This window comes from Lynx rufus, unplaced genomic scaffold (assembly GCF_022079265.1).
Source record: "Lynx rufus isolate CCGP_SWC_20201006 ecotype Redwood Valley unplaced genomic scaffold, mLynRuf1.p SCAF_3, whole genome shotgun sequence".
Lineage (NCBI taxonomy): Eukaryota > Metazoa > Chordata > Mammalia > Carnivora > Felidae > Lynx > Lynx rufus.
Genome location: NW_025814845.1, coordinates 119,649,909 through 119,790,240, shown reverse-complemented (window position 1 = coordinate 119,790,240; position 140,332 = coordinate 119,649,909). Strand labels below are relative to the sequence as shown.

At 39.7% G+C, this 140,332-nt stretch overlaps 1 protein-coding gene, 2 non-coding genes and 1 pseudogene across 3 annotated transcripts; 1 reads left to right on the top strand and 3 right to left on the bottom strand.

Moving 5' to 3' along the window:
* The first annotated feature begins 44,733 nt into the window (after positions 1–44,733).
* On the top strand, positions 44,734–130,185 carry FREM3 (FRAS1 related extracellular matrix 3). The gene is made up of 8 exons (XM_047092075.1): positions 44,734–49,915; positions 51,951–52,040; positions 97,089–97,235; positions 100,659–100,889; positions 103,855–103,980; positions 115,140–115,391; positions 126,609–126,758; positions 129,944–130,185. Exons 1-8 carry the CDS (start codon positions 44,734–44,736, stop codon positions 130,183–130,185), a joined length of 6,420 nt encoding a protein of 2,139 aa, XP_046948031.1.
* LOC124520403 (60S ribosomal protein L37a-like) lies at positions 75,197–75,502 on the bottom strand (annotated as a pseudogene).
* LOC124521468 (small nucleolar RNA SNORA15) lies at positions 85,316–85,435 on the bottom strand. The gene has a single exon (XR_006964548.1). It is a non-coding gene; the product is annotated as a small nucleolar RNA SNORA15 (small nucleolar RNA).
* Positions 88,819–88,924, bottom strand: LOC124521415 (U6 spliceosomal RNA). The gene has a single exon (XR_006964510.1). It is a non-coding gene; the product is annotated as a U6 spliceosomal RNA (small nuclear RNA).
* Positions 130,186–140,332: the final 10,147 nt, after the last annotated feature.

Here is a 140,332-nt window from a genome sequence, read left to right as displayed (position 1 = left end):
GGCACCTGGGTGGCTCAGTTGGTTGAGTGTCCGACTTCGGCTCGGGTCATGATCTCACAGTTCGTGAGTTCGAGCCCCGCGTTGGGCTCTGTGCTGACAGCTCAGAGCCTGGAGCCTGCTTCAGATTCTGTGTCTCCCTCTCTCTCTGCCCCATCCTCACTCATGCTGTGTCTCTTTCTGTCTTAAATAAAACATTAAAAAGAAAAAAAGATTCTATTCTGGAAATAAAAATTGGTTGTAACAGTCAAGGTGGATTCTAACTGTAAAAGAAAAACAAGATAATTTAACAGATTAACAAGTTTTTGGGAGCACCTGGGTGGCTCAGTCCGTTGAGCATCCAACTTTGGCTCAGGTCATGATCTCACAGTTCGTGAGTTTGAGCCCCGCGGGCTCTGTGCTGATGGCTTGGAGCCTGGAGCCTGCTTCAGATTCTATGTCCCCCTCTCTCTCTCCCCCTCTGCCGCTCACACTCTGACTCTCTCTCTCAAAAATAAATAAACATTAAAAAAATTAACATATTAACAAATTTTAAAAAGAAAAAAACACATGAACGTTTCAATAGGTTAAAAAAACGCACTTGACAAATTTATGACCAAAAAAAAAAAGAAAGAAAAGAAAAGAAACTTTTCGGTTCAAGAAACGGGAGCCTGGGTGGCTCAGTTGGTTAAGCATCTATCTAACTTCGCCTCAGGTCATGATCTTACGGTCTGTGAGCTCTAGCGCCACGTCAAGCTCTTGCTGACAGCTTGGAGCCTGGAGCCTGTTTCAGATACTGTGCTCCCTGTCTCTCTGCCCCTTCCTCACTTATGCTCTGTCTCTGTCTCTGTCTCTGTCTCTCTCTCTCAAAAATAAGTAAACATTTTTTAAAAAGTATTTTTTAAAAAAAGAAACCTTTCAGCAAACTTAGAATAAAACATTTTCCTTAGTTTGGAAAAGATTATCTATAGAAAACCAATAGCTAACATCATACTTAATAGTAAGATATTGAATAATTTCTTCCTGAGATAGAAACAGGGCAAGAATGCCCATTTTCTTCTACCTCCACTTAACATTGTCCTAATTCTTCCAATAAGGCAAGAAAAAGACAAAAATTCATGAAAAGAAAGAAAGAAAGGAAGAAAGAAAGAAAGGGGGAAGAGAAGGAGAGAGAGAGGGAGGGGGGAGGGAGGAAGCACAGAAGAAGGAGGAAGGAAGGAGAGAGGGAGGCAGGGAGGGAGGAAGGGAGGAAGGTGTAAACCCGTCTATTTTCAGGTTACTTAATTGCTTACGTAAAAAATTACAGGGACTATAAGAAATAACTAAAATTAACAAGAGAATTTAGCACAGCACAAGATACAAAGATAATTTACAAAAGTCAGCAAAACTTTTAGGTTGAAGAGCTTATATCTGAATAGCAATACAGAACTATCAGAATACACACATACAGAGATACACTTAAATTTTTTACTAAAGTATACATTACATTAGTTTCAGGTGTACAAATAGTGCTTTAGATAGGTCTTTCTGTTATGCTGTGTTCACCACAAATGTGGTTATAGATGTCACCATACAACACTATTACAATATCATTGACTGTACTTCCTATGCTGTACCTATTTATCTATGCATAAAAATAGAATAAAAGTATCATGGCAATGTTAAATTGCTGCAGAAGTTTCTAAATGCATAATCTAATTTCTATATTTATCTCATTGCTCCCTGGTAAACCCAGAGTTAACAGATCAGTACTAGTTATAAATAAAAGTCCTGCTACTGCTAACATTCGGACTTTTCCCGGATCCCGTTCCTCCAACTATTACTTTTAAGTATTATTTGAGGTTTTCTTTTTTTTCCTACCAACTTGCATTCTCTCTTCTTACTAGTTTGGCCTTATATTAAATTTATCCATGTCAATTGCATACAATCTGAGCAGTAAAGAGCATTTAACTCCACTTACCTCCAATATTCTATAAAAAATGTAATTGGACTTTTAAAAGTCTAAAGTTGAATAAATAGAAATTGTTATTATTCTAACACCACTGAAATGGCCAAAAACCACCGTATGAGCTGGTAATTTCTCTCTGGTCTATTATAACAACCTTTATTATTATTATTATTATTATTATTATTATTATATAAAAATTCACATCATATTCACATATGAATAATTACACATTATTAACTCAGCTTGAGTTTTGAGATACAATGAACAGTTAAGGAAAATTGACAGAGATGAGGTGAGATAAGGTAGGTGGTTCAGACTGCAATTGCTTAGAGACATAATCAGATGCCACCTCTCAGAAATATATACAATAAATATTTTTTTCTTTAGAGTTTTGAAAGTACACTTCAAAAATTGGCCTTCTGATCTCTATTCCTAATCCTCATTTACCTACATGATGACCACTGAAACAGGAAATAGAATCCTATCCTATAGGTAAGTTATTCTACATTAAAGATCTCAATAAATTGCACTCCACAATTTTCCATAGAATGCTAAGTAGCATGTGTACATCTATCATAACCATACATGACTAACATGGTTCTTCTATTCTACTGGTTGATGTATTGTATTTTGGCTCTGTTTAAGTGATGTACATTTCCTGCTGATTTCTGGTTAAAGGAAACCATAGCTACCCTTTGGATTTTTCTGAATCACTGTTTTCATTTCCTTATCCTGCAAATTGCAGTTCTCTAGAGTTCATGAAAGTCTTAGTTCTCCTGAGAACCTTAGATTTCAGGGCCAGAGGTTCACCCCATTGGCTGGACAGGAGGTGAAAAGATTGTCTCAACCCAAACAGAGTCTCACTGAATCCAAGCAGAATTTTCCCCTCACAAACAGGAAATTCATGCTTGCTCTCCCTGGCTTTGTTTCTTTCTGAGCTTTTTATCTAGAAAAAACTTCTTGTGACCTACCTTATTAAACCCAAATGGGCTCAGGACTCTGTGCTTTGATCAAAAGAAGAATTCAATAAATATTTATTGAATAGAGCCTATTCACAGAATTGTCTTAGAAGTTCCAACTTTTCAACTAGGTGAAGATTCCAACACTTGAGAAATAATTGCTGAAAACTTTCAAAAGAAAAGAAAATACCAAACCCAAATTCTGTATTAAATTAAATTTTTTTAATATTTCATAATATTGCATACCTAAGTGTCTTGCTGCATAAGAGTACCATAGTCTCCCAAGAAATAGGTGGGCCAAATAAGATGACCTGATTATCATCAGTTCTTTCATGCCTATAGTTTATGATTATAAATATTCACCACTTAAATTTAGCATACATTATTACCTCTTTCAATTCTAATCATGAATAAATATATTTCAAATGTACCATGGGATATAGGACAGATTTAAATATCACACACACACACACACACACACACACACACACACACACACACACTCATACACATACAATTTTACATTGCACTGTATTCCTCTACTTTCAAATTTTTGGTGTTGGGGCGCCTGAATGGCTCGGTCAGTTGGGCGTCCAACTTTGGCCTGGGTCATGATCTCACGGTTCGTGGGTTCGAGCCCCGCCCTGGGCTCTGTGCTGACAGCTCAGAGCCTGGAGCCTGCTTTGAATTCTGTGTCTCCCTCTCTCTCTGCCCCTTCCCTACTCATACTCTGTGTCTCTCTGTCTCTCAAAAATAAATAAACATTGAAAAAAAATTTACTTTCTTAGTTAGAGATTGCTTGGTAACCATCAACAGAACTCAATGAATTATGTTTAAGAAAAAGGAAAAAAATATAAGAATGTCTCACGAAACTCAGTGGTAGGAGATACAAACAAGTCTCACAAAGAACTGGAACCAGGGACTGAATGTCAATAAATGAGGTCATTTGCTCCCTCTCTTCTGGGGTCACAGAGCACTCAGTTTCTACTGACCCTCCATATATGCTAAATTTCTCCCTCCTCCTTCTACCTTCTTCCCTCCCTCTCTGTCTGTCTCTGTCTCTCTCTTTCTGTCTGTTTCTGTCTCTCCCTTCCCTTTGCTTTCTCCAGTTTAGTGTACACATGATTGTCCCAGGCCTAGCTGGAAATAGTTTCTCTAATTAAAATCCAACAGAAATTAACTAAAGTCCTTGTATTCCAATCCCTAGGAAAGAGAACTTTATTGGCCTACTTTGAACTAGATTTCAATACATGTTTCTTTTTTTTTTTTTAATGTTTATTTATTTTTGAGACAGGGAGAGACAGCATGAATGGGGTAGGGTCAGAGAGAGAGGGAGACACAGAATCCAAAACAGGCTCCAGGCTCTGAGCTGTCAGCACAGAGCCTGACGCAGGGCTCGAACACACGGACCGCGAGATCATGACCCGAGCCGAAGTCGGACGCTTAACCGACTGAGCCACCCAGGCGCCCCTCCATACATGTTTCAATCAGCTGCTGCCAGTGTAGGTGAATTCACATTTCCTATGACGATGGGGATGTGCATAGGTCATCTAGAAGGTGTTATTATGTTGATTTAAAAAGAGCCCTATTAGTAATATAGATATAAACCTACAAAAATGTGTGTCCTTTCCCTCTCCGTGATTACTAACACTGAATCCAGTATATTGTGCCTTCTTGACTACTTGCCCAAGTACTGATTATTGACTTTTTTAGAAACTACGTGAAGAATCCTGGGTGGGGGGAAGTTCAGTGGCCTTGGATGAATATAGGATGATACAGGAAAAGTCCAGTTACCTGAAGCACAGTAAGGAAGCTCAGTATTCTATCTGACCCTCTCCTGGCCCTAGGAACATATCTCTCAATGATGAGACACAAGCAGAATGTGTATACAACCCTTCCTTGCTTTTGCCATCTTTCTGCCTCCTAACTTTGCCTTGCCTAGTAAGCAACTCCTGGTATTAAGGAAAAACAAATGCTCCTTTTCACAAGCCAGCAGAGACAGATATGTTAGTGTGTAAAAATTGTTTGGTGTGTAAAAATTGTTTGGTGCGTAAAAATTAAATTTGGCCTAATCTGAGGCAGAGAGTGGAAGAACTGACAGTGTCAGCATATGTCTTGTTTTACTCATTCATGGAGACTGTAGGTGGCTGTCTGACCTTGAAAAAGAAAGCTCTTACGGGCGCGCCTGGGTGGCTCAGTCGGTTAAGCGTCCGACTTCAGCTCAGGTCATGATCTCGCGGTCCGTGAGTTCAAGCCCCGCATCCAGCTCTGTGCTGACAGCATGGAGCCTGGAGCCTGCTTCCGATTCTGTGTCTCCCTCTCTCTCTGCCCCTCCCCCATTCATGCTCTGTCTCTCTCTGTCTCAAAAATAAATAAAAACATTAAAAAAAATTTTTTAAGAAAAAGAAAGCTCTGTTTCACTCTTGTTATCATTGTTTGTTTCCTCAGAGACTAAGTTTCTTCATTGATAAATGATGGTAATTACAATCATAACTACCTCCTAGTGCTGCTGCAAAATTTTAGAACAGTCCCTAAGACATGGTTAGCACTTATTAAATGTTAGCTATTATGATCTTTGCCACAGATAAAGTAGTACTGAAAAAAAATCCATATCCTTAAATACTTACATTAATAATCAACAAAATAAAAAATAAATTAAGCATTAAACCCAAAATTTTAGAAAAAGAGTAAAGTTAACAAAAGAACAGAAAGTAGAAAGTCAACGACAGGAAACATAGAAAAAGGTGGTGCTAATAATTATATGTGAGCACTGATTTCTCGGTAAGGGCGCTAATAAAATAGGTGAACTATTAGATGACCTAATGAAGAAAAGGGGGCACATAAAAGCACAAATTTAAAAAGACAAAGATATATAAAACCACAGATATCAACAAAATTACAAAAGTATTGAAAGATTTTTTTCTCAATTCTAAGAAAATAAATTTGAAAACTTGCATGCATGACTATTTTCTGGGAAAATATGAATTACCAAGAGTAATTCTAGAAAGATAAAATATTTAAACAAACAGATTGCCATTATAAATAGAGAAAAGTATCAAAGAGCAAACTTCCCCACCAAATAAAGCAGTATGATTAAATAATTTCACAGTGACATTTTACCAGATGTTTAAAAATTAAAATCCCAATGTTCTTGAACTGTTCCAGAGCATGAAAAAAAGATGCGTTTTAGATTATTTTTATAAAACTACAATAAAAATGTTACTAAAAACCATCATGATCACATAAGAAAACTATAGACTACACTCACCTATGACTATTGAAGCAAACTTCTAAATAAAATACTAGCAAATATATTCCATCAGAAATTTAAGGATGAAGATTCACTATAAGAAAAATTTGTAACTCATAATAATTGACCAAAAGAGAAAAATCATAATATCATTCCAATAGATGCTGAAAAGGACTTGATAAATTCAATATCCATTCTTGCTAAAAATATATATATATATACACACATACACACAGATTTTAAAATTGGAACAAATGTAAACTTCCTAAACATGTTCAATGGAGAAGGTAGAAAACTATCCAGTTAGGAACAACACAAAGATTCTCACTGTCACCAATAGTGTATGACAATGCAATACATAAGAAAAGGATAAAATCAGCATAAAAATTGGAGAGAAAACAGATAAAAACATTGGTTTTGTAGCTAATATAATTGTACACCTAGAAAATTCCAGAGATTCCCCTAAGAAAATTATTCCAAATAATAAGACAATTTGGTACAATGATGGAGGAAAAAACTAATATATGAAACTCAACGTCCTACATGTAATAAAGAGCCACCAGTTATAAGTTATAAAATAGATTAAAATGCCCATATTCAATAACAACAGCACAACAACAACAACAACAAAAATACTTAAGGAAATAGCTAACAAGGAAATACAAAACCTATATGAAGAAAACTTCATAATGTGAAAGACTAAAAAAAAAAAAAAAAGAAAAAGGAAACAAGTGGAAAGAAGAATTAATAAAAGTCAAATCATGTTCCTGTGTCATAGAGTCTACCATCATGTAATAATATGAAGGCTCCCTAAATTAATACTTAAACACAGTCTCAATAAGAAATAGGATCATGATTCCTTTGGAAAGTGAGCAAGGTATTTATGCTCTTCATATAAAAACAAACAAGGACAACCAAATATTGAAATGCATTGTAACCCTATGATACGTATCCACAATAATGGTGCTATGATGGAAACAGTGTAGTAACATAAAATGGCAATGCAAGCTCTGACAGAGGAAGAGACCTCAAGTTTCAGCTATAGATCCAAATGTATAAGGAAGTTTTGGATGTGCTAAAAGTGGCCTCCTAAATCAGTGGGCTATTCAACAAATGGTGTTTGGGTAACTGAGTTGCCATCTAGAAAAAAAATATATTAATTTGGATTTCTATTTCACATACATTACCCAAATAAATGCCAGACTGATGAAAGATGTAAGTTAATAAAATATGGAACCATAAAACATGAGGAACAAATGGGAAAATTTTTTTAACCTCAGAATGGGAAGGGGATGCCACAAACCCCCAGAAGCCATTTAAAAAATATATTCAATTCAAGGGCATAAAAATCAATCATTTTCTGCTTAGGGGAAAAAAACACAGAACAGTAAAAAAAAAAAAATAACAAACATGGAAAACAAGCTTAGACAACAAATTCATATACAGCCATCCTAAGAGCTTCTACTCATCAAAGGAAAATGGCTAACATCCAATAGAAAAAATGGTCATATTACATGAAAAAAACCATCCTCAGAAACAGATTTACAAATGAACATTAAGTATATGAAAAGATCTTTCATTTCACCCCTAATGGGAGAAACTTAAACTACACTGAAATTTGTACATCATGGATTTCAGCCTCTGGAAAAGGAGAGTGTATAAATTGGATACTGACATTTTAAAAATAGAGTTTGCATAGAATATCCTTCTGTGCTCTCTTTATTTTGTACCATATATATATAGAACCTATTTAAAACTAAGTGAAATTAATTTTTAAAACATAAGAAAAAATACTTAGTACAGAGTCACATAAGTACATGTGGAGAATACAAAATAATGCCAATATTCGTAAGTGCACACATACGTGGTAAACGTCTCAAAAATGTGTACCAGCTTCAGAATGGTGTTACCTCCTTACAGAGAGAGCAGGAGAAGATCTGAGTACAAAAGTAGAGAGGCCCTCCAATTTATGTATACGTTTTTTTAAATCTAAGGCAGATTTTATCATTGTTAATTCTGAGGGGTAAATTCATAGATACATGCTAATATTTCTCTATTTTTTTTTTGTATTTGAAATAGTTCATAATTCTTATAAAAAGCTATGGAAGCTTTTCAGAAAATACTACCTCAATGATAGAAAAAGTCTATCAAAGTGCTGGCAGAGAGAAAATAACATTTTCTGCAGATCATTTAAAGACAACATAATCCATTCACTCCGGTGTGTACTTTTTTTTTTTCCCCTTGGAAACATCTTTTATTATTTTTTTATATTTATTTTTAGTTTTTATTTTAATTCCAGTTAGTTAACATACAGAGTAATATTAGTTTCAGGTGTACAGTATAGTGATTCAGCACTTCCATACAAGGTGCTCCTCGCAGCAAATGCCCCCCCTAATGCCCATCACCTATTTCACCCATCCCCCACCCACCTCCCCTCTGGTAACCATCAGTTTGTTCTCTATTCTTAAGTCTGTTTCTTGATTAGACTCTCTCTCTCTCTCTCTCTCTCTCTCTCTCTCTCTCTCTCGCTTACTTTTTCCTCCTTTGCTTCTTTTGTTTCCTGTATGTACTTTAAATTCAACCTGTAAACCAAATTGTATCAACGGACGTCCTGTTTCATGCTTGGAGCAAGTCACTAAGCCCCTCACCGGGTTCCATTAATGTTGATACCGTTGCTGTAAAATACTGCTATGGAGACTGTCCACTACATCCCTCATGGTACCCCCCATGGGAAATTTCCTTTGGCTTTTCCATCCAGGAAGAGCTCTACTTCTTCTGAGGAGCTGCTGTGCATCATTCTTTATACATAAGAATCATCAATTATGTGTCACTTTTTCTTTTGGTTAACCTTGAACTCTCAGTTAATTTTGAAGCACAACTCAGTAATACTGTCTTATGATTAAGGTCCTTACTATTTTTGTCTTTGTTCCAATTTTCTATTTTCTGTCTGTTTCCAATTTTCTCCAGCCTCTGAGCTGTCAGCACAGAGCCCGACGCAGGGATTGACCCCACAAACCATGGGATCATGACCTGAGCCGAAGTCAGATGCTCAACCGACTGAGCCATCCAGGCGCCCCCCAAAAATTTTTAATAGTCACGAAACATGTTTGCTTGAATTAACTAATTTATGACATTTGTATGTGCCTTTTCATAAACTTTCTTCTCAAAGTGAGCTTCCTCTTCCCTCCTCTCCAGGCAAATTTCTACTTACGCTTGAAAACTTTTCCTCACATCCCCAGGCAGAACGAGAGGTCTTTTTATGGGTCCCTGTGGTTCAGTGGTCACCGGTCAGTCACAGAACTCATCCCTCTAGGTTAAGTTGTACCTTTTACGGGGATGCGTCAATGACAGATCAATAAGATCTTAAGAGTTACAACACAAAAAATTTGTCATAGAATATGTTTGATTTTTATCCATACTGTTTTTCCTTCCAATAAGAGCTAGACTCAATTATTACGTGTTCCCAAACTTACTGTTGAACTCTACCTTCCATGATGTGAGGATATGACTGTTAATTAGTATTTAAAAACAAATGACCCCAATTTTAACATTAAAAAATAATAAAACAGTGTTTACTGTAAGTATAATATGTGAGCAGGATCTGTGCTTTACTTGGCACTGTTTTCACTTTCTCCTTACTCACTAATGTATCTCAAACACCTAGAACCACTGAATAAGCAGTCAATAACTATTTGTTGAATTAATAAATGTTGATGTGGAAGTAGGTTAATATTTCTTAATTCATTGAATTGATACTATTTCCACAGATTTAAATACTTTCTAACTGATGACAAATTTAAAAACCTACTGCCCTTTATACACAAAATGCATAATTAGATTTACGCCTTGATGTTGAATAGTCTAGTTGTGATTTACATACTTGGGTGTTTAGAAGTTAAATTCTTGGTCTAAATAACTTGGTTAAATGCTACTTGATTATTTTCATATGTGTTTTCAGTACCATTTCATTCAACCAACAAGAATTGATTGAAGCTTCATCTGAGTCTAGGGGTTGCACACCTACTAGTAAGCATCAGAGTTTAGACAGACTCTAGAATGAGCAGTTCTGATTGTAATGCTGGCTCTGCCATTAACTCTCTCTAACTTTGGACAAGTTTGTTAAGTTCTCTATACCTTAGATCTCTCATCTAAAAAGTGGAGATAAAAATAGAATTGATATCTTAGAATTGTTAAAAGTTTAAATGAATGAGTTCATCTTTACAGAATCCTTAGAACAAAACCTGGCAAATAGTAGGTCCTATATAAGTGCTTGTTAAATACAACTTTGAAAATCAAAATCTCTGCCATGCGTGTAGCTTGAATCATACGGGAGAATGAAACAGTGGGGGAAGATAATAAATGAATAAGCAAATAAATATACATTTTTTTCAGGTAATGATAAACGTTACATAACAAGAAAGTAGAGAAAGGAAAGTAATAGAGCAGGACTGCAAACTGCTTTTTTAGGCGCAGTGGACAGCAATAGCCTCTGCTAAGATGGAGGGCGAATAAAGTGAAGGAGTGAGCCATGTCAGGGTTTAGGACTGTCACTCTTAAACACTGATAATATCCATTCTTTCAATGGCATTATTAGTCATGTTCTCGGTCTTACTTTTGCATAATAGAGTCTATCAATGCAGAAGAAGTATTCATTATGGGCTTTATCCAAAATCTAAATATAAACATTAATTTGAAAACTCTAAAAATAATCACCCTCCTCTCAGATTTGTATTGTCTTAAAAGTCGGGTGTAAATACTGCCAATACTTCTGTTCCATAAATGCCAGAGATGTCACATTACCATAATTACATCCTGGCTGTCAGGGAACCAACCACATGGCTTCATTTTGAGGAAGTTATTTTCTTTTGAGCTTTTGAAAAAAATATATAGACCACTTTTTCCATCATTGTAGATATTTTTTTGTTTGTTTCAGAATAAATGCTAGAAATAGACTTCTTCCTAAATGATAACACCCAGGAATAGTCTCATGTTTTCAACAAAAGCTTACAGATACAATACCTCTCTCTCTGGAAATGGGCAGGTGCTGTCACCATCACGTTGATTCAGTGAGGATGCTAGGGCTCCCTAGTGGTTGAAAGAATCATTTTTGAAAAGATTGCATTTTCCACCTAATTTCCAACCAGATGATTTAGCCTGAAGCAGAACAACTCCCATTCTCTCCCATTTTATTTTTCCATTTTGATAATTAATATTTAAGGATTTTAGTAATAGGATTATAGAGTGTGGCAGAATTAGAAAGAAAAAACAGAGGGATGCCTGGGTGGCTTAGTGGGTCAGTTGAGCATCTGACTTCTGCTCAGGTCATGATCTCATGGTTCGTGAGTTTGAGCCCTGCATTGGGCTCTGTGCTGATGGCTCAGAGCCTGGAGCTGCTTCTGATTCTATGTCTCCCTCTCTCTGTGCCCCTCCCCCGCTCATGCTCGCTCGCTCTCTCTCTCTCTCTCTCTCTCAAAAATAGACATTAAAATTCTTTTTAAAAAAAGAAAAGTGGGGCGCCTGGGTGGCGCAGTCGGTTAAGCGTCCGACTTCAGCCAGGTCACGATCTCGCGGTCCGTGAGTTCGAGCCCCGCGTCAGGCTCTGGGCTGATGGCTCGGAGCCTGGAGCCTGTTTCCGATTCTGTGTCTCCCTCTCTCTCTGCCCCTCCCCCGTTCATGCTCTGTGTCTCTCTGTCCCAAAAATAAATAAACGTTGAAAAAAAAAATTTAAAAAAAAAAAAAAAGAAAAGAAAAAAGGGAATTTTGAGAAATAGAAAACTTTTTTATGTCCACTAAATGTTTATCCTCTAAACTAGGGCTTCTCACCCTTAGGACTACTGACATTTTGAGCTCAGCAACCCTCTGTTGTAGGAGCTGTCCTGTTCACTGTAGGATGTTTAGCAGCATCTGGGCCTTTCCACCAGATTACAGTAAGCATCCCTCCCTTCCCCTCTCCTCCCCACCCCTATGACAACCAAAAATGTCTCCACACATTGCCAAACGTCCCACTGGAGAAAGATTGTCTCTGTTTGAGAACCACTTCTCTAAACTCACCCTTGTAGCACTTTTAAATAAATTATAAGTAATTTTATTCTTTTTTTATTTTTTTGAGAGAGAGAGGAGAGAAAGAGAGCGTGTGTGCACATGAGCAGGGAAGGAGCAGCAGGGAGGTGGGAGAAAGAGAATCCCAAGCAGACTCCACACTGTCAGTGGGGCTGATCTCATGAACCATGAGATCATAACCTGAGTTGAAATCAAGAGTCTGACGCTCAACTGACTGAGCCTCATAGGCGCCCCATCAGTAATTTTAATTGTATATATGTTCACATGCACGCATGCACGTATCAGAATTTTGTCAGAGAATATTAGGCCAGCAGATCTGAATGAACTAAACCAGTACATCTCAAACTTTTTTCTCAAATCATAATTCCCATGTCTCCCTTCAGTAACTATATCCCCAAATCCCTGTATCCCATAGTAAATCATGAAAAGATGAGTCCAGTACAACCAATTAATAGCTGAACTCTCACCATGACTCTTATTTTGATTGATTCCAATATGAAAATAAGAGAAATTATGCATAAAAGAAGCACACAAAATATTTTCGCTGGTTTTACTCTCATCAATAGCATTAACTTCTACCAGTGCCTTTAAAAAAATGTTTTCTAAATTACTAGGTTGAAAGATTTTCATGTCATGTTCTAGGAAACTTTGATTGTGATTTGTTTATAGTGATAGTGAATCGAAAGCTAAACTATATGGGAGCTGGGAAGTAGGGAGACAAGGGCATGGACAGTCAGCCACTAAATTATACATACAAATGTGTCTTTCCAGGGAAAAGTAATAAACAAGAGCTAGAGAAGCACAATGATATATCCATAAATATTGTGTATGTTCTCTGTATTCTGTTCTCTTTCCTGTGGATCATAAAATTTGTGTTGAGGAAGCCAGGTTGTGTGGTCATAATCACACTCTATAAACTAAGAGAAGTAAGTATAAGGATATGGAAAAGCATTTCAGCAGCTCTGGAGAAAAAGTCCAAAAATTTAGGGCTCTGTCCCCGGCCCAAGAGGCTGGCAGACCTTATGTGAAAGAGAGGCAGCAAATTAGAATTCTACTTTTATAAAATTTGTTACTGAGTTGACCTTCTCCCCAAAGTCTCCCCCATAACTTTGCCCACTCTGTGTCTAGCCCCAGCTTGTGATTGGATCCTGCTGTTTATTTTAACTTAAAACTTTCCAGCTTCAATTTCTTTGTTGACCTGCTTCTCTAGTCTTCAGCCTACCGTGTTGCTTCTCAGATAATAGTCCTTCTTTGAACAAGTGCTCTATTATCTCAAACAATGAGGATCCAATGAAAAAGGAAAGAATGGTCTATCTGGGAAGGCAAACATGGAATACTTACCATATAGGGTGATTAATATTGTGAAAAGGAACTTATGGGGGTGTGCTAGCTTGAACTCTTCCCCCCAAAAAGATATGTTAATGTTCTTACCCCCTATATATAGGTATATGCCCATATGAATCACCTTATGGAGAAATAGTCTTTGCAGATGTAATCAAGTTGAGGTCATTAAGGTAGGCCCTAATCCAATATGACTGCTATCCTTTGGAAATAGAAAACATCATATGATGACAGAGACACAGAAAGAATGCCATGCCATGAGATGACAGAGACAAAGAGCTGGCTTTCCATAAAAGAGGAGAATTCCAAAGCTCAGGGTTCTTCCAAGGAGAAGAAGGGATATGATGTCTTCAATGTGGCTATACTGAGTTTGAGGTGTCTATAGGATTTTCAGGTGAAAACATGTATCAAACATGTTACATGGTAACATGATACATGTACCAGTGAAACATGTATCACAAGGGTATAAAACTTAGCAAAAACATGATACGAAATTTAGTTAACTGATAAAATTATAGCACAGCCATTTGAGAGAATGGAATAAAAAGCTAACTGGGACCTTAAAAATGATTTCCAAGCAGATTGACAGTCTAACCAAGACTAAATAACATAAGTGACTCAAGTTGTAAATCTGTTTTAATGTTTGATGATCCCTGTATCACCCCAGAGTCCAGAGCCTGTGAGAAGGCAGATGATCAAAACTGCCAACATTGGCAGTTTCCTGAGCAAATGTGGTAAGAAGGCAAGGGACTAAAGAAGCTAAAAGTGCTAACACAACATGAATGATGAGTGTGAAATGTCAAGGGGTCTCCGCAGGGGAAGGGACTAGTCAGGCAAAGGTTGGTGGCTTTGAAAAAAATTAAAGGAATCAAAAGTCTAAGGTGACATTGAAAGCAGACCCTAGGGAAGGAGATGAGATAACGGGGAGTTATAAAACACTGTGGTTGCTATGGTCTGAGTGTGTCCCCTAAAGTTTGAATGTTGAAATCCTTGCCCCTAAGGTGATGATATTAGGAGATGAGGTCTTTCAAATTTTTTTTTTCAACGTTTATTTATTTTTGGGACAGAGAGAGACAGAGCATGAACAGGGGAGGGGCAGAGAGAGAGGGAGACACAGAATCAGAAACAGGCTCCAGGCTCTGAGCCATCAGCCCAGAGCCCGACGCGGGGCTCGAACTCACGGACCGCGAGATCGTGACCTGGCTGAAGTCGGACGCTTAACCGACTGCGCCACCCAGGCACCCCTGGAGATGAGGTCTTTCAGAGGTGTTTAGGTCATGAGGAGAGATCCCTCCTGAGTGAGATTAGTGCCCTCATGAAAGAGACCCCTGAGGGTTAGCTCACTCCTCTCACCAACTGGGGACCCCGAAGAAGGCGGCATGCAAGAACCAGGAAGTGGGCTCTCACTAGACATAGAACTTGCTGGTTCTTTGATCTCCCACTTTTCGCCTCCAGAACTGTGAGAAATAAATGTCTGTTGTTTATAAGCCACCCAGGCTGTGGTAATTTGTTAGAGCAGCCCGAACAAATTAAAACAGTGATCAAAGAGAAGAGTATTAGATTTTCTCTGAATTCCTTTACTGAGAGAAAAAATGTGCATAAAGATTAAAATTTTTGAAATAATTATGAAATTAACCACTATGTCAAAAAAAAAAAAAAGTTTGCAGCATCCTAGAAGCCCTTTGATCCAATACCCCTTTCTTTCTTCAGGACATGATCACATTTACTTTTGTGAAAATTATTTCTGGCTTTTCTGTAGTTTTGCCATCTCTGTATTTTCCGTAAACAGTATAGTTTGGTTTTGTCTATTTTAAACTATATTTAAATGGAGTCATCTTGAATGTATTATTTTTCAACTGATGTTCGTTTGCTCTTTCCTTATGTTTGTAATATACATCCATATTTTTGCAAATAGCTATAGTTCTTTAATTTTCAATGATGTATAATGTAATATTGTATGAGCACACCGCAATTTATCCACTTGAGTGTCGATGAGCATTCGGTCATTTCCAGTTTGGGGTGTTATAACAGTACTGCAATGCACATATTTGTATAAGCATCCTGATTCATACGTGCATGAATTTCTCCAGTACACATAAGTAGGAAGAGAATTGAAGGGTTTCAGGACATGTGAATTTTAGCAGGTTATCCCAAACGATTTTCCAAAGCAGTTTTGCCAACTTATGCTCCCACCTGCAACGTTTAAAAATTCCTATTGCTCTACACCTCACCAATATTTAATGTTGTCAGACTTTTTAATTGTTAATCCAGTAGATGCTTAATATATCAAAATACATGTGTAATTTCAATTTCCTTATTACTATTGAGACTGAACACCTTTTTATATGATTATTGCTTATTTGGAGTTAGGTTCTCATAAGAGGCTTACTCAAGTCCTTTGCCCACTTTTCTATTTGGATGTCTGTCTTTCTTGTCAACTTATGAGAGCATTCCTTATATATTCTGGATACTGGTTCTTGTTGGCTATATGTGTTGTGTGTATCTTCATCATTCCATGGCTTATCTTTTCTCTCTTGTTATGGAGATTTCTTATATGTGAAGAAGTTCTTGATTTTACATCACTAGAATCAGTCCTTTCCTTTGTGGGTAGTGATTTTTGTATCTTGTCTGAGAAAATCTGACCTACAGCAAGGTCACCAAAATATATTTTTATAACTTTTTAAAAAGCTTTATGTTTTTGCCATTTACATTTAGTACTTTAAACCACCTGGACTGTTTAAATATGGATGCTGTCTTAGGTTGAGTGCTTTGGAAGTAGTTCCTAAGATGAGGATCTTTGTGCAGGTGACTCATTAAGGACACGTTTCTAGGGAAAGCTCTAAGGGATTTGGAAGCAAGGGATGGGAGAAAGCCAACCAAGAATGCAATGTCAGGCAAGCCCTACAGAAAGTAGGTGCAGCCCATCCTGCAGAAACCTCTAAAGCAGTGGTTCTTAACAGGGGGTGATTTTTTACCCCAGGGGATATCTGGCAATGTCTGGAGATATTTTCTTGATGGTCACAATTATGCGTTGCTACCAGCATCTAGGGGGTAGAAGGCAGGGATGTAACTAACCTTTCTTCAATATATAGGGCAGCCCCCGCGACAAGGAACTATCACATCCAAAGTGTAAATAATGTCAAGCTTGAGAAACCCTGCTCTAGAGTGTGAGTTATGTCTTGGAGCTCTCAGGCAAGAAAGTTGAGATTTCTTACTCTTGTGCTCATCAGTCATTCATGAAGAACTGCCAGTTAGAGGTAGGGGAGACATGTTTCTGGGCAGTTCTGGGTCTCTGAAGGATGTGGAGATAAATGGACTACATGTCTCAAGGTCAGTCTTCCAGGGCCAAAAAAAAAAAGTACACCAAAGGTGGGATGTTCACGGAAATGGTACAATGGCAATCAAATGCATCTGATTGGAGCAGAGCATCAACTCTGTCTACTATGGTCCACTCGTGAACTGCACACATGCACCCATATTTCAGTCCATACTGTTGTGTGCTCCAGAATGGTGCTTGGTTACAATGTCTAGTGAGAAAAATTACAAGACAAGGATCACTGGTACAAACTACAATCTCCACTGCTACAACTGGTGTGGAGGCTGAAACTAATCATACCACCCACTTTATATTTTCTCACCCTTGCTTAACCCTTCTGTTGTCTACATTGCTCACCTGATGGGGTGATCTTTGTCCTGGCCTTCATTCCTGGTGAGCTGCTGGTGACCATGAAGGTGGTGGTTGAATAATTGCCCATTCACAGTTAAATTTAGGCCTAAGAGTACCAAGAGATGCCCCGTGGATCCCACAAATTCCAAACACATTTCTCTCTATCCCCATTGTGTAACAGCAATTATACCTCCTCCTGACAAACTGAATCAATTGCCTACTGATCTAGTAGCAACCAAATAACCAGGCAACCTCTGTGGTTTTAGCTTTTATAAGATTCTTACTGAGTCCCCTCTCTAGGAAGCAGACCTCTCCACCCATAGAACCTAAAGCTATTGGAACCAGAATCAAAAAGTCCCCTAAGGGCTTACAATGAATGATGGTGAGTGGGGCCACTCACACTTTTATCATTTGGTGGTTTATTGTCTTAACTTGGCAGTTTCAGAGGTATGGGGGAAAGGGTCAGGAGCTTCCAGTCAGTCTTTTCTTATAATATAGTTTTTATTTCATAAACCAATGAATCAAAATGAGAATAGAGCGGCCATCCCATGCCAGGAATGAATTTATCACCTGAACTCAACATACGTCTACTCATGATAGGTAGCTTGGGTCCCTTGCTATCAGTGTCAGCTCAAATCCTGTATCCAACTGCCCTCAAAACACCTAGTGTGCTGTCAGTGCCCAGTTACTGGATAAGTGGCCATTGATCTCTTCGGGGAAAGACAGAAAATTTCTATTATGTACATTTGTTGTGCTTTTCCAGTGTGCTTCTTCAAGAGGACGCAGCCATTTATTCCATGAACTTTGTGTCTAAGAACTGGCTCACTTATGAAAACCCACTTGCATGTCTAACATCTGACTTATGTTCATCCATTCTGATATCTTTTGATTATACAATCCCTCTTCAGAAATTTTTATGAATATAGTAATCTGTTAGTCATGGGTTTCTATAGGCCAGAGCCCCTGGCTGCCATTCTGACAGCCCATTACTTAATGTTGGCCACTACTTAACTCCATTTTAACTCTGATTATCTGGTCTCAAATTCTATCATTTCCATTACACTAGCAAGTACATCTCATAATAAAAAAAATCCTCTAACAGCCATTAGTACAAGGACATTATTGGGTTTATAGATGATGCTAGTCACCTAAATAATACCAGCAGATTTCTTAATACATTGGTGAAGGGAGTGTCCAGAGAACACTAGAGTGTCCTAAAGGACGTAATAATCTGGAGACTCTCAGATGGGGTCTTATAGAATAAATCCATTCAGATACAGTAAAACCTTGGATTGCAAGTAACTTGTTCCATGAGTTGTTCTGCAAGATGAGAAAACACCTTTAATAAATTTTAACTTGATAAACAAGCGATGTCTTGCAATATGAGTAGTATATGATGCCGAATGTCACATGATCACAACTGAGCTGATGGTTCTCTCTCTCTCTCTTTCTCTGTGGGATTGTGGGTGGTCAGCTCCCAAGCTCAGATGCTTGGTCTCAGGCTGCGGTGCTTGGCAGAAATTAGTGATTTTTCAGAACGGTGGAAGGTGTCCACAACTGGCACTAGTGTATTTTTTTGTCACTTCAAAACACCTATGGACAGTCCTTTGCTTTTTCCATACATGGGTAAGCTTAAGAATGCTTTGCTTCATTCTAGGTCAGGCTGCCGGCAGATATAGACCCTTCTTCTGCTGCCTTATTGCCAATTACATTAAATACAGTATATGACAAGAGTTTATTAATACTGTACTACAGTCAACATCTGAGTGAGCATATACAATGGCCCCCATACAGAAAAAGGTTGAAAGAAAGGTGATAAGAAGAAGGAGAAAGTTACAGTGGAATCAGTTAAGAAGGAAATCATTGAGAAGTATGAATAAGGTATGCAAGTGGCCGAAATTGCAAGATTTTGTAAGAAGTCTACATCAGCATCTTGTCTGCAGAGGGGGAGGAGGAGAAGGCAGAGGAATCCCTTACTTCAAATGAGATTAGGGAGATGCGTAAACTGTGGGAAACAGTGCAAAATTTTATAGAAGAGCACCACCAAATAAGGCTGTAGCAGTGCGAGCGATGAATCTAATGACAATGCAATGTCACATTTCCATGAAATCCTCAAAAGGAGGTAAGAGCAAGTGTCTTTAGATAGGTTCCTTGTTAAAGTTACACGAAAAGAAAAAGATTCCATTGAGGCAATAGATAGCAGTGATTCTGTTAGTGATAGTGAAAGTCGTCCTACACAATAACCCTTCTCTCTTGTCTCCCTCACACCAATCATGAAGGTTTTCCAAGGTAAGTTAGGTTAATGTGTTTATTTTTCTTTATATTTTGTATTTTCTTTATTATTATGTATTACATTACAGTATTGAAATAATTTTTATATGAATATTTTTGGGTTGTGGAACGAATCATCTGAGTTTCCATTATTTCTTAAGGGGAAATTCACTTTGATGTACAAGTACTTTGGATTACAAGCATGTTTCCAGAACAAATTATGCCCACAAACCATTATTAAGGTTTTACTCTATCCTTATTTCTCTGCACTTTTTGAGCCCTTCCTCAACACTCTACCAAGGCAACTGTGACCTCTCCACCTCATTTAGTGTGTGTTCTTGCTTTTTCCAAACTTAAGAGCCATCCTAGCAGTATAAGAATGGTTCCAGGAGCCCTTGCCAGAGCATTATATCCTAAATCATTGAAGAATGATGCATATCAATAAATTTAACCTTACTCAGACTTATCTTCTGCCTCCACACCCCAGTCCAGCCCCCTCGATATCCATTTCCAGATGTGTTCTCTGCACTTTTGTCTGGGGATTACTGTTCTCCAGCACATCCACCATGGTGTTTTTGTCTCAAGTCTCGAAGTCCCATCTCTTGTCCATCAGGGTCTGACTTTGACTTAGGAGACTTGCTAAGGCTGCAAACTCTACCTTCTCAGTTTTTCCTTTCCCAACATAGATATTCAGGTGCTAGACCAGGGTTTCTAAGAAACTTAAGATACATAGCAACCAAATGCAGGGAGTAGTTCTTGATTGGATTCTTAAGAAAACAGTTGTAAAGGATATTTTTGAAACATTAGAAAAACACAAATAAGGACTGCAGATAAATAATTTGTATTATGGTGTTGGGTGGTATTTGATGTGATGATAGCAGATTGGGTAAGAAGGAGTCCTTGTTTTTGGAAATGCAGACTGTGATATTTAGAGGCAGAGTGTGGTGACGTATATGGTTTTCTTTGAAATATTTCAGCAAAAAAGGATGATGAAGGACATATGGCAGAACATTATAATTGTTATATCCAAGTGTGGTAGACATGGCTGTTCATTATCGTATTCTCTCTACTTTTTTACATGTTTGCAATTTTTCATAATAAAAAGTAAATAAAAGGCATTTATAGAGGAAGGAAAAGTTTAGACTTAGATTTGATTGCTCAAGATAAGGAAACAACCAGAATCTCTGAGGAGAAACCTTCAGAATGGAATGGTCCCAGAAGGATTCCAAGGAGGCTAAGTGATTCTAAAACTGTCCCTCAGGTCCTGCAGTAGTTGAAGAATGAAATCCTGGGCAGTCTACACAGAGAACCCCACCCACTTACATGCAAAGAGAGGAAAGAAAAGGAAATCAAGCAAAATAAAAAAATAATGTCTGCTCCTAAAATATGGCACTTGCCCTTTCCCCATAAAAAAAAAAAATCTCACTTTAAATGACCCATTAACTCTACAAACTACCAAGATACCACACAAACTATTTCTATAATTGTTGCTCATATCTTAGAACCCCTTTAAACTTTGTGATGAAATCCAAAGGAGAATCATCTTATACTCAATTCAATTTTAGTACTGAGATTCTGCGGCACAGGAAAAAAAAAACCAAAAAACAAAAAACTGCTATTAGGAAACAGAGTTTGTTCCAGCAATCCTGATTCTGGGTATATATCCAAATGAAATTATTATCTCCACGAGATAGCCGCACTCCAATGTTCATTGTAGCATTATTTACAACAGCCAAGATATGGAAACAACTTACCTGTCTGTTGCTAAATGAGTAAGTGAAGAAAATGTGGTATGTATACACAAGGAAATATTATGTGGCTTAAAAAAAAAAAAGGGAAGGAAACCCTGCCATTTGCAGCATGGAAGGACCTGGAGGACATGACGCTAAGTGAAATAAGCCAGACAGGAAAAGACAAAAAAATGCTGCATGGTATCACTTACATGTAGAATCTAAAAAACAGAAAGAAAAAAGTTGAACTCATAGAAATAGAGAATGATGGGGTGCCTGGTGGCTCAGTCATTTGAGTGTCGGACTCTTGATTTCAGCTCATGTCATGATCTCATGGTTCGTGGGATAGAGCCCTGCATCAGACTCTGTGCTGTGTGGAGCCTGCTTGGGATTCTCTCTCTCCCTCTTTCCCTGCCCCTCCCCCCCTCCTCAAAATAAACAAGTTAACATTAAAAACAAAATAAATAGAGAATGGTGATTGCCAGGGGCTTAGGAGGTGGGTGTGGAATAGGGAGAGGCTGGTGAAAGGGTACAAACTTTCAGTTATAAGATGAAAAGATCTGAGAACCTAATGTGAAACAATGGTGACTGTGGTTGATAATTCTGTATTGCAGAATTGAAATTTGCAGAGAGAACTTAAATATTCCCAATAATAATAATAAGGTAAATATGTGAAGTGATGGATATGTTAATTAACTCAGTGGTGGGCAAATTTTCAAATTATATACATGTATCAAATCATCACTTTGTACCCTACATATACTACAATTTTGTCAGTTGTATCTCAATAAAGCTGAAGAAACAAAAATGGTCGTTGATCAGATTGAATCTGTCAGCTAAGCTAACTTTCCTTCCACAAGTTACCTCTCTTTGAACTTGAGACTTTTTGAGATTCCGATTCTACTTATTACTGTACCTTAATTATCTTAAGTGGATTTGCAGGGGGTTAGACCAAGAATCACAGAGTTCCTAAAATATTGAGTGGTGTTCTGATTTACTGTTTACTTAATATCCTCATCTTGTAATAATTGAAGCATCAATGTGACATTCTACATTCTCAATCAGTTTTCCTCTCATGGTGAATAAGCCTATTTAAAATGCATACTTGTCATATCTTTAAAAAGTGGGATTTATTCACTGGTTATATCAGTGAAGTATTAGAAGCAGAGTTTTATCCACCATTTGCAGTCAGTGAATGCAATTCCGTTTCACACTCACCATGTGTTTAGACACAATACTAGACAGCCCAAGTGCCGTGTGCACAAAGCACAGCAGGTTGCTGCCCTCAGAAAGCTTACAGCTGTAGAGAGAAAGTAAAGATTAAACAAGACCTGAAAATCATTAATTAAATCATTACCCAGTGTTGCAAAATGTTTTAAAAGAGAACAAGAAACAGGGGACCTCCTGGATTGTAAAATACAGAGATGATAATATCTTTGTGGCATTTTCTTTTTTTAAAAATTTTTTTTTTCAACGTTTATTTATTTTTGGGACAGAGAGAGACAGAGCATGAACGGGGGAGGGGCAGAGAGAGAGGGAGACACAGAATCCGAAACAGGCTCCAGGCTCTGAGCTGTCAGCCCAGAGCCTGACGCGGGGCTCGAACTCACGGACCGTGAGATCGTGACCTGGCTGAAGTCGGACGCTTAACCGACTGCGCCACCCAGGCGCCCCTCTTTGTGGCATTTTCAAGGTAAGTAATACAAGGACGTCGAACATGGTTGGGAAGAAAAAGAAAATTGTGTGTTTTGGGCAAAATGTAGAGTATTAAAGCCAAGGAAAAATGCTTTAAGATATGAAATCTTGGGGCGCCTGGGTGGCGCAGTCGGTTAAGCGGCCGACTTCAGCCAGGTCACGATCTCGCGCTCCGTGAGTTCGAGCCCCGCGTCAGGCTCTGGGCGGATGGCTCAGAGCCTGGAGCCTGTTTCCGATTCTGTGTCTCCCTCTCTCTCTGCCCCTCCCCCGTTCATGCTCTGTCTCTCTCTGTCCCAAAAATAAATAAACGTTGAAAAAAAAAAAATTAAAAAAAAAAAAAAAGATATGAAATCTTTGTAGGATAATTTATTTAATAAAAAAAAAAGATATGAAACCTTAAAACCCCTTTCCACCAGTAGCCAAATAAAGTTGCACTAATATGCAAGCAAAGCTGCATACAATAGTGAAAGGTAGTTTTTTTTCTATAGTACATTTTGTTTATTGCCAAATTCACTGATATAATCCTAGTGAAACTATTCCATTTTCTTTTTTTTTTTTTAATTTTTTTTTCAACGTTTATTTATTTTTGAGACAGAGAGAGACAGAGCATGAACGGGGGAGGGGCAGAGAGAGAGGGAGACACAGAGTCGGAAACAGGCTCCAGGCTCTGAGCCATCAGCCCAGAGCCCGACGCGGGGCTCGAACTCACAGACCGCGAGATCGTGACCTGGCTGAAGTCGGACGCTTAACCGACTGCGCCACCCAGGCGCCCCTCCATTTTCTTCAATAAACATACATCGCATGAAATAATCCTTTGCAAATTCGTTGAAAATCACATTATTCTCAGGGCGCCTGGGTGGCTCAGTCGGTCAAGTCTCCGACTTCGGCTCAGGTCACAATCTTGCGGTCTGTGAGTTCGAGCCTCGCGTCGGCCTCTGGGCTGATGGCTCAGAGCCTGGAGCCTGCTTCTGATTCTGTGTCTCCCTCTCTCTCTGCCCCTCCCCTTTTCATGCTCTGTCTCTCTGTCTCAAAAATAAATAAACTTAAAAAAAAAAAATCACAGGGGGGCCTGGGTGGCCCAGTCGGTTAAGCGTCCGACTTCAGCTCAGTCACCATCTTGCGGTCCGTGAGTTCGAGCCCCGCGTCGGGCTCTGGGCTGATGGCTCAGAGCCTGGAGCCTGCTTCCGATTCTGTGTCTCCCTCTCTCTCTGCCCCTCCCCCATTCATGCTCTGTCTCTCTCTGTCCCAAAAATAAATAAAATGTTAAAAAAAAATTAAAAAAAAAATCACATTACCCTCAAATGTAACACATGCTCAAATACCACATAAAAGATCTGCTCCCAACTACATGTATTTTAATATTACTTGATGGTCCCATGTCCTCTTGTAGAAAGATCAAAGGTGCTTTCTACATGTTCCTGAGGATTTAGATTATTTTGCCATAGGAGACTGGGGAGATAATTATGATAAAATTTCTTCTTCAGCAGACAATATATAATTTACCTTACTAGCTTCAGATTCTGGAAAATTAATTTTGTTCTTTTTAAGCAGGAAGCACATGTCTCTCAACATACGATGAAAATTTTAACTAATTTCTGTTTTTTCAAACATAGAAACTGAGGCAAAGAGCATATTACCTTTTAATTACTATCCACTATTATTACCTTTGGATGAACTGAACTCCTGTAGCTCTGGAATTTTGAATTGCTTTTTAAAAAAGTGTTTCTGAATTTAAAAATTAGAAAGGATAGAGCATTGCCAACAGACTTCCTGGAGCTGGGTAAAATTTCAGCCCCAGACATCGATGACACAGAGATAAATAAGTTTTCCTTCTATTCAACATTCACACATGAATCTGGAAACTGGAACTTTTGTTGTCTATGAAGGAGTGAGGAAGGCATATGGTGAGGGCAGCATCTAATTTAATAGCCCTTTACCAAACATCTCATTTCAGGAATATAACCCATCTCATGCCAAAAAATCCACATTAAAAACATACCACAGATGTTATTCGTTAGGGGAGGGGTTGAGGTTGGAGGGAAGGCTGTAGAGAGAAGTCAGTTTGTTAAGGGAAGTCAAGATCACCAAGAGTGACAGAGAAATTCCCAACAGCCAGAGGACAGAGGTCAGTGTGTGACAGGGAACAAGGGAAGGGCCTGGAGAAGCACTTCTAGGAAGGGATACAGAAAACCAGGCTCCAGCTCTGGTCATCATTTACATTACAGAGGATTTCACATATTACAAAGAGCTTTCCGTACATTACTTTCTTCAGACCTCATTGTGGGGAGGCAGGTTTTACTAACTACATATTGCAGCCAGGGGAACAGAGACCCAGAAGGCGACCTGACTTGGGTTGTGGCACTTGCCTAAGGGAACATAACTAATAAGCAGAGTCCAGACCTTCTCCCAAACAGGCTCACTCCTCTTCCCAGTACCTCACATTTGGACTCCCCTGTTATTACCAGAAGCTCCAAACTTTACTGTTGGCAACGACTTCTCCTACCATGTAAATTTTAACATGTTTCATCAGCCTATGATCCAGTTTGTTTCTTTCTTCTGCTTTGATTGCACAGTATATAGGAAATCTGATTCAAATGGATACACAGTTGTAAATAGTAACAATTTTTTAATAGCTCCTCTTGTAATTTCAAGAAAATTTCAATTAAATAAAAATAACAGAAAAAACATTTTTTCCAATAACTGCATAAAAATGAGTTAAGCTGGCAGCACAAATTATAGAGTTGTCTCCAATGAATAAAGGTACAGAATTCAATGTACCTGTTGTTTTTATAACATAGTTTCAACAGTGTCTGTGTGCATATACAAGCACTATTCTATGTATATAATATGTATGTATACATATATATGACATCTATGACATACACATGTGTATATACATATACAGAGATACATATGGAGGCAGCGATATATATAAACACATACATATATATAATGACTTGAAATTAGAGTCAAGTATTTGAAAAACAAGGTATTACTCTATGTGTATGCCACCAAAGTTTGCTCTGAATCTTTGAAAAAACAATGAGGGTGATAACCAAATGACTTTATCAACAAGAATTAATTGGGTTGTATAAGAGGGCTATGAGAGAAGCTTACAGTGCTGAAGAATTGGTCTTAGATAATTATATTCCTGTGTCTGAGCTTTATGAATGAAAGAACAAACAAATGAGTTAATTCATCTTTATTTGAGGCAATCAATCCATAGATATTTACTGAGTGACTTCTGCTTGCTAAAACCACAATGTTATGAACTCTAGGGGATATAAAGACACAGTCTAAATAGAAGTTAATAATGAAGAACAAACAGGAACAGATAACCAACCTTACAGAGAAGTGAATAATGAGTACCATGAGAGTCTTACGAACAGTAAGTAGTCAAGTGGTTCAGAAGGGGAGAAATTGCTTCCATCCTGGGGATTCAGGATGTTGTAGAGGGGGTTCAGCTGGTGTCTGATAGGTGATTGAAACTGGACTCACAGAAAAATGGAAGAAGGGCATTGCAGGCAAAAGTAGATACTACAAACTACTCTGTAGTTTAAAAAGGGGGGTGGGGGAGCTGGTGCCTAGGTGACTCAGTTGGTTAAGGATCTGACTCTTGAGTTCAGCTCAGGTCATGATCCGAGTGTGGTGATTCAGCCCACATTGGGCTCTGTGCTGGGTATGGAACCTGCTCTATCTCTCTGTCCCTCTCCCCCTCTCTGTCTCCCTCTCTCTCTCTAAAATTGAAAAAAAAAAAAGTCAGGCTGTAGCCTTTTGGGGAGTCATTACCTGACAGACTATATATTTTGAACTCTGTCCAAGAAAGGCAACCACACAAAGCTTTGAGGGAAGGGAGAAGCATGATTAAGTGGTAGGGTGCAAGATGATTAGAGACTTGGGAAATTGTCCAGGCATAAAGTAACAAAAGTCTGGAGGAGGGTAGTTGCAGTGGAAAAGGAAAGTGAAGATATGAAAACAATTAAGTCTTAACTAACCAAGGCTCTGACTAGACTCTACATCGCCTGGAGGACAGAGATTGCATTGTATTTACCACAGTGGCTGACTCTTAGCAGGCCGGCATTTAGAAATCTGGATTTTTGCAGAGAGAATGAATACAGAAGAGAAAAGAAGGAAGGCTTTTAATGATTACACTTAAAAAAAAAAAAAAAAGTTTATTTATTTATTTTGAGAGAGAGAGAGAGAGAGAAGAAAGAATCCCAAACAGGATCCATTCAGCACAGAGCCTGACGGCGGGGTCCAATCTCACAATCACGAGATTGTGACCTAAACTGAAATCAAGAGTCAGAGGCTTAACCAACTGAGCCACCCAGGAGCCCCACTGATTACACTTTTGAACCTAAGCAGCTAGAAGAAAGGTGGCATTGTTAACTAAAATGGGAAAATCAGTGGTGAGACCATTCTGATATTAAAAATGACTATAAGCAAACCTCACCTTACTATGCTTTGAAGATACTTGCGTTTTTGACAAACTGAAGGTCTGTGGCAACCCTGCGACATGCAAGTTTGTCAGCACCATTTTTCCAACAGCATTTGCTCACTTCGTGTCTCTGTCACATTTTGCTAATTCTCACAGTATTTCAAATTTTTCATTATTATTATTTTGAGTTGCTGTGATCTCATGATAAAATGTTAATGGATGAGGAGTTGGGCGAACACAAAAGTGGTTTCTTGAAACTGCTCCTGGTGAAGATGTGGTGAAGATTGTTAAAATGACAACACAGGAGTTAGAATGTTCCATAGACTTGGTTGATAAAGCAGAGGCAGGGTTTGAGAGGACTGACTCCAATTTTGAAAATTCTACCCCCTGACTATGTATTCCCCTGAAAATTATGTAGGTATGAAGGCCAAATCTAAATTCTACAATATCATCACATGCTACAGAGAAATCATTTGTGAAAGGAAGTGTCAATCGATGTGGCAGTCTTCATTGTTGTCTTAATTTAAGAAACTGCCACGGGCACACCAGCCTTAAGCAACCACCTGATCAGTCAGCAGCCATCAACACTGAGGCAACACCCTCCATCAGCACAAAGATTACAACTCACTGAAAGCTCAGCTGATAGCTAGCATTTTTTTTTTTAGCAATAAAGCATTTTAAAAATAAGGTATGTACATTTTTTAGACTTAATGCTATTGCACGCTTAATAGACTACAGTGCAGTGTAAACATAACTTTTTATATATACTGGGAAATCAGAAAATTTCATTTGACTCACTTTATTGAGATATTTGCTTTAATGCAGTGGTTCGGAACTAAACCTGCACTATCTCCAAGATATGTCTGTAGAATGAAATTCGATAACTGTGTTGAATTGGAATATCACCATTATCCCAGTCCCCGTTATCACACCTAATCTATTACTGACCCACAAAATTGTTTTTAGGTCAGGTCCTGCTGGCGTCTGTACAATAACATGAGTCATTCCTTTCCTCAGGATGACTGTCTTCTTTCCTAAGTTCCTAACGCCAAACTTCTGTAACTCTGGGAAGTAATTACAAGAGCAAAGAAAAAAAAAAAAGGACCGATTGTGCTCAACCTGAAACCATAGCACCAAAAAGGCCCAGTCCATGGGAGCACCATCTAGCCCACACTGTATAGCCAAGGGGACAAAAGACAACCCCCTGACAATGGTTCCTCAGACCTCAGATCCCAAGAACCTGTAATGACACCAAACGTGAAATACATCTGGCATGACGTGGACCGTATCACAGGTACACAGAAGTGGGTGAACTGTTCACTAATGAGTAGTACTCACTAGCTATTTTAAGACCAGGAAAAAAAAAAATTCAGTCCCAAACAGATTATTTAGTTGGACTTATTCTCTCACTTGTTCATCATTTTTTTAATCAGTGCTTCTGTGGGCCTTTTTATATAAAAGGACATTCTCTATTTCTGCCAAGTCTGAAAATGTTATCCAATTCTTCCTCATAAAGATAGCAGTTTGCAAACTTAGCTCACAAATTCAAATAACTGTGTAATTACCCACCACATCTTTAATTTAGAGCATCTGACATTATAAGGCATAGAAGTAAAAGTAATGGTACTGAACACCATAAATGTCTTGATAACAAATAAACCAATAAAAATATTACTCAAGATAATGCATGCAGTAAGAAAACTCGTAGAGGATTTATATGTATGCTTAAGGCATCCATTCAAAATTTGCTTTTACAATCACTTTAAATGAATAATAAACATGTTACATTACTAAAAATAAAATCATTCAACACAGTAACAGAAGCAAAGAGAGCAGCTGGTATGCGCACTCTCCTACTGCAGCTGTTTTGTATTATTAAAATTTTACATTTTACAACTGACACTAAAGCAATCTAGACTTTTCCAAATGCTATATGATTTGGACTACTTAAAAATGTTTCCCTCATAGCCCAAAAATACAACTTAAAAAATTTCTTTTTAATGTTTATTTATTTTTTAGAGAGACAGAGAGACAGAGCACGAGCTGGGGAGGGGCAGAGAGAGGAGGAGACACAGAATCCGAAGCAGGCTCCAGGCTCTGAGTGGTCAGCACAGAGCCCGACGCAGGGCTCGAACTCACAAACCGTGAGATCATGACCTGAGCAGAAGTTGGAACTTAACCGACTGAGCCACCTAGGCGCCCCCCAAAATATAACTTTTTAAACCTAAAACCATAAATGTCAATCCCCGTATTACAATGGGTCTACATGCTCAAATATATGAATGGATGGGGTCAACTCTTAATAAGCTTCATATGCTGCATATTTGCATCTGTTTATAAGATTTTTGTTTCAAGAAGACCTGTAAAGGAAAATAGACACAATCTTCAAAATACAGACTATGTATTCCCCTGAAAATTATGTAGGTATGAAGGCCAAATCTAAAGAGATCTGTGCATAACAGACCATGTAATTATGTGAAATACGGCAACTGGACATAAACTTTGGAGTAATTCAATGAAAACATCTTACTGGACACCTACTACGTGTTGGGTCCTGGAGGCACAAATAAATGAAAACAATTCTTGCCCCCAAAGGGAAGGCATGAGCAAGGAAACCACAGATGCTGGGATGCCTAGATGCCTCCATGCCAGTTACTTTCTGGGTCATCTCATTTAAATCTCACTCTGAGAGGTTGTCCCATCGCCTCATTCTTTCTCTCCCTGTGAACCATCTCTCCCCTTCTGTTGTGTCTTCCCCTACATTTATCCACCACTACTTCCCTTTCCTCTGTCTTTTCCTCCCTCTAAGACATCCTAATTACTCCCCCTCTGCCATAAATCCTCCAGAATAGAATAAGAGGCACTGGGAAGATATTGCTCCAAAAGATGGCTTGCATACGAAATTTAAGATCAGGTCAGTGTATGGCCCACTATGAAACCCACTCTTGGCTTCAACCTCCCTGCTGCATCACAGCCACCTAAGGTCAATTGCTGTCTGCCCAGGAAGCTTTCTTGACATACAGCTTTCATCTCTACTATGGGGTCAAGGGACACAGCTCTATACCCATGGTCATTTCTTATGATCCCAATTTAAAATGAAACTAAATGTATGTGCAGGTCCTCTCTCCCTGGCCCATGCTACGCTATACACCCCGTATTGCTAAATATTCCCATAGTGCCGAAAAGATGGACATCTTCCAAAAATTGCTAATTTCTTAGCAAACAAAAGAGACTTTGTGCAACAACATTGTGTCCTTTATAGATGACAACCATGCTTGAGTGTGAAGCATGCACTTTGTTCTCCCAGCAGAGACCAAGACATAATCTTTCTCCTCTATTTTCTTTTTATGTCTTGATTAATTCATGTTATCTGTCTAATCGTTAAGTATTTGAGATCAGAGCTCTTTTACACTGTCCAAGCACAATATGATCACACATGTTAACATTGTCGACCCTCCAAAATAATAATGACATTTGGCATTAATGATTCAGAAGTTAGTTTTTCTCTCCTAAGCAAAATTTGTCCAGTGACGCCAAGGTGCCCACCCCTATCCTATAATCAGGAGGGGAAGAATGACAGCTTGTGCTACTTGATGTGATCTCAGGAAGGCATATCTGCTGGTCTACAGGCTGCTTTCAGCAGGTCCAGTGTGTTTCTCTCATGCTAGGACACATGCAAACATAGTCTCGTTGGATCATCCTGCTACTTTCAGAATCTTCTTTTAAAATACTTTTGTATGCCCATTATAAATTAGCCTTCAGTAAATGATTAGGTCAATTTCCTTTGGCATCGCTAATAGTTTAATAAAACTTGTTCAAGTTTACTGAATATATTGAAAATGCCCTTGAAAGCCAAAATTAAATAAATTCACCACTTTAAAAATATTAAACATCATAATTAAAGCTTCCTTGCGATTATTCTGAATGATATTTCAAAATCATCAGGTCAATTAGTGAAGCAACATTTACATGACATCTTCTCTGTCTTCATTTTCGGATCACTTTAAATGGGAAAGTTGCAGGAGTTTTTAGTCCAAACTGATGGAAATACACACATTTATAGCCCGAGGATTTCTCATTTGTCAGTTGGTTTGCAAAAAATTGGCTCTAAAGAAATCATGGTAGGAATAAGTGTGGCTACATGATATATTGTTGGTATTCTTTATTGTCATTATTTCTGGGGGGGAAAAAACTAGTACTAAAGTGATTTGCTCTTCTTCGTAAGAGGCTCCAGAATTGATTTCCTACCTAACCACCCACACATGAATTTACATGGAGCACTGCATTAACTCTAAGTATGAATAATCAGTCCCTTACTAATGAGGTAGAATTCAAACTAGACTTTCCCCCTTCAGCTTGTGTAGTAAATGTTTTCCTACCAAGTTAGCAATCTTTACAGGTTACAACTAGTTCATAATATTGTTACATACCCACCCTTGGCTGGGGTGGGGCTGCTACTCAGGTGGTTCTGAAGGACAGAGTGGTCAGAGCATCCAGCCAAAGAGGGTTATTCTCAAGACTTAAAATCTAATGTCATTAGCCCTGCCAGTGTCAGACTTGCTTGGGACCCATGACTCTTTCTTCTTCTTCTTCTTCTTCTTCTTCTTCTTCTTCTTCTTCTTCTTCTTCTTCTTCTTTTAATTTTAGAGAGAATGAGAAAGAATGCAGGTACAGAAGAGGGACAGAGTGGGGGGAGGGGCGGGAGAGAGAGAGAAAGAGAGAGAGAGAGAGAGAGAGAGAGAGAGAGAGAATCTTAAGTAGGCTCTATACTGGGATTCTGAGCCGAAATCAAGAGTCAGCCAGTGAACTAACTGAGCCACCCAGGTGTCCCTCTTCCTTTTTGATCTTACCCCTTTTGGAGTGGAAATGTGTATCCTACGCCTGCCCCACCAGTAACTTTGCTTTCTGGTTTCATAGGTTTGCAGATGGAGAGGACTTTTGCCCCAGGATGAATCATATCCCAAGAATCAACCATAACTGATTTAAATGGTATTTGGATATTTTGGACTTAGAGTTGATGCTGGAATTCGTTAAGACATTTGGAGATGTTGGGAATGTGTTTTGTATGTGAAAATGGTAGGAATCCGGTGGAGGACAAAGCAAGAGTGCCATGGTTTGAACCATGTCTCCCCAAGATCCATACATTTCAGTCCTGACCCTCATTACCTCACAGTGTGATCTTATTTGGAGATAGCGTCTTTACAAAGATAATAAAATTTAAATGAGGCCATTAGAGTGGGCCCTAATCCAATATAATTGGTTTCCTGAGAAAAGGGAAATTTGGGGGTGCCTCACTGGCTCAGTTTGTTGAGCGTCCAACTTTGGCTCAGATCATAATCTCACAGTTCGTGGGTTCAAGCCCCAGGTTGGGCTCTGTGTTGACAGCTCAGAGCTTGGAGCATGCCTCGGATTCTGTGTCTCCCTCTCTCTCTGCCCCTCCCCTGCTTGTGCTCTGTCTCTCCCTGTCTCTCAAAAATGAATAAACATAGAAAGAAAGAAAGAAAGAAAGAAAGAAAGAAAGAAAGAAAGAAAGAAAGAAAGGAAGGAAGGAAGGAAGGAAGGAAAGAAATTTGGGCACAGAGATCTGCATAAAGGGAAGATGATATGAAGACACAGAGGGAGGAGATGGCCATCTACAAGCCAAGGAGAGAGGCCTGGAACAGAGCTTCCCCTTAGAAGCCCTAGGAAGGAACTAAGCCTGCCGAACCTTGCTTTCAGATTTGTAGCCTTCAGAGCGGTGAGACCATAAATTTCTGTTGTTTAAGCCACACAGTGTGTGGTACTTTGTGATAGCAGCCCTAGCAAACTAACACAACACAATTTAATACTAATGAATTAACACAGAAAACATGCTGATCTTTAAATCATAAAGTTTATGTGATATTTGAACATTTATTCAACGCTATAAGTTATATTTTGCAGTAAGATATTGATAAAGCTTTAATTTCCTTATAAAACATAATTAATAAACATAGAATTATATCATAAAAGTCATGTATTTACTATGCATAGTCTGCATTTGTGTAATTGATTTAAAGGAAAAAAGTCAAAATAGAACACTCTGACAGCATATGCCAAAGAAAAAATAGTTAAAGTAATACTAATTATATATAATGGATAAATATGCTACCGAGTCCTTTTCAGAATTTGGCTGAGCTTTACATTTCAGAGCTGAGACCATGATTGTACTATTCAACAAATCAATTCTTAAGAGAATGAAAAGTTGATTTATTAAAAATGCATAATTCCCCATGAGATAAAGCTTGTATACAAATAAATAGAACTATGTCTAAAAGTCAGACTTCCTCTTACTTGACTCATTCAAATTAGATTAAGGAAAAACTCAAATAACGAACAAAATAGCATCCTTAAGTCATTCTGACGTCAGATTCAACTGAGATTTCTCCAAAAAAAAACACTGCCAATTAAATAATACACTCATGAGAGCTCTTGCGTCTAAAATTTGAAACTTCTCTAAAGCAAATCTCTGCTAAATAAACATTGTACCTATGTACACTACACATGAATAAAGAATACCAAGTACATTAGAAAACATTCAATCTTTTAACTTTGATCCTTTTTTTATATGTGTTCTTCATGCATTCCTTTGAAATAAAAAATAGTTACTTCTTTTATGTGTTGAATAGTTTAAAGGAACATGGTCAGGGGAGCCTGGGTGGCTCAGTCAGTTAAGCATCTGACTTCAGCTCAGGTCATGATCTCACAGTCTGTGGGTTCGAGCCCCATGTTGGTCTCTGTGCTGACAGCTCAGAGCCTGGAGCCCGCTTCAGATTCTGGTCTCCCTCTCTCTCTGACCCTCCCCCACTCACTCTCTGTCTCTCTCTCTCTCTCTCTCTCTCTCAAAAATAAGTAAACATTAAAATTTTTTTAAAAATAAAAAATAAAGTAACATGATCACTTAACATGTCATAAATCACCCCTGAATATTGTCTTTTGTTCTTCCAGGGTCTTGTTTTCAACCAGGAATGAGGCCATTTGAATCAACTCTTTGTACTGGTGCAAAGAAGAGAGTTCTTCATCTACCTCCCACAGGCTTCCCTGCCCTTGAGTCCTTGCCACCCATCATCTTCTCTGAACAGCGACAGCCTGAACGGGAACCTTGGAAGTCAGGGGTCATGCACCCAACGGCCGGAAGGATGGCTTTTTCTGTCATGAGAGCTATAGGACCACCTGCTCTTTTCCAGATGTCAGTTGAAATCTCAGAAGAGCAGACAAACCATTCTGATTCCTCTCCTCCCTCTCCCGCCCCACACACCCTGGTTCCCAAAGGCTCCGACAATAACCGTGCACTTTACATTAATAGGATAACTAGAAGTCATTGTTGGGAAAATTTTAGAAGGTAATGAATGCAGTGCCACATCTTTGATACAAGCTGCATGGTTACATATAAGCGCATGATGATCTCTTTGCCCCATTGGGTGAAGCTTGCCTTTGACAACACCCTGTAGTGTGTGGGGGCACAGAGAACAGTGGTGCCCATCCCCGGGCACGGAGATCCCTGTCCAGATCCACGCCAAAGAAGATATGGTCCTGGATACAATCATTGAGATGCAGCAGCAACCACTGCCTTCTTCAGGATGGAGGGACCAATAAGAAATACAGACGCCCCGCTAACTCTGTGGGACAAAGCTGACTTGGCCACTGATGGGCTATGTTCTTAACTGACTTAACCTCTCTTAAAGTTGCTGTCCTGACAGATGACAAATGACCTACGTGGCCAATGGATGCCATTTTCTTTTTTCTTTCTTTTTTTTTTGAGGGGGAGGCTTATTTGTTTTCTTGACCTATAGCCTTCCTAGAACATGTTCTTCGATGTCTAAGAGACCATTGCTGGCCCCAAGGCCAATTAGAGTAAAGCCTCCAGCTAGGTTTCGCTGCAGTTTATAACGTTAAACATTTGCAAGCAATCTGATTCAAGGCATTCATCTTGTGATATTTAGAATTTAGGCCCTTTTATTCTCCAGCTGGTAGAGAAAAAAACCCAAAAAAACAAAAACAAAACAGCTGCAGTGAAGACCAATTGAATAGCTTAGCCCTGACACAGGGAGCAGAGAGAGTGTTGTGGAACTTCTCAGTTCATGAGGCAGGAACCTGACCTACTTGTTCTCAGTCATTTCCCCTGAAAGCTAGATGTGACTTTTCTGAAAATGGACTGCCTCCCTGCCAAAGCATAGGCAGGATATTTGGACACATTGTCTCCTTTCTATGACCTATTAAATGTCATTTATGTACTCCAGAGCAGAGACCATTATTTATGGAGTGGGACTTGACAGAAAGTTCCCTGGAGTGACAGGGACATATGAGGAGTCCTTCCCTGCAGGACGCACTTTTAGTGAAAGTTGAATTAATTTAGAAGGTAAAATGCGGCTCAGTTTAAACAATACATTTGGGATGATGAGAGATAAAAAACATGCAATATGAATAAGTGAAATTGCTCTGTGTTGGGTGGGCGGGGGAAGCTTTCACAAAATAAATATTTAGCTAGATGTCAAATTTGCATTCTCTAAGCAGAGCTGTCGCCAGCCTCTAAGGAATGAACGAAGTCTGAGGATGGGAGCAAGCAAAGCTGGTAACAAAAGGGTTAATGGGACCAATAAGCACAGCTGCAACTTTTTACCCAGACCTTTTTCATTTGCCCTTAAATTTCCGAGTCTCCTCCTTCTGGGAGGTGGATCAGAGGCTTGTCTTTGCATCACCTCCATTTGGGTGCCTTTCAAATAAGCCCTTTCCTTGCTGCACCCTTGATGTCTCAATGATCATCTTTGCTGCCTGTCAAGCACATGAATTTGGCAAGCTAGCCAGGAGCTTTTTGCCTGTGGTTCATGGGCCCCCAGCGTGTACTGGGAGTCCGGTGAGGACTCCAAGCAGCTGCCAGGGCATTCTTTCCTAGGGACCTTCCCTAGGCAACCCCCCCACCTGGGTGCCGCTAACCTTTGGCACTCAATTTAACTCTTGCTGCAAGAAAAGGGTTTTGGGGTTTGGTTTGCACAGACAGACACAGCTCGTGGTGAGTACTTCGTGGGGAACAGCACCTGAGCATATTTCTTCCTCCTCTCTGGCCGGGCTCTCCCTCTCTTAGATTTCCTCCTCCCATTCGGTTGTCTCCACATAGGCAGTGTGGGTTCTCGTCACCGTCTTTTCTAGCTTAAGAAGCTGATAAGGAAGCCATTTGGTTCAGTCAGTGATGCTCCGACCCTTAGGCAGGAAGTTGAAAGCCATCTGGTTCAGTTGGTGAAGCACTAACTTCTGGGGAGGAACCAACACTTGCAGAGGTACCCTAGGCTTCATTTGGTTTGTTTGCTGCTGCAGCTTTGGGTAGGTTTCCATAAAACTGACCATGTTCTAACTGGAAAATGGGAAATGACAATTTGATTCCCAGATGCAGCCGTTGGGCCGTATTCTCCAAAACTGAGCAATCTTTTTTTTCTTTTAAACATTGCTTGGCCACAATATTCAGAAAGGTGACCAAGTAATGGTTCCATAAATTATAATACTATCTTGCAATCAAACTTATTTTGTAAAAGAGAAAAACTTGTAAATTGGGCCTTTAAAATTTTGTTTGCATCTTTGCATTTGTATGTGTTCATGTATGTGGTATGTTGTGAGATAATTTTTCTACCTTCAAAGGTGTTGCTAAAATAAATTTGTAAAAGAGCCCTATTTAGTTGGTTTAAAGGCAAGCGCTTATAAGAATTTGGACATTCTAAAACTCAGAAAGATAGAAACTAACTCAAATGTATTTCAAATTCGTGCAATCTTGGAAAATACTCAGTAGTAAAACTAACTTAGGGTTGTTGGTTTAATTAAAATGGACATGGTTTTAGAATTATCAGCATTAAATGTAAAACTCTTATTTCACTCATGTTTATTGAAAGTCAAATGAGTCAAATAAGTTCATAATGTCCATTCCATTTGTCAGGGAAAAAAAAAGACCTGAGAACTTTGTCAAATGCCTTAGAAAGTTTTATGGGCAATATAAGAACAAACAGATGTAAACAATTTAAATAAGTGTAATTAAGACTACTTAAAATAAGGGAAACAACTCTGTATGCAAGGAAAGCAAGACTGGTTATTTAAAGAGGGAAAACTTAGGACAAAATCTGAATGAATGTAAAAGGAACGTTGGAGAAGGTTTGTGAGAAGGGAATCTTTGGAAAGGAATTTTGTGCACGGTCAGGACAAAGATTATGGAGATTAGTGTGTAAACAAGTGTGTTAGGGAGTGATCAGCACCTGGCAAGGAGAAGGGGAGGGTAAGAACAAGGTTAGGCAGGAGTTGAGTGGTAGCACATCAACAGAAACCTTAGCTGACTCTCTGAGGAGTTCCAAATGTTGGATTGCCCTTCAGAATCCTCCTAAATTGGGACAAAAAGGTCGGACTTTTATACCCTCCTGTTGAACAGTCATTGGATGTGAGCACCTGGGGAGAGGGCATGCCCTTGGCAAGGCAGCTGTCTTCAGCCAGGGCGACCCCCCAGTGGCATCAGAGAGTTGGGGACCATCGGTGGTGTCCCTACAGCCCAGAGTCCGACATTTCTGATGGGGATTCTGGTCAGCACATCCCAGCACCTGCCACAGGAACTCGGATCCACACGGTTCCCTGGATGTCCTGGTCTCAACATCAACATGGGAAATAACAGGTAAGAAAAAAGGGAGAGATTGAATCATTTTTTAAAATTCATCTTCCTGGAAAGAATGAGTCTTAATATTATAAGTATACCAGTAAAAGATTAGAATTTGGTGTGTCTCTGTTAAAATGAGATTTTTCTTAGATTATTGGTCTAAATTATAAATAAAGGTTTTTTATCTTTAAACTGTCTAGAAAAATGAAGCTTCTATGTTTTGTCTTTATTAGGTATTTGATTACTTAATGCTGCATCTTCTCAATATTAAAAGTTACAACTATGTAACCCTCTGCATTTACCTGAGAATCTTATTGCCACCTTCGCTGAATATATAATTTTACAATGATCTCTAATTTTATTTAGGCATGTGCTTTAAAACCTTGATATTTCAGAAAAACTTCCCAAAATTAAGCTTCTAAATTAAATCTTTTTGACTAATTAGGCTTGTAATGTCAAATCACATGGGAAGCATTATCAAACAAGTGATGATAAATCTCCTTAGGTTATGTTACATGGTTGAATGCTAGAACTATTCAGAATTTGTATAAAATTCCTAAGGTGTTGATATGTCCTGGTGTAATGCCATCACTTGCAATTCTAATTATTAAAGTGTTGTGTGTCACAGAATTTTCTTGCCAATTGCATTGTAATAACAAATACAGGTCTCTGATATCTTTAAGGTCATAAAACTAAATCTGGAACTAATGGGAAAACTGCAAACAGACTCTTGTTAAAAACATTGCTGGTTCTCTAATGTTTGCTATTCCAGATTTAAGGCTACCTATGATTTGTAGAAATTTCGTAAAATATTCCTTTGTAAACAAATATTTACATTTATCTTTATCTCCCTACCTGATCCCTCCAGAATTCAGACACTTCTATTTTCATGGCAATGTATTTATTTGCATAAGTTTAATAAGAATCTGTTTTACTGATGTCAGAACACAATGGAAAAAACATTGGTTATATTGCCAAGGCTTTGACTGGAATGTCCTAATTTAGAGAGATATGCATAGACTCAGCTATGACCAGACTGCTTTAAGGAATTAAGGTGACTTCATGGAGCCAATGTAGTCTCTCTGAAAAATCAGCCTGATACCTTGCTTACAGGGTTCCAGCAGCCTTCCCAGGTGAGTAAAGAAGGTCACTTCCTGGCAGGTGCAAGAACCTCAGGATACTTGGGGGACCTTGAGAAGAGAGGAATTCAGCCAAACCTGTAGGTATTGCAGGTGAAATCTGATGGCAAGTATTTGGCTTGGCTTCTTAGCCTTGAGAGGCAATCAAAAGTTCAATCTGAAAATCAGGTATGAAATTCAATATGAAAGTTTCCAGGAAAGCAGATTTAAAAAACAAGCAAACAAACAAAAACCTATATGGCCAATCACTGTTTTGCTGCACTTAGGGTAAATAATTAGGCCAAGTTTGTCATAACTGGACTTATTTTAGAAACAAATTAGCGCCAATTTAATTATCTTTGGAAATGGGGGTGATTTTAGAGAAATTCTATTTCAGTAACACACCTTTGTTACTAGTTAGATTCTAGTTCTGATTAACTGTCTTTCGAGTGTTTGTTGTTTGCCTATAAAACTGAGCTGGGTTCTGAATTCTTCTGGTTTCCTCAAATATCTGGCTATGACCCTCCAAACTAATATTTCCTATTTTCTCCCATTCTCTTGACATGCAATCACTGAGAAATAAAACTGTTCTTTTTACGGAAGCCCTGCAAACTGAAGCTGGACAACTTGAGGTAAATTTCGAGAAAAACTGCCGCGATGCCCCATGTTTAGACTGTCTTTATGCCTGTTGCTTCATAAACCACTCAAAGATCACCAGAGACATACAGATAATTGAGCAAGTTTATTCCAGACATCCTGATCTGATGGATTTGCTATTGGAAAATCCAGAGTTTGAGACGTTTATGGACAAGAACAGTTGTATGGATCCAAAACCATTAAGAGCTGATTGCAATGGTGACCCATCAGCTATTGTCCACTGCTGAGGACACCAGAAATTAGACTGATTGCCCAAGGGAACAACTGGGCAGATCAAGCTACCAGGCTGGCGGCCTATACTAAGGTCCAAAACCCTCTCTAATTATAGACTTTAGTGCTAGACATAGATTTAACTAAAGTATCAGCCCCAATATTCCTTGGAGGACAAAAAAAAAAAAAAACTTTAAGGAATGGGGATTTAAACACCATGCTGACATTAAAGCCAGCTGGAAATATAATGAATCCTTATTTCAGAACCTCTTGTGGGAGAAATAATTAACTATATTCACCCAAGCACCTATTATGGGTGAGATGCTACTCTTCAGTGGATCCAGAAGTATATTGCAGATCCCAATATTTAGAGAACTATTAAAAATGTGACAGCTGGACTAAAAAACAATCTTAAGACTGGGCCCGTCCCAGTGCTAAAAGGTATGCAATTTAGAGACACCAAACTTGGAGAAGATTGGCAGGTAGATTTCACCATGATACCAAAACAACAGGTAATTTTTGATATTTTCTATTTGTAGACAACTTTGCAGACTGGGTTGAAGCTTTTCCATGCTGTTCAGAGAAGTCCTCAGAAATTGTCAAAACACTTTTAAGCAAAATCATTCCTAGGTTTGAATTGCTGCTAATAACTCAGAGTGACCGTAGAGCTTCATTTGTGGCAAACGTCATACAAGCAGTGTCCAAAGCCTTGGGAATTAACAGAAATTAAACTCCTTCCTGGAGACCCAAATAAACTGGAAGAACAGAATAAATGAACTTTAGCTAGGATATGCCAAGAAACCAACTTGGGAAAAAGCCTTGACAGGTGCCTTGCTTTGGGTTAGAGCAGCTCCTTAGAAGTAGGCTTGGTTTAAGCCCCTGAGAAATGTCATATGGAGGATTCTACACTTTTTTCATGACTTAAGAGTTCCTGGGGCACCAGGAGTGCCTGGGTGGCTCAGTTGGTTGAGCGTCCAACTTTGGCTTAGGTCATGATCTCACGGTCGGTGGGTTTGAGACCCACATCAGGCTCTATGCTGACAGCTCAGAGCCTGGAGCCTGCTTCGGATTCTGTGTCTCCCTCCCTCTCTACCCCTCCTCTGCTCTCTCTTTCTCTCTCTCTTTATCTCTCAAAAATAAACATTAATTTTTTTTAAAAAGTTCCTGGGGCACCTGGATGGCTTAGTCGGTTAAGCATCTAGCTCTTGACTTTGGCTCAGGTCACGATCTCATGGTTCATGAGATTGAGCCCTGTGGCCAGGGCAGAGCCTGATTGGGATTCTCTCTATCTCTTTCCCTCCCCTGCTCATGCTTTCTTTCTCAAAATAAATAAATAAACATTAAAAAAAAAAAAAAAGTATGAGTCCTGTCCTGTCAGGAACTCTATCAGGTATGTTCAGTACATATATTTGCTTCCAGCAGGTTGAAGCACTCCACAGATGTGCCCTTACAGCACCCGAATCCTTGACTTAGTGTTACTGAAGCTGGAAGACCAAACACCCAGAGCACCGACTCCAACTTCCTTGTACAAAACCTTGCAAGGTGCTGTTGACCACCCATCCCTCAGTGAAACTAAAGGGAATTAAGCCATGGATTCATGACACTCAAATTAGAAGAATCCACAGGTTCCTTACATCCTGTCAGCAAGGAGAACATCAAAAAGAACCTCGGTTGGACCAGGAAGCCTCTGAAGGACTTGTAACTATTTAGGAAAGCTAGTTCAAGAAATATATGGATAAGTACAACAAGCTACTTGGTTATAACAAATCTCCCTGAAGGCTCTAGATAAACTATAGTACAAGAACTACTATAAAAATATAAAAATCCAGGTAATGTAAAATGTTGAGTTTCAGCATAGAGCTAAAGATTGCTAAAAGCGCAGAAAGCTCTCATTCCTCTCATCCTGATCTTTGCCCCATTTTAGCAGGAAGTGCCTAGAATGGTCATTGTCCCAATTTCCTCAAGAATGAGAAAGGATCAAAAGACTGGTAACCTAAGGGTTAACAGGACTAATAAGCACAGCTGCAGCTTTTACCCAGACCCTTTCCATTTGCCTTTAAATCTCAGGACCCTCCTCCTTCAGGGAGGTGGATTGGAGGCTTGCCCTCCTGTCTGTTCATCTCCTCCTTTGGCAGCCTCCTGAATAAAGCCTTTCCTTGCTGCATGCTCCATGTTCTAGTAATTGTCTTTGCATGTTCTAGTAATTGTCTTTGCATGTTCTAGTAATTGTCTTTGCTGTGCATCAGGCAGATGGACTTGGGTGCAGTTACAAAAAAGTTATCCTATCCTTGCACTATTTTTGTTTCTTTGTTTTGCCTGATACCTGGACTTCATAGTACATCGATTACTACTTCTTAATCTTTTATTCATTCAATCAACAAATAGCTCTTATGTACCTGCTGTGTGCCAGTCCTTGGCATAAGCACTGGCTATCAGGGTCAACACTGCATCCTCCCTACTCTCACGTTGCTTCATCAAGTTATCCACAAATGCGTAATTACAAACTGATTTAAAGTGGCTTGGGGAGCATAGGAAAAAGGGTTCCTGAAGAAGATGGACATGAACTGAGAGGAAGGAGGAAAGCCAGAAGGATGTGGCCAATGGACAATATGAAAAATAGCCATGAGATTTGGCCACATGGAGTTTGCCAATGACCTCAGGTAGAATTTTGTTGATGTTTCTAACGTGGAAGCCGGACAGTAGTGTTCTAGGAGGGAGGGAGTGGGAGGATAAGTAATTTAGACACCAGGAAAAACAAAAACCCAAACCCCACTTTCAAGAGGTTTGGTAGGAAAAAAACAGAACAGAGAGAATGTTAGCTGGAGGGTTCGAGGACAAAAATAAAAACTTGGTAGTTTAGCCTTCCGTCATCTCAGCTGCCTACACCCATCTCTGCCTATGATGAAAATAGCACGTGGACCAGATAGTTGCCCAGAGTGAGTGGTGCTTGGACAGGAACCAAAATTACACTCACACAGGAACATTCATTTGGTAAAGTTTAATATATGCAAAAAAGTTCAATGATAGAAAAACCATCCTTTGGACAAGGCAGTAGCTGTATGAACTATAATTCCTCTTGCATTTACAATGGAATTTTACCTGTTTCAATTCAAAATATATATATTTTTTTAATTTCTGGGCACACTGGACTAGCATAATTAGGCTAAACATTTTGTTTTAAATTTGCTATCTCTTAATATTGTTATGTGAACAAATCTATACTAATGGGGTATACTAGCATTCTACCTTAGTGGATTATGTAGACCCCTGGCATTTCACTGGCTGATTAAAATATTTAGAAAATTAACTCTTTCAAGGCAACAGCAGATTATTTCTACTCTGGGAGTCAGTGCTGCTGCTGCTGCTGCTGCTGCTGCTGCTGCTGCTGCTGCTGAAATGAATCAAACCGACATCTGCAACACAGTAAAACAAAATAATCTGAGGATAACATTCTACATGTTTAAATTCCCCTTGAAGTCATTTTTACCACTACAGTTTTGGATGCCTCTATTTTCATGGACATCAACCAGTCTCACATTTACACTAATTGCATAAGAAAGCGCATCGCCATTTTATTTACAGGAAAAGGTCAGTCTTCCCTGTGCTAAAAGGACACCTCTAATATTTTTTAAAAAACAAGGATGGGAAGCTAAGTAACTAACACTACACCCACGGAAGGCAGGCATCCTTAACTAAAAGCCAGGAAGAAAGAGCCTGATGGCATTCCAAGTGTTAAATAGATTAATTCACAGAAATCGATCCAAGGGCCTGGGGTATTCTGCTACTGTTTCTCTTGACAATCTCGCCTCTGGCTACTATATATTTTTCTACAAAGAAAGTACTTAGGAAACAGCATGTCTAATAAACTCAGAGGGAGTCACTGTTGATCAGATTCGGAAACCACATTCTAAAAAAAAAACGAAGGCAGCCAACCTGCGCCCCCCGTTGTGGTATGTGAGACCCACTGACTAGAAACCAATTTTAAAAGCTATTCGAGTTCGCCTGCCTGGATGCGCATCTTGTTCCTCAAGAAGTGAGCAGAAGAAAAATGCCAGGGTTATTTTGGAAGCACCGAATTACAAGATCTGGAATAAGCAGCTTCATCAGACAGGCAGCTAGAAAATCCTGTTTGCAAAATAGCTCCCACTAGCTTCTTTTATGTCCGAAGTGAGACTCAATTTCGGCTAGAAAATGCACGCCTGTCAGCGGTAAGGAAGAGGTATGGTGGCGCTCCCCCCCAACAGAAACACGGTTGCCTGGTTGAACGGACCGCGGGAGCGCCGTGTCTTCCACGCGCAGAACTGACCCGGTACAGTCGCTGTCACTCTCCCAGTCCTAAAGGACAATCTCTTTGAGGCGTCCGGGGAGAACATCCCGACCAGCTGGTTTGAAGCAGGCAGCCGGGGCTGCGCGGTGGCCGACTACCCCTCCGGGCACGAAGGTCAGTAAGGTAGCCAGGTTAAAGGCACAAAGGAGAGGAGGGGCGAACTCCGGCACCCTCGCCTTAGGTGTGGGGGCGTTGGGACAAATCCAGCGGTCCCGGGAACCAGCCGAGGAGAGACTTGGGACTCAAGCAGGGCAGAAGGTGGGCAGAGCCCCTTCTCCCCGCGGCTTTTACCTGCCACAGCCGAAGCACGGCCACCGGCTCTTGCTGAGTCCGAGCCTCGGCTCCCGACTGGACAGCAGCCACTCCCTCCCCAGCCTGCACCTGCAGCTGAGCCGGCCCTCTTCGGACTGGGCAGTCTCCGGGACATTCCAGCGCCGAGATCCCATGGCTGGGACTTCTCGGCGCCCCGCTGGGACGCCCCGGCAGCTTGTCGCGGCGCTCGCCTACGTGCTCCTGAGCTGCCCCGTGCTACATGGGCAGGTGCCCTCGCCTGGGACTGAAGACCACCCTGCGCTCTACTGGCCCACCTGGGGCGCACCGGGCCTCAGTAGCCCCGACGGCCCTAGCGTCCTGATCGCCAACCCCGGACTCCGGGTTCCTGTGGGCCGCTCGCTTTGGCTCGACCCGCTCCGGGACCTGGTGATTCGAGTGCAGCCGGGGGACTGGTGCGAGGTGACGGTGCTGGAAGCCCTGCCGCTGAGCCACGGCGCGCTCTCCCCCGGCCGCTTCCCCTGCGCCTTCGGACCCCGCCAGGTCCAGTACACCCACTTCGGCTCCCGAAGCCCCGGGCGCGCTCGGGTGCGGCTGCAGCTGCGCTACGACGCCCCGACTTACACGCTAGCACTGCCCTTCACGCTGGCTGTGGACGTGGTGTTTCCCCAGCCGGAGCTAGTGATGCGCAACAGGCCTTTGGTGGTGGAGAAGCTGCGGGGCTGGAGCCATGCCATCGACAAGAGAGTGCTGGACTTTGCGTCCCTGGCGTCCGCAGGCTCTGCCCCCAGCAGGTGCCGGCTCACCCTTCTTCCTCCCCAGGGCGGCCCACTGCCCAAGTATGGGCGTTTGGTGGACGCCATGGGGGCCCCTCTCCCCAGGGGCAAGGGCGTAGACTGTGAGGCTTTTGTCAGAGCTGGGGTGCGCTACCAGCATACCGCCACCACCCTGTCGCCCAGTCGGGACTATGTGCCCTTTATGGCGGAGCTGCTAGGGCCAGAAGACAGAGGCGCGGGGTCGGCCGAGGTGCTGCTCCGTGAGCATTTCCAGCTGCTGGTGAACATCCGCGACGGAGTAGAGAACACCGCACCTCGGCCCAGTTTTGTGGCCCTGATGATGATGGAGGTCAATCAGTTCTTGCTGACAGCCCTGACCCCTGACGCACTGGCTGCGGAAGACACGGAGTCTGACCCTGATGACCTGGTCTTCAACATTCTCAATGCCCCCACAACCACACGAGGGCACGAGGGGTACGTGGTCAGCACTGATGACCCCCTGGGCCTTCCAGTCTCCTTCTTCACCCAGCGGGAGCTTCGGGAACTGAAAATTGCCTATCAGCCCCCTACAAAGAAATTGGATTCAGAGCAGCTCTTCCAGTTAGAGCTGGAGGTGGTAGATGGAGATGGTGCCACCTCAGACCCCTTTGCCTTCATGGTGATAATGAAGCCCGTGAACACTCTGGCCCCAGTGGCTAGATATAACCGGGGACTGCTGCTATTTGAAGGTCAGTCCAAGCCCCTGTCCAGCACCCACAGCCTTCAGATCAGTGATAATGATAACCTGGAAGAAGTGACAGTAACTGCAGTTAGGGGCTTAAGACATGGTCAGCTGACGGTGCTTGGGGCACCCGCTGGGTGCAAGCATTTCACACCGGTGGACCTGGCAGCAGGGCGAGTGGTTTACCAGCATGATGGCAGCAACACCTACAGTGACAACATCATCTTCCGGATGGAGGATGGACACCACCAGGTGGAATTCCTCTTCCCCGTCACCGTCATACCTGTCGATGATGAACCACCAAAGGTCAAGGCCAACACCGGGCTCTCTGTTACAGAAGGACACGTGGTCCAGATTTCCCCCTTTGTCCTGAGTGCTACTGATATTGACTCTGAGGACTCAACCATCCACTTTGTGCTGGAGGACCAGCCTCTGGAAGGGAAAAAGGAAGAGGGAGGGCGGGATCTAGCCCCTGGTTCCTCCTACTCCAGTCAGTACCAGGGGGAGATGCTGCTGCGGCAGACTGAACCACCTCAGTCCCCTGAAGATGAGGACTGGTCTTATGTGGAAAGAGAAGGACTTTATGAGAAGGTGGTGACTGAATGGCTTCAGCAAGACATAATGGGAGGGAAACTCTTCTACCGCTATCTTGGACCCCATAGCCCTCAACCTGTAGTGGCCCGGCTGACTTTCCATGTACAGGATGACCATGAGCCACCCAATCTATCCAACCAACACTTCTTCACTGTCAGGGTCCAACCAGTGGACCTGAAGAGTCCGGAACTATTTCCAGGAACTACTCTAGAAATGACTGTGCAACAATACCAACTCACTCACTTCCAGAAGAAATTCCTCCAATATACTGATGAGGACTCAGATGACCAGAACCTGTGGTACACCCTGCTGACACCCCCAACTGACACAGATGACAACCACCAAGTCCTGGCTGGAGAAATTGTCCTCACTGATTCGCCAGATATGCCCATCATGCACTTCACCCAGGCCCAGGTAAATCTGCACCAAGTTGCCTATCAGCCCCCACAGAAGATGCTGGGTGTTGCACGACGGGTTGTGCAGTTCACCTACCGAGTGGAGGATGCTGCAGGCAATAGTGTGCCTGGCACATTCACGATATTCCTAAAGCCTGTGGACAATCAGCCTCCCAAAGTCACCAACAGAGGCTTTACTGTCTTAGAGGGAGAAAGTTTTATCCTCAGCAGGAATGAACTGGGTGTCATAGATCCTGACACAGATGTTGACCAGATTGTCTTCATATTAGTCTGGGGTCCCCAACATGGACACTTGTACTACTTAAACAAACATATGACCCCAGGAGAGCTTTTCATGCAAGCTGATGTAATTAATGGGAGTGTCTCTTACCAGCACAACAGAGACCAGACTACCAATGACACCTTCCATCTGGAGGTAAGTGACGGGGTTCACCACATACCCATCACCATCCAGATTTCTGTGCATCCCACTACAGCTGACAAAACTCCCAGGATCTCTATTACAGGTGGTCCATTATTAGATGTTTCCATTGATGTACTAGAGAACAGAGCCACTGAGATCACCATGGGCATCATACATGGCAAAAAGAAGGGCACAGATGACTTGATGTTGTCTTTCATTTTGGAAGATAGCCCAAAATTGGGTACTATTCTCGTGCATGGTTTACCTGCAGAACAATTCACCCAAGAGGACCTCATCAGTGGGGCAGTAGTCTACGTCCACACTGGGGGTGAAGTTGGTTTCCAGAAACAACATGATGCCTTCAGCCTCACCCTCTCCAAGGGTTCTTATCAGTGGTTGGTGGGGAACAGCATAGTGGAAAGAGTGCAGGTGCAAGTGGTTGTGCTGCCTGTGGACAATGTGGCACCCAAAGTCTCAGTGGCAGAGTCTTATATTGTTGATGAAGGTGGGAAGAGTCCCTTGACCTTACAACATCTCAGTATTGAAGATGTGGACACACCCCAAGATGAAATCCTATGCACAGTGACCAGTCAGCCAGCCTCTGGCTACCTGGAAAACATTGCACCAGCTCCTGGCTCAAAAGAATCACGGGCTGGTAGCCCCATCAGTGCTTTCTCCATCAGTGATATCCAAGTGAGGCATATCAATTATGTACAGAGTATTCACAAGGGGGTAGAGCCACAAAAAGATCAATTCACCTTTTATTGTTCTGATGGCATCAACTTCTCCCCAAATGTTGTCTTCCCCATAATCATTTTACCCACCAATGACGAGCAGCCTGAACTTTTTGCTGGTGAGTTTGTGGTATTAGAGGGGATGAGCCTGGTCATAGACACCCCACTGCTCAATGGAGCAGATGCTGACTTGCCACAGAATGAGCTTCACTTTCAGCTCACAGCCCTCCCTCAGCATGGACGAATCATACAGCAGCTGGCCACAGGCAGCCAGCCCATCCACAGTTTTACCTTACAGGAGATCCAGGAGGCCTCCACCATTGTGTATGAGCATGATGACTCCGAGACCACAGAGGACAGTTTTGAGATCTGGCTGAGTGACGGCAAGCACGTTACCCACAGGAAGGTACCCATTGTGGTGATCCTAGTGGATGATGAAACCCCTCAGCTGACCATTAATGATGGGCTGGAAGTAGAGACCAGACACACTAAGGTCATTACAAATTGGGTCCTCAAAGCCACAGATCTTGACTCCGATGAGAAGAGCCTCAGTTTTGTCCTCCGTTCAGGGCCTCAACAAGGGCTTCTACAGCGACTGAGAAAACCCAGAGGGGAGGTGAGGAACAACCTCACCCTTGGGATGAACTTTACCCAGGATGAGATTAACAGAGGCCTCATCTGTTACACTCACACAGGCCAAGAAGGAGTTCTTGACATTGTCAAATTTGATGTGACTGATGGGATTAACCCTTTGATAGACTGCTCCTTCTACATCACTGTTGGCAGTTTAGACAGAGTCTCACCTGAGGTGGTTAGCAAAGGGATTACCCTGACAGAAGGTGGCAGAGTGACCCTTACCACCAATCTGCTTAGCACCAGCGACATCAACAGCCCTAATGAACAGCTTCACTTCAGAGTCACACGGGCTCCTAGCCTCGGGCACTTGGAGAGCTCTGACCACTCTGGGAAGCCCATTGCCTCTTTCACTCAGCTGCAGTTGGCTAGCAACAAAATATGCTATGTCCACACTTCAAATGATGAGATAAAGATGGACAGCTTTGAGTTTCAAGTGACTGATGGACACAACCCTGTGTTCCGAACCTTCAGGATCTACATCATAGATGTGGATGATAAGAAACCTATCTTGACCATCCACAAACTAATGCTGCAAGAAGGGGAAAGCAAACAGATCACTCCCTTTGAGTTAACAGCGGAAGATAAGGATACTCCAGATGATCTTCTCCTCTTTACTATCACCCAGCTCCCCATCCATGGCAGGATTTTGTATAATGGCCACCATCCTGTGACCACCTTCACCAAGCGAGACCTGAATGACAACCTGATTAGCTACTGGCATGATGGCAGTGAGGCGACTGAAGACTGTTTCTCTTTGACTGTGACAGATGGCACTCATGCTGACTTCTATGTCTTCCCAGACACTGTCCTAGAGACACACAAACCTCAGGTAATGAGGATCCACATAAGTTCCCTAGATAACAGACTCCCCCAGATTGCCATTAACAGAGGTGCATCGGCCTTGAAGCGCCTTCACACTGGACACATGAGCTTCTTGATTACCAGCAGGTCTCTGAGGACAGAGGATCAGAACAGTGTCCATGGGCTCCTGAAGTATAAAGTGACCAGAGGACCAGAGCATGGCTTCATTATCAACACTGGCCTTGGGAACAAGAGTACGCGAGTGTTTACACAAGGTTAGTAAACAATGTCCCCGATGCCTCTGTCCCTCTCCTTGAGCAGATTAGATCTCCCAGTTCTGTTTAAAATTGTCCCAAGCTCTGCATTTGCAGAAAAATTCTGATTCTGATGAAATACAATGGAATGCGAGATTATTCAGATAACAAAAAAAGGCAAGTAGTCTTTCTTCAGCTATTTCCTCAGGATGCCCATTTAACAGGAACCCTTGGACAGCTAGTAAGGCTTTTAGTTATGCCTTAAAATTACAGAACACAGGTGGACAGCTTCTGAAAAATATCATCATAAGATATGATTACATTAATTTTGAAAATATCCATTGAATTTCAAATTTTAAGTAAAGAAGCATACCTAGGAATTGTTTTCATAGTTCACTAGTAAGTTTACTTTTCTGAAGATGATATTTTATATTTAGATTTTAGAGACAAATATTACACTGCACATTTTATTGTTTTAAAATAATTTTCAAGTAATTTCTGCATCTAAAAAAAAAAAGCATAGAACTAAATTTTCCTAAATGCAGAAGGATATGTTTGAAGGATTTTTTCTTTCTAAATATATTTGTTGTTACTACTAATGGTGAACTTGAGGCAGGTTCCTCTGTTTTCCCAGGCAATGTGACACCTGGTCTCTTTGGTAGCCCTTTACATTGTCTTAACACTTTATCGTGCAGCTCTGTGTGCATGAGATGTGAAGAGATTAAAGGAATTTTCTACATACAATACATTTAAACCTAAATGCAGTCTTAGAGTAAAACTTATGAAGGCTGTTTAAAAAATAATTTAATTATCAGAGTACCTGGGTGGCTCAGCCAAGCATCTGATTCTAGATATGGGCTCAAGTTGTGATCTCACAGTCGTGGGATTGAGCCCTGTGTTGGGTTCGTGCTGAGGGTGAAGCCTGCTTGGGATTTTCCCTCTCTGTCCCTTAACTGCTCATTTTCTCCCTCTCTCTCTCTCTCTCTCTTTCTCTCCCTCTCCCTCTGTCCTTTCCTTCCTCTCAAATAAATAAAACTTTAAAATGAAAATAAAAAATAGTTTAGTTACATTTTCAGAATTGTCTCTAAAGCCAATGAAATCATATGTGGTTTTACAAGAGAGAGAAGAGAGAGAGAGAATCCCAAGCAGGCTCCGCACTACCAGCACGGAGCCTGATTAGGGGGCTCGAACTCAGGAACTGTGAGATCATGACCTGAGCCAAAACCAAGAGTCAGTCGCTTAACCAAGTGAGCCGCCCAGGCACCCCATAAGAATTATCTTTATAAATAAATACCCCAAAATGCAAATTGTCTTTAAAATACTAATAATTACCAATACAAAAACACAATAATAGACCCAAGGGACAAATTCTTAAAAATCCAAGAGAATAGGTAATAATAAAAAGTCATGATTTGATTCTCATTTTCTTTTTCCTTAGAATGCAGCCATTGTTCTTGTTTAAATTCATTTTGACAAATAGTTAATCAATAACTGCCATCAGGCCAAGCTCCATGCTTTTGCAGAAGACCTAAAACCACATGGACTCACCTCTCAATAGAGGGCCCAGATGTTGTGAAACATGCACATCTAGAACGTCCTTTTTGGGGGGTATTATCCTAAAGTTCATACACATAGCCCAGTAACAACATTTTAAACTAAGTTCTATTGATTCATGTTCACCTAATCGTTTTTAAAAAGTTAGATTTGTGTTCGTTTCATCATTTTAAAATTTCTTTATTGTAGTATTTTCATGCCTTAAAATATTGACTTTTTTTTAAGTTTACTTATTCATTTTTGAGAGAGAGACAGACAGAGAGAAAGCAAGCAGGGGAGGAACAGAGTGAGAGAGAGAGAATCCCAGGCAGACGGTGCTCTGCCAGTGCAGAGCCCGTCATGGGGCTGGATCTCACAAACCGTGAAGTCATGACCTGAGCCCGAAATCAAGAGTCGTTCACTTAACCAACTGAACCACTCAGGCGCCCCAAAATGTTGACGTTCTTAACATCCTCATTTTCTGTTGTGCCATTATGATGAGTGAAACTTGCTCTTTCATCAGCTGACATTGATGAGAGCAGGATCTGCTATGTGTTGAATGAAGGCAGCAAAGCAACAAAGGACCTCTTCTACTTCTCTGTTGAAGACAATGGTAAGTCAGTATTGAAACCTTAAAAGGGAGTCTTGGTTATTTAAAAGCAATATGAAATTGAAAAAAATGAAATCATTTGCATAGTAATCACAATCAGTATATGTCATAATACAAACAAATGAATTCTTTTTGCTTTATTTGTGATCCCATGTCAAATGGTCCTTGACAAAGGTTTTTTGAAAGGCAAAACAATGAGGAATTTCAATAATGAGAGATGAAGTATTTTACCTGACCTAGATTACGTGTGACATCCCATAAGCAGGTAAATCTTTTCTTCAGGAGGTTCTGAGAATCTGACTGGTGGCTTCTATCATTCTGGAACACATTGGAAAATCCACCCTTAGATTTTGTTAGGATTTTCAGCTCCAGAACTGAATCTTAGTGGCTCCTTCTCAGAATTGTAATCTTCATGGATGCAGTGAAAAATATATTGACTGGCATAGAGGAAAACTTGCTTAAAAAATCGCCTGTGTGCTGCACCTATATTGGTTTACTCTGTCTTCAAAGTAGCGCAATGGGAAGTAACTAGCTAACAACAGGCACTCTCTTTACACAGCTAGGAATATGCTGACTATGTTGTCAGTGAAAAATTATTTTGCAGTATAACACGATAATTGCAAAAATTATGTCTGTGTGCTGCTTGCCACTCAATAACTTCTCTCAGTATAAATCATTACTCATTCCCAGTAAGTAACATGCATTTTCTTCCTCAGTCTTGTGTAACCATTCAAGACTGTTTGGAAAGCAGACCTACATGAAGGCCATATGGTATACTGAGCTTGAATCCCAACTGACCCCATGTGACCTTGAAGAAGTTACGTTGTCCTCTCTGTGGTTCATTTCACTCATCTGTAAAATGGCAGTCTTCATACAACTTCCAGAGGGCTGCCAAGAGGATTAAGTGAGATAATATATGTAAGCCTTTGGCACAGAGTAGATGCTCATTAATAATGAGTTACCTTCTCCACTTCTAATGAGACTAACTATAGTGGAAACCACTAGCCCCTCCTCTCAATCTTCTCACTTAAAGTTTAAATGTTTATTTAATTTGGAGGGAGAGAGAGACAGAGTGTGTGTGTGAACAAATGGGGGGAGGCCAGAGAGGAGGAGGACAGAGGATCCAAAGCAGGCTCTGCCCTGACAGCAGGAAGCCCGATATGGGGCTGGAACTCACAAACTGTGAGATCATAACCTGAGCAGAAGACAGATGCTCAATCAACTGAGCCACCGAGGAACCCTTCACATGAAGTTTAAAAACAGAGCTTTCCTTCATTCCCCAGGTTCCCAAGGATGAAAGTCCCTAAAAAGATGAAGATGAATTTAAGTCTTCTAAACTGATTCACTAATGTAAAGCGCATTTGAGACCCAAATGATTTATAGTGACTATTCTTCTGATTTTGAGTGGGATGATATTCTAAAAAGATATATATCTGACTTGGACACTATGCTTTCTGGGCAACATCAGAAACAGAGTCAGTCTGTGTTGATAAATGTGAATTTTATATTGCGACCATTTTGAATATGTACTTTCTATGGGCCAGACAATGCTTATATACATTACGGCTTTGGGTTTTTACTATAAAATAAGAGGTAAATGTTACGATGCCCATTTGAAAATGAAGGCACCAAGGTTGACTAACTGGACTCATGCCATACAGGTAATAAGAAGGTGAACTAGAATCAAACTCAGGTGTTGCAGGTTTCAAAGCCAAGGTTCTTAACCACTATTGCTATACCACCTCTGTTCAGGAAGATAAAATCATGAACAGAAGTCAGAGAATAAGGCAAAGATAGCACTTCTTCACCTAACAAAGGAGCCCCTAGCAAATTAAAGTGATAAGAATAATCAAGACTCTAAAACATTTGCAGATACATTTACTCATAGTTGGATCTTAAAACACATGTATGTCCATATGCCAATTCAATATTTATGCATTTATTTGGGGCACCTGGGTGGTTCAGTTGAATAAGTGTCCAACTCCTGATTTCAGTGCAGGTCACGATCTCACGGTTCATGAGACTGAGCCCCGCATAGGGCTCTGTGTGCTGAGAACGACACAGAGCCTGCTTGTGATTCTTTCTCTCTTCTTTCTGCCCCTCCTCCTCCCCTACTCCTTACCTCTTTTGCACATGCTTTCTCTCTCTCTCCCTCTCAAAATGAATAAGTGACCTTTTAAAAAATATTTATGCATTTATTTGTTCCCTGGATTTTTTTATTGTGTTCTGAGTGCCATACACAGAGCTGAGATCCATGTTGCCATTTTTAGAATTCTTGGAATCGTTTACAACCACTAAAGGACCCACTTAAACATTTTTGTACCAGGTATTTTTAAATTGTATAAATTTATTTCTGTACAATAGCCAGCTTCATCTTTTCTTTAAAAATATCCCAATTTTTAAAATATTTCCCAAATAGAATGGGACAGCATATAGCTTGACAGTGTATAGCCCTTCCAGTTATTTAAGCTTTTGGAATTGGACACACTTCTAGGGATACATTTTCTTACCAATGGGCTGAAATAGAATTTGGTGGTGGTGGTGGTGGTGGTGGTGGTGGTACCGACTTTGGAGGCATTAAAAGAAGACTGTGCCCTACCTCTAGGACTGTGCATTAGGTACATCCTCAGGTGAGCTCAGGGTCTTAAAGGTGAAAGCATTGTCAGTATGACTCTAGAGCTGCAATTTATTAAAACCCCAAAGCTTGACAGCAGGAAGGCTTCCAGTTCATAGGATCTGAAACCAGGCTCCCTGCACTCAAACCCCAGTCCCACCATTTAGTGGTTGTGTATCTTTGAGGAACTGTGCTTTCATTTGCTCATCTGTGAATTGGAGACAATCATAGTGTGTATCTCATAGGATTATTATGAGGATTTGATTGGTTTCCTATTGCTGCTATAGTGAATTACCACAAATTTAGTGGCTTAGAACAACACAGACTTGCAAGTCTGTCCGTCAGAAGTCCAAAATGGTTCTTACTGTGCTAAAATCAAGGTTTAGACAAGACTGCCTTTCTTTATGAACACCCTAGGGGAGAACCCATGTCCTTGCCTTTCCAGCTTTAGAAAATGTCCCATTCCATATTAAACGCCATAAGTGTCCAAGTCTTTCTCATGTTGCTTTACTAAGGCACCAACTCTCCTCCCTCCCTCTTTCACTACAAGAACCCTTGCGACTACATTGGGCTTACCTGGATAATACAGGATACTCTCCCCATCACAGAATCTTTAATCACATCTGCAGAGTCCCTCTTGCCCTGTAATAAAACATACGTACGGGTTCTGGGAATTAAGAAGCGGACGTCTTTACAGGGTCATCATTCTAAGTACTACAAGTACTAAAGAAACAACCCACACAAGGCATTGAAGGGTGCCTGGCACAAAGCAAGCACACAATAGATGTTATTACCTTTAGAACTTTTAGCTGAGATACCAAACTTTTATTTCCCATCTTTTAGATAAAAAGAAGTTTAACAATTTATTCCTGAAACTCTATAACTAAATCAGTTGATTATTTAAAAAGGTCAACTTTAAACTATTATGGTGAGTTATCTTATTGGGGTATTGCCTGGAACTCTTGGTTTCTCATCCTTTTCTCTGCCCACTCATAAACTGATTCCATATTTGTTAGAAGTCCGCTAAAGAGACAAAGGAAGAAGAGGAAGTAACTCAAATCCACGGTACAGGTTTTGCCCGTGCTTGCTCAGCCTCTGCACAAAGGAATAGCTTGCCTATCCGCATCCTGTTTCCTGTATCAATTGTGCCTTTTTCTTTTTGTTCTGCTGTAGTTAAATGAAGTCGCACATGCCACAAACGTAATAGGATACGTTTCTTCTTTCCTCTCAAATAGTTATGAGCATACCTATACTTGTATACAGAGCTGAACTGGGAATTCACATGGAAATTTTTGTCGATGTACCTGGTTTGTATGTTGCATCAGTTGCTGCCTCATCAATTTTCAGTAACCAAGACTAAGGCCATTGCTGTTTAAGATCTCAGTCTTTTTTATAACATTGGTGGTAAACTTCATTATGTTCAAGGTTCTCATGAAAGTCACTGGTGAAATAGAGAATACATTTTAGATTTATAAAGCTCTGAACTGTACCAGTTAAGCATACTGTCAAGTGCATTTGTATTCCTTCTTAAGTCATTATACTTATAGATTTGTCTTGAAATTTTGCATATCTCTACTATATGTAACACTGAACAGATCTGTTCCACTTACCATATAATAATATTAATTTAATATATATAGCACTTAACATTTCTCCGAAGTGTTTTACAGATGTTATTTCAATTGATCCTTACTATAACCTGTGAGATATAAGTTATCATCTCAAATTTTACAATGAAGAATGGATTTGAAGAATTAAAATGATGCAACCAAAGGAACCATCAGAAACATCAAGTCCATTCTTTCTAATAAGCCACACTGAATGATTAGATGGGTGTGAGACAATTTTTAGTTTGGCGATGTACTGTAGATATGTCCTTAAGACCAGAAACAAATTGCTTTATTTTCTCTTAAATTATTCCGCGTCTAAAACCAGTTTGACTAACACTATGCATTTTGATATTTGCATTTGACCTGATACTTGCCTCATGGTCCGTATGAATACCAGTTTTCTGTTTAGGTGAACTGTCTTCTTCAAGTTATGAAAATAAAGTAGTGAACAATGATTTTTTTAGGACCAGTGATAGAACTAACCATAAGTCCAGGGAGTCTGCCCCTGTTTTTAAGGTAATATCATGCTTGTTTATTTAGAACTTTAAACTCCCTAGAACACATCTGTGAATTCAAGAGCAAGACAGAAAATGTCTCTGAGTAGTCCAATCAAAATCCATGGCCCAGTATTTTCACACTTGACTCAAGCCCTTTCCTGGAGTCTAATTACTCTTATTTCCCAAACAATTCTAATTTCATTTTAAATGAAAACAGTAATAAGAAGAGAGCGGGGGGGGGGGGTGGGGTGGTAAAAAGCAAAGAGTTACAGAATGCAGAAGGGATAGATAAAAATGAGCAGCTACAGAATTCAAATTCAGGAGAAACCAAGAGACAATATAGAGAAGAGACAACATGTTCCATGTATTTCTATGACTATAATATGGCAGAAGCAAAACTGCAGTAAAACTATAAAATATTTGCCAGCCTTCAGGATGATGTCATAATAAACCTGTATTTAATATGGAAAGAGGTTCATAATATACTCTTAAATAAAGAAAATCAAGTAGAAAACAGTATGTAAAGTTGTAAAGGATGATTACAAGGATGATTACATTTTCACGTATACATCCATATGTATATGCATAACAAAAAGTCTAAAGTATAAGTAGCAAGATGTTAAAAATGGTTTGTAATGGCAGTGATGGATTTTAAGTTGTTTTTATTTCTTTTGACTTTTCTTTACATTTGCTTGTGTAAATGCCTTACAGTGGCCACTATTATCAGGGAAAAAAAAAAGCAATTTCCATTTAAGAAAAAAGAACACTTGAATACATCACAACCAACTTCGTTCAATAATATTGATTTAAATGGCTAACCGTGTTACTCTGGCTTATAAATAATTCAAAAATGTCTCCCTTAATAATGTAATGGATTCAAAAATCCAAACAAAGGAGAATCAGTGTGGATTCTTTTCAGGCGGGAAGAAATCAACAGTTTACACTTGTCACTGACTCTTTCCTTCATGAATCCTACCTGCTTATATCTTTTATCCCTTCCCACCGTGACCAGAAATGAACTGTTAGCTCTTGGACAAGCCATAATAAGCAAGGCAGGTCCAAAGGCTATGTGGCAGACGGCTAGAGGGACAGGAAAGGCTCACCACCAGTGTCCCATGTTTAGTACCAATCTGTGGAAGAATTAGTTCAGAGCCACAAAGTGTAGGAAATAGCTAGAGGGTTGGACGTGATGATACTGTGCTAAGCAAAACTTTGTCATCCCCTTTCCTTTGTGAAATATGCTAGGTAACCTTTCCTTTGTGTCACTTGTGATTTGATTTGATTTTTTCACTTTTATACCGAAGCCATTGATTCTTTATAGAAAGAGAGAAGAGGTACTTCTGTTTAGATCACCTTACATGCTGTCTAGACAGTCAACTCAGCCATATTTCCTCTCAGTTTGGAGGCCACACCTGTAGTTTAACTGTCCTACAGCGATATTTTGCTACAAATTAATTCTTTTAGAAATGGCAACATCTTTCCACAACACTCAGTATGGAGTCATTTTTAGGAAGAGCATTCAGTGAATGGGAGAATGGTAAGGAACAATATTGAAAACTAGCTTAATGGCACCCTATTCAAGCCTTGTTTTTAGCATTGCTAATTATACTTCCTGCTGAAAGCTTTAAGTCTTCAATTCTGCATAAAAATACCTGACTGTATGGGTATTTTTAACATAGTCTAAAATGTTTAAATGGCCAATAATTCCTCCACCAGATAACTTGCTGTAAACATTTTTTTAAAAAATAAATGCATGTACATGGTTAAAGAATAATAAACTGTACCTTGATACCTGATCCCTTTCCCCAAAGGAGGAATTGTTCTTTCTGTTTTCTTACAAAAAGAAAATTAATCACATAGCAGAAAATATATGTATATCCTTTTTAATTTACACAAAGGAGGTTATTTATTTTTTATGCTTGGCTCTGAGCCTTGCCTTCCTGTGTTTAATGTATGTCTATATTATATCCAGACATATATTGAACTAGTAAAAACAGATCAACCTTATCTGCTTTATTCGTTTTAGACAGCTATGTAATATTTTACTTTTGACTGTATTGTAGCCTAATTAACTGGTTATGTAACCCAAAGTATTTTTTGCTCTCTCATTTTCAGTGCTACTATGAACTTACTCTTGACCTACATTTGTGAATGCATACGTCTTCTTAGCAATGAAAGATGCTGATTTAACCTGGATATTTGCATGTCTAAAACATGTCTAAAACATTCTAGCTTTTCCCTAAATTCATAGTTGCTTCAGACATGCAAAACTTTTCCTCACAACAGTACCAAGACAGACATGTAGTTCAGACAGAAAATGTGAAAGCAGTTTATTCCAAAATTAACTATTAATCCTTAGAAGTTAAAAAGTGTCAGCAGGGGCGCCTGGGTGACTCAGTCAGTTGAGCGTCCCACTTCAGGTCAGGTCATGACCTCTCAGTCTGTGAGTTTGAGCCCTGCGTCGGGCTCTGTGCTGACAGTTCAGAGCCTGGAGCCTGCTTCGGATTCTATGTCTCTCTCTCTCTCTCTCTCTCTCTCTCTCTCTGCCCCTTCCCCGCTCATGCTCTGTCTCTCTCTCTCTCTGTCAAAAATAAATAAACATTAAAAAAATAATTTTTTTTAATTGTCAGCAAAGAAAAAAAAAAGGAAAGCCTTTGCTTCTGGGAAGTGCTCCCAGAAATCCCTGAAGTTTTATACCCAGTCAGTTATGGCTTCCTTGGCTCTGCTAGGGCTGACTTTGGAGGAGTATCTAGTTTTGGTATTTTTAAGGTCTGTCATGGCTGAACTTGCAAAGATTGAGTCTCCAATTTAGAATGAAGTCTGAAGTCTGCAGGTGCAGTGAACTGCCCAGGATGGACCACTCTTCTGAGTAGAGGTCAAAACAAGTTTTGCTAATCTCTAGCTCACTGGTCAGTGGGGTCACGAGGACCACTATGCAGTGACAACGAGAGAGACAGGGCAACCTCATCCATTTACATGTCACACGCAGAGTGGAGTCTAAGTCACAGCATTTTATAAAATATTGTGTGTCAGTGCCGGGTGCTGGACTACTACACCTATTCACAGTGTGGGAATACTTTTAAACCTCATAATTCTAGATAATTCCCACATCCTATTTTGTGTGACACCAGCTAGCCCATGCTTGATAAACATAGCAGCTTTTAAAAATATACTTAATAATAACAAATAGAATTCTTTACTTGGTTTCCACATAGAAAATTAAGTGGGGATTTGAGATAAAAGTTCTTCAGATGTTGAGGTGAAAGTGAGATGATTTCCAGATGATTTTCTCACTTCTCCATTTTATTCTGCTAGTGCTAATGTTTTCAGCCATATTGTTTTAAACTAAAAATAATATGTGTACAAACAAAATATATTCAAATAGTCCAAAAGAGTTAGCACACACACATACCTCTTGCTGTAATTATGTCTTCCATTAATTTTGAAGTCCTAGAGGTCTGGGAGATAGCAGATAACTTAAATTTTATTTACTTATTGTCTGCTTTTTAATCTTTATGTAAAAAGGGAGTTGTTTAGGATTGTATTTTGGGCTGTGTGTACCAGGTAAAGAAGAAGAGGAGATAATCTGGCTGATTAAATTGATGTGTTCAATCGAATCATATAATCCTGATCATAATCTGTGTTAGAACTGAAATGACTTCCTGACAATACCTAGCATATAATAGGTGCTCCAATCATATTGGTTAAGCAAAAGTATAAACACAAACTCATGAAAAAGCTACCAAATCTCAAATTCATTTTATGATTTGTAGAGACTGTATGCTTAGTCATAGTTGTGATTTAAAAAATAATATCGATCATAATTATGGATAATTTGGAAAGAGATTTTTGAAATTAAAAAATAAATGTATTTTAGAGTTTATGATCGACAGCAAGTAATCTCAAAGAAAAATTGCTTTGGTCACTTTACCTTTGAGCATGAAAGCATTTTGTTCATCGTTTTCTCCCCATAAAATAAAACACAGGCTTATTTTTTTTTACCGTAATCTACTTTTTTAAACTATGCAATTCCATGTATAAAAGTTGAAAGCCAGGCTGAGCATGCAGTAACCTAGGAAAACTCTGGTATGAGAAAATAATCACTCTTCACAAGGATGATTAATGAAAGGAGAAAACATTTTTGAAGACTAAGAAATCTTATGAATGATGCTCTTTTAGCATTCTCTACTAGTAAGTCAATACCTACTATATTCAGGGAGTGTCTCCTTTAGATCACATTATTGTGCAACGCTTGCTTTTCATTTTCCAGTTGCTAAATATCCTCATTACCACATACATCAATTTAAGAAACATTTTATTGCTTGAAAAGAGAGTTTATTGCTTAAAAAAAGACAAAGCTGTTTTTGTCTTGTGTTATGTAAACAGGCTCTTAAATAATCACTTCAGGGCTGAATTTAAAATAAAACTTGACAGGGGTGCCTGGGTGGCTCAGTTGGTTAAGTGTCCAGCTCTTGATTTCAGCTCAGGTCTTGATCTCCAGGGTCATGAGTTCAAGCCCTACATTAGGCTCTGTGCTGACAGCAAGGAGCCTCCTTGGGCTTCTCTCTCCCTCTCTCTCCCCGCCCCTGTCCCACTCATGTGCATGAGCTCTCTCTCTATCTCTCTCTGTCTCTCTTTCTCTCTCAAAATGAATAAATAAACATTAAAAAGTAAAATAAAATAAAACTTGACAACTTCAGCATTAAATTCCATGGACATAACACATGTGCCTACTAAATAGATAATTATAAATAAACAAATACACATATGTGTATATACACATATGTATATTAGTTTATGAGGTATATATGGACACATAGAGCTCTCTAAACTGAGAAAAACATTTGACTTACTTGGAATGGCTAGTTAACATGTATCCATCTTCTTTTTTTTTTATTAAAAAAAATTTTTTTTAACGTTTATTTATTTTTGAGACAGATAGAGACAGAGCATGAATGGGGGAGGGTCAGAGAGAGGGAGACACAGAATCTGAAACAGGCTCCAGGCTCTGAGCTGTCAGCACAGAGCCCGACGCGGGGCTTGAACTCATGGACCGCGAGATCATGACCTGAGCTGAAGTCGGCCGCTTAACCGACTGAGCCACCCAGGCGCCCCCCATCTTCTTGATAATGAAGTAAAGTAGTTTGGTTTCAAATTCAGGTTCAACATTTATTGAATGTCTATCTTGTCCCGGGTATTGTGCTCGACATTTAAATTCCTTACCTCTCATTTAATCTCCACAGTATCATCATGAGATAGGTATTATCCCCCCATTTTATAGGAAAACTAACTCTTGGTGACATTGGGTAAAATGACTATTAGTATTAATGTTATTAGCACTTGAACATGTGGAAGGATAAGACAATCACAAAATCCTAGTTCTTATAAAATTAAGTCAGTATTAATATTATCCTTAAATGTATCAATCTGCTCTTTGTTCAGAAATTACATGTTGCTCTGGAATGCAGAAGACATTTAATTTAAAGCAGAAATTGTAGGCAAATACTCGGAAGCTGATGTTTATATACTGCACATGCATAAAGGCAAGTCCTTCAGAGAGAGGAAGACGAGAAGCACAAATGAGCGAATGATGCCATTGCCACTTTTACAAATCAGAAGTCACTGTTTCAACTTAGGGCAGATGACTCATCTGCAGTTTTGAATGACTGGAGTCACGGAAGACAATATTTTTAATAGAAAAATTATCTACAGATTGCATTCTGACTGAGCTTCAAATAAGTTGGGCTGCTGGGCATTTTGTTCATCGTTCGCTATCAGGCCACAGACACACTGGCTTGGCTCCATGTACGATAATGATTCAGACTTTTCTAAAGTAATTTGCAAAAAGTGGGAATGAATATGCATATATCCATCTGTGCCCTTTCAGCCTAAATATATGAGAAGCTGTCAGAGAAACAAAACCTATGTAAGAGGCGCAGAATGAATATCAAACCCTGACCTCACTAGCAGGAGACCATGTAGTTAAGTATGCTAAACATCCCTCGTGTTAACCTGGTCAGGTTTCCAGAGGCTGTGTCCTAGCGGTAGCACAAAGCCAGGAAGCCAGTAGCAATGTGATGTCAGCCTCTTGAAATCTCAAGCTAACGTTAGGGTATGTGGTTAACTGATAAAATGATCAAGGATCACAGTGTTTTGTTCATTAGGTGTGTTATTAGAAATAGAGCCTGGGGGCACCTGGGTGGCTCAGTCGATTGGGCTTCCGACTTCGGCTCAGGTCATGATCTTGCGGTTTGTGGGTTCGAGCCCTGCGTTGGGCTCTGTGCCGACAGCTCAGAGCCTGGAGCCTGCTTTAGAGTCTGTGTCTCCCTCTCTCTCTGCCCCTCCCCTGCTTATGCTCTCTCTCTCTCTCTCTCTCAAAGGTAAATAAATAAACATTAAAAAAAAAAAAGAAATAGAGTGTGGAAGTAGAATGTTTGGCTTTTTCTACTCTTTTGTGACAAGAGTTTAAGAAAGTGAACGTGGGAATGTACCCTTCTGCGGATATAAGCAGAGGGAGCCTTGGAGCTTCCAAATCATCGTTAAGTGACGTCTTCAGTATTCCGCTTTTTGGCTTTTACTTTCTTCTTCTTTCTCCCTCTCCTTTCACCTTCTGTCCTCACTTTCCTTCTCGTTAGCTTTTAATTGCTTCTGCACAACTTAGAGAATTAGTTCTGGAGGCTCGTCATATTCCTCTTCTTCTCTGGTTCTTGGTTTTTTTCCAGCCCTGCAATATACTTCACCTATGACTTTATTCACATTTCTTAATCCTACTTATGCATTCTTTTCAGAAAACAGAACATACTTTGGTGTATGTATTAAAAAGTGTTTGACAAAGTGTTTGACAAAAATAAAATGCCATTATTAAAGCAATCCCTCCATCTTATAATAAGCAACTTTCTTAATACCTGACCTTAGTTACATCAAACAAATGTGCTGAGGAAGGTATGCAAGTTGTTATTTCAGAAGTAAAAATTCTCTGAAACAGAATGAGGTGTTATGATGTTCATGCAAAAAGAGCGAAGAACATTAGAAACATCCACTAGAAAATAAAATCCTGCTGAAGGGAGAGAAATGGAATCCCTTTGAGCTCAGCCATGTAAAAGGTTTCCTTCACATGAAGAGCTTCAAGAAGCTAGACGTCCCGTCTTTAATCATCAAGGCAGGCACTAAGCCATGCTCAGGACAGGCCCTTTGGTAAAGTTGGCCGTGTTACAGCTGGAAGCATCTTCGCTCTGGAGAGCCAACTGAGTTTCTCAGCCGAAATGATTATGATAGCCTGAAAATGGCTGTGGTCTCTGCTTCCTGTGATGAAAGAAAAATGGAATATGCATCAATTGGCACAGCATTGGGAGAAAAGAAAATGGGTTTCTTGAGACAATGACTTTCTGGTCTTTTTAAGCGACTGCATAGAGCTGCTGGAGTTAAATGATTATTTGGGGGAAGACCTGTAATGGATTTCCCATTTCCTTTTTTAAAAAGGCAGTTTGATCTTACATGCTCTGTTAAATTAATAAACGCTGCCTAGCTTCAGAGTCTCAGTGGCCAAAATTGTGTGCGTAGATGAATTAAAGACATTAAAGGCAAATCCAGTTTTTCTCCTGCGTAGTTTATTTTCAGTAACATAAATCTGTAGATCTTAACCCAAGAGATCTGTAGATACAATTCAGACAGTCAAGGAACTTGAATGAAAAAAAGTAAAAAGAATATCTTTATAATTACTAACCTCCACCTAAAATACAGCTTTCCCCCCAATTATACAGGTAGGTAACAAATGCTAATACCACCAGCAAAACTTATGGCTTTGTAACCAACCAATAGGAATAACAGATATTTTAATATCAAATTATGGGAATTGTAGAGATGTCAAAGTATCCTTTATATTCATCACTACTTTGAAATTTTGGTGATATTTACTATTGGAAATTTTTTTAATAGTCTTATGAGATAATTCATGTACCATAATAATTCATATTCATCCATTTAAAGTGTACCGTTCAGTGGGTTTGGGTATACTACATTATTAATTTTTTTTAATTGTAGTCATATATGTAGCATAAAATTTGCTGTTTTAGCCAGTTTACATATATAATTCAGTGGCACTAATTGCATTCACAGTGTCATACAACCATCACCACTATTTTTAAAATTTTTTATATACCCCAAACAGAAATGCTCCAAGCATTACACAGTAATTCCCCAACCCCCCTCCCCCAGCCCTTGTAATTTCTAATCCACTTTCTGTCCCTATAAATTAGTCTTTCTGTATATTTCACATAAGTGGAATCATACAATATTTGTCCTTTTGTGTCTAGCTTATTTCACTGAACATGATGTCTTAAAGGTTCATTCATGTATCAGTATCAGATGTACCAGTACTTCATTTTTTTAAAAAAATGTTTATCTGAGAGAGAGAGAGAGGCGGGGAGGGGCAAAAAGAGAGAGAGAAACAGAGGATCTGAAGTGGGCTCTGTGCAGATAGCAGACAGCCCGATGCAGGGCTTGAACTCACAAACCGTGAGATCGTGACCTGAACTGAAATCAAGAGTCAGATGCCTAACCAACTGAGCCACCCAAGCATCCCTCAGTACTTCATTTTTATCACTGAATAATATTCCATTGTGTGCATATACTACATTTTGCTTATCCATTCACCTGTTGACAGATACTTGGGTCATATCCACCTTTTGGCTGTTGTGAATAATGCCATAATGGACACTAGCATAGGGGGGTCTGTTCTAGTCCCTACTTTTCATTCCTTTGGGTATATATATCTAAGAATGGAATTGATAGGTCTCATGGGCTAATTCTATGCTTAGCTTTTTTGGTAACCACCCAACTGTTTTCCATAGCAGCTTCAGAACAAATGTTTACTATTCTGATAACTGTGTTTTAATATAATTGAGTTTTACATAATTATATCCATTTTCTTGTGTACATTCAGAAACATTGTCTGAGGAACGGTCCCCAGGCTGTCAAAGGGCTTCCATGACACACACAAAATGTCAGGAACCTCTGCACACTGGCTTCTCTTTTGTTAAGCAAACTGATTTAAATCTGTGAAATCCTGGCAAGTGGTTGATGTCTAGAACTAAAATTGTCCATCATTATAAAAATAGTGATTTTGCATTACCTTGGAAATTCAGTTCAGCTGAGCTAGACTAAGGACTGAACTTTAAAAATGCTTTCAGAATCAAATTTTCTTGGTTGATAACATAATAGGCATCTTTACTAACAAACATGTTAAGAAAACATAACATGCACTTCAATGGGTAAGTACAAGTTCTGGCTTTCAGTATTCTAGAGCATAAGGGCTGGTTGGATGAGTATACTTTGAAAAGCCAGATCGTTCCTGAAATGTGGCTGATTTATCAATCAGTTACAGTGGAGTTCCGAAAAGAGAGAATAAAAAATATGAACGCTTCAACAATTTGCATCCCTCCCATAGAACTATAGTCGATTTAAAACATCATGAAATGCATTCATTCACAGTCTTGTGCAACCATCATCGCTATATATTTTCAAAACTCTTGTCACTTCAAACAGAAGCCACATAACCATTAAACAGTATCTGTTATCATTAATGTGTCATTTATGTAGAGGTTCACTTAAACTCTGTGTTTTTCAATGAGAAATATATTGTAGCCACTTACTCAGTCCAAGTGTTTAAGATTTGGAATATGATTGTCATCAACTATGAAAAGAAACACATAGGAAGAACTTGCCTCAAATTTCAGAAATGGCATAGTTCTGTTCTGACTTAAGTATCTCTTATTTAATTAGCAAATATTTATTGGGTACCTGCTATATGCCAGGCTCATGATATATAACAGGAAAAAAGGCATAGTCCCAGCTGTGAAGCAACTTACAGTCTCATGGGGGATAAGTTAAAAGTCAGGGTAAATGCTATATTGAGAGTCAGTTTAGATTGTTATGAGAGCAAATGTGAAAGGCATCTTATCCAGAACTGAAACGAGGCTTCCCAAGACGTAGCCAGGTGAGGGAAAAAAGGAAAAGAAGAGTGGAAAGGCAAAACAGAAGAAAGAACAGAGGAAATTTGGGGACTGCCGTGAGCTCACTCTAACTGCATGGGTCAGAGAACAGAGGCTGTGGCAGGAGCTGAAGCAGTGAGCAGGCTCCAGACCAGGAAAGATGTTCTCAATGTGTCAGTGGACTTTATCCTGAAAGTGAAGAAGAAACAGTAAAGTTCAGACAGAGCGGTGACGTGATTACCGGGTGCTATGTGCACATAACTTTGCATTATAGAGACTAGATCACAGGCAGAGGCAAAAGTAGAAAGGGGGAGATTGCAGTAAGATAAGTGAGAAATAATGTTGGTATAAGCTTAAGTGGTAGCAATGAGTGTGGAGAGAAGTGGATACATTTTTTTTTTTTAATTTGTAGGAGCTAGAATTGACAGTTCTTGAATTTGAGGGAGCGGAGAGAGGAACTCAAGAGTGATGCCTAGTGTCTTCTTTCTAACATTATTATTGTCTCCCTAATATACTGTGTTCTCCCAAAGTTTTAAATGCAAGTGAGCAGCCATTCGCCAGTGACTGATGGTCTGTGTCCTACTGGAACAACAAAAGAGAAAAGAAAAATATAACCAGCTCGAAAAATACAAGCCTGATAGTGCCTTTTGTACAAGGCATAGAGACTCGAAGAGGCATTGGTAACTGAGACTCATGCTAAGACTGATGTTTTGATCAAACCTCTTGATTGGGCAAGAGGATAATCAAAAAGGGGGACTGTTGAAATAAATTCCTAGGCCCAAGATGGAACTGTTTCTGCCTAGGGTGTCACATCAGGGAACTAAACTTAGATAACTTTCGTGTCCCTGTAAAAGCTCCACTTGACCAGAACTGCAGTATACCCAGTCGTCCAATCTCCAAATGCCAAGCCAACTCTGGGCCTTCTCACCCCAATCAAGGGTGACTGGGTGACCCCAGCCAATCAGATGTTCTCTATTCGTTTCTTCCTTGGTCTTTATTCTTTATCCTATAAAATCTTCTTGCCTTCCACCCATTTTGCAGTTCTCCAAAAGGAAACTGTTCATTTCATGAAGTGTTAAATGAAATTTGTTTATGTCACCTAAAACAAAGCAAAACAAAACAAAACAAAGTGACGCCCAGGTTTTTAACGTGGGAACCTGGGGGACATGTTGGCAAGGAATAAAGAGTTCTGCTTGGAAAATGTTGAGTGTCAAGTTCTCATTCCAGAGCCAGTACTTACCAGCCCTATGGCTTTGGGCAAATCTTAGGACTTTTTGAACCTCTGTCTAAAATAGAGATGCTGATTTCTGTCTGGTTCACAGGATGTGATGAGGCTCTAATAACTTATGCTTGTGAAAGCCCTTTAGAAACTATATAACTGAAGAGTACTGTGATTGAGATGTGAGTACTTCAGTAACTGACTAAAACCTTATTCAGTGTCATCATTGCTATCCTGAATTACAATTTAGAGATAGGCTTAGTGGGAAAATATAAGCCAGGGAATCAGGAGACCTGAATGTCTGCTAGCTCCACAATGGAGGACTGGTCCTCCTCTGAAACATAAAGTTGTCGAACTCATCATCTCCAAGGGCCCTTCTGGCCCTAAAATTATAAGAATGTTGTTAACTGTTGTCTTGAAACCTATTGGATATCCAGCATGATCTTAGTAGGTCTAAGGGGATTATTCTTGTGGACAGCAGTTCAAGAATTTTCAGTCACCATTAGCCTACTTTATGGAGGAAAGAAGGCTCAGGCTTTCTGAGAAACTATTATTACACAAATAAGTACACATGTGATTAATATGTTACTTGATCAATGTGAATGTGTTGCAGAAACAGTATAATTGAATATGACTAAGGGATGGTAAAATCTGATTCATTTGGTGCAATGAAGAGTCAAGAAGGGTATGAAGTAATTCTAGTATCTCCTATTGGATTTCATTTTATGGATTGAATATATGAAGTTTGATTTTCCCTTGTGCCTTTAATTGCAAACAGCAGAAAATCTGTAAAGTCCTAAAAAATTCCCTGCTAGATTATTTTATGCTCTGCATTGCTGAACATAAGCAACCACTCCTGGGGCTTCCCCTGCCCCTTAGTTTTGTTTTGTTTTGTTGCAAAATCTATTTATTTACATGAAATTTAAGTACATAAAAATACATGAAATGTAAATATAATATTTTAATACCTTTATTGAGATATAATTCGTGTATTATACAATTCACCCATTTAAAGTACACAATTTAATGGTGGGGCACCTGGATGGTTCATTCAGTTAAGCGTCTGACTCTTGATTTCAGCTCAGGTCATGATCCTGTGGTTGGTTTGTGGGTTCAAGCCCCAGGTCGGGCTCTGTGCTGACAGTGCAGAGCCTGCTAGGGATTCTCTGTCTCCCACTCTCTCTGCCCTCCCCCATCCTCTCTCTCTCTCTCACTCTCAAAATAAATAAAATGAACTTAAAAGAATAAAGTACACAATTCAAAGGTATTAATATATTCCCAGGATTGTGCAACCATCACCACAATCTAGTTTGCTAACATTTCGTTCCCCCAGAAAGAAACCCGTACCTGTTGGCAGTCACTCTAGTCATTTCCCCTAGCCTGTCATTTTCCCCTAGCCTGCCCTAGGCCTTGCCAACCCCTAACCTACTTCCTGTCTCTATAGATTTGCCTATCATGCACTTTTCATATAAATGGAATCATGGAATGTGTGGCCTGTTGTCTGGTTTCTCTCACTTAGCATAGTGTTTTCAAAGTTCATTCACATTGTAGCATATAGAAATACATCATTCCTTTTATGGATGAATAATATTCTATTGTGTGGATATACCATTTTTTATTTATCTTTCGTCAGCTGATGGGCATTCGGCTTGTTTCCACTTTTTGGATATTATGAATAATGTTTTCATTTCTCTCGGGTGTATACCTAGGATTGGAAGCCTTCCCCTAAGTTTTAATAACCCAGAGCTTAATATGTGTTCTCACTGATGCCATGGGGAACCCTTTATTACAGTTGGAAGACTAATAATGAATGTCAACTAATAGAAAATCGATTGAATTTCTTTTGAAAACACATTTTAGGGCTAGGCATTTTTTAAGTGTGCACAAGTCAGTTGTTTGCAAGTTTATCATCACAACAGGGTGAGAAATCTGTCGTGCAGTAAGTACGTTTCAGAGAGGCTCGGTAACCTAAGATTGTAGTCTGTTTTCTTTTTTTTTTCTTTTTTTAAAAACTTTTTTTTAACGTTTATTTATTTTTGAGACAGAGAGTGAACAGGGGAGGGGCAGAGAGAGAGGGAGACACAGAATCTGAAACAGGCTCCAGGCTCTGAGCTGTCAGCACAGAGCCTGATGCAGGGCTCAAACTCACAGACCGTGAGATCATGACCTGAGCCGAAGTTGGACGCTTAACCTACTGAGCCACCCAGGTGCCCCTGTAGTCTGTTTTCTTTAGAGACTTCATGACTTCAATAATGCTTACTGCAAGTAATACCAGTCATTAATACAGGGTTTGTGTCCATGGGGAGAGGAGGGCAGTGAGAAGACTCAGTAAATTTGGCACAAATCCCTTGAGCAGAGTTTTACTTTCCTATTAACACAAGCTTTTCTATTATGAAGCTTCACGGGGAATTTTTAAGACATCTCTAAGACTTCACGGCTTATAGCCTATAGCTATATGCCCCAGGTCCCTGGTTCTTGCCCCTCCTCAGGACAAATTCACTTTTATATGTCCTTAGGATTATTTTGGTGTGAGGTTTAAGAAGCACTGATGGATGGAATTTTTTTTTTCACATGGCTGTGATATGACTTGAAAATAATTTAACTGGTATTTCCTGAGTGGAGTGCCATGGAACTAGTTGTTAAAAGATGTTGCATTAAAAGAAAAAATAAAATCCTGTGTTTAAGTAAGTTTGAGAAGTAATGAGAGTAACAAATTTATAGTTCCTTTAATTTAAAACTTCTCAGAGGCCAGAGAGTTCTCTTATCTCTGCTCAAAATGAAAGATCTAGAACTACCTGCCACAACCTTCAAAATTAGACCTGTAAAGCATTTCACAGAAGTTAAACCTTTGCCTTTTATTTTAAAAGTTGAGTCGACCAAAACAATTACAGTAATTAGAAATCATCCCAAATGTTAATTTTAGAGCACTGAGGAGATATTCATGAAAAAGTACTCTCTAGATGTAAAACACTCCAATTTTATGAACCACTGAATACAGTTTTGTCTGCCTGCAATGCTTCTCTTCTCTTGTTTTCTCATGTGTGACAGTGTTGGGATTGGTAATACCATTTCCTTAACTGTTTCACCTGGCCTGTTTTCTGATAAAATGGCTTCATGCTGGCAGACACATTTTCCATGATTAATTAAGCATGAAAGGGTGATTTTTTTCTACACAATTTCACCTTTCAAGCTTTAAATTGATTTTCCTTTGCAGCTCCAATTTTTCTCTCCTGTGAACTCACTTGTTAGGAAAAAGAGCCCTAAATAGGAACCTGCTGGTGTATGGTATAACGGATATTTGGAAGGGGTCTCTGACAGAGGTTTCTGCAGGGTCTTTTGGTCCTAGTGTCGCAGGATTTTTTTACCACAACACCCGGAAATCGTTGTCTTGCCTCTTTGAAGAATGAAGAGGTGGACACAAAATGAGCAGCAGGCAAAAGTCTATTAGAGTATAAGATCAGAGAGGAAGAATAGTATGAAAGCTCTCTTTACAGAGAGGGAACATTCAAAAGTGAATGCCCCAGGACTATAGGCAAGCGTCCTTGTTTTATAAGGTTCTGGTCAGCCGTCCCTTCCCTTCCCCCTCATTCCTTCTCAGGTTCTACCCTCATTGGCTTGATAGCTCTAGGTGCTGCGTTGTTCATTCCTGATTGGCTCGTTTCTATGGTATGAGGGATGGTCTATGGCCTTACGTTCCTTGTGGGTGACACGTTTTATGGTCTACTACTTATTTTTGGTTAGGTCTTTTGTCAAATTCCTGAGGGAAATTTGCGGGGGAGTAGGTGGTGTCTATCACATTCTTAAGAGAAATCTTACGCATGAGACGGTTTGCTGTCGTCAGACGCTCCCAGCATTGTTCCAAAATATGTGTTTTTCCCACCCAGGGACCTCAGGTCCTATCCTTTCCCTGTCTGCCTATTTTATCCTATCTTTTCCTATCATACTAGCTACAGCCTGTGCCATCAGAACTCAGTTCCCTGCTTGGACCACCTGACATAGAAATAATAGGAACAGCTCCCCTATGGCTATTCGTACCAGCCATTTCCTCTGCGCTTCTCCGATTCCTTCACTTACATATCTCTTTAACTCTAACCTGTGTCATTACTAAGCCGAGCATACTCTGCACAGCTCACTGCAAAGTAGTATAGCATAATGCAGTTTGGAAATCCTGTTTCAAGAGTTGTTGTATGGCAAGTTCAGGAAAGTTGAGTCTTCTCTTCCTTCGGGCAGTAGTTCCAAATGCCAAGGAAAACGGGGTCACTCCAGATTAGTGGATGTCATTGCTTTACTCATAGTTGCTCTGGAAGAAGCTGGTTATAAATCATATGGCAAAACATATAAGCCGCATTTAATGGAAAACAAGTACAGCTAGAAGATTGGAAATCATTGCATTCACTCCAATTGATCTCTTCTTTTTATTCTTACCAACAATCATGTTATTACTTATTCATTTCACTCAAAGTTACTAATGTTAATTTGTAGACAAAAGATTCTTTAATGCGTTGTTCTAAGTCTGAATTTAAATCAGTATCTGTCTTGCTAGCACATACTAGAAAGATTCTCTGCTGGCCTTGAAGAAGAAAACAGCCATGTTGCAAACTACATGTTGAAAGATCCACATGGCAGTCATGGGGTATTGGAATGTTGGTGGGGTTCACGGGGTTAAGAGCTGACAACCAAGAAAGAATTCCTGAAGATGTCTTTGGTGCAAAAAGGTGATTTTATTAAAGCATGGAGACAGGACCAGTGGGCAGAAAGAGCTGCACTGGGGTTGTGAAGAGTGGCTCCTTGTATACTATGGGACTGTGGGAGGTAAAGTCAAAAGGGAAGTTTCCAAAGTGATTTTCATATGCTAAAGATTCACAGATTACTGGAGGCCTAGCTATTGTCAAGCTAAGGTTGTTTTTCCCTCTAGCAAAGCATTAACACTAGGACGTTAGGGAATTCCTGGACTTTAGACTATTGATGGGATGTCTTTTTTCTTGTAAACTGGTGGTGACTCTTATTAATTTAACCTTTTTTTTTTGTCTCTTCCTGTTTTGGGGTAGCCAGGAGTATCCAAGGAACATCATACATATACCACCTGGGGGAGGGGGGGTGGTGTGCTAATTTGTACTTTGCCCTCAGCGTGTCTTATGGTCCCTCATCAGCAGGAAACTTCAAGGGACCTCTAGAAGCTGAGGGCAGCATCCAGCCAATAGCCAGTAAGAAACTGGGACTGTTAGTCACACAACAACAGGAAAATGAATTCTGTCAATAATCTGAATGAGCTTGGAAGCAGATTCTTCCTACTCAAGGCTTTGGATAAGGATGCAGTCCAGCTAACACTGTGGTTGCTGTCTTATGACCCTGAGCCAGGGACTCAGCTAAGCCATGTCTGTATTCCTGGTCCATTGAAGCTGTAGGATAATGTGTGTGTGCTTTATTCAGCTTCTAAGTTTGTGGCAATTTTTACATGACAGTAAAATACTAATACAGGAACCACTCTCTAATAATTATGTCAGAGCCACTTGTGTTTCAGTTTTACTATGTCTTATAATGTATGCCCAGGATATAAAAGAATAGAGGTAACCTTCAGATTTGCTGGATGCTAGGATCAATTATGCAGCTTTTTTCTCCAAGCTCTTAATGTCATTAAGAACAAGCAGGCAGGTATGATATTGTGATTTGTACTAAGAATACATAGGAGTGAGGCACCTGGGTGGCTCAGTCAGTTAAGTGTCCAACCTCTGCTCAGGTCATGATCTGATGGTTCATGGGTTCAAGCCCTGTGTTGGGCTCTGTGCTGACAACTTAGAGCCTGGAGTCTGCTTCATATTCTTTGTCTCCTTCTCTCTCCTTCTCTCTCTCTCTGCCCCTCCCCCACTTGTGTGCATGCGCTCTCTCTCTCAAAAATAAATAAATAAACTTAAAAAAAAAAAAAAAGGAATACATGGGAAGACTGGGTGACTCAGTCAGTAAAGTGTCTGACTCTCGAATTTGGCTCAGGTCTAATCTCATGGTTCATGAGATAAAGCCCCATGCTGGGCTTTGTGCTGACAGCACAGAGCCTGCTCAGGAGTCTCTCTCTCTTTTCTCTCTCTGCCTCTCTTTCTCTCTCTTTCAAAATAAATAAACATTACACTAAGGAATCTACTCCTGAAATCATTGTTGCACTATATGCTAACTAATTTGGATGTAAATTTTAAAAAATAAAAAAGGAAATAAGTTAAATAAATAAATAAATAAATAAACGTTTAAGAAAAAAAGTATATATTTGATCTTCTTCCCATTTTGGAACCAAGCTTCTAAACCCCCTTGAATTCCTGTAAAGAGAATAGTCAAGGTATCGTTTGTTATGTTAATGAGGCGACTCTAGAAAGCACCTAAGGATAGGGGCTGATTAACTGGGGAGCCAATCTTGTGTTTAGAGGGTTAGAAATTTCAGTTCCACCCTTTCAACCCCCCACAACCTGTAGGGAGGGAAAAGGGGCTGAATCAATCATCAGTGACCAAAAACTAAATCAATCATGTCTATGTAATAAAGCCTCCATAAAAACCCAAAGGGCCTATTAATTAGGGGAGCTTCCAGGTTGGTGAACATGTAGAGGTACTGGGAGAGTGGCACCCTCAGAGAAGGCAAGGAAGCTCTGCACCCCCTACCCTGGCTGTTTCTGAGTCATACCCTTTTATAATAAGCCGGTAATCTAGTAAGTAAAATGTTTCTCTGAGTTCTGTGAGCCACTCTAGCAAATTAGTTGAACCCAAGAGGGAGTCATTGGAACCTCCCATCTATAGCCAGTTGGTCAGAAGCACAGGTGACAATCTAAACTTGCAATTGTCATCTAAAGTGAGGGCAGTCTTGTGGGACAGGGCCCTTACCTTACCCTTGCAATTGTCATCTAAAGTGAGGGCAGTCTTGTGGGACAGGGATCTGATGCTCTCTTGGGATAGATAGTGTCAGAAATGACTTGAATTGTAGGATACCCAGCTGGTGTCAGAGAATTGCCTGGTAGTATTGGAAAAATTACACATTGGAATTGGGAATTGGTGTCAGCATCATAGCAAACATGCATGGTCTTTACCTCAATCCATCCAACTCACAACACCCAAAGGGACTGAATGTGATGTCTTTCTTTTTTCTTTCCTTTCTTTTCCTTTTCTTTCTTTTCTTCCTTCTTACTTTCTTTCCTTCTTTTTTCTTTTTTTTTTTTTTTTGTCTGTTACATAAACTAACTCATTTATTATAGACTAGCAATGTTTCAAATGGTGGAGCTGCTCCTGGCCTCTCAAGTCCTTCAGTCTTCTGATGGCAGATGTTACTGTGATGGCAGAAGTAGTGATGTAGGTCTGGGTACTACCTGCTGCTGTTTTCATGCAGGAATCACAGTGCCAGATCCCCGCAGCTTGTCTTTTCATCTTGGTTTAGCCTAAGAAGGAGCAAGTGTACTTGGCTTGCTGACTAATTTCAATTTTCTTCACCATTTTCCTGAGGGAGGCACCATAATGAGTTCCATGTTTACTGATGATTCCAACCTTCTTGGTGCATTTAGCCATGTCATCACAAACTAGGTCTGAGTCCAGAAACTGAATGGGATTTATTTCTACATCCCATTACTTTTGCCAGCTCTGTTTTCTATTGTTTGTTATGGCTTTTAAAACTCTTTATGTATTATTCTTTTCTTCTAAGGGCAGGAAAAAGTCCATTTGAATGAATAGTTTAGTTCTTTTTAAAATCACATCTTTAGAGCACACCAGGAAAACCAAATAAACAGGGAGGAAACTGGCACTTTGCACTGGTTTAATATGAAGCACAAAATGGTGAGATGCTATACGCAGTTGGGGACTAATGCAAAAATACAAAAGATAGAAAAAATTTTAAACTGTTAGTCATTCAGAGACTAAAATAAATGTAGTGCTAACAACTGGTCCATTGAAATGAAAATATAATAATATTGACTTAAAGTCCACAATTCCATTAAGTGCTTAACTGATTCTCTTGCCCTGTAGGTCTGTCCCTTCCTCTCCTCCTTTATCTTCTTAGAGGTATAGAGAGAAATAGACTTGATTTTAGAGTGTTCTTTCTTTCTTTCTCACAGGTCAAGTGACTTTCTAATGTCCTTATTGGGTTCTCACAATTCTAATTAATATAGAACCCGGGTCTTTCTAAGGTCCAATGAAGTCGTTAATAAAAGAAATAGATATATAACATTTAGTTGGCCACTTTACTAATCAGTACCCACTGAAATGAAAGCAGTTACTCTCTGTTAGTAAATGAATTCTAGGGCTCTCCAGATCCCAGCATCCTCTGCTGTGCCTCTGAATGTGCGCATCCCTATTATGGGCACCAGGGTGCTTACCAAGTGCAACTCTGAGCCATCTTATCTGAAGTATTTGGTTTTTGAGAATTGGGATGTTGATCTTTTGTAATGTGTTTTCACCCATCCTATGAGCTCCTATTGAATTCACAGGAAATCAAAAGATTCTATCTCGTTTGGTTTATGTACAGCAAGCCAAATGCTTGAAGAAATTTAGTGGATGATAGAAAAACTGTCTAATGATGAACATTAAGTCTTTGTTTCCAGAGTCTGTAACAATTAGAGGAAAACTAGCAACATTTTAAACAGGGGGGTGGGAGGGGGACATGTTTTAAAAACCATTTAAGAATTCTGTTGTTTTTTGTTTAACGCTGTGGAGTTATATTGCTATCTGTGCTTCTGGAAACACACACACACACACACACACACACACACAAACTAGATAGAGTTATCTCCTATTTAAATAGTGAGTAATATAGAGAATATGAATGTTTTTAAAAGAAATACTGAGACCACTGCAGTGGTCAAATAAAGGAGCACTGAGTTTAGTGACTTGCCAGGCAAGGAAATACACATCAGTGAGGAAATTCAGGGTGGTTCACTAAAGAGGAGAAGTCAGGGACCCATGCATCCCAGAAAGGGGAAGTTCACTGTGTTTGTGCTAATTAAGGACCAAAGCTTACATACAAGAGAGGGTGAAATGTCTCCGTAGTACTGATATAACTGCTTAAAACAAATCACATTTTTCATTGGTCACAGAAGGCTCTTCATTTGGGTCTGGTGAGGATCTAACATACCAATCATTGTTTATCTTTAGCTGGTGGGTGCTTTAAATTCATAGCAGTTTCAGCTAAGGCTGTTTAGAACCAACTGTGGGAGATACAACATCCACTTTTATATCTCCTAGGCAAGAGCTGTCGCAGGTACAGAGTTCATTTATAGTCCCTCCTATTGATTTTCATCTATCTAGACAAAACACAGTGATTACAGAAGGATAGGCAAATTATCAGATTTTCAGGTCTACACCACAATTTTGATGAGGGGGGCTAATTTTATAAAATATCACTGTCTTTATCAGAGTCCCTTCAGACTCCTTTTGTTACAGAATCATCAGATGGTTGGAATAGTGATGGTTCAATATTTATGATTTTGTTAACAATTGACAGGACAAGAGCAATACTTAGGAACAAGGAGAGAAAGAGCATAACTAATGTATACAGAATACCCCCAACTAGCTTCCTGTTTTACCAAGCCCAAGCCATGAAAGTAGATGTCATAGATTGGTTTGTTCAATTTCAACAACCGGTTGTTTTCTTCTAAGTTTTATGCAAGTCCCATGAACTGGTCCTAGAACTTACACCAAGAAGAAACAAAAGATGCTAACCAGTGTGAAAACAGAATCTTGATTTGCCATTAAACAAACTGGAGCAATTCTGTTATCTATACTATCAAAGCAAGTACACGGAGGCTCATGTATTAACAATCATGTATTAACAATGTATTACATATATAGTTTCATATGCAATGACAAACAGGTGAGAGAAAGATTTGTATACAGCTTTCAATTTTTATTTTTATTTTTATTTTGAGAGAGAAAATGAGCATGTATGAGCAAGAGAGGGACAAGGGGGGGGGGCGGAGAGAGAGAGAGAGGGAGAGAGAATCTTAACTAGGTTCAAAGCCCAGCATGGAGCCCATTGTGGAGCTCAGTCTCAACACCATGAGACCCATTACTGGACTCATACCTTAAACCACTTATAAAAGTTGACTCAAAATGGATCACAGGGGTTTAGTCAGTTAAGCAGTCAAGTGTGCAACTCTTGATTTGGGCTCTGGTCATGATCTCACAGTTGTGAAATGGAGCCCCATGACTGGCTCCACACTGACAGTGCAGAGCCTGCTTGGGATTCTCTCTCTCCCTCCCTCTGCCCCTTCCCTGCTTTTGTGCATACATGTGTGTGCACTCTCTCTTTCTCTCTCTCTCAAAATAAATAAATAAACTTTAAAAAAATGGATTATAGACTTAAATGTAATCCCTGAAACCATGAAACTCTAGAAGAAAACATAGGGACAAAGTTCTTAACATGAGCAGTGGTAATGATTTTTCAGATATGACATCTAAAGCGCAAGCCACAAAATCAAAAGAAACTATCAAGAAAGTGAAAAAGATAACCTATGAAATGGGGGGGGGGAATTTGCAAACCATAGATTTGGTAAGGAGTTAATATCCAAAATATATAAAGAACTCATACAACTCAACAGCAAGCAAGGAAGAAGGAAAGAAAGATAGAAAGAAAGAGTGGGCAAAGGACCTGTATGGACATTTTTCCAAAGAAGATATATGAAAGGTCAACAGGCACATGAAAAGATGCTCAACATCGCTAGTCATTAGGGAAATGCAAATCAAAACCACAATGACATTACCTCATGCCGTTAGAATGTCCATGATCAAAAACACCAGAGATAACAAATGCTGGTGTGGATGTGGCAAAAGGGAACTCTTGTGCACTACTGGTGGGATTGTAAGACAGTCACTAAGGAAAACAGTATGGAGCTTCCTCAAAACTCCTAAAAATAACATATGATACAGCAATTCCACCTCTGGAAATATTCAAAGGAAACAAAAACATTAACAAAAAGATCTGTGCATCCCCACATTGACAGCACCATTATTTACAATAGCCAAGACATGGAGACAACCTTAGTGTCCATCAATGGACGAATGGATAAAGAAGTTGTGGTATATATACACAATGTAATATTATTTAGCCATAAAACAGGGAAATCCTACCATTTGCAAGAACATAGATGGAACTTGAAGGCATTTTGCTAACTGAAATAAGCCAGACAGAGGAAGAAAAATACTGTACGATCTCACTTAAATGTGGAATCTAAAAGAAGAAAAAAAGAGATTAGACTTACCAGAGGTGAATTGTTGGGAGAGGGAGAATTGGAAGAAGGTGGTCAAAAAGTACTAGCTTCTAGTTACAAGACAAATAAGCACTAGGGATGTAATGTACATGATGACCACAGTTAACACTGTTGTACAATATACAGGAAAGTTCCCATGAGAATAGATTGATCCTAACAGCTCTCATCACAAGAAGAATTTTTTTTCCTTTTTTTCTTTTCTTCTTTATTTACTTTTTATTGTACCTATATAAGAAAGTAGACATTAGCTGAACCTATTGTAATCACTTCACAATCTATATAAATCAAACCATCATGGTGCATGCCTTAAACTTTTCTCAAACTGGGCAGGAAGGGGGAAGTATGGGAAGTATGGATAAAGAATAGAAAAAAAGTATGTTCAGTGGGTATTTATTTTTTTTCAACGTTTATTTATTTTTGGGACAGAGAGAGACAGAGCATGAACGGGGGAGGGTCAGAGAGAGAGGGAGACACAGAATCGGAAACAGGCTCCAGGCTCTGAGCCATCAGCCCAGAGCCTGACGCGGGGCTCAAACTCACGGACCGCGAGATCGTGACCTGGCTGAAGTCGGACGCTTAACCGACTGCGCCACCCAGGCGCCCCAACAGTGGGTATTTATTGATGCCTCAAGGTAATGAGAATTTAAATCTTGTGAAGGGTCTTGTTAACACTCCCAGTCAACATTTCTCTCTCCCTGGGTTGGCATTAATTTAACTTCCACAAAGGAAAAATAAACAAGAGCCTGTATACCCATGTATGGTATCAGGAGGAATCCAGAGATTTTCCAAAGGCTGCAGTGCTGATCAGAGGTTGCCTGATGAACAGGATGAGCAGAGGAAGAGCATCACATCCAGCAGGGGATATGGAACATGAGTACAACTAAAGAAAACTTAGTTACAATGAGGAGTTGCTCTGAAGCTCAGATATAGCTAATGTTTTCACACCGGTGAGGCAGAATCTACAACTGCAATCAAATGCATTTACAACGTTCAGGGAAATGTAACAGTCATAGAAACTTGTTCTGATACATTTTTTTCCATCAATGGCATTCTCTTGTTTTACTATCCTAATTAAAATGTGAAATTAACTCTATTTTGTAAAACTAAGATTTGTAAGCCACAGAATTTAGGTTTAAAAAAAATCATAATCCTTAGCTCCAGAAAATATATCAGGATATATCCTAACACTTTAAGTAATGAGTGCAAATGCATCCCTTCTACAACTCAAGTTTTTCCCCAGAGGATTTTTGAGTGGATATTAGGTACATTTTATATAAAAACACTTTTAAACCTTTGTGTTATATCTCTAAACTTTCCTAGCATTTCCAAGCAGTTGTACAGGTTTGGTCAGTTTTATAAACATAGATTTTTCTTTTCCATCTAATATTGTCTTTTTTGAAGGATCTGAGTTTAAAGCTTCATAAAAGCTCTTTGGGCAAATTAGGTAGATCAAAATGGTTCGTCTCTGTCACTGGGGAAAGGGAAAAATTCTTCCCAGAGAATTCATGTTGCAATAGCTGTGTGCTAAATGCATCTGACTGAATTAAAACAAGCAAACAAAACAGGAAGACAGGGTCCAAACATCTAAATATGATTTAAAGGACATGTTGGGAGATGCTTGCATCTAGAATAGTTTCAGAAAAGCTTAATGTATCAGAGGAAAAAAGGGGGAGGGGGCAGGTATTATGGTGACTGTATTAGTCACTGTTCTCCAGAAACACAGAACAGTAGGAGTAGAAGAGGTATAGGAAGTGTGTGTGTGTGAGAGACAGACAGAAACAGAGTATTGGTTCACACAGTTGTAGAGCTGGCAAATTTGAAATCTGCAGGGTAGGCCAGCAAGTGGGCAACTGAGGCAAGTTTTTATGTTGCAGTCTGAGTTAGAATTGCTTCTTCTTGGGGAAACCTGTCATTGCTCTTAAGACCTTCAGCTGATTGGATGAAAGCCACACCCACATTCCGTTTTACTTAAATTCAACTGATTGTAAACATTGATCACAGCGAAAGAATACCTTCACACCAGTGTCTAGACTAGTGTTTGTCAAAAATACTGGGCATCATCTTTTTTGTTGACACGTAAAATTAACTTACATCACAGTAACAGTTTTGCCAAAAACTTTATTTATTGATTGATTGATTTACTTACTTACTTACTTACTTATTTCAATAAGTATTCAATGGGGCACCTGGGTGGCTCAGTCAATTAAGAGTCTGACTTCGGCTCAGGTCATGATCTCACAGTTGGTGAGTTTAAGCCCACACCGGGCTCTGTGCTGACAGCCCAAAGCCTGGAGCTTGCTTCAGATTCTGTGTCTCCTTCTCTCTCTGTCCCTCCCCTGCTTGTGTTCTCTCTCTCTCAAAAATAAGTAAATAAACATTTTAAAAATAAACAAATACATTCAAGTTAATTAGCTTACAGTATACTATTGGCTTCAGGTGTAGAACCCACTGAATCATCACTTATATATGACACCCAGTACTCATCCCAACAAATGCCCTCCTCAATGCTCATCACCCATTAGCCCATCCCCCCACCTACCACCCCTCCAGCAACCTCAGTTTGTTTTCTATCTTTAAGAGTCTTTTATGGTTTGCCTCCCTCTCCGTTTTTATCTTATTTTTCCTTCCCTTCCCCTATGTTCATCTGTTTTCTTTCTTAAATTCCAGGTATGAGTGAAATCATAGGACATTTGTCTTTCTCTGACTGCCATATTTCATTTAGCATAATACACTCTAGTTGCATCCACATTGTTGCAAATGTCAAGATTTCATTCTTTTTGATGGCTGAATAATATTCCAGTGTGTGTGTGTGTGTGTGTGTGTGTGTGTGTGTATAAAACCATAGATAGATATAGATATAGACATAGATATAGATAGATATAGATATAGATATAGATATAGATATAGATATAGATATAGACAGATATACCACATCTTCTTTATCCATTCATCAGTCAATGGACATTTGGGCTCTTTCCATACTTTGGCTATTGTTGATAGTGCTGCTATAAACATTAAGGTACATGTTGGGTTGCTCTCCTCTTGAAGCAGACTACAGATCCGCCTTCAGCACCACTGGAATCTCGTGCACGTGCTGCATGAGAAAAGCAGCCACATGTGTCTTAAGAAGTGTTTCTCCTCTGTTCCCTAGTGATACTTATTCCCAGTCTGTTGTGTCAGCCAGTATTAATACATAGAAAGAAATCCAGAATCTGGAAAATTATGGAAATAATTTTGGAAAGGATAATCTTGATAGAAATAGCATATTTTGATCCTTGATTCATGACTTCTGCCTGGGCCTGCCTAGGAAAACCAAAAGTCCATGTAGTGTAATATAACTGTGGAAAATCATGCTGGGCAAAGGACCTTGGCTTAAGGGGCCATCATATTTTTGTTCTATGGTTGGTGCCATAAAATTCATATGCTCTGAGTTGGAAAATATTTCCTTTCCTTATAAACCCCAAGGAACACTTTTTAAAAGAAATTATATGCCCTAAAGATTGAGCTTTCATCTTATTTTAAAAAGAGTGAAATTGTAAAAACTACTATCAGTATCATTATTATGCCCACTTAGAATCATAGACCTGAAGACCGAAAATGACCTCAGAGGTTGTACCCATTTTTATGTTTTAGCATGTTCGGTGAAAGACGTGGGGGTAAAGCATTACCTTGAAATTGTTTTGTAAACTTCAAGGGAGCTACTAGATTGGATTCCCTTTGGTATAGTCCAGGCAAAGAATAAACTGAGAAGCCTCTTTTTAGATGCTGCTTATGGAATCACCATTCCTTCCGTTTTAAATTTTTTAAATATAGTATATACAAATACTAACTAGTCTTCTAGAAGCTGGAAAGAGCTCATGTAAACACAAAGATGAAGTGGAAATCCAGGAGAGGCAGATTGAAAGGAAAGGCAGGATGAAGGAAACAGAGAAAGGCTTTGACAAAGCAAACACACACACACACACACACACACACACACACACATCTGTGTGTGTTAAACCTCACCCACAACATTTCTTTTCACAGTTGAGTATCTCCTGAGCATTATATATAATAGGAGCCAATGTCAAATTATGCAACAGCATAGTTCAGAAAGCATATAATCCAAAGTCTTCAAAACAAATTTTGTCTTCATAAAGTATATCTCAAGTGATTGTTACACTGAATTTCCCTTACCATTACTACAGCAATGGGTTTAGTCTGTCACTGACCTATTAGCTATGACCTATTCTGCCATTTTTTATTCTGTGACTCTATAGTCTCATTCAACATGATGTGTAACAGAGCCACTTCCATTTTCCATAAGGGTCTATAAGATTTATGTATTTGGCATTTGATTGCTTTAGTGGAACCTACTGGGACCATTTATAGCTTGTGCTATAAAAAAAAAGGCACTTTTATTTCTAGAAAATAAATACTTTACCCAAGAGTTTGTAAGTTGAGTGGAAGCTTTTCATTTCTCTAGCAATTGTTGACTTGTGGTCTGGCAGAGAGGAATTGCTGACAAATTGAATGCTTCCCCTGGGAAAATAAAAGCTCAGCGTATATTCTTTGCCTGATAAGTACTTGCCAAGAATTAGGCTAATGACATTTGTTGGCTCTCTGGCTTGCCCATTTTTGTAAGGCCTGGACTAACAATGGAGATGACACAGAGCTAGACTGCGGTTTACTTTACCTTCCAACCTTTCCTCCCTAATTATTGTCTTGCCAGACCTTAAGAAGAACTCTACCAGATGTCATTCCCCATTCATTTAGAGCTTAGTTAGATGGTTCCAAGGTTTGGCCAAACCCACTTACAAGGATATATGAATATACTTGGCTCTACATTCTGGGCTGTGATGAGTAGAACTTTATTTTTATGTCTCTGCAGAGCTTCCTTTTGACCCTTTTTTCACGTGACTCCTCCTTTCCCAACACTTCCAAATCAAATTGCTCTTGAAACACTCTTCTATCTCCTTTGGGCTGACTGTAGACATAAGCTGAGATGGGGATGTGACATTTGTCTCTTTCTTTGTAGGAGAATAAGTGATTCTGGTTTTCAAGCCCACTATTTCAGAGCTGCTTTTAGCTGACATTAGAGTAGCCACCCTGGGGGATGTGTCCTGTGTTGAACACCTATAAAAAACTGTAGGGACTTGGTTTGGTTGGAATCACATCTTCCTAAGGTATAGAGTGTATTATGGCTTTTTAGGAAATATTACTTTCATTACACATACATAACAATTTTTATTATACTATCTCATTTCTTTTTTTTTTTTTCTGTTGGGTTGTGGGGAAGGAGAGAAATGCTAAGCTACAAAGCAAATAAAACTGTAGAATCATTCTTAAGAAAATGAAAACACGTATATAAAAGCTATCCATTTCTTGAGAATTCAGTATAACCACCACAATGTTAGTATCGCACTTGAAAGCAATGTAAGCAACATGTCAAAGAGCAAAGTGGCCCAATTTAACTAGTACTTGGAAGTCCTTGCAAGCCCCTAGCATTAGTTCATTTATTTCTGTCCACTTTTAAAAAATAATGTGCTATAAAAAAAAAAGCTTAGCATACCATCACAGCTATTTTATTTATTTTTTGTGTTTATTTATTTATTTATTTATTTATGTTTATGTTTTCATTAATTCATAAAATATTTATTTATTTATTTAAATATAATTTATCATCAAGTTAGCTAACATACAGTGTATACAGTGTGCTCTTGGCTTCAGGAGTAGATTCCCATGATACATCACTTACATACAACACCCAGTGCTCATCCCAACAATTGTTCTTCTCAATGTCCATCACCCATTTTCCCCTCCTCCCCACCTTCCCCCCCATCAGCCCTCAGCTTGTTCTCTGTATTAAGAGTCTCTTATGGTTTACCTCCCTCTCTGTTTGAAACTATTTTTTTCTCCTTCCCTTCCCCCATGGTCTTCTGTTAAGTTTCTCAGATTCCACATATGAGTGAAAACATGGTATCTGTCTTTCTCTGACTTCACTCAGCATAATACCCTCCAGTTCCATCCATGTTGTTACAAATGGCAAGATTTCATTCTTTCCCATTGCCCAGTAGTATTCCATTGTGTGTGTGTGTATATGTATATGTATATGTATATGTATATGTATGTGTATATGTATATATCACATCTTCTTTATCCATTATCAGTTATCACAGACATTTCAAAGGGAAGACTTTACTTTTGCATGGTGTCTGGCTGCATCAATTACTGAGATAAAGAACAAAGTATTCAGCCATGCCTTATACTATCTCATTTCTAATGCCAATCAAGCACAAACCTATATGTCCAGTGTTATGTGATCAGTTTCTAGAACATGAGCAGAACACTGGACTATGGCGGGGGTGGGGGGAGGAGTTAAATAATATATACTATGGAAATGTAAAAGAATATTTTTTTAAATTTTTTAATGTTTTATTATTTATTTTTGAGAGTGAGTGAAACAGCACGAGCAGGGTGGGGCAGAGAGAGAGGGAAACACAGAATCCAAAGCAGGATCCAGGCTCTAAGCTGTCAGCACAGAGCCCGTTGAAGGGCTCAAACTCACCACAAGATCATGACCTGAGCCAAAATCGGATGCTCAACCGATAAGCCACCCAAGTGCCTCTGTGAAAGAGTATTGTTATTATTTTTTTTAAAGATGTCTCTAGAACTAGACCCTCAAGTTTAAAGATCAGTTCACAGCCTGTGCACACAGTATTTTGCAGAAGTAGTTCTAAGCTAAGAGGATAACAACCTGGATTGCAGGTTCTGACTCCCTTTCTAACTAGAATAAAACCACAGGTCCATGCTATGATATCACTACATTTTTTAAAAACCATTATCTACATTTTTATGAAGCAAGGTAATATATTTACAAACTGCACCTAGGTCAAATTATTGGCAGTGCTCATTCTATTCTTTAAATCTATGTTTAGGTCAGTTTTTCTCCAGGAGGCAGTCAGTCATTCAACAAGTATTTATTGAGCCCTGTAATTTCTAGGATCTTTGCCAAGGGCTAGGAACTCCATAATGAAAATAAGCTACTGATATGGAAAGAGAACCAGACATAGAGACAATTCACTCAAGTACTAGCAAGGAGATATGTGCATAAGTGACAGAGATGAACCATCACCCAGGGAAGTTTTTCCAAGGAGCAATGTTCAAATTGGGCCTTGAAGGATGACTAAGAATTTTTAGCTTCACCGTTAGCTTCACAAACTGCACATAACTTAGAATAAGCTAACTCATAGGCTCCAAAGGCAGCAAGAGAGGTAGGAGATGACGGGGGGTGGGGAGCCATGGTGGAAAGAATCCAGACCATGGAGGGCTTTGCATACTTTTAGATTTATTGACTAGCTATGTGACCTTGAGTGAGGCACAATTACTGAACTATAGGCACTTCACTTGTCAAATGTCATGTATGCCCGTCCCTGTATTCAAAGTGGTGGTAAGCATTGGATTTTCACATGAGATCTCAGATATTAAAGGATTCAGTTGTAATATGCCAGTGGGGTTAAGATCACACCTCTGGATGTGCCAGTGCACCTCTGTACCCAGATAGTTGGTGTGACTTCCCAAGAACTCATCCTCCTCACATGTGGATAAGCCTCCGGAGAGCTTAAAGTTTGCATTTGATTTATCAAGTTGCACCAACTTATGCTGAGTAATACTATTTTTCCAAACTGGGACATAATAAGTTAATATGTTTTCTTTATTGCTGTGACAGTGCCACCTACCAAGGGGGACAGAAAGAACTAGGGAATGGTAAACCTGGAAGGAACTCAGAAAGGTTTTAATTCCATCCCTCTTTGGAGAGAAAAAATAATGAGGTTCTGAGAAAGACCTGAGCTTTCTCTGGCTCTATCTAGATGGTATCCAAAAATGAGAATGATTGTTCTGATCTCCAAAGAGGAATTTGCTATATATATTGCATTGGTCTGCATTGCATTGTATTGCATAATATTACATTACATTACATTACATTACATTACATTACATTACATTACATTACATTACATTCTCTGGAAGGAAGAGTTTGCTTCAACATCCTCCTTGAATCCTATAGAGTCTTGAGAAGGAAGAAGGCACAATGTGTTCTCCCTTCCAGTTATGCCATGTGGAGCCCCAACTCCCAAAGAGAAATGGCCATTGCATGTGATCATGCAATTGGTGTATTTTTTCTTTCCTCCTAGTTGGAAACTTCTGCTAATAGAATCTCATCCTTTTTTTAATATTCTAAAGTCTTGCTTTGAGAGTACTTCGGGTAGTTTTGTTTTGTGTCAAGGGCAGGATGTGGTGCCCCTATTGAGGCATGCAAAACAATCGAAGAAAAGCTTCTGGTCTTTACTTTTTCCCCCTGCTTCCACTGCAGTAATATTGAAGAACTCTATTTTAAGAAGGCGAGAAAGGGCACAGATAACTTGTATTGTCATACATAGCAATAACGTGTTGGGTTTTATTCTTCAAAATGGAGAGCCAAATATATCATCAAGACAGTTTGGGGACATCTCCAAAAAGAATACCAAACACCTCTGTCACACTGCATTACACCTGCCGCCCCTGTAGCCCCTCCCACCTGGCAGTGAACACAAAGATCCCTTCCTCCATCACCTGCCCACACATTTCCAAAGACTGCATAAGTGAATATAGAAACACTGTCTGGGAAGTAACATTGCTGTAGCTTTGAAGAATACAATGAGAGAAATGACTGTAGATAGCTCATCTGTTTGCTTTTTAGTTTTCCCCTCCTTTTCTGAAAAACCTGATTTGCACAAAACAACCTGTTGTTCCTCAAGAAGAGAATGGACATGCACCTGTGTGTTGGGGACTCCAAAAGGAGGGCCACCTCTCCTCCCCTGCTTTGGGTCATGGGTGGCCACACCCTGAATCACTGAAGGAAGAATCAGGCAGGCCCATGGAGTTACTGAATAGAAGTGAATTATGCAAAAGAAAAGAGGGTGGAATAATATCCTTGTGCAGGAAGGGGATGTGGCATATCTCACCCAACAAAGAACATGGTTTTAAATTGCTACTCACAACTCCAGGAACACTGGAGACAGCTAGGGAAAGAAAATGAAAGTTGGTCTCATGCAATTTGACTTTTTCTCTTACCTAATTTTGTTAATTCTTCTATCTCAAGTTACTTTCTTTTCCCTGAAATTATACCTCTACTGGGGAAGAATACATTATATTTATCATAGTTCTATTCTGTAGACATGCAACTTAGCTGTACGCATCAAGCCTCGAACACATTTCATCACAATGAGGCACTGTGAAGCATTTTCCAAAGAAAAATGGTATTAACTGACACTACGTGAAAATTGATAGTGATAGGTATTATGATGAGGTGGTGCTTATGGAAGTCAGATACATTTTAAAGTTCGTGGCTGCAGAAGTTAAATGCTTATGACAATGAAGCTATTTGAAAATGTCATGGAGTATTAAAAAACATGAGTATGATATTAGATTTTCATTGGGTAATTATTAAACATTTGAGATCAAATATCCTATTCAATTAAATCTTTTTTCAGGCTCAAGGCCATAAGCCATTAACATTTGACAATGACTGCTACCTTATCATTTAGTACTTGATTTGACTCATTTGAGAGTCAGCATTTATTTGTTTTTTGTTTTTATTTTTTTCTCAACATGGAATGCTTCATGAATTCCTGTGTCATCCTCACACAGGGCCATGCTAATGTTCTCTGTATTGTTCCAGTTTTAGTATATTTAGTATATGTGCTGCCAAAGCAAGCATGAGAGTCAGCATTTATTTTAGATGTATTTTCAAAATTGTCTTTAGCAATACATAATCTATTTTTCATTTTAAGGTGTTTTCCAATCATTTCATTTGAAAAGAAGAGATTATATCAGAAACCAAAATTGGTACCTAAGTTACATCAAAATTAGATCTTCCTGAATATAGTATTTGGGTAAAACACTTAGGATATATTTCCTTTTTTAAAAAACTCAATGGGAGATAATTATGAAAATGTAAATGCATTATGCCCTTCAATTCAAGAAGCTTGAAATTCTGCAGTTGGGTATTTTTCTCCATTATTACTTCCAATTGCTTTCTAAGCCATTGCCATTCCAAAATTCACTTTTCTACTTCTCTTCACCTCACTGTGCACTCAGATCTTTTCCTCGTCCAGACTGGTCCTGTCAGTTCCTATTCCCTGACTCCTATCTCTTCCATCTTGTTTGTCTCTTATTTTTCTTCTTTCTCATTGGCAGATTGCACACTTCCTAGCCCAGAGCTCCACATGTATCAGGCACTTGGGACATGTTGGTCCTGTTTACCCCCATCCTGCATCCCCCATTATGAGCTTATATGTTCTGTTTAGAACATTATAGCATTAATTTCGTTCTACATAGTTCTTTTCTTAATAATTCATTCTCCTGACTCATGAAGGAGAAAAAAGGAACTTAATAATAATAGCTCAAACCATAAAAATGATGTGCCCACACTTCCCCACCTACACAGTCTCTCCCATCCAGTGCCTCCTGTGACCCTGTCTTTACCACAGTCTTACAGATGGGGGAGCAGGGATGGAGGCACCTGCCTATGGCACAGAGATCACGTGTGGGAGGGCTGCCTCTGGTCTTCCCACCTAAACTTAGCGACCTGATGCTTCCATTTCAATAGCTGCCCAGGAAAAAAGTGTGATGGTTAATCAGATCCCATGAATATCGCTCTTGTCCCCAACTTTAAACTCTGATTTGTCCACAGGAAAAATAGTTTTAATGTCCTTGATATTGTATCCTTCTAATTTTCCTCAGATTAACTTAGATTCAGGCTACCTTCTGAAGTCAACGGGGAATGTTTGATTATCAATGTCAAATTCAAATCCAAAATGTTTCATTTGTCATTCTCCCAAAATAGGAGTATGAAATATAGGAACATTTAAAAAAATTTTTTTAACATTTATTTATTTTTGAGAGACAGAGAGAAGCAGAGCATGAGCAGGGGAGGGGGAGAGAGAGAGAGATACAGAATCTGAAGCAGGCTCCAGGCTCTGAGCTGTTTGTTATCACAGAGCCTGATGCGGGGCTTGAACTCACGAACTGCAAGATCATGACCTGAGCTGAAGTCAGACACTCAAATAACTGAGCCATCCAGGCGCCCCAATAGGAACATTTTTTATCAGAGATGCAGTAAAATCCTTTAATTTCATCTGCACCAGTGGTTCTCAATGAAAGATTATTTTTCTCCCTAGGGGACATTTGGCAATGTCTAGAGACTTTTTTTTTTTAATTGTTACAATTGGAGGATGGGGTAGGTGAGAGACTGCTGTCGGTTTCTAGTAGGTAGAGGTCAAGGATACTGCTCAACATCCTACAATCCACAGGACAGCCCCTCACAACAAAGAATTATCCAGCCTAAATGTCAATAGTATTGAGGTTGAAAAATGCTGCCCTAGAGTGTAACTAGATATGTAGCTGTTATCATTTGATATAGCAAATAACAAAGTATCATCCTTTGATAAGATGATTATGGTTATGCTTGAAACTCTCCTTTTTTTTTTTTTTTTACCTCTGGATGGTAGTTTTATATCAGACTTACACAGTGGGATGAAACTAACTCAAAGGCTTCTTATTTTCCATTTTGTTACTTATTTTCCTTCACTGGCTCCCAAAGGCAACTGTCCCCAACGATTAGTTCTTGATCTTCTTCTTTTTTTTTTTTTTTACAGTTACTTCCTTATTGAAATACATAACATCGTCTATGCAAAGTCTTTCATAAATTGGACTTTCATGCAATCCAACGTCTGCATTCTTATTCATTATACACTAAACCACCTCTCATCATTTGGGATGTAATTGTTAATGCATCAGCTGGCTGCCTGCCTGCTTCTGGGTCCAGGGGAAGAAGCTGCACCTGTGAAGAGTGCTACCAACTCAAGCCTGGGAGGGCACAGCTAAGGCCTAGGCAACCATCCTCTCTGGCCCCCACTGGAAAGGATCATAGTCACGTCCCACACCTCCTCTCCTCCTCAGAATGCCCTGACTTCCAAAGCTAAGGGCCCTGTAACTGACCCTCACAGGTGGGACCTCCATCTTAGCAGGGGCTCCCTGGCCATTCCAACCACTTCCTCTTTCTTATATTCCAATCCCTTCTACCCCCCACTCCCAACCCTTTCCCCAGCAAGTGATGGTGCATAGCCAACCAACAGGAGAGACTAAGTCAGAGCCACACATGCAAGTCAAGGTGACTGGTAGAGACCAAGTCCTTTCCTCCACATTGCTCCTGGCTTGGCTCCTGTTTCAAAGTCCAGGGACCAACCGGTCTGAGAGTAGAAAAGGGCAATGCCTGAATCAGCTTCTTCAGGGCCCCAGGATGTCTGATGTCAGGTGCTCAGCCAGGATCATACTACTCTAAAGACAGTGTCTAAGAGGCAGTGTCTGACAAAGTACAAAAATTGTATAATATAGGAGCATCTGGGTGGCTCAGTCAGTTAAGCATCTGACTCTTGATTTCGGCTTAGGTTATGATCTCACAGTTTCATGAGTTCTAGCTCCACATCGGGCTCCACCCTGACTCTTCAGAGCTTGCTTGGGATTCTCTCTCTCCTCTCTCTGTCCCTCCCCATCTTGGGCTCTCTCTGTCTCTCTCAAATAAATAAACTTAAAAAAATTATAAAAATTGGGGTGCCTGGGGGGGGGAGCCTGGGTGGCTTAGTCAGTTAAGCACCCGATTTCGGCTCAAGCTATGATCTCTCAGTCTTGGGTTCCAGCCTCACGTCAGGCTGTGTGCTGACAGCTCGGAGGCTGGAGCCTGCTTTGGATTCTGTGTCTGTCTGTCTCTCCCCTGCTCATACTCTACACATCTCTCTCTCTTTCTCTCAAAATCTCAAAAATAAATAAACATTAAAATTTTTTTTTAAAAATTGGGGTGCCTGTGTGGCTCAGTCGGTTGACTTCGGCTCAGGTCATGATCTCACAGTTTGTGAGTTCGAGCCCTGCATCGGGCTCTGTGCTGACAGCTCGATCCTGGAGCCTGCTTCGAATTCTGTGTCTCGTCTCTCTGCCCCTCCCCAACTTGTGTTCTGTCTCTGTCTCTGTCTCTTAAAAATGTAAAAATACATGTAAAAAAATTTTTTAATTATAAAAATTTTATAACATATATTTAGCTCTTTATTGTTATTTTGAAAAACTGGACTTTAAAACTCCCTCTCAGAGACTCCCTGAGTACACCCAAATATACATTACACCCAAATATACATTTCTTGCCTTTGTCCGTTCCTGAAACTTTTTCCCAAATCTCCAAGTATCCAAAATAACTGATGAACTTTTCATTTGGACTTCTTATCATCCCTTCAAAGCCAAATCTGAAATTAAACTCCCAAGTTGTCTTCCCCTCCTAACTTCTCTATATCTGCTCACATTACACAATTCCTCCAGCTGCCCGATTTAAGCTCAGAGTCCCTCTCTGACAGCCTTCCTCACGTGTTCTGGCTTCTCATCCCCCAAACCTGTCAATTCTCCTTTATTCTCTCTAAACTGTCCATTTCTTCTCCACTATCACCGCCCAATGCTTAAGCCCTTACTGTCTCATGAAATCTGTCCATATCCTCTCTGAAGAAATTATACCTTGTGTCAAGTGACAAAAATAATACAATTGAGCAACCAGTTTGATATCCTTTATTCAAGAGAAAGCCATTCATGGACTGGGGGAGGCAGTGCCTCACAAGCAGTGGAACACTTCCCACAGGATTTGGGCGCGAGGGCAAGTCTCATAGAGCATTAGAAGAGGCAGTGCATGGTTGGCTGGGAGGCTGGGGATTTCTTTATAAGGCTTGCATTTCCCTTTTGAAGTATTTGAGTAGCCAAAGTTGAGTTGGAGGCTTGTATGTTGAGTTTCCTTGACAAGTGTTTCCAGTAAGCACAGGCTGACTTAGGTTTAGATTTTGTGACATGGACTGGGCCACTGGTCCATTTTGTGGGTCCTGATATACAAATTAACTTTATCACTTGCATGTCTTTTGATCCACAACACTTAGCACAAATCTTAGCACTGTGTTTGCTGATTGGTTAGAATTTAAAGTAATTATTTATAGGACGTGTAAATGAGCAAACAAATGGTCTTCTGTACCTAGCTGATTTATACATTTAAAAGTACTGATTTGTACTTATTTTCTCCTGCTTCTCCATTAAATTATGTGCATCGATGTCAGTATAACCTTAATGTGACCACTTTCTTTGAGTGCCTACTGTGTGCCAGGCATCATGCTCGTCATTTTTACCTTTACTATCTCGGGTTATCCTTACAGCTCTGAGGAAGATATTATTCCTGTCATTGTTATTGTTATCATGCTCATTTAACAGTCAAAGAATCTACAATTCAACGGTACTTGGTAACTTTTCTGAGTCTGTATAGCTAATTAATAGCAGAGTGGTCACTTGACGCTATATCCAAAGTCCCTGCTGTTTCTGTGCCACGTAGCTGCTTCTTGGGATTATCTGTACATTTTATTTTAAGAATCTGAGTACAGAAAAACTATTGGTGACAAGAATGTAAAAGGGCCCTCTACTATTTTCACCTAGTTTTTGCATCCTGATGTTAGGACACAAATACCATTTAGATATCTAAATCTTCGAGCGCTTTTCACTAAGAACTGCCTTCCTCCTCAACCTCACGCTGCAGCCAGGCCACACCTAATAACATCACAGCTACCCACACCCAAGCTTGACCATTGAAATGCCATGAGGCTAATCTATCTCTGCTGGTCATGTGAAATAAAGATAAGCAAATCAGGATACATGGGGGACACGCAGGATACATGCATGGACGAGTGGAGAAAGCTAGCTGGTATTCAGAGAATACAGAATGAAGCAAACGCCCAGAGAGAAGTCTTAACAAGAAGCCATGTGGATCTAGGGGGCAGAAACTTAGGGTAGCTGCTAGGGTCTAAAGATTTTCAGACCCCATTTTTTGAGAAATCCATATCATATACATTTGGGATGTGAAAATATCTTTGTCTCTACTTGTTGATCCTTTTTCATCATGGATATTTTGATTCAGAGAATCTTGTTTGCAATAGATTTTGCCCATTTCAATTTTTTAAAAAATGTTTATTTATTATTTTTGATAGAGAGCAAGTGGGGAAAGGGCAGAGAGAGAGGGAGACAGAGGATCTGAAGTGGGCTCTGTGCTAACAGCAGAGAGCCCAACATGGGGCTCAAACTCACGAACTGTGAGATTATGACCTGAGCTGAAGTTGGACGCTCAACTGACTGAGCCACCCAGGTGCTCCTTGCCCATTTCCCTTTTGAAGCATTTGAGTTGCATTGATCCAGGAGCATTAATCATAGGAGTGGCACTCAGAGTCAAAACCAGAGCACAGGACTAGAAGTCTGCAGTCCAGACAAGACCTTGCCACTACCCTGCACAGACCTGGCCCAGTTACTTTATTTTCCTGAAACTACTTGCCTAGATATACAATGAGACTAATATTTGTCCTAATCTGTAGTATGGTTATCAGAACAAAATAAAGCTTATATGACAGAACTTCAAAAAAGAGTAAACTTGAAGTGTTATTTTGACTCATGATTTCAAAATCAAAACAAAACAAAACAAAACAAAACTACATACTTGATGAATTTAAGTGGTTTCAAACTAGAAACAAGACCAGTATCATATCTTTAAATAACATAAAAGGATTTCTGGTATATTTGTCTTACACTTTTCTGTACTTATCAAAATATCCACAGTAATATCAATAATCTTCTTTAAAGAGAAGATAGATGGATCATAAACATGAAATTCAGCAGGTGCGTTTACCTTGCATTTATATATCAGTGCATTCCTGGTGCACCAAATGAGCACAACTTGTGATGTAATCAAATTATGATTTTAGCTGTATGTTCTTTTAACATTTTTTTCAGTGGTGGTGCTGGGAAGAAAGGTTCTTCCCTTCCTCCTACAATGGATACTTGGCAGTCACACAACTTTTCTAATCACTCTCAGATAAAAACATCTTACAGCCATATTAAATCAAAAACACAGTGTCAGTCTGGTCATTAGAATTCACAGCCCGAAGCAGTAATTAAATATCAGAACTTGTTCTGTGTTATGCCTTCTCTGCAGCTATTAGCCAGAGCTGGGACAAGGGGGGGAGGGCAGAGGCCATCTTCTGCTCTTCCCATGTTCATGGTTCTCCTGGCTTCCTAGCAAAGCTTTGATCCTTCGGCTAGCCCCAGAGAGAGGGGAGATGGGGGACAGAGCATAGTCTGGTGTGGCAAGTATTGTTGCATCCGATGTTGGGGCCCCTGGATGGCAACTATTTAATGGCGACTCTTTCTTCCGTTGGTGTTTTCATGAGTTCCTTAAAGAGTCCGGACTATGGAACGTGCAGTTACTCATCTTTCACCATTTCTGCAGTTGACAGGGATCTGGTGGTCAGCTTCCAGCTTCCCACTGGGATCACATTGCCTCCTCGACAGGTTCTGTTGGGCAGATGACCCACCTCTGGCCCACACGCATGCTCTCCTTGTCCCAGTCTTCATGGGTACTTAATTACTTCCCAAAGGCAGGCCTCTCCACTCTCCCTACCCTGCCAAAGCCACATGAACTTTTTTGGTAATGCATCAGTCACATGAAGGACATGTCAGCTCTCTAACAGGTTCATTGAAGCCCACTCTCCCTGGGCTGGAGGTGAAGAATGTAGCTCTACTCCTTGCCCACACCCTACTTGGGTGGTGGTAGAGATGCCTATCAGCTTTTTCTAAAGTACTCTCTTTACAAATCCTCCATTCTTGTTCTACATGTTGCCTTTTTATGATATGCTCGATCTGATTTAGGGGTTTAGTAGTTGTGGAACTGGTTAGTAAAACTTTCTGTTGTAAACTTTGTAGGTGGTAGTCTGCCTATACTCACTTTGTTAGCTCATATATATTATATTGGTGCCTCAGTTTCAACTGAGGCCTAGAGAGTCCTATTTCAACATCCTTTTACAAGTGATTATTTGTAACAATGGCTCCCCAGTGGAGGGAAACCTGCTCTTTCTTCCAATCCACACACATTGCACAGGCTCAATATGGAGCCAGGTTAACCATCATCAAAGAAGCCTGTGACCCAGTGTGGACAAGAGGAAATAAGATAGACCCCCTATATCCTTGTCTCTTACAGTCCACTTGGACAGTTTTTAAACAGTGAGAATCTGAGTTCAGGTGCCTGGGTGGCTCATTCTGTTAAGCATCCGACGTCAGTTCAGGTCATGGTCTCGCAGTTTGTGAGTTTGAGCCCCTCATTGGGCTCTGTGTTGACAGCTCAGAGCCTGGAACCTACTTCAGATTCTGTGTCTCCCTCTCTCTCTGCCCCTCCCCTGCTCATGGTCTGTCTCTCTCAGTCTCTCTCTCTCTTTCTCTCAAAAATAAATAAACATTTAAAAAAAATAAGAAGAAAAAAAGAATCTGAGTTCAAGACATCATACCAGATCCTCAAAGTAATAAAATAAGGAAATATAATGTGGGCACTGTGTTCAGGGAAATTGTAGCCTGTTGTGAGAGCAAATGGATATATAAACAATACAAAAGAGTATATCAGAAGGCAGAGAAAGAAAATGAGGGGAGAAAGGAAGCAAACAAAGGAAACAGTGAGCAAAAGATGGGAGTGTTGAATATGAGTGAAATTTAAAACTACCAAGCTTTGGTTCTTTGGAACCCTAATGTGTAAGACCTTTTAGGAATAGACTCAGGTTAATAATCCTGCATTAAGCAGGGGGAACAGGGCCTCACATAGGGCTCATGACATTCTCTAGAAAAGCAAAGCACTTCTTTCTCTATAAAAAAGGAGCATGTATTTTGAAACCCTTGGCTTTAGAAGCAAAATGCAAACCCTGCATTAGATGATTTTTCTATCTAATTCTCTCACTGTCATCCAACTTCTCCTTTACCCTTATCAATTGCAGGAGGAAATAAGCTAACACATCAACCTTTCCATCTGAACTGGGCTTGGATTTCTCTGGAGAAAGAATACTACATTGTGGATGAAGACTCCACGTTCTTAGAAGTGACCGTTACGCGCAGAGGGTATCTTGAAGAAACATCCTTTATCAGTGAGTAAATTTGGATTGGTTGATGGTAATAGGTAACAGAAACATGACATCTAAGCTTGGAAACAATTATGAGAGAACAGATTGGAAGAGAATCAGCAACCAGTTTGGGGAAACTTCTAAAGAAAATTTATGAAACGGTGCCATAGTTTTTACTCAATGTGAGTTATGGGCTTAAATATACACTCCAACTTTTCATCCTCCTCCTCCTGTTGGGACTTTCCTGGAAGGTTACATTATTTCTCTTTCCAACCCAGAAGATGCCAGGAAAATTTCATAGCCACATATCACAATCCCCAAGTCACTCAGTTTCTTTTAAAGTTGTTTTTAAGCATATAATACATGATTATGCTTAGTTCCAGCTATTTCTTTTGAAAAATTATTTGTGAGTACATGGTAATTATTATGTTTTGTTGTAGCTATTCTTTTGATTATATATAATTGTTTTCACCCTGCTATTAGATTATAAATTCCTCCAAAACATGTACAGCATCAAATTTTTCTATGTTCTACAACTTGGGGTAAACAGATATATAATGACTACATAATACATGTCATTATCATCATTAATTATTAACAATAATTTTTGTAATAATGCATTAGATTTTTATAATATCTGTAGCTGCCAAAACTTTCAGAGATCATTTTGTCTTTATTTTTCGCTAACTATTGACAAGACAGATAGGAGTGTGTTATCTTCATCTTACAAATGAGCTTCCTGAGTTTCCCAGACATTCGGAATCCAGAGACCTGCCAACATATCAAAACTATTTGGAGAGAAGCCAGGAAGGAGATGGCTGAGAACAGGCAATTAAGAAAAGACAAGCTTTTCCCTAGTCTCCTCTCCAGGCCTGAGGCTCTGGGATCAGACTGTTCCCCTAGGAAAAGAGGTCAGCATAAGAACACTCTGATTTCTGGGTGGTCCTCAGCCTTAGTCTATGCTGCGGGTTACTTTCTCAACACACAGTAGAACTTACTGCAGGAACTTCAGGTGAAATATGCCTCCTTTTTCTTTTAGGGTTCTGTCTTTATAATTCTTTATCTCAGGGATTTCTCATAGGCATAAGATTGGGGTTAGTATGTCAAGAAGTATTTTCATATCCTGCCTAAGGAAAAAACTCATCTATCTGCCCAGAACCATTTGGATGGTTATAGAGTAAACTCTTCAGAGAGATGTCCCCAGCCTCCTTATCTGAACCAGCCCCTACACAGGTGCTATCCCCATGTCCTGCTTTATTCTACATGGACCATCCCTGGCATGCCTCATATGTCCATCTGTCCACTGTCTGTCTTCCTCAGTAGATTTCCAGCTCCACTAGGGCAGGTACTACATCCTGGGTAATGCCCAATTCTGAAAACAGCATGGGGCATATGGTAGTCACCCATGTATTGTTAAGTAAACTACATACAGTCAACTCTTCTGTCCTACAAAACACTACTTAAAACCACATCAACACCAAAGTAGGGAAACTTAGTGCTGCAAGAAGTCCATCTAATCCCTTCACCCCACCCCATGCTGGGGCTGGCAGTCAAAGTGAAGGAGCTAGAAGAAAACAAGACAAAGCAAAACAAAACAAACCAACTGTGGGGTTTGAATTCCTGCTCTGATACATATTGTTTTTTGTGATGCTTTAATGACCTTCAATGTCTTTATCTGTAAAATATCCATCTCAAGATTTGTAGATTAAATATGATGTGTGTAATTCAATCTAACATAGTCCCTGGCACATTAAATACTTAATAAATGTTAAATATCATTATTATATCATGGCACTCAAAATCAAACAGAATTGAAATCACTTGTTTATCTTCCCTTGTAAACCTCTTTTTTTTTTTTAATTTATTTATTTTTGAGAGGAGGGGAAGGTCAGAGAAAGGGAGAGAGAGAAAGAATCCCAAGCAGGCTCTGCACTGTCAATGCAGATCCCGATGTGGGGCTCAAACTCACAAACTGTGAGATCATGACCTGAGCCAAAATCAAGAGCAGATGCTCAACCGACTGAGCCACCCAGGCCACCCCGTCTTCTAAACCTCTTAAAGGGTAGTGGTGGCTGTACCTCAGCATTGCATTCTTAGCACGTCACACAGAGTGCTCACCAAATATTAAGTAGTCATGTGCCTATTCAATTTATACAGCAGTACCCCCTACCTCTGCTTAAGCTGTGGCTAAGGACAACAGACACTCCCTCTTCCTTATTTTCTCCAATTCCAACATGTGGTCAGAGGAGGCTCTTCCTAAATATTGAGCATTCATTCTTGGTTACCAAACTAGTATTGATGAAAGCTTTCTTCAACAGTTTTTAAAAGTCAACACAAGCTCTCTTACCTTGGAAATTATTTTCACACTCTATAGATGTGGGTGTCTTTGAAAAGATATCAGATTCTCTGAGAATGAGTCAGAGGAAAGGGCAAAGGAGCTATTCAGCTCATTTTATGTAAAGCTTTCCACAATAGCTGGTGTCAAGTCATAATATTCAATTTCATACACTGGAACAACTACAGAGTCTTCACCTTATAATGAGAACTAAAGTGATGAGGTGTAGGTATTCTTGCTGCATTAGGCCTTCTTTGGGATGTTGGAATCAAACCAAACAATCTAGAATACTGCTTGAACATTTTGTGGTGTGGGGAGGCTCTATTCAGCCTGGATAGAGTAGCACCTTTTACCCTCGTACCTCACATTGAGTACTTTAACACTGTGTTGCTGGTGTTCAGTTTCTTCAGTGAGTCGCTGATTTCCTATTTCCTCACAGACCTCAGGTCTATCCCCATCTCTCCATTTTCACCAACAGCGCCCTATGTGTCTGGAAAATTACTCACAATTCTCTTACAATCATAAATCACTAGATACATAAGGAATCAAGCCACGAGGAGTAAAGATCTGCATGAGAAAAAAAATTAATTTAATTAATGAAAATTATTAAAATTATTAGATACAAAATATTCACTCAATAAATATTCATGGAATACTTATTACATGCCAGGCACTGTTGTAATCACCAGCAGTGCATCAGTGAAGAAAACGGCCAAAGATCTCCACCTCCATATGGTGCACACACATTCTAGTGGCTTCTTTTTTAGACTCTGAGCTCTCTGGAAACTAAGACAGTTTTGTACTCATCTCTGATAAGCACCTGGTAGAGTTTGGCACATCAGATGCCCTCAATAAATATTTGTAAAATAAATAAGTTGAAGACTGTTCTCTCTTTTTGTCACTCCTCCTTCCCTGCTTTCCTCTCACTTCCCTGTACTTCTACTTACAAATGCTCTTAGCCAATAAGTATAGTTTATAAATGTCTCTTGGGAACATTAAAAGAAGTAATTTCCATGTTATCTGTTTTTCATCAACAAAAGAATCTTCTTTGAAAGAAGAATATTTCTTCAGTCACTTGGCTTTACATTCATGGTCTCCCAATTCCTATTTAGGCATTGTAACCAAAGATGAAACTGCAAAGAAAGATAAAGATTTTAAAGGAAAGTCCCAGAAACATGTCCAATTCAGTCCTGGACAGACTACAGCCAAGTGGAGAGTGAGAATTATGTCCGACAATAAATATGAGGCTTCGGAGACCTTCCAGATCATTCTGTTGAACCCTGTCATGGCTGCACTGGAGTTTCCAGAAATGGCAACTGTTGAAATTGTAGACCCTGGAGATGGTACGTGGTTTCTCTTGATATGATTTATCAACCAGTACACATTCCTGTGTCCATTGCAGGCATTATACCTCCTCCCTTGGGCTCCATAAGCCACTGAATGTATTCATACCATTTAGGATTTAAAGCTAAGTAGATCACTTAAAGGCAGTAATTTTTCCTTTGCCTCTTAAGGTATTTTTAAAGAAATAGAAATAGAAATTATCGAAATAGACATGACTTCACCAGCATCCCTTTAGAATATGCATAAGACCTTGTAGTTAACTTTCTACACACTCAGTAGGGCACAGCCTTGCCCCCAGATGGCTAATTCTCAGGGGTCATTCCAGGCCTACTATCTTCTCACAATTTTCTGGGAGCTCCCCACCAGATCAGAGGGGCACTTTAGATATCCCTTGTCCTAGATGTGGCTTCTGGGAGCAGTCAACTTGGTTTTAGTCTGTGTTCCAAAAAGTTCTGTTATAGTTGTGTATCATATTCTTGAATTCACAGATTCATTTTATTCATTTATTTGTTCATTAATACAACAAATATCTCCCAAGAGAAAGGGGAAAAAAAGTTTTAACTAATAATTGTGCTACTTCCTGCCCCTTTTTGTAAAAGAAGAATACTCCTTAAAGGAAGGTCTTAAAATTCATCTTTGAATTTTAATTAGACACATTGATTATCACAGTAGTTGAAAGAATTCAGGTGTCACCTAGAATTGCATGACTTACTACCAGGGCATAAGTCTGAGTTAAATTCACAAGAATGCATGGAGAGTCCTCTGTATTAGTATGTCCCAAAATGCATAACAGAGAACAGTAGTATAATAGAATTTCTACAACAGGGTCAGAAAGATTTCCATGGACCAAAGAAATCTAGAAACTGTTTCAAATATCTTCCTTCCTTTGAAGCATCATAATTCATGCTAGCATATTAACGTTTCTAAAACACTCGCCTGTAAAGAAACCTGTTTAACTTTGTTTAACCGGTTTTCCCAAACTAGACCATGGACTTTTTAAAAAATTTATTGTCCTTACGGAAAATCCTTTAAAATCTCTTGGTTATAGTTTTCTTGAAATACAATTTGGGAAATATTATTCCATATGCTTTGCATTTTGGCAGACAAAAGTAGAAAACATTGCCCTATCACCCAGTGAACAAATAGAAAACATTGCCCCAATACCCAATCTTATCAGTTTTATTGATAACAACACTTAGACACATGAATCAACTATGAAAGCCAAATGTTAAGATACATGGCTAAAGCAGTAAGAGTTCTGAGGTGAGAAAGTAGAGAGAACATCATAGTCCTAAGTGGTTAAACCTCCTGCAAGAGGGAGGGTTTGAGCTGAGTCTTGAAGAATAAATGAGATTTGGCATGGATGGAAAGGAGTAGCCTTTTCAAAGTGTGAAAATAGAGAACATATCTGAATAACCCAACATTAATGTATTTTTCCAAGTTTTTTCACATGAAATCAATAACTTTAGCTTACTTTTAGCTTCTTCCATTATGCCAGGTTTTTGAATCAAGGTATGTGAAGACAGTAGACTACCATTGGAGGGTAAAATGGAAGAAAGAAAATTATCACTTGTCTTCTTCCTCTGTAACTCAGGACCAATATTTACTTGGAGGTAGTAACTGTTGAAACTAATTTAGGCAGCAAAATAAAGAAGAAAAAAATTAACCCATAATTAACTACACAATTCAACATTGAATTCTGGATTTTCACTTAGTAATAGTTCCAAAAGAAGAAAGTATAGTGTACCATATTTTCCCTTCTTGCTTTCAAGAGGAAGATTCTATGCATATATATGTTATGAAGGAAAGAACTGAAGAAGTTAAATATGGTTTGACCCAGATAGTTACTTCAGTTGTCCACTTGACACTGTGAGTAGGAACAACCCACTTTAAATTTTTATATTTTTAAAACAAACACACATAAAGCGGTGCCTGGGTGGCTCACTCAGTTGGACAGCCAACTTTGGCTCAGGTCATGATCTCCCAGCTCGTGAGTTCAAGCCCCACATTGGGCTCTGTGCTGACAGTTCAGAGCCTGGACTCTGCTTTAGATTCTGTGTCTCCCTGTCTCTCTGCCCCTCACCCACTCACACTCTGTCTTTCTGTGTCTCTCAAAAATAAATAAGTATTTTTAAAAATTTTAAACAAACACACATATTTAATTTTACAGTGTGCATGCTTAATGAAAAGCCCTGGAAAACATTGAAAAGCCCAAAGAAAAATAGTACACACAACTCCATCAACAAGAGATGACCAATATTCATATTTCAGTGAATATTCTGGTAAGGTGTATACATGCATAAATACACACACATGTGCATGCATGCAGGTGCACACACTGGACACAGCTCAGTAAATTTAAGTGAGAATATTATTTTTAAAAATAAGGATATGAGCATATTAACTATAATTAAAATAAAAAGCCTGATTAAAAAAAATTAAGGGTAGGACCAGCAACTTATTTTTCTCAAAATATTAACTGGCCAGGTTCTTCCACACAATATCTGTCCAATAAGTGTCGAATAAAATTTTTGTTGAATAAAGCAGGGAAAAAATTTTTCTGCATTAATGAATTAGATTATTTGACCATTAAAAGCATTTTAAAAAATAAGCAGTAAAAATAAAGTAAGGGCAGAAATGTGTGATCTCTATATAAAAGACCTAAAATTTGACCTCAAAAAAAAAAAAAAAACCAAGACACAATTTCTGCAAGACTTTCCTTTCCATTTTAGTGCTAGCTTTCCTTTTTTCAACCTTTCAAAAGACTCCTAAACCCAATTGCGCTGCCTCTCCAGCTCTACTTAATAATAAACATTTCCTATTCCCACTCTATTTCATGTAGTCATTTGTGTTGGAGAAATATAGGCGGCAAAGACTATGTATATTTCTACTCAGGTTAAGATATCACCAGTATCACCAATCCAACTGCAGTCTTGCTAAAGAGTCTTCTACCATCTCTTCTAGAATCAACAGTTTATATTCCAGAGGCAGAATACAAAATAGAGGAGCATGTTGGAGAACTTTTGATTCCTGTAAGGCGGTCTGGAGATTCTAGCCAAGAACTGATGGTCATTTGCTCTACACATGAAGGTATGAGGCTTTGTGGGGTACAGATACCCAGGAATAAGATTCTTAGGATTGTGGGGATGTGGGGAGTAGCTGAGTGGTGAGTCAAGTGCTTCGGGAGGACTGGGAAGCCTGGACCAGCCCCTGCTCTGTGCCCTGCTGCTTGACAACTTTGTAACCACATGCAGGTGCCCTAACTCCTCTGGAGCTGCTCTCATCAAACAGGGATAAAATTTTACTCAAAATTGGGATGAAAGCAAATGTTGTGACTACCTCATGAAGTTTTTTGAGGGTCAAATGAGATATTTTATGTGGGAATAGTTTAAATATGCTGGTGGAAAATATATATAAGGGATTCTTAATTTTAATAGCTAGCATTGCATTGAAGAAACAACGTAAAGTAGTCCATATGTACTATTCAATCTCTTCTCTCTCTTCACCCCCAACAATTAAAAATGCCCCCTAATTATGGGCCCGGGTGTCCTCACACCTCAAAATAACATCCCATTCTTTCTGACCTCTCCACTTCTATACAGTTAAAATTGAATTGTCCTCTGTCCAATCCCTCAAAGTCATATTTTCTCACTCATTAGAACTATGTAATAGGCAAAAAGGATGGACCTATAAGAAGACCACGCAAATGAGAAGAATAAGCTGTAAAAATAAACTACATTTTTCTATGTTCACACTAGTAGTTCACCTCTGACACCAGATGTGTGCAGGTTTTTCCCACACCAAACAATTCTCCAGTTTCTATGCACACCAGCTGAGTACCCTAAAATTCAATTCTGATGCCATATACCTGGAGATAACACAGACCCCAAAGGGTAAGAGCTCTATCCCGGAAGACTGCCTCCATTTCAGACACCTATGTCAAGTTTAGGCTGTTAAGGTTGTTACCTGTGTTTCTGAATTACTGGGTATCAATTAGAAGTTCCCACCACCCCTGTTTGGGTTTGAGAATTTTCTAGAACAGCTCACAGAACTCAAGAAACCATTTACTTACTAGATTACATGTTGTAAAGGATACAACTCAGGAACAGCAGATGGAAGAAATGCACAGGCAAAGTATGTGGGAAGGGGCGCAGAGCTTCCTTGTCCTCTCTGGGTGGGTCACCTTCCCAGCACCTAGACATGTTCGGCAACCCAGAAGCTCTCTAACTCCTTTGTTTAGGGTTTTTATGGAGGCTTCATTACATAGCCATGATTGATTAAATCATTGGGCATTGGTGATTAAATTTTCTTCCAACTCCTCTCCCCTCCCTGGTGGTTAGGGAGTAAGGCTGAAAATCCCAACCCTCTAATCACTGGTTGGTTTCCCTGTCAACCAGTCTCCATCCCAAGGCTATCTAGGAGCCCTCACCTCTAGTCATCTCTTTAGCATGCAAAAAGACACATCACTTCAAAGATTCTAAAGGTTTAAGGAGCTTGTGTACCAGGAAACAAGGACAGAAACCAAATATATATTACTTATTATGTCACAGGCTAATTTATTCAGAGCTCACCATAGCAAAGGGATCAGCCACCATCACTTGCATTTGGCAGAGACTCAAAGACAGGCAGAGGATTGAAATGCTTTATTGTAGAAAAAAAGGAAGCTATTCCTTGATTAGAGGCTGTTGGCATAAGGAGGCTGGGGGTCTGCATATTAGATTAAGGAAGTATATTTGGCTTTCTCTGGTTGGTCCTAAATTGGAAGCCCGGGCAAAAATTAGAGAAGCTGGCAGTTACTAACTCCTGACCATTTGAAGCCAATTGTTACAGTGGTAGTGGTTTCACTTCCTAGCCTGGTTGCTGCAGAGAGATGGTGGGTCAGATTCCTATTTTTATATATGGTCTGACCACTCTCTGTTCATATATCCAATCTGTCCACATCTGTGCTCACACTTGCTAAACATCCAACAATGCACAGCACAGCCCCCACAATTAAGAATTATATACCCAAAATATTAGTAGTGCCAAGGTTGAGGAGAGGAATGAGAATAAGTTCTCCTCTGCCCCGAGGACAAGGAATTTGGCAGTAAGCAGATAATTCATTTTGAGATTTTCAAAGCCAACTACAAGGACAAACCCCTGTAGTACATCTTGACGATCTTCATGTTTGTGTTCAGCTGTATGTCTAGAGATGAACTGCCCTGTCGCCTATTCTGTAACTAAGACTGCCCTCTTAAAGGGATCAGCTGCACTGACAGCTACATGTAACTTCAAAATCTCTTAAGTTTTAACCTACTGTTCCCCCATGTGGGAAGTGAAAAGCAACAAGAAGAAATAATAAGGTGAGACAGCCTTTGAGGTCCTTGCCAGGTGATCCCTGGAAGGCTATGCTTCTCTTTCTCTCCCAAGTCCACACAGGGATCTGGTTGAAGTCTTACAATGAATGAGGACCTGGGCGTACAGGGGAGTGGCTGTAGGTGGGCCAAGAAGCTGATGGAGAAAGTGCACTCATTCTCTGCTCCACGCTTCCAGATTGGCTTCTGATACCAGTGGCATATTCTCTGTCCACACCCATACTGTCTGGAAGACAATGATTCTAGAGTTTCCCAGATGTAAATAAGAGGAATGAGGTGGTAAAGAGCCCAACTTGGAAGATCAGTTGCAATTGCTAAGTTGGAAGAGACTGCCAATGTCTGCCTATCCCTCTACTTCTGGAACGAGCTACATTGTAGAAAGACAAGCAGAGCAAACTAAGAAGTTCAGAAGATTTGCCAGTGAGCCAACTAAAATAAGGGGATGCCTCCCCCCAACATGGGAGAAGCTACACCCAGATCTAGCTTCCCATAGAACTCTTCAATGGGACCCAACTTCCAATAAGGTCTCTAGGTTCAAGACTGGGAGTCCCAGAAAACTTTCTACCTAGCTGGCACACAACTCAGACTGCTCTGCACCTGAATCTTGACCCACACAAAAGACAATTCTCATGCTTTCAGTAAAAAAAAATATTTTCTTCCATTTTGAGTTTATTTTTGTGAATGGTGTAAGAAAGTGGTCTAGTTTCATTCTTCTGCATGTTGTTGTCCAGTTCTCCCAGCACTATTGGTTAAAGAGACTGTCTTTTTTCCATTGGATATTCTTTCCTGCTTTGTCAAAGATTAGTTGGCCATACTTTTGTGGGTCCAATTCTGGAGTCTCTATTCTATTCAATTGGTCTATGTGTCTGTTTTTGTGCCAATACCATGCTGTCTTGATGATTACAGCTTTGTAGTAGAGGCTAAAGTCTGTGATTATGATGCCTCCCACTTTGGTCTTCTTCTTCGATATTACTTTGGCTATTCAGGGTCTTTTGTGGCTCCATACAAATTTTAGGACTGCTTGTTCTAGCTTCAAGAAGAATGCTGGTGCAATTTTGATTGGGATTGCATTGAATGTGCAGATTGCTTTGTGTAATATTGACATTTTAACAATATTTATTCTTCCAATTCATGAGCACTGAATGTTTTTCCATTTTTTTGTATCATCTTCAATTTCCTTCATAAGCTTTCTATAGTTTTCAGCATACAGATCTTTTGCATCTTTGGTTAGGTTTATTCCTAGGTATTTCATGATTCTTGGTACAATTGTGAAACTCCACACCCGAAAAACAAATAATCCAGTGAAGAAATGGGCAGAAGACATGAATAGACACTTCTCTAAAGAAGACATCCAGATGGCCAACAGGCACTTGAAAAGATGCTTGTCACTCCTCATCAGGGAAGTGCAAATCAAAACCACATTGAGATATCACCTCATGCCAGTCAGAGTGGCTAAAATGAACAAATCAGGAGACTATAGATGCTGGAGAGGACATGGAGAAACGGGAACCTTCTTGCACTGTTAGTGGGAATGCAAACTGGTGCAACCACTCTGGAAAACAGTGTGGAGGTTCCTCAAAAAATTAAAAGTAGATCCTATGACCCAGCAATAGCACTTCTAGGAATTTATCCAAGGGATACAGGAGTGCTGATGCATATGGGCACTTGTACCCCAATGTTTATAGCAGCACTCTCAAAATAGCCAAATTATGGAAAGAGCCTAAATGTCCATCAACTGATGAATGGATAAAGAAATTGTGGTTTATATGTACAATGGAATACTACTTGGCAATGAGAAAGAATGAAATATGGCCTTTTGTAGCAACGTGGATGGAACTGGACAGTGTTATGCTAAGTGAAATAAGTCATACAGAGAAAGACAGATACCATATGTCTTCACTTTTATGTGGATCCTGAGAAACTTAACAGAAGACCGTGGGGGAGGGGAAGGGGGAAAAAAGTTACAGAGAGGGAGAGGCAAACCATAAGAGACTCTTAAAAACTGAGAATAAACAGGGTTGATGGGGGTTGGGAGGGAGGGGAAAGTGGGTGATGGGCATTGAGGAGGGCACCTGTTGAGATGAGCACTGGGTGTTGTATGGAAACCAATATGACAATAAATTTCATATTAAAAATTTTTTTAAAGAATAAAAAGGCCAGGGTTTTCCCCTTGGAGCACAAAGCCCCAGTGTTCATGATCACATCCTGACTCTTGCACATCCTTGTGGAACAAGAACTTAGAAATCTGTATGTGCATTTGAGTGGCATCGTGGTATTTATCTTCATCTAATCCCCACAGATACTTAAAAGTCTCAGGGGATGAAAGTTTAGTTTGGTCTTTTAAACCTTATAGAAGTCTCATTAAAATAAATCCTTACCCATTCTTATTTTCATGAATAAAATACACATAAGCTCTATAAACAGTGGAATGGAAAGCAAACTCATGCTTTGTACATTAGTAGGAATTCACAAATATTAGAACTGTATTACACTTACAGATGTAGATGAAATGAGTAGATGAAATGAGTGGCTAGTTTTATGTTGTACTTTGATGGGGATGTCAAGTTCCCACCATTAAAGTTTCAGTCTGCCATGGCATTGCATGAACTTGCTACCTGCCCGATTTGTGCATCATCAGTATTCTCACACAATGATATGGGGGCATCGTACTTTAAAGAAATTCTTGGGGTGCCTGGGTGGCTCAGTCGGTTGAGCATCCTACTCTTGATTTTAGCTTAGGTCATGATCCCAGGGTTGTGGGATCAAGCCCCACATGAGACTCCAACCTGAGCATGAAGCCTGCTTAGTATTCTCTCTCCCTGTCCCTCTGCCCCTCTCCCCTGCTTGCACTAAATAAGTAAATATTTAAAAAATTTATTTGGGAGAAGAAGAAGAGCTGAAGGAATAAACTCTCTCGATGAGTGAGAACTATTACTCCCTAGAGAAATGTCTTAAGCTCAAAGATACCTTGGGAAAGGATGTGTGCAAATTAGTTCTTGGCCCTGTTTTATTGTCAAGATAGATGATATCCATCTTTTTCTTCTCTTTAGTTACATCCTTGTTAGGAAACTGCTCTTACTGGGAGAAAAAAAAAAAGGCGAATGAAGAGCAAACCACAGAACCTAAAACCAACATCCCAGGACTGGTGGTACTGAACCATCCTGTGGTTTTGGTCAGCCCCAAGTCAAATATGTTGAGGTTTTTAAATGATCAACTTTCTCCAGTTGTAAGGGACTATGTGGTAAGCCACAAGCCACGGCCCAGCCCCACTTCTCTGATTGGCTTGTTTCTCTGGGTCATGTTAAAGAGGAGACAGAAAGCAAATTATTCTGAGCAGATTCCAAGTACATCCAAACAAAAGACCTTCTCTTTTTTTTCTTTAAAAAAAATATTCTGGGGGCACCTGGGTGGCTCAGTCGGGTAAGCATCCGACTTTGGTTCAGGTCATGATCTCACAGTTCATGAGTTCAAGCCCCTCATCGGGCTCTGTGCTGACAGCTCAGAGCCTGGAGCCTGCTTCAGATTCTGTGTCTCCCTTTCTCTCTGCCCCTGCCCTGCTCACACCCTGTCTCTGTCTCTCAAAAAGTGAATAAACGTTAAAAAAAATTTTTTTTACTTCTGTTTCTTTGAGTATAAGTATGTTTGTAGTTTATAGAAGTTATACCTTGCATTTTGGGGGGGAGGGGGCCTTTGGATCATTCAGAAGTTCCTTAACTGTAGGCTTGCTGGGGGTAAACTCCTTCAGTTTTTTGTTTATCAGAACATGTTTTTATTTCAACTTCCATCTTGCAATTCTAGGTTGACAGTTATTTTCTTCCGGCATTTTGACACTTCAGCATCTTCCAGCTCCTTGTGCTGTTGTTGAAAAGCCTGCCCATGGTCTAAAGTCATCTTTGCAGTGATCTGTCTTTTCTATGCGTTCAAGATCTTCTCACATTTGTTTGGCTGAATCTGAAAGATCTGAGGGCTTTACTTGAGGATGCTTTCCTCCAAGGAGGATTTGTTGCTTCTTCCGGGATATAAGAGCAGCGCTGACCCAGAAACACTCCTGCTCCCCTGCATCCCCAGACTTAATTGTACAGTTTCAGATTCTGCTCTCTGATGGAGCCTCGGCCCGGGGCCCAGTCTCCCCTGAAGTGTGAGGCTGCACTTGCTGTCAGGATGACACCAGCTTCTGAGTGGGATTCCCTTCTCTAGCTTTATGGCATTTGGGGTTTGGGGGTTTTAAGATCTTGCTTTTGTTTTATTCTGGCCCTGGTGATTTTCCTTATTCCTATGAGCATACAAAAGTTAGAATACTATTTCCTCTAGATGATTGTAGTGGGAAAGCACCCCGGTACACCCCAGTAGTCAGCCAAACTACTGGTAACTCTTCTAGACTCTTCTAGACAGAGCTTCTGGTGCTGCTCTAGCCAGCCTTTCCCAGCCTTCCTTTCATTCCACTTGCTCCTGTACCTCCCCCAATCATGGACCCTCCTGGGCATGAAATGAACTGTGCCTGGGGCTTCTGACAATAACCTGCTTCAACCAGGAGTTAAATGCTGCTTTTCTAGAGAAGAGTGAGTTTCTGTCTTGCTGCCCTATTAAAAAAATCTATTAAATGAAATTTGTATGTTTAAAAGAATTTACAATTAAGTACTATAATAACTAAAGATAATGTGGGGAAGTAAAAGATGCCCCATCAGGAGATGAATATTTTACTTATAGAGAGTCAATCAGGGAGTTCTCTACCTCAATTTTCTCATTGATAAAGTGCCCTAGCCACCTCAGAAAGTTATCAAATACTGTAATATAGTGATTCAATTAACCTGTAGTGTAGTTTCTTGATAGAACTTTCTCTGACTTTAAGTACCATCTATGATTTTTATAAAGCAAATGTACTATGTAGCTGCAGAAACTGAGCCATATAGTCTCTGTAAAGAAACGATTTTTTTTTAAATAACTTCATAGATTCTCCCACTCCTAGTGATGTCTGAACAAGAGACATATTATAGGAGAGCCTTCTCTAATGTTCCTTGCAAGAATACTATAGAACAACCACTGGTCAAGTGGCCTAACAAGACTTGAGGCTCAGTTGCTAAAGCATCTTTTTGAAAACAACCTGGAACCACATTCATGCTCCTTGGACATGCTTTATTATTAAAAAAGAGATATGTACAGACTATTGCCAAGGAACCTGATCTTATAACTCAGGTTATATTTGATGTTTTCAGAACAGAATTTTCTCTCTTAATTCCTGGGGATCTTAACTTGCTATCAATAAAACAGAGCTTTAATTTTTTTTTAACTAAAATAAATACCAGTATTCTCTCTTCTTGCCTGTTACACATAACTGATCATTGGTTTTCCAAAATTAAATTTCCAGAATCCTAGGAAGAATGGACCACTTAAATAAACTGAATTTTTTTTATTAAATGAGATATAAATTAGACTACCTTTCTCTATCAATGCTTGTTGTTTTAAAATTTTAAAAAAAACATGCTAAAATATATTGTTTTACTTTTGGTTTGAGTCGAGTTTCACAGCCAAATGATTTTCAATAACAATTATATTTTAATCTTTCATTGAACCCAGAAAGCTACCTAATTACACGAATGTCTATTTCACCAAGTGGATCAGCCAGCTGACAAAATTGAACAGAAAAGGGAAAAATCCCAATCACTTTTGTTTTATGAACTATGATAAATCCTTATTTGACTATTCACTAGACAAAATATATTGAGAAAGAGATTTCATAAAGACAGCTTCTATTTAATAAAGATAGCATTAGATACTTACTATGCAAGTCCAGTGTATATCTGCTTTTGGTATTTATCCTGAGGAGCTAAATGTGCAGTTTCTGATAAGGATGTTTTCTCACTTCAGCTGTCATATCAACATTCTGCATGCCAGACGACTAGGGAAAATTTTTAAAAAGTGTATTCTCCAATGTATAATCCCTTTTAAACTTTGGGCTCTTAAAAAAGCATCTCAAAGGTTGTTTTTTAATCTGATTATTGAAAGAGTTTATTGCTTTTCCCCATTTTTTGTGTATATCCTGAAGGCTAAAAAGTCTCCCTAATCAACAGAGTGTTTCATTGTGTTCCTGTGAACTTTCTGTGTTGTAGGCACTTACCTCTCTATTTAGTTGGGGAGGGCCTCTCTCTAACACTTCTTGATAGCCCTGTCTCTGACACTCTGGGAACCAGCCTCTCCTTCCTGACTTGGCTCACAGAACTCTTCCAAGCATGGAGTTCACAGGACTGAAGTGGGAGGGAACATCATGAAGGAATACATTTCAAACCACAGGCTGGAACTGGAGCTTGGCTGGCTTCCCCAGCAAATGACAATCCCCCAGGATAGCTATCCACACCTAGAAGTTACTGCCCTTTGCCTTTGTAAACATGTTTTATTTCCATCAATCCCTCCAGCTCTAACCTTTATTTTTAGGTTCCCAGAATAAAAAAAAAAACAGTCAATTTGCTACTACCTGATAATTCTAAAACTTGTGCTATTGAAAAATCATCCTAAAACATTTTGTGAGTTAGTGCCCTTCTGAGCAAAACCTATGAAGTCAATTTAGGAATCTTCTTCACTTTCTGACAAGCTGTGTGTATACATGAAACACACATTCATCGATATCAACTTATATTTATATCAATGCACATTGGCAAGAAGGCAGTGGGCATTGGTGTTAGCCTGTATATATGCATATACCATAGCCACAAATAAGAAAGACACCTGCAAAACTAGAATGTCCAGTTCAGAATCTCACTGTCATATCCCCATAGTGTGGTGAGAAATATTTATTCTTTTCAAAAAGTGCTTATTTAATATATTGAGTAATGTTACAGTCTTTATTCTACCTAAATCTGGTCTGCCTAAGTCATTTAAATTACTGTAACTACTTTTTACTCTTTTAGCTCTAAACCTGTTGTGTTGATATTTTTTTTTAATACTGCAGAAAAATATACTGACTTGAACTCTTGGTGGGGATTATAAAATGGTACAACGGCTATGGAAGTAGAGAGGTTCCTCAAAGAATTAGAAATAGAACTGCTATATGGTCCAGCAATTCCATTTCTGGGGATATATCCAAAGAAGTTGGAAGGAATTGAAAAGATATTTGTACACCCTCGTTCATAGCAACATTATTCACAGTAGCCAAGGTGAAGCAATCCAAGTATTCATGGACAAATGGATGGATAAACAAAATGTGATTTATATGTACAATGGAGTATTACCCAGCCTTAAAAAAGAAGAAAATTGGGGCACCTGGGTGGCTCAGTCAGTTAAGCATCCGACTTCGGCTCAGGTCATGATCTTGCAATTCGTGGGTTCGAGCCCCGTGTTGGGCTCTGTGCTGACAGCTCAGAGCCTGGAGCCTGCTTCGGATCCTGTGTCTCCCCTCTCTCTGCTCCTTCCCCACTTGCACTGTGTGTGTGTGTGTCTCTCAAAAATAAATAAACATTAAAAAAGAGAAGAAGAAAATCCTATCACATGCTACACCATGGATAAAACCTTGAAGACATTGTGCTAGAGGAAATAAGACAGTCACAAAAAAGAGATAAATACTGTGTAATTCCACTTACATGAAGTACTTAGAGTTGAAAATTCATGGTGGTTGCTGGAGACTGAGAGGGGAGGGGAAAATGGGGAGTTGCTATTTAATGGGTATAGAGTGTCAGTTTTGTAAGATGAAAAAATTCTAAATATTTCACAATAATGTGAATAAACAACACTATTGATATGTACACTTAAAAATGGTTAAGATGGTAAATTTTAGGTTATTTTTATTTTACCACAATAAAAAATTGCACTAATTCCCAGAAATCCTACTCCTAAGTATGTCCTCAAGAGAAATAAAATTATATACCCATTCAAAGACCTGTACTAGAATATTTATAGCAATATTATTCAGAAGAGCTAAAAATGGAAAACAACCCAAATTATCAAGTGGTAAGTAGAAAAATAAATTGTGGCATAGTCATACAATGGAGAATACTATTCAGTAATAAAAAGGAAAAACAAAAACCTGATGAATCTCAAAAACATTGTGCTAAATGAGAGAAATCAGACACAAAAGAGTAAGAACTGTATATTTCATTTATATGAAATTCTCATAAAGGCAAGTAAATCTGTAGTGACAGAAAACAGATTAGTGGTTTCTAGGGCTGGGAGACAGGGAAGAAGAAGGATTGCCACAGGTATATGTCATCTTTTATGGGTGGATAAAAATGTTCTGTATTATGCTTGTGGTAATGGCTACATGACTGTATACATTTGTCAAAACTCATCAAATGGTACGTTTAAATTTGTGAATGTTAATGTATGTAAATCATTACAATAAAATTTAAAACACAGTGCATCTAAACTGAAATCTTCCAATCAATCCTGTACTTCTTCTAAAATAACTAGTAATTTTGTGGCTGCATTTTGGTGCCATGCAAGGAACTCTAGTCAGGGCGTGAAGAGTCGGATTACGTAGACAGTACTCTGTAGCTCTGTGGCTATGGGAAGGGGAGAGACAGGAAGACATCTGTACCACGACCATGGCATGGACTCTCTGATCCTAATTTCTCTGCATTTCAGTGTTCCCATCTGTAACATGAACGAATTAAGCTAAACCAAGCCTAGTATTTTATGATCCTTCAGTTTATTTAGCCCCTAATTTAACAGAACTTATTCAGTATGTAGCCTATTTAAAGACCACTAACTGTGAAATAACTGTTCTGAAAGCCTTCTAAGTACAATATTAATAACTATGACTGTCAGAGATAAGTGTGATTTATAATTCAGATAGCATTGTGCTCCATGCCGTTACCTAAAAATAGTTTGAAGAACCAGTGGGGAACAGGTTTCCTACTTGGAATTCCATTTCTTCTCACCTTCTCTGTTCATCTCATACTCCTACAGGTTCTGCCTCAGGCTCCATTCCTTCAACTGCATTATCTTTCTCTGACTACGTCTCCCGTCCAGAAGATGGCGCCAGCATCCTCCACTTTGACAAGGATGAGGCTGAGAAAAGCTGCCGGGTCTTGATCATCGATGACTCCCTCTATGAAGACGAGGAATCCTTCAGTGTTTCACTGAGCCTGCCAGTGGGAGGGCGACTGGGAGCCCAGTTCCCCACCACCAAGGTGGTTATCCTGGCTGATCCTAATGATGGTAAGTCCATTTCCTGCTTTCGACTCTTTTTTTTTTCCCTAGGTAACCTGCATGATTCTTTTTTTTTTTTTCAACTTTAGCTAATTAACATATAGTGCAGTATTGGGTTCGAGAGTAGAATTCAGTGGTTCATCATGTCACATACCCAATGCTCATCACAATAGTGCCCTTTTTAATACCCATGACCCAGCTAGCCCATCTTCCACCCACCCCTCTCTGTCAACCCTGTTTGTTCTCTATCATTGAGTCTCTTGTGGTTTGTTTCCCTCTCTTCTCTCCACCCCCTTTCCCATATGTTCATTTGTTTTGTCTCTTAAGTTCCACATGAGTGAAATATTTCGTATTCGTCTTTCTCTGACTGACTTATTTCACTTAGCATAAATAGATCTATGTCATTGCAAATGGCAAGATTTCATTCTTTTTGATGGCTTAGTAATATTCCATTGTGCATATATGTGTGTGTGTGTGTGTGTGTACCACATCTTCTTTATCCATTCATCAGTTGATGAACATTTGGGCTCTCTCCATAGTTTGGCTATTGTTGATAGTGCTGCTATAAACATTGGGATGTATGTACCCCTTCAAATCTGTACTTTTGTATCCTTTGGATGAATACCCAAAGATGCAATTGCTGGATCATAGAGTATTTATATTTTTAGTTTTTTAAGTAACCTCCATACTGTTCTCCAGAGTGGCTGCTCCAGTTTGCATTCCCACCAACAATGCAAGAGGGTTCCCCTTTCTTCTCATCCTTGCCCATACCTGTTTTTTCTTGTGTTGTTAATTTTAGCCATTCTGACAGATGTGAGGTGATAGCTCATCGTAGTTTTGATTTGCATTTCCCTGATGATGAGTGATGTTGAGTGTCTTTACATGTGTCTGTTAGCCATCTAGATGTCTTCTTTGGAAAATGTCTATTCATGTTTTCTGCCTATTTCTTAATTGGATGTTTGTTTTTCAGGTGTTGAGTTTGGTAAGTTCTTTACAGATTTTGGATACTAATCTTTTATCAGATATGTTGTTTGCAAATATCTTCTCCCATCTTGTAGGCTCCCTTTTACTTTTATTAACTCTTGGCAATAACTGCCTTATTATTACATTGTGCTTCAACAGTTGAGAGATAAATCTATTTGATGTTCCTTTCTCCAAAGACTGTGAGTGGCTTGTCAAATACATAGATATCACCAACCCCAAGAACAAAAAAATAATTCAGGAAGGTAAAATATTTGTGTATGAATTTATTAAAAAAAAACAGCCTAAGGATGTGACCCAAGACTTAGAAAGAAGCCAAGAAGAGGACCAAAGTTAAGTATCTGATTCTCCAACCTGGACTGCCCACAGTGACCCTCATCTTAGCAGCATAAGGGGGCTTGCTCATAACAATAAGTACATGATTCTTCAAATGGTACAAGGGTACCATGGAGCTCCCATGTCTAGGCATCCAGACTTTTCTTCCTACCCTATGTGACAAAATATTTGGCTCTAGTTCCAGGGTATCCCAGCTGAAATTTGGCCAGAGAAGAAGGGGTCTCCTCACTCCTCAACACCAACCCCATGCCCCAGATGTGATACAAAGTATCAAGCCCAATATTATTTTCCTAGGTCTCAATTGCCCTTTCTACAAGAGGCACTTTCAAGAGAAAATGTTGATAAAGCCAGGAGCAGGATCAGACTATCTCATTACCAGTCTCAGACTGCTTCATCTCTCAAACATGCTTCTGTCAGGATTTGAGCGTCCGTGAGTTGCTGTGTTCAGATCTAGGCAAGATTAGATGGCATTCTGAGGCTGGGCATTACCACCTCTCCAGGTGACATTGGTCAGGTCAGGCTATCTGTAGCTCAGTTTCCCAATCCATAAAGTAAGGAGGTTTAAATGTGTTATCTCTAGGGACGCTTCCAACTCTAGAATTTGATGTTTCTTTTTTTTTTCCAAAGTATGTATGTATGTATGTATGTATGTATGTATGTATTGAGAAAGAGAGTGTGAGTGCATATGAACAGGAGAGGGGCAGAGAGAGAGGGGGAAAGAGAATCTCAAGCAGGCTCCATGCTATCAACACAGAGTCCGATGCAGGGCTTAATATCATGAACCCGTGAGAGCATGACCTGAGCCAAAATCAAGAGTTGGATGCTTAACCAACTGAGCCCCCCAGGCGCCCCTAGAATTTGACGGTTCTTGAAGTCCTTCTTAAGGCTTTAGTTAATCATTACTCATACCTATAAAATGAAATACTCTATAGAATATTTGAGTATTTTTTAAATGTTGTCATGAACTTAAAAATTTGTGTTAAAATATTGCTCCTAAAAAGTCAGGTAAAACGGCTAATCACTGAATTTGAATGGCCTTCTGATTCAGGCTACCCATTTTGTTTTCTGTTTCTCCAAGGCTTCCTCCAGATAAATAAATTCCTATTGTTTGACTCATGCTATTTTTTCTACTTGGGTTCTAGGAGATCCCCCAAAATAATGTCTGTACACTGTATAGTTTTTCATGCTGTAACATTTTCTAAGCATATAATGAGTTACACTTTGATAAGGTAGTACATTGCAATTTTACCCACACATTTAGGAAGAAATTTTTCTTAAAAATCATCCTGAAAAACTAAAGCAAAAGTAAAGAATAAGATTGTCCAACCTTCAATGATTCTCTTTTTTTTTCCCAGTGAGAAGTATATTTCTTACAACCTCTTTCCCTAACACTTTTTAAGAGTTTATCAAAACACCAGAGTGTCCTGCAAAACTGCAAATACCAGAGATGAGCATAAATGATCCAACAGACATCAGAGCTAAGCAAGAAATTTCACAGGGCTCAGAATGGACTATGACTTTGTTGGTGTGCTCAAAAGTGAGTTTACTCTTGGACCCACCTTATGCAAGAGCTTGGACCGAGCTTCCTAACCCAAATCTCAGTGTTTGTGTGTACAGTAAGAAATGAATAACTGTCAAAGGGGTGGACATTCAAGTCCATTGGTCAATATGGTAGGCTGAATAATGGCCCTCAAATAAGTCCATGTCCTAATCCCTCAAAGAGAAATACATCCCTCAAAGAGAAATACTTTCTCTTTGAGTCCTGACATATCCCCACTTACTTTTTACTTTAAAACCTTAGTAGTTTCAAAATGTTTTTTTATTTTTGAGAGAGCGCAAGTGGAGGGGGAGCAGATAGAGGGGGTGACAGAAGATCTAAAGTGGTCTCTGTGCTGACAACAGTGAGTCCGATGTGGGGCTTGAACTCACAACTCATGAACTGCTAGATCATGACCTGAGCTGAAGTCAGACGCTCAACTGAGCCATCCAGGTACCCCTAAAAACCTTAGTAGTTTTAAATCTTACCATGTTTAGAATGGAGAAATGGTGTCACTCTCCAATGCTAAATATAAAAAGAAAGGGAAAAAAATAGAACAAAAAGGAAGAAAATTAACACAAAATCCAGTATATGATACAGTTGTTAACTTACAGTATTGTTTGAAATTATTTTAGTAGATTAAGTAATTAAGTCATTCAAGAAACATTTATAGTGACCTACTGTGCACTTAGCACAGGACCACAAAGTCAAATAAGGTCTTTCTCTTGCCTTCCTGTCACATCTGACTTGATCTCTACTTAGACTTCTCAAAATCATGACATCTTTTGAATGCGGAAACAGTCATGTACAGAAATAATGGAAGATTTTTAGTTTGGTATAAACAATCTTAATCGCTACATACTTTTCTGAGCAAGTCACTGTTAGTAATGGATGAATCCAGGAAACTTGCATTCAGATCCTTTAACATTTATTGACGACGGAGCACTTTGCTAAGCTTAGAAAACCCCAGTACCCACTCATTAAAGGAGACTACATGGGCAACGACCTTATAAGCAGGAAATTGTTTGATGTGCATCTTAGCAATGCCATCAAGCCACAGAACCACCTCTATCTAGCCTGGGCAAAGACTGTCGGGAGTCCTGGACTCTCAAGGTCCATGGTCAGAATACTCTTCCTTTTAACATGGCTGGAAATGGGCAGCCCATTCTTTCTTCTGGCTGCTTTCTCTTTCCTAGGTCCCACACAGAGCAAACTTCATAAAGCAATTTTGCTACAGATGTGACCATACTAATCTAGCCCCACTCTGCTGAGGCTGCACAGTCACGTTCCCTGTAGCCCCAGATGGACTGTACTGAGTAAGTGCCCTAAAACATCCCAATTCCACGGTCAGAATTAATGATATTTCAGCAAAGGTATTCTGTAAAATTCTAAGGTGTGACTTCCCCCCCTTTCAGGTCCCAGTGGTGGCGCTCAGGTAACAACTGCCCCTGAATGACTGCTATGGGTGCTTCTTCCACTTTAGTCACTAGACTAAAGGTATTCAGAGATTTTGCCATTCATGATGCTACTGGTTCCTTTGAATGGTACCATTTTACCTTCTCCTTGAGAAATAGCCATAGTGATTATTAGTGTGCCTACCACGTGATTATAATCTTTTGGAATACTGATGTTAAATGACAATTCCTCTAATTCTGTTTTTAAGCACTAAACTTTTATCAAACTCTAATGTGTAGTCTATCTCAGGCAGTAATATAGTTGTCATTTCAGTCAGGAATAACAAGTGTCTTACAAAATTGACGATTTGGGAAAATATTGAGCAAAGTGCACACTCATTTTCCAGGGTTAGGATTTTGTGTGTAATTTGCCATAGTCTGGGCACTTGTTAAGAACCAATAATGCTTTCTTTGTTCAGACATGTCGAGTCCATCATCTTGTAGCAGAAGTAGGTTTTCATTTAAGCCAACTATCCAGCAATCTAAAGACGTGGCCAAGCCAGTTGAAGGAAAACTTTTTTTTTTTCTAATTAGAATTGGAATGCAATGGGTTTTTTTGTTTGGTTGGTTTGAGTTGTTTTAGATAATTTTTTTAATTGAAATATAGTTGGCACATAATGTTACATTAGTTTCAGGGGTAAAACATAGTGATGGTCAAGTCTATGTTATGATGTGCCCACCACAAGGGTAGCCACCATCTGTCACCATACAACGCTATTACAATACCAATGACTGTATTCCCTGTGCTGTACCTTTTAAGGGATGAAATGTTGTTATTCTATTTAGCTAGATTCTGAGAAGTGTTTTGCCTCCTTAAACAGAGATCAAATATCCCCTCGTCAGATGGGTCACCTACAGGAATACCTTTGTAAAGACAACTACCATGGAGTAACGCTAAGAAAAGAAATCATTCAGGAGCAGAGGCAACTGAACCATCCGAGATCCTGGCCCTGCACTCCCACAGAATCCCTTATAAAAAACAGCAACTGATGAGGGCAGATACCACAGAGTATGGCCAATAAGTATTAGCTAAATGAATGCGTGGTAGGCTTCAGACCCTAACTTCCACTGGCCCTGTACCAGGGGCAGGAGGAAACTGAGGACACTTTTTTTTTAATGTTTATCTATTTTGAGGGAGAGAGAGACAGAGTGTGAGTGGGGGAGGGGCAGATAGAGAGGGAGACACAGAATCCGAAGCAAGTTCTAGGCTCCAAGCTGTCAGCACAGAGCCCGATGTGGGGCTTGAACCCACCAACTGTGAGGTCATGACCTGAGCGGAAGTCAGACGCTTAACCGACTGAGCCACCCAGGAGCCCCCTGAGGACACTTATTAATTAGCAAATTGTGTCTGTTTTATATTTAAACACTTATAGCAGGTTCCTGTTTTCTACTTAGGATGTTTCTTTCAGTTTTTATGATGTGATTTGAAAACTTGTAATCTGCTACAAAGAAAAAATTGATGTCCAGTTTCATAGAGGGCTGTTAGTTTTGTCCTGAGGCAATAAGATTTGTATAACATGCATAAAATTTGCCTATAAAGATTGCCACATAGATTAGTATCTTTATCATTGAATGGGTATTGAACAGAATGATGACAGATTTAAGAAAACATTGTAAAGAAAAATTGTGTAAAGAAATTGCATATAAACAAAGTGTCATTTTGGTGAAATCAGCACATCCAACTTTTTTGTTATGTGGTTAATACTGTTGCAAGACCAAGATAAAGTTCAACACATAAATGGTTTTAAAGCCTGAAAGACCTTTTTCTGTGCTGTAAAACTAGGAAACCATTCAGAAGAAAGAGTATCACTGTGCTGTATAGGGTTCATATTACAATACAATTGCCACAGGCTTCATAAATAGAAAAAATTATTTCAGTTCTTTTTTTTAAGTTTTTTTATTTATTTTGAGAGAAAAAGAGAGAGAGTGAGAAAGAGAGAATCCCAAGCAGACTCCCCACCATCAGCACAGAGCCCAATGTGGATCTTGAACCCACAAACCATGAGGACATGACCTGAGCTGAAATCAAGAGTCAGATGCTCAACCAACTGAGCCACCCAAACACCCCACTGTTTTTGTTCTTAAACTTGGGTGCCATAGTTCACTTTTTGCAGCTTAAAGTTTCGTAAGATGTATTTTTTTGTTTTGCGCTGATTGCCGCTGTTGTCTTGCACATATCTTTCTGGAAATGCTTACTACCTTTGACGTTGTGACCACTCATTTTTCTCAAAACTCTCTGCTCTTGATACTCCTGGTTCCCCCTTTCTTGCCACCAATCCGTTTCTTCATTCATCTGTCTGTCTGTCCTTCCTTTTTCTTTCTTTCTTTTCTTTTTTTTTTTTTTTTTTTTTTGCTTCTCTTTTGCACTTTTTCCCCTCTGCCAGTTTCCCTAAAGGTTGATTCCCCCACTACAATTCTCTTTATTCATCCATATTGGATGATTATATCATCTATACAGGATGGACTCCAACTTGTGTGCCTAACACCCTCAAATCTTATCTCGAGCCCTGATTCTTGAACTCCAGATTCACACATTAAACCTTTCTAGACCTGTCTACTTGGATATCCCATCAGATGTCATCATCTTGCCCTCTCTTACTCCTATATTCCCAACTAAGTTATCGACAGTTCCACTCCCACACCCCCAGGGCATCCTAGAAGCTGCCTACATCCAACCACTGGGTGCTGCTCAGGACACTTACCCCATTCATCTCCCCCTTCAACCTTAATACTAGTATGTACTTCAAACCATGCTCCTGTGTCACCTGGATAATTGCAGTAGCTTCCTACTTGGTAACATTAACTCTTCCTTCAATCTGTAGCTCACACTGAAGTTAGACAGATGTACAGAAAACAACAACAAAAAACAACCACCTTTCCACTGCTTAAAATCGGTTCCCATGTTCTATAGAGTCTAAAAAGTAAAGACTCATTTACTTCAAATTGATCCAAGTCCCTGCAGTATCTGGCTTCTACCTTCCTCTCTAATGCATTCCCAACATCCCTTACTCTCATCTCATATATCACTAGGAAACAAAGGCTTGTATTTCTCCTCAGACACTAGGCTTCTTCAGGCTTATATGCCTTTTTCTGTATTAGCCACTCTGTTTGGAACATTCCTCCCAGCTTTCCCATTGGTCCATTCTCCTTCATCCTCAGATCCAGCACAGCTTTATTCCTCCCAGGACTCCTCCTTTGAGCCTTGAGGTTGTGCCTTCTCTTGTCCAAGCACGCAGGGGTCAGCTGATTAAAACTGGTGTGGCTGCCCTCTTATACCAAAAATACCTTGAGGGCAAAAAATACCTACTCCTCTATATCCCCATTAGCTACCACAGTGCTTAGAGCACAGAGGGGATGTTCAGTAGGTGTTTAACTGAACAAAACAAAATTGAATTTGACTTCGTGAGGCCTGATATTAAAGAACTCATATTGACTCATAGGCATCACCTCTTTCTTTCCTAAGAATTCAGAAATCATTTTAAATAAACTGTTTGAGAATTTTTCTAGAGATTAAGCTTACCAGTTTGCTTCTGGATTTTATTTTCTCTGCTGAGGCAACTGAAAAGACATTTTCCTACCTTCCATCTTTTGACATCTATCCTGTTCTGAGCGGTTTCTCAATATTTACCAATAGTGCTTCTGTCACTTCCTCTGAAAGTCCTTTCTGGATCTTGTCAAGAAATTTCTCTGAATCTGGAGATTGAATTCCACTGAATTACATGACGGTCATATCTCTTTTAAGCGCTTCACTTCCCAACTTGTCATACTCCTTTTCCCTATTTCTGTTTAAAGGACATTCTCTTTGAAAGGAGATAAAAACACATCTATGGCTGTGGAATCAATTTAACGTAAGTGTGCTGGGGTCACAACCATCATTTTCTTTGAAAGGAGATAAAAACGCATCTACAGCTGTGGAATCAATTTAACGTTAAGTGTGATGGGGTCATGCTCTCATAATTGCCTACCCTTAAGGATTACTGCCATCACCTCAGTTCTTTAGACAGACCTAGGACAAAGATAACTGGAGACACTGCTGGGCAACACAGAGGCGGTCTTTTCTCCATTTCAACAAATCTCCTGATGCGCCATACACAGAGCATCTCAGGAGGGTTTCATTATTTTTCTTCCAAGTAGCACTATCCTCCTCTTACATCTTACATCTGACTATATTCCTAGAGGCTTGGCACATTTTTTTTTCTGCATAGCGACATATGTGACCCAAGTATGTTTTCTCTTTCTTACCTCTTGACCTTCCCTATACATAATACAGAATAAGTTCTGTGCTAAAATATCAGATCACTTTGTCCCAACCTAAAAAAAAAAAAAACAAAACAAAAAAAAAACCCTTTGTAATAAGTTCAAAATATAACAGAAGTGAGTTAAAATTATTTTTTTGACAAATTCTTCAGTACTTGTAATACACCAGCCTCTGTGTCACTGAGGGTACGCTTGGACTACAGTCCCTGACCCTGAGAAGTGTGTAAGGTTGTCATAAAAACACAGAATAGCGTGTTAGCTTGGCAGCTTTAACATTTTAACTTTTTACAGAGGTCATAAATCAAGAGAAGGAGTTCTTTTTTAATTTTTTTTAACATTTATTTCTTTTTGAGAGACAGAGAGAGAGCACAAGCAGGGGAGGGGCATAGAGAGAAACACCGAATCTGAAGCAGGCTCCAGGCTCTGAGCTGTCAGTACAGAGCCCGATGCGGGGCTCAAATTCACAAACTGTGAGATCGTGACCTGAGCCAAAGTTGGATGCTTAACGGATTGAGCCACCCAGGCATCTTAAGAGAAAGAGTTCTAAGGAGACCGTTTGGGAAGTAATGTGTGTCATGTACAATATGGAGGACACAGCGAATTGACGTTTGGCTGTACCTGGAAAATCACAATGTAGGAGTCAAGCTGGTCGGGTGCTCTGATGGATGAGCAAAAAAGAGGGGCTGCATCAGGATTAGACAGTATTCCTTGAGTTTGTCAAGGCAACAGTTGCAGAAAGGTTGCCATGGACCAAATGTGAGCCAGGCACACAGGGGAGAGAGCCAGAATGAACTCGTCTTAGGTCTTGTCTGCAGGCGCCATCTAGAGGGGTGAACGAGCCTAAGCAGAAGCACTGCCAATGCTAAAGGACTGAGGAATGATTAAGTGACCCACAAGAGTAGAGATGCATCATCCTCATCAAGGGAACAGCAAATGAGAAATACACAACTACGGGAGTGAGGGCTCTCTAAAGAACACACAAAAGTGCCTGTGAGAAAGAGAATCAGTTTTCTTCCATCATCTAAGACCAGAGCATGTGATCACCATGATGATAGCCACTAAGAAAGAACTTCCCTGCTCCTTTTGCCTTTCCTCCCTCTGTCCTGTCCCAAGCTTGGAAGTATCTGAAATATTCATCGGCAGCAATGGGGAGATGGCTTGAAAGGTCTAGGCAAGAAGAAAAGACAGAATGCCCCCCCCTCTTCTGTGAGCGCAGTCCTCCCATCTACGGTGAGCCCATAGCAAGGGTCCCCACCCCTCAGGCACAGAGCTACTCAGAACATTAGGAAGCATGGGGTAAAGAATGCCGAATTTCTTGAGTAAGTTATATATGGCTTCCCAGAGCAGGTAACTCTTAATCACATTCTTAAAGAATGAGTAGAAATGTGTGAAATCGGATATTTGGGAAGAGAGTTCCAGCTCAGGAAAAATCACCAGCAACAATGAAGGCCCAGAAACACACAGTGTGTTGGGTATGCAGTGAGCTGTTTAGTGCAACAGGGCACAGGGCCAGTTGTGGTGCCCAGTGATTCCAGAAAAATGGACTCCAGTCAGATAAGGAGAGGTCTTGTATGCCATGTTAAAACTTTGAGTAAAACTTTCCTCAGCATTAAGAAATCTACTAAAATACATCCTGAGTAAATAATGCTTATTAAATTTGATTTCCACCTTCCAAAATTTTAAATTTAATCCAGATATGCTCCCATGTTGCGTTATGCTTGCAAAGATGTCACCTCTATAATGTTAACTTTCCATTTACTCTCTCTGGGGTCATTCCTCCATGGTGAAGCTGCTTCTTGGTGTTTACATTTTTTTCTTGCCTCCAGATTTCACAGTCTACACAAACATTCATTTTAAAACCTTTCCATGACAGCTAGTATAGCTGTCTGGTATAACAGCTAGCTAAACCTGTGTAAGCTTTAAATAGTCAGCTAAGTTCATGGGCTACTTTTTAAAACACCGAGAACAAGATATAAATAGGTATACCCATAAAAGTCCTAACTTTCTCATTGTCAAACTTTTCCTCCCTTCAGGAGATACAGGCTACCCTTCTACCTGCCCCCCAAAGTCTGATTTCCACTTTGGCTTCCTCAACCTACTCTACCTAGGGACCCCCTTCTCTGCCTCCAGTGGAGCATTTCTGACATCTCAGCTCATGGGATCCTGCCACCCCCTAGGATTTCTGTCTATCCCTGTGATCAACAAGTGTTATGAAAAAAGGAACAGCAGCAGTCCTCAAATTCAGAACCCTGGCTAGACTGTCCCTCAACATAAAAAAGCACTTTCTCCTGAGAAAAAGCCTTGTAAATTCCCCACCATCTTTTCCCAAACAGTAACTGACTTGCCTGAGTTACAGCTAATTGACCAATTTTCCCCAACAGAGAAATTTCTTTGTATGACAGAAATCTCTTGAAACAGAAAAGTGAGTATAATTCTAGCTGATCTTATCTCACTGCACCTCCTGGAGTCAAATTTGTGGCATGTGATTCTGACATGGATGTGTGTGTGTGTGTGTGTGTGTGTGTGTTGTTTTTTCCTTCTCCAGTCTGTGGGATCTGTCAAGTCTGATGATTGTGACAAACATCCAGGGTCACAGGGCCAATGAGATAGTTGGCCTGGTGGGTTGAAGTATTCTTAATTTGTCCTTTGGTGCCTCCCTAGAGCCTACCCTGCACTTTGGGAATGCTGAGTATCATGTCGATGAAAGTGCTGGCTCCTTAGAGATCTGTGTCTGGAGGACAGGCCCTGACCTTTCACAAGCATCATCTGTCACTGTGCGCTCCAGGAAGACAGAGCCAGCATCAGCAGAAGGTGAGAGGGCCATTTTTAAAAAAATGTGTCATGGGGTTCCTGGGTGGTTCATTTGGTTGAGCATCTGACTCTTGATTTCGGTGCAGGTCATATCTCATGGTTCATGAGTTCTAGCCTCGCATCAGGCTCTGTGCTGATAGCACAGAGCCTGCTTGGGATTCTCTGTCTCCCTCTCTCTCTCTGTCCCCTCCCTCTCATGCTCTCTCTTTCAAAAATAAATAAATAAACATTTTTTTTAAATAAAAAATATATCATTATCAAGATATATGTATAGGGTGGAGACTAGTCTGTTAAGTGTAGTATGCCTGGTCTTTGTTAATGGACCCTGATTTTAAGTTTCTCCTACCTGAGCACATAGATGGTCTGTGTATGTAATGACTTTTGCTGTTTATAAAACAGACTTTATGATCCATTCATTACCCATTGGATTGTCATGGACCAAAATTAATTTTCCGAAGTTCAGAATATTTGTAGATACTACAAGCTGTTCGTAACAGTATTTCAGACCAAAATACTTCTTTAATGGCTGAACCAGGCCCATCTCCTGGGGAAACCCAGGTACTGTTAGACCCTAGAAGGATAGGAGGTTTGCACTCTGACTCAGGCATTTTCCTTGGCTTAAGCATCGTGTCTTCATGGCCCACTCACCTTTGCCCCTCTTGATATGGACAATTAAGGCCTGGCTGACAGTGGAGCTAGACAGTTCTGGATACTACCTGCTCTGGCAAGCCTGTCGGCTGCTTTACCAAAAAATAAAACAAACAAACAAAAACCCAAAACACAGAATAATTCAACAGGAAAAGAAAGGGAAATTTCCATCTACAATGATATCCACATTTTCTCATTTGTCATCTGGGACCTTTTAGTCTCCTGGGTCATGGACAATCAGTTAGTTCAGGATATCCAAGGCACATGAGAATATTTTAAGATAAAAGCACAAATCTTGCAAATAAAACCCAGCAATATTAAAGTCTACACTAACTAATGAGGCATCAAGAGAATAAAATCTATATTGACCTCTCAAATTGTAAACCCAGTTTCAACATGTACCCATAAACAGGAATATAAAGAAGGAAAATAAAGACAGATTTAGAGCACGGTGCTTGCTCTTGGAAGAATTCACATGTTATAACTCTCCAGTGATTATATCATAGCACATGATACATGAAACCAGTAATGATCCTTACAAGGTTTTTTAGTGGGTTTTTGTTTTTTTTCTTCTTGCTTCTTTTTCTTTTCTCTTCTTTCTTTTTCTTAATTTACAGAGGTCATTTTTCACTCTCTATGTGTTTGTGGAAACAAAAATAAATAGACTAATTGGCTTATTGGGCTATTTTGCTTGTGGTTGGGAAAATAAAATTCGAATTCATTTAGATAAATCCCTTTGCATACAAGTAATGACCCTTCTGCTAGCTCTCAGGTGGGGATGGACTAATAGAAATAATGCATCTGTGGAGCACCTGGGTGGCTAAGTCAGTTGAACGTCCAACTTCGCCTCCGGTCATGATCTCACAGTTCATGGGTTTGAGCCCCACGTCGGGCTCTGTGCTGACAGCTCAGAGCCAGGAGCCTGCTTTGAATTCTGTGTCTCCCTTTCTCTCTGCTCCTCCCCTGCTGTGCTCTATCTCTCTCTGTCTCTCAAAAATAAGTAGATGCTAAAAAAAAATTTTTTTTTAAAGTAATGCTTCTGCTCAGCTTGGTTAATTAACAATAATAATTATGCATACATAGTTATACTATATCATTATAACTTGTTACATAAATAATAATTATAATTTCTTTGTACTAGATGCCTACTATTTGCCAGACTCCATGCTAGAATCTTTGCTTTATTATCTCTAATCTTCACAACAACCTTGTAAAAGAGCAATAATTACCCCATTTTGCAATTAAAGAAACTGAGACTCAGAGAGTTTCAGTAGTTGGTACAAGTAAGCAATAAACTCAAGACCTGAACCAAAGTGTAAAAGATCCAAAAGTCTCTTTTCCTTACTCTCCTGCCCTGGTATTTTTCAGCATAATCTTGCTTTGCCTTTCTTAAATGTAATTATTTAATGGCTTTTTTAAAAAATATCTTTGCAACAATCTCAAACTTAACAGAAAAGTGACAAGTACAGGAAAAGCAGGGGGTTTTTTTTCCTGAACCATTGAGAGTAGGTTGCCAATAAACTTGGAACCATCTCTCTGAAAACTTGGATTGCCATTCCTACAAAGATATTTTCCTTTATGACCACAATGCAAGCATAAAATCAGGAAATTAACTTGATAAAATTACTGCAATTTAATCCAAACACCTCATTCAAGATCCACCAGGTCTGATGTTTCCTTATAATTAGATTCAGGCTCTGCATCTTTGGCAGGAAAGTTGCAGAGATGACACTGTGTTGTCACTGGAGCCAATCAAACGGCACACCATTTCCATTTATCCTATTAATGGTGGTGTTCACTTTGATCACTTGGTAGTGGTATCTTCCAGGTCTCCCCACTGTGAAGTTATTTTTCTCCCTTTGCAATTAATAATTATTTTATGGAGAGATACCTTGAGACAATATAAATATTCTGTTCCTCGATTTATTAATATATTCATATTACCTAGGGTTCTCTATTGTATTCTATTGGTTATAATTTACTGCTGTCTTTACATTTGATGACTTTTTTAAATAAGTAGCAAAGAAATTATATGATTAGGTGCACTAACTTACAAAATAATAATGCAGAAAGTGGCACCAACTCCATGACTTAGTAAAATTGAGCAGAATGTGATAAGGTTAACCAAATATCTAGCAAAGGTGAATGAGTGAAACCTAATGAAAATTAAATTCCTGATAGTTATCTTAACAATAAAAATTAAAAAGATAAATTCTTCACTACAAATTGAAGTTGCCTTCAGAGAACCTTCAGTCTATCAGTGGGATTTTTGTGGAAGTACTTAAAAAGTGATGTGCCTGGTCTCAACACGGAGAACACTGATGAGGATGGCCCATGCTCATGGATGAGAGACTATCATGGCATTCAGTAGAATATGGAAACTTTCTCTTTCTGGGGGTTGAGCCCACAAAATATGATTCTGAAATTGCTGTGCATATAGGAGAATGTGATTATTCCCTGAAGAAAATTTTTCTTTGAAGGAAAACTTGTGAAAGTGAATCCTACAGTCTCACTCTTGACCTTTCCTTTCCCACTAGCTGGAATAGATTATGTTGGCATCAGCCGAAATCTGGGCTTTGCACCAGGAGTGCATATGCAGATATTCCAAGTGACAATCCTTGATGACCTGGGACAACCCATCTTGGAGGGTCCAGAGAGCTTTGAATTAGTTCTCCAGATGCCAGTGGGTGCAGTGCTTGGAGAACCAAATAAAACCACCATTTTCATCAATGACACCATCACTGACTGTAAGCAGAGTACTTGTAGTTCCTTTGATTGAAAGACTTTAAGGACTTAACAGCCAAAATATGTCTCCTAACAACAGAATGAAACTGTACTGTATTAACAGCTTAGCAACTCTGGAATATCAATGATATTGTACTGTTATTGATGTTATATGTATGCTGGTGATATACACAAATATAGCTTATGTGACTGTATGGATACAGAGATATGCACATATACAGAGAGAGGACTGAGCCCACAAAAGATTAGACTGTTTTCTTGTTTTCCTTTTCCTATTTTCTTTTACTTTGTTTCTAAAGCTCATGAAAAACATTGTCATCAATTAAATCAAAAGTTAAGAACAAAAGGGTCGGCTTCTCTTTGCCAATTGATGCTCAACATGAAGCACCTTTCACCCACATACATACTGTCACCCTCTTTCAGTTTTTCAGGTTATCGTGATAAGAGCGCCCTAACTGAAATTTGCCCATGCGCTGAAAGCTCCTTTTTGCGAATTGCTCAATTTTCCTCCACAAGTCCTTTTATCAGAGCCACTTAGGTAGGAAAATCCTTTCATCACCTCTCCCTTCTTTTGCAAATGCCTTTATAAAAGATGATTTTAAAAAAGCAATAAAATGATTTTTTTAATGCAAGTATCAAAAAAGAGAAGAAAGAAAAGTTGAAGAGTTGCATAATCCCCAAACTGCCCAATTAGTTCTTAAAGAAGTTTAAAGTTGGCAATATAAATTACCGACAGCATGCCTTAGCTAATACCCCATAAATCCGAGTTTCCCAACTATTTTGAAAAACACATCTTCGTTCCCGTCATATCTTTTAGGTATTTCTTTGACAAACGCTTTTTAAATCTGTTTCAGACATGACTTAACCTATTTGCAAGCCAACATTGCACATAACAACTGTTCCAAAAAACAAAACAAAACAAAACAAAACATTTCAAGAAGCCTTCCCCACAGATAGTGAAGGGGACGAGAAGGCCCTTGGCTGCCACGTGATCTACGTATTTAGGTAGAGAAGTCCCTGTCATCAACCTGGGTTTTGCTTCCTTACTAGACAACGTCAGCTTCTCCAACCAGAGAGGAGATTTTTCCAAGCTACCTTGTAACTCTTGACCTCACTTCTCCTTAAAATGAGAAATTTGGACTTGATTTCCAGTTCTAATTCCTGTCTGAGTACTTATCTATCAACAGAAAATCACTCTCCCTCATCTTATAATTTGCCCAGTTACCAGGATCAAAAATCTTTTAAACTCAGTTCAATTCAACAGACATTTATTGGGCTTCTCCAATGTGTCAAAAAGATATGAACCCTTCATAAATGTTTTTTTAAGTAATGAAAAAACTATGTATTGGCCAGGATAACTCTTAGGTACACCCAACAGTCCCCAAGTGAAGCAACCATCCTAAACTTCCCATTGAGCACCTCTGTGCCCATGATAAGTCCACATTGTCAGCCTTATAGAGAAAGCCACAGAGGATTCTAGTTTGAACCTGAAATTAATCCCGGTCTTCCAGTGTTTTTCAGCCATTCTCTCTCCCTCTTCCCCCCACCCTTCTCTCTCTCATTCTGTCCTTGGTGAAGGAACTCCATTGAGAAGAATGCAGTGTTTATGCATGCATCATTTTTGTTGGGTAACATTACCAACAGTGCTTTCTGTGAGGTCAGTCTGTTCGATTCCTAATTTCCTCCCAGGAAGACATGCCTGGAAGCAAAATGACTTTTTTTAGGCTTCTAGGATTTAATCTGGTGTATTCTATACAACTTTAGTTGTACTAAATGAATGTACATGCTGAATGAAGGTGATCTAACAGTCTAAAAGAGTGAAAAATGCCCAGTTTCCTACCAAGAATGGACTGACACACTATGGAAAATTGGACTCATTTTCATTCCTCACATATTCTTTCCTCATGCTAACATTTTTAGGGAATAAAAAGTATGTACATATTTTTCTCATTAATTCTTAATGGAGATATACCAGCCGCATCCAGGATGTTGCTGCTACTGCATAAAACTATACGTGGAAAAGTGTTGTATATTTTATTCTAGTATCCAGAGTCCAGTTTAAGGAGCCCAATTTACAGGAGCGCTGCCTGAAAAAGACAAGCAGCCAAGCGCAGTCATTTTACTGGAGCAGAGGAGACACCAGCTGTCAGTCCATACACTGCTGTACCCACCAGGTTTCAGCCCAGTTGATGATGGACCATGAGGAGCAGCCCAACACTGATGACTCCACAATCCATTTTCTACCAGGTAAGCATTCTGCAAATTTTTTGCCATGAGGCACCACAATGTTGTACCTCCTAACCTTATTATAATAATGAATAATTATAAACAACCTAAATGTTCCCTGCTAGGGAAATTGTTAAATGAATTGTGGGACATCTACTTGATAGAATAATATGAATTCTAGATTACCAGTGATCATGTTGCTATTGTAATCTTTAAACATATGAAAGAGAGTAAAAAGGACATGCCTGGAAAAGATAATAACTTTGTTTTAGGGTAATGAGATTATCAGCCTTTTTTTCCCCCAAACCTACTGAATAGTTACATTGGTAAATATATGTGTTCAAGAGCACACTGTTGCTACTTAGACATTAAGAAAATTAAGCAGGTTATAATGACCTCACTCTGTTACATTATCACAATTTATGACAGAAGCAAATGGGGTCCCTTGGGAATATTAGCCCTGACTTTAGAAAAATGACCTGGATACAAAGAGGTATCCCCAGAACTAAATACAATAGAAGTGAAAATAAGAGAAAAAGGTAAACAGAGTTGCAAAACTGGGTTTCACCAAAGGTGTCTCTAAATATGATGAGGCGGAGACAAGGAAACAAAACAGAATCTTACAGGTGTAATAGGCTGAAAATGGCCTCCAAGGAATTCAGGTCCTCCCTGGAGTGCATGAATTTTGCCTTACATGGAAAAAGGATCTCTGCACATGAAATTAAATTAAGGGTCTTGAGATGGGAAGACTCCTGGATGGGCCCAAACTGTGATCACAAATGCCCTTGTAAGCAAGAGATGCTGGAGATCACACATAGAAGAGAAGAGATTGGGTGATGGGGCCACAAGCCAAGGGAGGCCGGCAGCCACCAAAGCTGAGAGAGACGAGAAGTGGCTCCTCCTCTAGAGCCTCTGGGAGCAGAGCCACCTGCCCTCGCCTAGATTTTGTCCCAGTGATACTGATTTCAGACTTTTATATTTGTATACCCCTGTAAGTCAAATTCATAATGCTCAGATGAAAGGCAAGTAATGATGTGATCTTTCATATCCTTGAAAGAATATTTTCAGAGCAGGGGGCATATATGCAGCTGTCTTCCTTTCTTTTTACTCATTTACCAGCCTCTCTTGACCTGAGGTTCATGTTGTCATTTGAAGGACCCAGTGCCTCAGACCCCTCCATTCTTAGTATTGAGGCATATCTTGACACTATGATATGTCAACTGAATTCAGGTGAGAGCAAACACAAATATGTTGGACTTTTTATGAAGCCTTGTTCTTTTGACTCTACAGTGGAACATCAATTTTAAAAACATGATGGGCAGTCAGGAATCATCCCAAATGCTTGCCTTCTCCACCCACCCCCCACATTTATAATATTAAACGAGGAATTTGGGTTCAAAATTATAATCAAGACAGAAGTATACCATAATTTTGTGTTAAGAATATTATATTATAATTCTTTAAAAATTGGTGATTCATGCAGTGATCTCTACTAACCAAGAATTTAATTAACCAGAACCATTCAATCCATCTTTCTAGAAATTCAGCAGTGTACTTACTGTTCTTAATATGATCTATTTGTTTGGTAAATATTAGGATGCATGAAAAAAAACAGTTTACTGCTGTAAAAGATGTGGATGTGATAGTGTTCTAGAAGGAAACAAGATTGGGATATTCTACATTAGGCCTCATAACGTGACTAGTACAAAGCACGCACATAAATGACTGAATGCAGATCATGCATTTGAAATTCCTAAAACATCTTCAGTAAAAGAAAGTTTGAGTCTGTCACGTTACTCTTTTTTTGTCCAGCACCTAACACCACACTTGACACATAGGATTATTTTCAAGATTACAAATAAATGAGCAAATAAATTGATGACTCTAAATACATGATTAAAGTACTATTCTTCTGGGGTGCCTGGGTGGCTGTCGGTTAAGTGTCCAATTTTGGCTTAGGTCATGATCTCACAGTTTGTGAGTTCAAGCACCGTGTCGGGCTCTGCACTGACAGCTCAGAGCCTGAAGCCTGCTTTGGATTCTGTGTCTCCCTCTTGCGCTCTGCCCCTCCCCTGCTTGTGCTCTCTCTCTCTCTCTCTCTCTTACTCTCTCTCTCTCTCTCTCAAAAATCAATAAATAAACATTTAAAAATAATAATAAAGTGCTATTCTTCCTAAAGGAATTTTTATTGGGTCAGGGTCCCAACAGGAAATCATGGCACACTCAAAAGCATTTAACTGGAGAGAGTTCAATGAGGGGAATATTGCAGAGGTGTGGGTGGGATTGCGGCAACCAAAAAGGGGGCAGAAGCACTGAGGGAGCAGCGACCATTGTCGCCATCAGGAGGCCTGAAGAGGCAAGGACAGAGCAGTGTGCCAGAACCTGGAGAGAACAATACCTGGAACCCTACAGAGAGAAGAACCACCCAGTAGGAGCCATATGTGCAGGGAGAGCCAGGGAATCAGTATCCTAAGCTCTCTCTGCTCCCACACCCTGCTTTCCTGAGGGCACTTCCCATCAGGGAGATCCAACAGGAAGCCAGAGGGAAAGGGAGCTCATGGTCCACTGGTGTCATCTTCCAGGGTACCAGAGAACTGGGACAGTGGATCTGGAAGAAATGGACAGAGACTATTACCGGCTCACAAGTAAACTATACAGACAACCTCTATGGGAATTATGGGCATCTGACTCATAAGAAAGCTCCGCTCATCATTACCAGGTGCATGTTCTACATCTGAATCTGAAGGACAAAGGGACAAATTAATGCAATAAAATAAGGACTACAGTTTCTTCGGTACGGTCACTTTAGTATTGTCAGTAAACATCCCACAGCGGAATACTGAGATAATCTAATGAAAAATAAGGCAATGCCCTGGGACCACATATTACCCATTTTGCTGCTTTTGAAATGACATTTGTGTATTTCTATTTCAGATGGCCAAACCTATTGTGTGCATTGAAGACACGCATAGTGTTGCAGATGTCACCTTTCCAGCTGTTGCCCAAGTGATGTCTCTTCTTATTGACGATGACGCGTCGACCACTGAAAACAAGGAAAGGCCTCTGCTGGTTTCCCACTTGCATATGTGACCATAGGACACATTTTCAGTGCTCTGCTCAGCCCAGCATGCATTAGCCCCCAAAATAGTCACTTGCGCTCGTAGCTAACAAATGCCATGGGTATGCCATAAACAAAACTCTGTGAGCCTCCTATTCTAGCTTACTCATTTCTCTGTAATCTGAAATCCTGTAGGCCCAAATTACCTTAACACATTGATGTTGGTGTTTTTTGGTGTTTTAGTCTGTAGGTAATGATTCTTCTCCAATTGGGAGTATGGGTACTTGCCAACAGGTCTCTGACTGGATGTCAGGTTATACCAGACCAGATCGTAATGGGAAATTTGATGCCTCTCCCTCAAACATTAGTGATATGTATTCGAACTATTTTAATGAAAACAAATATGGTATGGACTAAAATAGAAAACTGTCCTTACTAAGACAAGCCACACATTTTAAAAGTGTTTTCTCATTTCCTCTTCTTGCTCAGCTCCCCAGGGTGACATGTAAATACATGGCCAAATGGCCTTTTTGCAGTCAGAGCTACTCAGTAGAAATGTTTGATCCACACAGACATAACCTAAAAGAATGCGTCTTTTTCTCCCACTTTTTGTCTCATCTTAGGCCTGTAATCCCCAAATCTTCCAATTATAAGATTTGTTCTTGACTGAAAACATTAATGACACCTTAACCCCGTATGGCTGGCTGGCCAGGGCCTCCAGCAGCAGTGATGGGGACTGCAGGAAGCCGACTGCAACACTTTCTTCACTGACACAAAATCCATCACACTTGACCCCATCTCTGTCCAAGCCGGCTCAAGAGGAGAGTGGGCAGCTTGAACTGTCAGTACCAGTGGTGATGTGGGGCTTGCACTTCTGAGTCCAGTTGTCATTGTAAACAAAGAGGACGGGGAGTGGTAGTACCCCAAAAGTAAATTCCTTGGCACAAGGGCTGCATAATGAAAAGAGAAAATTATAATTGCTTGAAACCTACAGAAGTTGGTCCATGCCGTATTCATTCTTCACCACTGAAATAACGTGACTTCTGGCATATGTAAAATATCTCAGAGCACATTAAGCCAGATTTGGGGGTAGGCATTTTTTTACATCTATTTTGCATCTTTTTCTGTACTATAATGAGATGAATGGAAGATAAATGGATTTTTTTTTAACTTTCCAAAAAAGAAAGCCCATACACTTGTTAGTTTGAATATAAGTTGGTGCAGCCACTGTGGAAAATAGCATGGAAGTTCCTCAACAAATTAAACATAGAAACACCATACAATCCAGTAGTAATCCCACTACTGAGTATTTACCCAAAGGAAATAAAAACACTGATTCAAAGATGTATGTGTCCCTATATTCATTGCAGCATTATTTATAATAGCCAAGATACGGAAGCAACCCAAGTGTCCACCCATGGATGAAAGAAGATTCCATACACGTGGAATATTACCAGAAATCAGAAGACTTCATAAAAAAAGAATGAGATATTGCCATTTGCAACAACATGGATGGACCTACCAGGCATTATGCTAAGTGAAATAATTCAGACAGAGAATGACAAATACCATATTTGTCATATGATTTCACTTATATGTGGAATCTAAAAAACAAAACAAGGGACGCCTGGGTGGCTCAGTCAGTTGGGTGTCCAACTTCGGCTCAGGTCATGATCTCACAGCTTGTGGGTTCAAGCCCCACATTAGGCTCTGTGCTGATGGCTCAGAGCCTGGAGCCTGCTTTGGATTCTATGTCTCCCTCCCTATCTGCCCTTCCCCCACTGATGCTCTGTCTCTTTCTGTCTCAAAAATAAATTTAAAAAACATTTAAAAATTTTTCAATAAATAAAAATTAAATTAAATTAAAAAATAAAAAGCAAAACAAGCAACATAAATAGAATCATAAATACAGAGAACAAACTGGTGGCTGTCAGAGGGGTGAGCTTTTATACCCATAAAATAAATGTTAAATCAAAGGGATAGCCATTTTCAGGTCACAGAATGCATGTCCAGTCTCAGTGTGTGAAATGGATAGCAACTTTGTCTAAGATAGAGCACCCCATTCATGAGATAGTGTGTGTAAGTGGTCCACAACAGGGCTAGTGGGTGGGACTCCCCATGAGGAGGAAGCCTCTACAAACAACCTGGACCTCATATCAATGCAAACTCCATGCAACAATTTTTAAACCTAATGTGTTTTTCCACTGGGTCCAGACTCCCCTGCTCCTCAACCCCCTAAGACACTCCCAGCCATCTAGCCATTGTAGGCAATAAGTATACTTGAGTTTCTTCCTCCTCTTTCTTTTCTCAAGTCATTCTGAATCTGATCTGTTGTGCGTTTTACATAAAAATCAACTAATAAAAAATAATTTCACTAAGCAGGTGTTTGTGTTCATGTGTACTTATAATTTTTTATGTCTACAGTCCTATCTTTCAAGGACTAGAAGAAATCCATCAGAGGGTCAGCTGAAAACCTCCACAGAGGGAAGTGTTCCATACATTTGCATCTTGTTGAAACAAGAAATCAAACCTCTTTGGACAGGAATTGTTTGGGAAAAAAATACATTAAAAGAGGGGTGTCTGGCTGGCTCAGAAAAGCACACAATTCTTGATTGCGGGGTCATGAGTTTGAGCTCCACATTGAGTTTAGAGACTACTTAAAAATAAATAAACAAACTTTTTTTTTTTAAACTTTTTTTTTTCAACGTTTATTTATTTTTTGGGGACACAGAGAGACAGAGCATGAACGGGGGAGGGGCAGAGAGAGAGGGAGACACAGAATCAGAAACAGGCTCCAGGCTCTGAGCCATCAGCCCAGAGCCTGACGCGGGGCTCGAACTCACAGACCGCGAGATCGTGACCTGGCTGAAGTCGGACGCCCAACCGACTGCGCCACCCAGGCGCCCCTAAATAAACAAACTTTTTAAAAAAATACATTAATGGGTGCCTGGGTGGTTCAGTCGGTTAAGCATTCAACTTTGGCTCAGGTCATGATTTCGCGGTCCATGAGTTGGAGCTCCATATCAGGCTCTGTGCTAACAGCTCAGAGCCTGCAGCCTGCTTCAGATTTTGTGTCTCGCTCTCTACCTCTCTCTCTCTCTCTCTCTCTCAAAATAATAAACATTTAAAAAATTTAAATACATTAGAAGATTATTATTAATCAATTTATTCCAAGATTCTCTCCCTTGTTATACAGAAGTCAATATTTTCCAAAGACAATTGTCAGTGACTCCATTTCCTCATCTGCAAAATGAGAGTATCTTCTTTGTAGGATTGTTGGGAATAAATGTGATGACATATGTACATTAGTAATTATTAGGCACTCGACAAATTGTGACTACTATTTCTTTCCTTATTAACCCTGGACTAGCCAGTGGCTTATATTTTCATTAGAATCTGTTTCTCCAGGTTGCTGTCAGCCTCATCTGCTGGCACAGAAGAAGCTGAAACTTCCTCAGCCAAGATTTAATATATGGGCCTGATGGGGACTGATTATCCCAATCTGATCAAAATAATTGTGATGATGTTTAAGGTAAATGGTAAGCATTACTGTAAAACCAAAGCTATAATTATTGCTTTCACTGAGAGAGGAGGGGGACCCTCCGGGCCATGCCACAGGCCACTGGAAGAACTAGAGCTAGAGATGGGACCCAGGTGCCCGTCCTTGAGTCCTGACCTATGTAGGGTACCTCTCTGTGAATGCTGCCTGTTATCTCCACATGGGTTTAGGCCAACTTCAAGCTCACTCTCAGTCCTAATGGCACCTGTGTGGGCAGTCACAAGTGCTCCAATTTTCTAGACAACAGTAAGCTTCACCAAGAATGCTTCACCACAACACCTGCCAGGCATGGACAGAGCAGCCCTTATGAGTACTATACCTCCCTGAGAACTGTCTGCACCCTCCACTTTTACCAGAAATCAGTAGTTACTATGACACGTCTTAACTGCTGGCTAAGCGTGGTGATGACCAGGTGGCCTTCTGAGAGTCTCTGCTGAGAAGGGACAAAACAGCACTCCAGTCCCTGTGACCGAGGACAGACAAGCCATGCAAGACTTGGAGAAAGCCTAAGTGTGGGGGATCCCGGGTTCATTAGTGAGGCTACTCCAAGACTAAAATTTCAAATGAGCTTTAGATGCCATTGTAATCCATTATCACTAGCTACTTATTTGAAGTTGACAGAAAAGATTTTTTAAATCATTTTCTCATGTAATCCTTAGTCACATGCAAAATATTTAAAAACACCCCATAATAAAAATTTTTAAAAACCCTGAGTTACTCAGGGTAACAGGGGCAGAATTAAGGCGTGAACCCACATCATCTCCCAATTGTACGCCTCCCCATATGCCATATGAAGTAGAGAATGCATTCGAATGCCCGCGAGGAGCGAGGAGCACGTACACGTAGCTGGTAGGGATGGAATTGAACAAGGATTCCTGGAAGCCACGGACAATGAGGCTTGCACTGATTCAACTGAAGTGTATGGGCTAAAGTGCTTTAATACAGTGAGCTTAAAGCCGGTAACCAAAGGGTTAATGTGCCTACTAAGCCCAGCTGCAGCTTTTTACTCAGCCCTCTTTCCATCTGCCTTTAAATTTCCCTGACTCTCCTCCTTCCAGGAGGTGGGTTGGAGGCTCGCTCTCCAGTCTCCTAGTTTGACTGCCTCTCCAACAAGATTTTTCTTTGCTGAACCCTCTATGTCTCCATGGTCGGCTTTGCTGTACACCAGGCAGGAGAACTTGAGTTTGATAACAAAGCTGAGTTGCTGCCTGGGAGTTTTTGCCAGTGTGTTGTCAGCCCCCAGCTGGTCACGGGAGTCCAGTGACGAGTCCAAGCAACCTCTAGGCTCTGCGTCTTAGGGGCTGCCTGGGGCACAGACCCCAACTGGGTGCCATAGAC

Excerpts from the sequence above, each read along its gene's own strand:
- FREM3 (XM_047092075.1), top strand. The coding sequence starts at position 44,734 with ATGGCTGGGACTTCTCGGCGCCCCGCTGGGACGCCCCGGCAGCTTGTC. Across the intron at positions 49,916-51,950 it reads TACGCGAGTGTTTACACAAG|CTGACATTGATGAGAGCAGG; the intron begins GTTAGTAAACAA and ends CTCTTTCATCAG. Across the intron at positions 126,759-129,943 it reads AGAGCCAGCATCAGCAGAAG|CTGGAATAGATTATGTTGGC; the intron begins GTGAGAGGGCCA and ends CTTTCCCACTAG.